We start from the raw sequence: 144179 nt of genomic DNA, 5'->3' as shown, positions 1-144179 counted from the left end.
GTTTAAGTAATGTTTAAGTTTAGGGACCGATGACCTCAGAGGTTTGGTCCATTAGGAATTGACACATGAAGTGACGAATGAAAATTCGTACTACAGCTGGGATTCGGACCTCACACTCCTGCTCACTGGGTATATGCGCTCACCACTACGCCGCCCGGACGCACTGGCTTTGCACAGCTGCACAGAGTGCCCTACCCCGCCTCCCCACTCAATCCAAATTCCCATTTAAACCTCATCCCACCTGAACTTTCCCCTATACTCGAAGGGCACTGCAGAGGCTTTGCGAGGAGATGTTTTTGGACGAAACGGCTATTCGCCAGTGACTGTTATCCTGCAGTGAACTAGTGACCGATTTACTGCTCTGTGCTCCGTCTATGTGTTGTTTCAATCAGCGAAAGGCGATATTGACCTCTGTCGGTAAAACTTTGTTGTCTGCTGCACTTCTGACAGAGATAATCTTTGCCTGACTCGATTTATGTTGAGAGCTATGATTATCACTTACTAGTTTTATTCGACCTTAGGTTTTTAATGATACATATGTACTGAGAGATGGACAGTCTTAATAAACAATATGGTATGTTTCCAGAATGAGAATTTCACTCTGCAGCAGCGTGTGCGCTGATATGTAACTACCTGGCAGATTAAAACTGTATGCGGGACGAGACTCGAACTCGGGACCTTTGCCTTTCACCGACAAGTGCTCTACCATCTGAACTACCCAAGCACGACTCACGCCCCGTCCTCACAGCCTTACTTTTGCCAGTACCTAGTCTCCTACCTTCCAAACTTTACACAAGCTCTCCTGCGAGCCTTGCAGAACTAGCACTCCTGAAAGAAAGGATATTGCGGAGACATGGCTTAGCCACAGCCTGGGGAATGTTTCCAGAATGAGATTTTCTTTCTGCAGTGGAGTGTGCGCTGATATGAAACTTCCTGGCAGATTATAACTGTGTGCCGGAACGAGACTGGAACTCGGGACCTTTGCCTTTCGCGGCATGTGTTCTACCATCTGAACTACCCAAGCACGACTCACGCCCCGTCCTCACAGCCTTACTTTTGCCAGTACCACGCCTCCTACCTTCCAAACTTTACAGAAGCTCTCATGCGAACTTTCACTCCTGAAAGTAGCACTTGCCCGCGAAAGGCAAAGGTCCCGAGTTCGAGTCTCCGTCTGGCACACACTTTTAATCTGCCAGGAAGTTTCATATCAGCGCACACTCCGCTTCCGAGTGAAAATCTCATTCTGGAAACATCCCCCAGCTTGTGACTAAGCCATGTCTCCGCAATATTCTTTCTGCAAGGTTCACGGGAGAGCTTCCGTAAAGTTTGGAAGGTAGGAAACGAGGTACAGGCAGAAGTAAGGCTGTGAGGACGAGGCCTGAGTCGTGCTGGGTTAGCTCAGCTGGTAGAGCACTTGCCCGCGAATGGCAAAGGTCCCGAGTTCGAGTCTCGGCCCGGCACACAGTTATAAACTGTCAGGAAGTTACAATAAGGCATGTTGATGCTCCAGCCCTCAAGCCTTCCCCTATTACACCAACAGATTATAATTTAATTAATTATTTATCTTCGTTTCCCGATCAGCTAAATGGCGTTTATCGATTAATTACATACATTATGTAAAGTTCTTATTTTAACATCATTGCTATGCACACAAAAGGGGCTTTTTCTCCTGCGTAAACGCTTTGTATATTGTGCATTTAAGAGAGAAAGTTTCCTTCGAAAATGTTCAGAAGTTTGCTTTTCTCCTCTGCTAACCGCAATATGAGAAAACAACACACGACAAGAGATTTGTGTGACAGAGAACGGAAAGTAATATATAAGTGAGAAAAGCGATGAATACAGCTGTTCGAAACAATTTGAAGCATATTTTTATATCAAAGAAAACAAAGAATGGAGCCGCTTTGTTTCCTCAAACATTATCTTGCTGAGACCAATATGTTTCTAAAGACCAAACTGCGCACGGAGAAATGGATGCTAAGAACGAAACGAAAGGTGCAAAAGTTTTTCGAGAACATGTAACGCAATGAATACTAGAGTGAGAGATTTGCAACACTAATGATCTGTAGATGGATGTGTAATTCCTCGGTAAAAAAATTCTGCTGTTTCGACGGTAAAACGGAACACTGAGTGATTGTGGACACAAATTTCAGAAACCATCAGAGACATACCAGAAGCGTTAACAAGAAAACAGATTCCGCTATTATGAAACGCGCGCTGACAGTAGCCCTTTTCATGTGTTAACATGTTTTGCTTGGACGATACGCTCATATATGGCGCTAAATGCAGCGTACGCCTCGTAATTAGCTAATTCTATTCACCTCCATTTCCCTCCACTGCTCGAATTAATTTAGCAATTAAATCTCCGGATGTAATGACGATTACCATATGAACTATTAAACCGCTTAGAGAACAATATCCAAGCTAAAGCTTGGGAATTCATCGCTTAAAATTCGCCCGTGAAAGTTAAATAGAGTATAAATTTCTTTCTACAACGCACAAATTAAAATAAATGGATGACTCATCGACTGTTATATCTTTCAAGCATATTAGAATTAGGCTTTTCGTTTCGCAGCTAGACGTGACTCAGTAACTCTTTCATATTTTTAGTTCTGATGCACTGTTCACGTGAGCTCTGAAGATTCACCTTCATAATACTGTACTCTTCTTTGAAATACCTCTGTTATTTCGATACCCACTATACTAGTTACATACAACACTATCCCATCCAACAATGAAATAAGTAAATTTGTAGATAACTGTAAAGATAGTGAGCTTTATAGAAATCTTCAATTTCGACTTTCCCTTTCACCAGATATTAAAGCCACCTACTGGATCTCACAAACATTTGTTCACATGCTTACAGTTTAGCATAACTAACGAACTCTGTCGTATTCGGGTCTTTTTCATAGCGCTAATCACGGTACACGTTTATAACATAGCTACTCATCCTTCAGTAAAGTTAGAGAAATAATGTATGAAAAACGACACTATTTCATAAATGTTCCCTCTTTTTATGATTAAAACTGAGTCACACAAATAATATAGAAAGCAAAAAAGCTATCTTTATGGCAGAAGCAATTAAGCCTTTTCTATTGGAAATATGTTGTGCAATGTGTGATCAACTGAAGACTATGCAGAATATAAATCTTTGAAAACGTCAGTCAATACAGTCACGACACGGACACAAAAATAAGACTGTAAATAAATACAAAGGTTACATAATAATACGTGTGGGTACCGACGAACTAATATGTAAATCCTTAAATTAGCATTCAGACAACTTTCTGCGGAGCATGACATTGACGTTAAGTTTTGCTTTTTGGGAATACTAAACGTTTGTATAGACGATATTAGTTTAGTTAAAATGTGGGAATGTATTTGTCAAACTAAAGATGAGAGACTCACATCGCGCCTCAGACAAATACAAGGATTTTTTCGTCGTATTGATACCGACTGCATAACGTAATTTATGGTTGTCTTGTTAAACAACACAGCTTTACACACTGAAAGCAAAATCTTACAATACATCTACTCTTCTTCGTTTCATGCTACTTCCATCGTTGTGTTACGGTTACAAACATTTTACCTTTTTGTTAAGTTGCTGCATTAAAGTGCTCAGTCAGGACTTTTTCTTCTGCGGTGTTAAGCAGTGCATTTGTGTTTTATTTCTGTCAGTGCCTTCTAGTTTAATTTACATTGCCTTCACGGTATTTTTATCAACCTTCTCGTCACCACAATCCTTCCTTCTCTTACGACCTTTTCGTTAGTCGGGTGTTAAACCGTAATCTTCTTTTCGCTTACATCAAATTATCTCTTGCTTCTAATTTCATTTTATCTCTCGAAAAAGTATGTAAGTCCATTTCGAGTACAAAACGAATTAAAAAATTGTTGCTAATTTCGTTTTTCCCTAGCACAAGGATAACACCAAAAGTAATGCGCAATGTTTTTATAAACAAATATCATCCAATTCATTTTCCATATCTCTGATGTTTTGGCAATATGGTGATACATTGCTGAGAGGCAAAATGTCTATTTTCCACGTATTCTGTCCTTCAACTGCATCAAGCTACCATGGAACTAGGGCCTGTGTACTTGCTCGTTAGAACTTAGGACCAGCACCTTTAAGCCACTGTCTAGCAGAAGTTAACAAGGGAACTCACCATCAAATCTCGTTCCACGAAAGGATTTCTTTAACTTATCGAAGAAGTGAAAGTCGCATGGTCCTATATTAGGTGGGTGTTTCTATGCTGTCCACCTAAGGTTTGTGATTTCGGTGCTGGTTTTCTCACTGATGTTTGACCGAGAGTTATGATGTGACACCGAAACATTGTACTTTTGCCGATGTTGTCGAGAATTAAGCTTTTTAAGGGTAGTTACACAAGTGTCAGAACTGACAATGGTTCCATATGGCATGATGTCCACAAGCAATCGCACTTCTTAACTAAAACCACAGTAGCCGTCAACTCTTGGAAGACATATGACTCTCCACTCAAAAAGTAAAAAAAATAACAAAAAATATCGTGCAAGAAAGTCATATCCAACATTCTCGTATTGTTTCAAACGTTCACTGCGCACGACCTTCCGTGTTTCTTTGCGGTCAGCCAACTACATTCTCGGAAACCACCTGGCGCAAACCTTTCTCCACTTCAATTGTCTCATATTGTACACACATTCGCTTCTCCAACTCCCATTCGGATTCACTATTCTTTCACTGTTATACGTCTGACAGCTAAAGTCAAACTGTGAATACGCTGCACATTATCAAGAGTCTGTGCAGTTCAGATCCCTAGGATTTGGGTACCCACTTTTACCAGATAATCTGCTTGCCCAACGACTAACTTTTTTGCAATCAGTAGCATCATTCCCATACACTTTCTTCAGTCTCTTGTGAACGTTTGTCACTGACTCGTTCCCAAAACACAGGAAGTATTTAACATTACATTGCATCAGACAACATTTAGTGCAGCGGTCATCTTGATGGAGTTCTGTGACAGCACGACTTGCGGAAACAGGTTGAATCAAATTTGAATAAAAGCGGGAAGAATCGATGAAAAGTAGTGTGGAACAAAAGCTTTTTTTTTAAAGTGTCGATTTATTTCGTCTGTAACTGGAATAGATTATTTTCATTCATAAAAACGCTTGGCCCGTACAACTCATTTCTTAAAATCTGTTTACACTACTCGTTACACTAACCGAACATCAGAATTTATTTAGGCTGCTTTATTTCTACTATTTGTTCTCAATTCTTCAGTTTGAGTATCACAATGGTTTTCGTTTTCCTGTTTGTTAAGATTGCTTAGCCCACCTATCAAAGTCTTTCATAATATGTCGTCTTCTACACCAACATTTTTCGCCTGTTTACACATACAGAATATTTACCTTTTGACCACTATAGCAAAACGTAAGTGAGGAGAAATATGGAAATCTGCTGAGGATTCCCCGACGTAATTTCCGATTTCGCTGCATCTGGCTACGTGTTCTGAATGTAGAGCTGCAGTGAATGAATATCTTAATGGGAGATATTTGGATTTGAATTATGTTTTGTAAGGATACAGTAGAAGATAATGAATGGGCTGTGTAAAAAATCCTTAACTTGGAAGCTACCTTCTTCTATTTTGTAACTTCCTGGCAGATTAAAACTGTGTGCCGGACCGAGACTCGAACTCGGCACTTTTGCCCTTCGCGGGAAAGTGCTCTACCATCTTTTTTTACTTTTTTTTTGTCGATGCGGACGTCACATGACATCCATTGAAGTACGTTGTTGATCTTTTCACTCAGTTTCTTTTATTACAGATACACGCCAGATCTCTGACCGAACACGCTGAGCTACCGTGCCGTCATCCATCTGAGCTACCCAAGCACGACTCACGCCCCGTCCTCACAGCTTCGCTTCTGCCAGTACCTCGTCTCCCACCTTCCAAACTTTACAGAAGCTCTCCTATTTTGTCGTCTGGACTTTATCTACAGGCTGATGAGTATTACTGGCACTTAATTGGAACAACAAGTTTACACTAATATCTATAGAGTAGGAGCCAAGCTTCCACGTATGTTCTGGGAATGCCACATTCTGTGTGCTGGGAAAACCGCCCTACAAGCTCTTCTTGTTTCTAACAAAGAAGCAGCTTTGGTTTTAGCAGATGGTCGAGTTTTCCTTCAAAATTTTTCTAACTGAAAATTATCACTACCTGGAGGGATCCTTTCAAATCGAGTGTGCGTTGTCTTCATTTTTCTTGCTCGCTCTAGGAAGAACATCCATTGCAAGAGATGCGTTGCTGAGGTACCACCGGAGGTGCTTGCCATAAGTTGGCATTCTAGTACCGGTTCTGATCTAACTGTCTTCATGTGCAAGCATAATACACTGTAGATCATGCTAGCAAAATCTACCAGATCGACTGTTGTGAAATGAACTATGTGTACATCAGCACAGCTAAATTCTATTTCCTCAATGTAATTTTCTTTCAGTTATTACTCTAGTAAACGCCCTGAGCATGCCAAAACTTAGCAGGAAAATGTTTGTACAGAAGTTTGCAACCCCTTCAGCATATTTTGTTGTTATTTATTAAGTATTGTACTGTTTCGTTTTAATTCCTTGACATACATGCTTCTGGAATCTAGTACCATAACCTGTTTTTTATGCTCTTTCACGAATGGTAAATCTATTGAGCTCGTTTATCTGCTCTCTACATATTACTGCTTGTCATTTTAGAGGGCTTAGAGCACGTGCTAAATAGACACAACAAAGAAACGTCTCGTCCCTTTATGCAGTCTATCTGAGATACCTCCAGTTTCACGGCACGGGATGCATAGTCGGGTTTGTTCATGTCATTGTATTTTACGAGTTTCAGAGTAACACAATGAAATTTTGCAATGTCCAACCACTTTTCACCGCTTTGTGAGTCGTCTGTTTTCGTTTACTGAATTTTTGTGGTATTTGGCAGTGTTCTAGATGAGTTGAGGTGGCAGAACTGATTCAGGTAACTTGGCTGTAGGAACCGAACGCTATTCAGAAGACTTCAAACCTGCGAAGATCATCTAAGAGAGAACCCAATGGTTACTCAATAACGCCTTCGGACTGGTACATTTCCCTTAAGCGATAATCTTGTGGCAGGGAAAGTGGCCTTTCCGTGAAGAACGCTGTGCGATTCTTGCGTTAGGTATATTAAGTACTAATTTCTGTATTCCGGACAGAATTAACTTGTTTAATGAAAAATTAACAGTCTCCACGCGTGTTCGAGCACTGTGACGCCAAATTCAAAAGGCGAGCTGTGGAAGGGTTGGTATAAATGGTGGCATAGCCGCAGCTGCTCCTTGTGACAGCTCGACACACTGGGAACCCACCTGCTCGCTCTTCATTCTGCAGACAGAGTGTAATTGTCGATTGTCACATATCACGAAAATTGAAATGTCATGATTCAGATGAAAGTTCCTTGCATGTCTGGACACTCGGAGATAAGTCAAGTGAGGATATTAAGTAATCCCGCGTATAGCGGATGTCAATGAACTGTAACAACAACCAACGAGTGAAAATTTCATCTTGGGTGAAGGAATTCGAAACAGCAATAATTCCCCTGGTGAAAAGATGCGCTAGGAGGAGCAACAGAATTTACTGTAAGAATCGCCTCCAGTGATTAATCGCAGCACTATGATAATTTGTAATACAACTATTGTGTAGTGAGTGTCCATGGTGAGACATGTATAGTGTTATTTCATAAATTTCGTGCATAACTAATTGGAAGTATAGCTAATTAGTTGTACAAATTTGATTGTTTGTCTTGTGGTACAACAACCTTTGGTCCCTCTGACGCTGTAAATGTCAATTTTTTCTTTAATTTTATCCACCGTTTCAATTTTTGTGTCGTCTTTACTGTTCTTCCTGTGTGTCCACGTACTGACGAAACAACAGCCTGTGGAATACCATGCAGAATTGTTTGACGCTTTGGGTGCTTGTAAACATCAGGGGGAACTAAAGCAATGAGATCAGTAAGGATCATACAACTGAAAATCTGAATGTTCAAAACTTAACTTCTTCTTAACAGTCGCTTTGCCCTGGGAGACCATATGTGTTCTCTACATTCCTCCACCAATCACTTCTGTTCCACGCTTTCATAGTCCATTTCCTTTTTCTCAGTCCCCTCGTCTCCGTATCCCCGTCGATGTCATCCTTCCATCTTGTCTGTGGCCTTCCTCGGACCCCACTGCCTTCCACAGAGTGTGAGAATGCTTCTCGTGATAGTCTTTCCTCTTCCATCCTAATTATGTGTCTTGCCCACATCAGTCTTCTTTTCTCGTATGTTCAGACAACATCAGCTTGTGAGTATAGGTCTCTTGGGGCGAAATAATTCCCTTGACATCTCTCTCTCGAAGACTAGAAGTTTTTGTTCACCTGTTTTCCTTAACGTAAACGTTCCAGGGCCATACAGAGCTACTGGGAGAATTACATTCAGGTACAGTCTCATTTTAAAAATTCTTGGAAATGCGGTAGTGCACAGCAGGTATCTTAGCCTGAAATATGACATGTCTGCAGCTGGGATCCTCGCCTTAATCCCAATTTCCATTCTGTTTTGCCCGCCAAAAATATATCCCAAGTATTTGACTATGTCTAGTCTTTTAAAAATTACTTCAACTCTTGATGGGGCAACATCATTGTGTGCGTTGCTCACGACCATGTACATAGTTATCTCCTGATTAATTTGTAACTCTGGTTTATTTCCAATATTTCTGTAAGATATTGTCATGAGATGCATGTCCTCTTTGCCAGCACTTGTTAGAACAACCTCGTCCTCATATGCAGACCTATTTATTGTGATATTACTTAGTTTTATTCCAGTTTTGTTTAGTTTTTGGTGTTCTATACCTTTTCCAAAATTATATTTAAAAGTACTGGAGGTAATGTGCCTCCTTGTCTAAGACCAGTACTGACTCCAAAATCCTCTGACATTCCTGTAGTGATCTTTACTCTGTAGTAGAGTCCCCCTTAACACGCCCTTACTAGCTTTATTTACTTTTATGGTAACTGAAGCTCTCTCAAGGCATTGGTGATAGTACCCCTGTGTAGGCTGTCATAAAGTTTTTTTTTGAAATTACCAAAAACCACTTGAATTTCAAACGTTATGTTCTCAACTCTTCTCGGTTACCTTTCGGAGGGTGAAAGGGTGCTGTACAGTTGACCTGTTCCTTCTGAAACCACACTGAACTTGTCCTGTAACTCATCCAATTAGGACTGTTCTTTTAAGTAAACACTATGATAGTATTTTACAGTTTACAGTGAGGAGCGTAATCCCTCTATAATTATCACGTACCTAGGGGTCATTCTTTACTTAATATAGTGCATATTATTGCCATTGGCGAGTCATCACGCAATCTCCTGTATTCCCAAAAAATCTTTAACAATTTTTTTCATTATTTTAAACAATACCGATCCTCCATTCTTTATTACTTCTACTGCAATTTGATCTTCACCGAAAGCCTTTTGTTTTTTAGGGTTTTGATTATTTGTCGTATTTCTTCTTCATTGGTGGTCTCTACTTTGATGTCCACGGTGTCAAGTACCTCATATGGTAGAGACTCGGTGGGGTCATCACAGTTTAGTAATTCAGCGAAGTTCTCCGTCCATCCCCGTTCTACTTCAGTTTCATTCGTGTGGATTTCTTCCTATGTAACTTTAAAAATGTTTCCAGAATGAGATTTTCACTCTGCAGCGGAGTGTGCGCTGATATGAAACTTCCTGGCAGATTAAAACTGTGTGCCCGACCGAGACTCGAACTCGGGACCTTTGCCTTTCGCGGGCAAGTGCTCTACCATCTGAGCTACCGAAGCACGACCCACGACCGGTCCTCACAGCTTCACTTCTGCCAGTATCTCGTCTCCTACCTTCCAAACTTTACAGAAGCTCTCCTGCGAAACTTGCAGGACTAGCACTCCTGAAAGAAAGGATATTGCGGAGACATGGCTTAGCCACAGCCTGGGGCTGTTTCGCAGGAGACCTTCTGTAAAGTTTGGAAGGTAGGAGACGAGATACTGCCAGAAGTGAAGCTGTGAGGAGTTGCCGTGAGTCGTGCTTCGTTAGCTCAGATGGTAGAGCACTTGCCCGCGAAAAGCAAAGGTCCCGAGTTCGAGCCTCGGTCGGGCACACAGTTTTAATCTGCCAGGAAGTTTAAAAATGTTACTTTTTTATATTTCTTTGTTACTCTATTTACTTTTTGATAAATTTTTCTTGTCCTCTGATGGCTACAGTCCTCCTCGGCTTTTCTATTAGCTCCTTGAAATATTTCCGTTTCTCCTGCCTTAGTATAGTTTCTGGTTGCTTCCTTATTCTAATACACCTTTCTTTCAATCCCTAATCCATCATATTTTCTAATCATCTCTCCGTAGCCAACATTCTCTTTAAATTTTTTGGTGGAATGCTCGACTGAACCACACCTTACCTGACCTCTTTCGTTTGGCTGGAATTTCGGATGCTAACCTGTTTACTGTTTCCTTAATTTGAGACCAGTCTTGGTTGATATCACAGTCTTCTACCTTTTCCTGACATTTCCTTAGGGTTTCTGCAAATGTTGACTCATATTTTCATTTAATCTATATACTCTTTTAATTTCTTTATATGTCTTAGCTATTCTACACAGATTCTTAAATTTAATGTTCATTTTACTTATTACCAGAAAACGATCAATGTCAAAGTCTGTTTCGTTACAGATTCGCCTATCTTTGATGCCGTCTGCATACCGCTTGTGGATACATGCGAGGTCTGTCTGATGTATGGTTTGCCTGTCTGGTGCCATCCATAAGTCTTTATGTATGTTTTTATGTTAAAACCATGTTGCCACGATGCAGATGTCATTTTCAAATGTGAAATTGATCATATCGACGCAATTTTCACTGCTTTCTTGATACAGATTTGCATTATCCATCACTGATTTATAGAGGTCTTCTTGACCCGATCTGACTTCAAAATCACGTAATACTGTTTTAAAATTATGGTTTGGTAACGAGATATAAACAAAGTCCAATTCAGTGTAAAATTCCTCATTTATGAGTTCCTCCTTATCCTCACAGGGTACGTGTGCATTAATCAAGGATACGTCGCTGTTCCGAAAAGCGATTTTAATGTAGGAGATTCTGTTGTTATTGGATTTCACTGTTTTACTACTTTTATTACCGAGTCACGTACATAGAATTTAATGGCGCTCGCCACAGTCCCCTTATAGGATATACCCACTGCTTATCTTGATTAATCCTGCACGCTTCCATCTAACCTCCTTGAGAGCTACAGCCTTCAGCTTGTATTTCTCTAGCTGTTTGGACATATTATGCGCACTTCCTGGTCTGCGTAGCCTCGTTACAATCCAGTTTCCAAAAGAGAAGTCCACTGTCCATCCCCGCGTCCTATTTCAGTTATATATTTTTTTAAATTTTTTCTTGTCTTTATAATTTTCCTTTTCTTTTGTGAGCCTGGAAGCAACCCTCTGCACAGTCGCCAACCTGGACGACCAGTGGCACTATGTGCGTTTGCTTATCCTAGAAGCCTAGCCTTCTCCACAGCTTTTGACCATCGCTATATACACTCATGCTCACAAATTAAGGATAATTGCAGAATGTGGTGCCACACAACGTGGCACTACACAAAACTGGCGCTAATAGGATAGGCACATATGGAACACACACGACACAGATCTGCAAGTCCACAGTATTGGTGATAAGTTGAGAAAACCGTCCCGAAACACATGTGCCACTGTTTCCTGCGCATGTACCACAACATCAATATGGGATATGATCACCATGCACACGTACACAGGCCGCACAACGGGTTGGCATACTCTGGATCAAGTGCTCGAGCAGCTGCTGGGATATAGCCTCCCATCTTGCACCAGTGCCTGTCGGAGCTCCTGAAGTGTCGTAGGGATCTGAAGACGTGCAGCGATACGTCGACCGAGAACATCCCAGACGTGCTCGATGGGGTTTAGGTCTGGAGAGCAGGCAGGCCACTCCATTCGCCTGATATCTTCTGTTTCAAGATACTCCTCCACGATGGCAACTCGGTGGGGCCGTATGTTATCATCCATCAGGAGGAAAGTGGGACCCACTGCACCCCTGAAAAGGCGGACGTGCTGGTGCAAAATGACGTCCCGATACACCTGACCTGTTACAGTTTCTCTGTCAAAGACATGCAGGGGTGTACGTGCACCAATCATAATCCCACCCCACATCATCAAACCACGACCTCCATACAGGTCCCTTTGAAGGATATTAAGGGGTTGGTATCTACTTCCTGGTTCATGCCTGATGAAAACCCGGCGAGAATCACTGTTCAGACTATACTTCGACTCGTCGTGAACGTAACCTGGGACCACTGTTTCAATGACCATGTACTGTGTTCTTGACCCCAGGCTTTACGGGCTCTCCTGTGACCTGGTGTCAGTGGAATGCACCTCTCAGGTCTCCCGGCAAATACTACATGTCTGTTCAGTCGTCTGTAGATTGTGTGTCTGGAGACAACTGTTCCAGTGGATACGGTAAGATCCCGAGCAAGGCTACCTGCAGTACTCCGTTTCCGTCTGCGGACACTATGGTGAGATATCGGTCTTCTTGTGGGCTTGTGCACTGTGGACGTCGCGTACTGTAGCTCCTGGACACGTTTCCTGTGTGCTAGAATCTTTGCCATAACCTTGCAATCACACTTTGTGGTACACGGAGGGCCCGTGCTACGACCTGCTGTGTTTGACCAGCCTCCAGTCGCCCTAGAATTCTACCCCTCATAACGTCGTCAATATGTGTTCTTAGAGCCATTTTCAACACACAGTCACCATTAGCACGTCTGAAAACATCTGCACACTTACTGGCTGCACCGTACGCTGACATGCACCAACACACCTCTCCGTATGTGGACTGCCGCCAGCGTCACCGGGGAACAACCGCAGGTCAGATGCACCGCATGGTCATACCCCGATGTGATTGAAACCCGCAAACCGCCCGCCATAGCGTTGTTTCACCATGTATCAGCATTATCCTTCATTTGTGAGCATATTGCATTATGACACAATACGACACTCAGACAACTTTTATTTCATAAATGCGATATTTAAGTTAATAATTAGCACCATGTGGAGTTACTAGTCCCCCATTGAGCGTCTCCTCAGATGACGGACGAGGGACATTCACTAAATATAGTGGCTACCGAGGAAATAAAACTCTCAGGGTGGACCACACCTAACATGGCTAGGGATGGGTCAAAATCCGTTAAGAAGACAACGACTCTAGCAAAAGCATCCACACATAATGCCACAGGTCTTCCAAGTTGGGAATTGTGGAGAGGATTACCTCCAGGCCTACACAAAAAAGGTACAACTGAAATCGGACGCGGGGACGGAAGCTGGAATGTAAGGAGGGTATGCGGACGAGGAAGTGCGCATTATATATATATATATATATATATATATATATATGCTGGAGAAACCAACGTTTCGACCACGGTTACAGTGACCTTCTTCCGAGTCTACTGCGTCTACAATACTCAGAAAACTTTTATGTCAACTGATTGGCCGCGGTAGCCCATGCAATTACGTCACGTTTATATTTACATGTACAGATATACGTCTTAAGATATTCACAATTTAAATGAACACTGAAGTATGGGTATGAACACTTTGTGTTGTGAAACAGTCCAACAACTGAGGTGAAAGAATCTAATAATTAAGTCAGTGATTATATAAGATGGCAGTACTTATCTGTTAAACTTCTACCAACCATCCAGGTGTTTCAGGGCATGCATGAAGTAACAGCTGTCACCATACAATTGGGAATGGAATTACAGAAGTTGTAAAACACCTGTTGTGTATTTATCAACTTAGTCTGATGTATTGCGGGATGATCGTCCTCTTTTTTATCTTTTTTTGTTGACTGTTTCCTAAGAACGTCCGTCTCTGTGTTTCAGTTACTGCAGTCGAAAAGTAAGTGTTCAATAGTTTGGTCTCCTACTTTACATGTGCACAGTGCGTCTTCAGTTCACCGCTGCCTGTTAAAAGTGGCTGTGAAATTCAGTGTCAGTTGTAGTTCAATCCTTAAACATTGTGGGATCGTAGGTCAAATACGGTTTCATGTTTACACCGCTTTTTAGTTCCTGATTTGCAATTATAGGTAGTCTGCTGCAAATGACTGTTTTCTATGATCGGGCTGGTCTCTTAGCCAGATTATCAGGTAGCTCATTGCCTCAATACCCCGCATGAGTGTGAACCCACTCCAGGTCTACCAGATGTGCTTCTGTAATCTTCTAATTGTGAGTCACAATTTCTCTAATCAAGATGATTCTTAATACTTCGTAACTAACCATTGTTAGCCTGCTGTCGGTGTGGATTACAGTAATTCTGTCAATAATCGTTAGATTGGTTATCAACTACAGCGCATTTAGATCGGCAAAGTGTTCAGCTTGGTTGTTTGAACATTCATTATCCAATCTGAGCCGTAGCTGACAAGCAGGGTTCTGGCTGGTAAATACCACTCAGTTGCCTGATTTGCTTTCATTCGCGTGTACTTCAACAGAGTATTACTTATTTGCTTTCTGTTCAGTTACTGTGGAAAAATCTGCTGGGTGTGGCTAGCTTCTGACTCTAGAACGATGTCTACAGGCTTTTGGCGTCTTTAGAACTGACTATTCTGTGAGATTTGGCTGTTTCTCGAATCTTAAATGCCGTGCGGGATAGCCATGCAATCTGAGGCAGCTTTTCACTCTTCACGCGGCTCCCTCCGTCTGAGGTTCGATTCCTCCCTCGGGCATGGGTGTGTGTGTTGTCGTAAGTTAGATTAAGTTGGATTAAGCATTTTGTAAGCCTAGGGACCGATGACCTCAGCAGTTTGTTCCCCTAGTCCTTACCACAAATTTCCAAATTTCGAATCTTAGTAGTTGGGGGCGTGAGGCCTGCTACGACCCATTTAGTTTATTGGATGTCATCCTGTAAGCTTTCATTCTCCATAAACTGATTAATCGTTGTGCTGTACTAATTCTGATGTGACTGTTGTGTCGCTCAAGTCCTGTCGTACCGGCGAAAGGTGTGAAAATATATGCAGCATCGATCCTTTATGAATAGGTCGTACTGCCTCAATGAACAGACGCCGTTGAGTATAGGTGATTTTAAGAGAGCGTTAATCGAATCTGATTACTTTTCTGTAGTGTGTCAATTATGTTTGTTGAATGTAAACTTACAATCGATTATGACACCTAGGCATTTTACATGAACTACCTGTTGAAGTTCTTTGTTGTTAACGTAAATTGTAATTTTCGATGATGCACAACACCTTTCCATGGTGATGAGCATAACTCCTGATTTCTGTTCGTTGAGTGAAAGTTTGTCGCTATCAGCCCAACTTGCGGCTTCCCGCATGTCTGTATTGCGGTTGTTCTCAATTTCGAGAGCGCTTTTCCCCATAGTTAGTACAATTAGATCGTTCACTGAAGCAGTAATGAAAGAGTTGTTTGAGTAAGCCAAGCAGAGTAACGAATTACGTAATTTATCCCAGAGATGTCGATCGCATCATGACCCTGTGAAAATCCCACGGTTGCTGTACTCTCTTTCCGAAGGTTTTTGACAGTTAAAGTTGCCATCCTGTGGCCAAAGCAGCTGTGTGTAATTCTTTGGACATTCAAATTCAGGCAAGGTTTCTTAAATTAGTAGTCATTTAATAAACTGAAATATCTACACTATATAAACGCAAGCTCAGTGAAATCATTTTGTCCACTCACAATGCCAGGTATGTATAGTCTGTCTGCAAAATGAAAAGCGAGCAGTGCTCGAAGTTGCCTTTCCCGAAAGAATGTTACATCTGCCGTACAGGATGACTAATGATCATTGTCCCCTCTAGCAGTGAAGAATATTAGGTACAGATTTACATAGTAGATTCATATGCGTTTCTTGTGTTAGTATTATTAGTAACTCATTACTGTATTCAATGTAGTGTTAATGCGTTTTGTGGAAAATAAAAACCCTGGGCATGTCTGCACCCTGCGTCGCCAGTCATTCATAACGCGAGCTGCGGAGGGTCGGTACAACTGTGTGAAACATGCTGTAGTTGCTTCTTGTGACGTAGTAGGGTAGACAGTATGCAGACCCATGAAAGAGGAAAGTGTATGACCATAATCCAGCAACCTACCTTCCTTCGCTCTTCTACACTCCAAACCCACGCCCACCACTCTGTTACACTCCCAGAACACAATTTACCCTTTTATTAAGGGTAAACAGTAATTTTACACCATTAAAATACAATTTTTAACAATCTGCGTGTTTTGCATCCTCTGCAAAGCTACGCTATTAGTTCTCGGGAAATACTGAATAGAATCTTTTTTACGTGAAATTTAATGTATTTTAATCTTGAATCAGGAGATATTTTCGGTAGAAGCCGCTGTTTCCGAGCTGTTCAAGAAAAACATGAAAAATTAACCTTTAAAGATCCCTCCCTCCTCCCACCCCTACCTCCTTTCTCACCACTTCGCTCATATCCGACCACTGTGCAAAATTTGTGACTCCCAGATTTTTGTCCCTTATTTTCCTTTGTTAAATGGATACTAAGTCATGAAACTACATCGAAGGCTCCTTATATGCCAAGACACACATTTTGCCTCTCAGATTGGTAGCTACAAACATTTTGACTTCCATTAACCCATTAACTGCGTCTGTCTATGGCGTGAAGCCCTATTGATCTCAACGTAAAAGAGCTCTGAAGTAGATGAAATGCATTATTCAATTTATTAAAAGTTTTCCCAAAATCGTCGCTTCTGTGTATAAAACAAGTATTGGCAGGAACTTCGTGATTTCTGTTTGATCTCTTTCAGGCTTGACTATCGGTATTAAAACTGAGAAATGTACAGCAAACAGTCGCTAATAATCTATTTATTGCAGATATGGTTAGATATCAATCACTATGCGGCTATCATCAGTGTTGTAAATTATTAGTACTGCTGGTCCTTGACTATACAAAGAACCCCTACTAGACACTGTTTCCAACGTGTCGTGCGGGAAAGCAGCTAGTACCTGCCTGTCGGGACACAGAAACTGGCCATTTCCATTTTGTCTCAAAGATTCACTACCCCGATGCAGCCACAACTGTAGGAACAGCAGATTTTTTTACATTCCTACGCAACTTAGGAACAAGAAGACACTCGTTTCAAACTCGAATCGTCTTCGGGATATTTCCGCGAGATGTACATAGGAAGGTGGAAAATATTTCTTATCTATTCTAGGAACGTACGCTCTCGTAACTTGAACAATAAACCACATCGAGATGCAGAATTCCTCTCTTGGAGCGCCTGCCACTGGAATTGGTTGATCATTTCCGTGACGCTTTCGTGCTAACTAAATGAACCTGTAACTAAATGCGCTGCTCTGCTTTGGGTCTTCTCTATTTCCTCAATAAGTCCTATGTGGTGCGGATCCCATACTGATCAACAATATTCAAGTACTGGTCGGACAAGGTTTTTGTAAGCTACCTCCTTTGATGACGGATTATGTTTCCTGAGGATTCTTCCAATTAACCTCAGTCTGGAATTTGTTTTAATCGCGATTAGTTTTAAGTAGTCGTTTCGCTTAAAAACGCTCAGCACGGATAAGCATTCCGTATTACATGTGCTTGCCACTCTGCGAAACAGGTAGGCAACCAGTGCCACCCCTGCAGAGAGAGGTGGAACAATGGGCAAGAGGTTTAACTGTTACCTGATGGAATGAGTTGTAATCATCGATCGAGCTCCTTGATTTTGCTTCTTTGTGATTTTCTTTCATAGCTCCAGGGGGAGACCATAAATCTGATACAAATCTAAGAAACTGATAGTCATTTCCGTTCCTATTTTGTTTTTAACGGTTGAAACCAAATTTGTTCCACTTACAGTAGACTATTACAACCGGTTTTTCTTTTATTAGGCTGTCATGGGCAACAACTGACTAGTGTCCACAAAGACTCTTGTATGCAAGAGACCAGACCTTGAGAATTATCTAAATGTTAATAACTACACAGGATTGTAGCAAAACGCAAGAAAACCTGCACTCGATCGATGCTTGGTGCAGGACTGGCAACTGAGTCTCAGCATAAAAAAAAAAAAAAGTTGCGAATACATAGACGGGAAGGTCCTCAATTGTATGATTAAAAAAGTTGCAGAAGAGTCACGGGAAGCAATTACTTCCATAAAATATTTAGGAGTATACGTATGGGGCGATTTGAAGAGGAAGGGCCACATAAAATTAATCGCGGGAAAGACATGTGATAGATGAATCATTGGAAGAATGCTTAGGAAATTCAGTCTATCAACAAAGAATGTAGCTTGCAACCAATACTTGAATATTGCTTGTCAGTATGGGATCCGGAGCAGAAAAGGCTCAAAAAGGAATTAGAGAGATATAAAGAAGAGCAGCGCATTTCATTAAGGTCCATTTAGAGGACGCAAAACCGTCACCGAGATGCTCGGCCAATTCAAGTGGCAGACGCTACAAGAGAGACGTTCTGCACCACACTATGGTCTACTGTTAAAGTCCCGAGAGCGTACATTTCTAGAAAAGTCAACCAGTATATTGCTTCCTCCTCCGTCCATCACGCGAAAAGACCCTCAAGGTAAGATTACAGAGATTAGAACCCACACGGGGGTTATACCAGCAATCATTCTTCCCACGAACCACTCGCGACTGGAACAGGAAGAAGGGGAAGTGAGACTGGAACACAAAGTACGCTCCGCCACACACACACACACACACATTAAGGTGGCTTGCGGTGTACTGATGCAGATGTAGATGCAGATGTCTGGTCACGTCATTAGGCAGGAAATCTGGAATCATGTTTTTTCCACTCGTGCCCTGTACCTAATCTCTTACAGTTTACCTTCATACATAAAAGGCAGTGTCCTGACTGATGGACTCATCATCGCTAAGCCCAAACCGCTAAGGACAGAGACATGTTATTTGGAGACGGTGTCGATGTTATAACGTAGGCATCGTTAAAGCAATCATTTTTTTGAAGTTCCCCCCCTAAGGGGGTGAAACAGGTTGTGAACGGATTTTTGAAAATGTGCCACCAGTAAGGCAATTTTGAAGCTAGACCTACGAAAATTGGTGGTTGGTTTCTCGGGCAGAAGTAAAGAAATAGGTGTTTCACGATTTCTGGAAATTTAATGAGTGAAAGTTCTTCTTCAAAATAAATTATTAAGGAGCTAGTAAAGTATTTTTAAAGCTACATATATGAAAAATGGTATTTGACTTCTCAGTTACCAACCAAAAAACACAGGTTCCAGTGTTTTTGGAAATACAGCTCTTACCGGGGGGGGGGGGGGGGAGAGGGGAGGGGGAATAGAGGATGAAAGTTTTATAAAATTATTTTAGTATCAAAGCATATTTAAAGTCACATGTATTTAAATTTGAATTTGACTTCTCTGTTAGAAATAAAAAATACGTATTTTACTGCTATTCAAATTCAACATCATCACCCAGCCCAAACCGCTAAGAAGAGAAACTTGAAATTGCAGATGGTTTTGTTCTTGTACTGTAGATATCGTTTAAGACGGGATGGTTCGAAAATCTACTCTTAAGGAGGTGAAATAGGGGATTTGTTATCACATTAAGACGCAAATTTTGTGTGAGAAAATGGTCAGAAAAAGAAAGAACTAGAAGCAAAAGGAATTTCCATGTTAAACAGGATAGTATTGCCCATGAAAATCTGAAAACGAACTCAAAATATTCAAAAACTTGTAATTCTGTTATGATCATTGCTTTCACCAATGGATGCATTATTTTGTGACATCAGACTATGATAGAGACCATTGGCTCTATCTACACTACTGACCATTAAAATTGCTACACCACGGAGATGACATGCTACAGACGCGAAATTTAACCGACAGGAAGACGATGCTGTGATATGCAAACGATTAGCTTTTCAGAGCATTCACACGACGTTGGCGCCGGTGGCGACACCTACAACGTGTTGACACGAGGAGAGTTTCCAACCGATTTCTCATACACAAACAGCAGTTAACCGGCGTTGCCTGGTCAAACGTTGTTGTGATACCTCGTGTAAGGAGGAGAAATGCGTTCCATCATGTTTCCGACTTCGATAAAGGACGGATTCTAGACTATCGTGATTGCGGTTTATAGTATCGCGACATTGCTGCTCGCGTTGGTCGAGATCCAATGACTGTTAGAAGAATATGGAATCGCTGGCTTCAGGAGGGTAATACGGAACGCCGTGCTGGATCCCAACGGCCTCGTATCACTAACAGTCGAGATGACAGGTATCTTATCCGCATGGCTGTAACGGATCGTGTAGCCACGTCTCAATCCCTGAGTCAACAGATGGGGACGTTTGCAAGACAACAACCATCTGCACGAACAGTTCGACGACGTTTGCAGCAGCATGGACTATCAGCTCGGAGACCATGGCTGCAGTTACCCTTGACGCTGCATCACAGACAGAACCACCTGCGATGGTGTACTCAACGACGAACCTGGGTGCACGAATTTCAAAAAGTCATTTTTTCGGATGAATCCAGTTTCTGTTTACAGCATCATGATGGTCGCAACCGTGTTGGGCGACATCGCGGTGAACACACATGGAAGCGTGTATTCGTCATCGCCATACTGGCGTATCACCCGGCGTGATTGTATGGAGTGCCATAGGTTACACGTCTCGGACACCTCTTGTTCACATTGACGGCACTCTGAACAGTTGACGTTTCATTTCAGATGTGTTACGACCCGTGGCTCTACCCTTCAAAAAATGGCTCTGAGCACTATGGGACTTAACATCTGAGGTCATCAGTCCCTAGAACTACTTAAACCTAACTAACCTAAGGACATCATAAACATCGATGCCCGATGCAGGATTGGAACCTGCAGCCGTAGCAGTCGCGTGGTTCCAGAGTGAAGCGGCTAGAACCGCTCGGCCACAGCGGCCGGCGCTCTACCATTCATTCGACCCCTGGAAAACCCTACATTTCAGCAGGATAATGCACGACCGTATGTTGCAGGTCCTTTACGGGCCTTTCTGGATACAGAAAATGTTCGACTGCTACCCTGGCCAGAACATTCTCCAGATCTCTCACCAATTGAAAACGTCTGGTCAATGATGGCCGAGGAACTGGCTCATCACAATACGCCAGTCACTACTCTTGAACTGTGGTATCGTGCTGAAGCTGCATGGGCAGCTGTACATGTACACGTCATCCAAGCGCTGTTTGACTGAATGCCCAGGCGTAACAAGGCCAGTATTACGGCCAGAGGTGGTTGTTCCTGGTACTTCTTTCTCAGGATCTATGCACGCAAATTGCGTGAAAATGTAATCACATGTTAGTTCTAGTATAATGTATATTTGTGCAATGAATAACCGTTTATCATCCGCATTTCTTCTTGGTGTAGCAATTTTAACGGCCCGTAGTGTACGTGAGGAATTCCTGATCTCACCAATTTTCCCTTTTTACAGTGCTTTTTACTACATTTAATGGTAATTTGTGGTTGTGAATGCTTGATAATGTACAGAATTGATCTTCTTTATTAATTACTGGTTTCATGTTACATTCCAGTATGAAGGATGTGAAGAACAGAAACAGTAGACTGGCGCTGCGGTCCGGAACCGCGGGACTGCTACGGTCGCAGGTTCGAATCCTGCCTCGGGCATGGGTGTGTGTGATGTCCTTAGGTTAGTTAGGTTTAAGTAGTTCTAAGTTCTAGGGGACTTATGACCTAAGATGTTGAGTCCCATAGTGCTCAGAGCCATTTGAACCATTTTTTTTGAAACAGTAGATGGTTTATACCGTATAGATTTCCATTTAAAAAAAGAATAAAATAGTTTGAAACATTTTTTCTAGCGTCATTTATGCACAAGCCCATTTTTCTTCATTAAAAGTACCGCACGTTAGTCCGTTTTTCTGCGCATGTCTATTAAAGAAACACAAAACCTGTGTAGACCGTAGAGACTACAGGAGCGAAGCAACGGGCGGCGAGTATAGATCCTATGCCACGTAGCAATTTCAGACAGTAATTTACTCATGTCGTCCCACACCGAGACTTTTGCACAACAAGAGCGGCACATGGTCGGATGAGAGTAATATGTTCCGGGTTTCTAGTCACAATCCAACACGCTGTGCTCTTGCCAACCCTTTAGTGGCACGCGTGTCAAACGGCGCAGAATCGCGACTTTCGTTTTCTCTGAGTGTCGGCCATGTCAAGAGCGAGGGGGTGACGGTGCAGAAGTCGGTGACCCAAGGCGGCCGCAGCGCCGCCCCCCACGGCGGTAATGGGGCGGCGCCTCGCGGCGAACAACGCAAGCCTCTCTGCCGCGGGGGGCCGCCTCCCGACTCCGCTCTGCTCTGCTGCGGCAGTGGGCGCCCGGGGAGCCTACAGCCTTCCCTCCACATCGTAGCCCTAGTCGTGTAGTCAGCCGGCTAGCGATGCCATCTTAAGTACACTGCTGTACCGAAAGAAAACAAGACACAGCTAAGGTAGCATTTGGAAAGACAATTCGTTAACTCTGTGGCTGACGGCTCGTTGTGACACCCATACGCAGATACGCTGTGATGGATGACGTCACCGCTGACCCTCTCGCCTCACATAGAAGCCTACACTCGCAAAGCGCACACGCATGTTTAAATCAAACACAATTATGCATAAAATAGGGATTTCATGGTATAGTCTATATATATTTTACAATCGTTTGACCAACTGGGATCACGTTAACAACTTTAGTTCCTCTTCTTCCTTTGTTGTTTCCTATTTTTCCAGTATTCCCTCATTTTCTCCCCATAAAGTCTCTTCCGTTCTTCTGCCCATGTTGTTCCCGATTTTTTATTTCTTCTGCTTTGAAAGCCTTCCAAATTTAGTATTTTGTTTTTAAAACGGTTTCTTTCTATTTCTGATTCTTTGATGTTGTTTCTTTCAAGATCTTTTTCTTACTTCTGTAATCCATGCTATTGTCGATTTCTTCTTCCAGAAATATAGCAGTATTATTTTGTTAGTCTACTTCCATCCATTCGGTAGAGATGTCCCAGAGAGGTTAATCTTCGTTTGGCCATTACTTCAGATATTTTCTCTATATTTTTGTAGATCTCCTCATTACTTCTTATTTTCCAACCATCTGCAGTTTTCATTGCACCCACTATTTTTCTAATAATCCTTCTTTCCAGTACCTCTAGTTTGTACATCTTATAGTTCATCGTTAGGCATTCAGATCCATATAAACATTCTGGTCGTACTACTGTGGTGTAGTGTTTTAGTTTTGTTTTTCTAGATATACATTTCTTGTAAATATTTTTGTCAAACCATATGCTCTTTCCATTTTGTTAATTCTTACATCTATTGCAGATTTTTCTAGCCCATTCTGTTGTATAGTTTCTCCAAGATATTTAAATTTATTTACTCGCTCTATTTTACCTATTTGTGTTTCTATGTATTTTGGTGCATTTTTTATATTTGTCATGAATTTTGTTTTTTCAGCTGAAATTTTGAGACCAGTTCTGTTTGATAATTTTTCCAGAATGTTTATTTGAGTAACTGCTTCTGTCAGGTTTTCTGTAGGTATTGCGAAATCTTCCGCAAAAACCAAGCAGTTTACCTTAATTCCATTTGTTTTCCTTCTCAGAGTTATTGGTTCAATTTTGTGATTTTTTAGCACCGAATTCCAGATCCTTACAGTTTTTTCTAGAACACAGTTAAACAGTAAATGTGATAAACCATCACCTTGTCTAACACCAGTTTTTATTTCAAAAGGCTGAGATACTTCTCCCATAAATTTGACTTTAGATACTGTACCCGTTAGTGTTTCACGAATTATGTTTGCTAGTTTTGATTTAACACCAAATTCTCTAATGACCTTATCTATCGTTTCTCTGTCCATACAATCAAATGCTTTCTTGAATTCTATAAATGACACTAGTATTGGTTTGCTGGTTAACATTCTATGGCGAATTATTGATTTTTTGTTCTGCACAGGATCTTCCCTTTCGAAAACCACACTGATATTCTCCTAGTTGTTTCTCTAAAGTATCTACCACTCTGTTGAGGAAAAAGTTTTGATAATATTTTGTATGCCACTGGCAGAAGTGACACTCCTCTGTAATGACTGATATTTTGTTTGTCTCCCTTTTTATGTAGCGGGTGGATTAATGCTGTCATCCATTCAACCGAAATCTTTTCACTTTTCCAAATGTTCTCAAAAAGCAGCTGTAGATCCTTTATGATTTTTGGTAGTGATCACTTCTATAATTCTGCTGTAATGGAGTCTTCACCACTTGCTTTATTGTTTTTGAGTGTTTTGATGAGTTCATGAATTTCTAGCTCCGTTGGCGGGAAATCTTCCTCTAGATTTTGAGGTGTCACTGGAAATTCTAATTTATCTCTTGGAACTGGACAGTTCGACAACTATTGAAAAAAATTTGCTAAAATTTCACAATTTTTTATTATTTAATCCAATTTTCCCATTTTCATCTTTGAAACAAGTACTTGGTGCCAGATATCCTTTAAGTGTGTGTTTAAAGGTTTGGTAAAAATTTCTAGAATTATTTTTGGTGAAATTTTCTTCTATTTCAATAAGCTGACAATTTTCAAAGTTCCTTTTGCTTTTCCGGATTATTTTTGATGTTTCTTCTCTTTGTTTTCTGAATTGTTCAAGGTCTTACTATTTTTTCGAAGATCTCCTTTTTCTCCATTTTTGAGCTCTTTGTATTAGTGCTTCTTCACACTCCTCATTCCACCATGTCTTCTTTTTATTCTTGGATAATCCTAAAGTTTTCTCTGCTGCTTGAGTTATTTTCATCTGGAGTTCACGCCAATCACCTTCTTTACTTGTCTCAATTTCTTCTCTAAATTTTTCTATATTTTCTTTTGTAATATTAACTGTAGTGGTGTTGTACCTGATCACTTTCTTGGTCGTCATTTTTGGTTTAGATGGGAGAAATTTTATTTTAATCTTAAAGAGATAATGATCTGAATCGAATTCCCCATTTCTGACTATTTTAACATTCATAATTTCCGTGCTGTACCTTTTAGATATGGCTACGTGATCTTGTTGAAATTCGCCTAGGTTTGGATTTGGATGTCTCCAGGTTTTGGCTTTTTTTGGCAGTTTGCGAAAATGTGTGGACATGAGTTTTAACTGGAACATTTTACACATGTTATTATTATGATTATTATCATCAATTTCTTTATTAGTTAAAAAAATTTATACGTCTTTATTTAAAAGTTTTTCTTTTTCGCTGCACAAATTTGTATTCAATTATTTCCTGAAATTTATGTAGGATATTTTTTTATATGGTATGTGAAATGCTACAATGAAGCGCCAAAGAATCTGGTGTAGGCGTACGTAACCAGATACAGAGATATGTAAACAGGTAGAATGTGACGCAGCGGTCGGCAACGCCTATATTAGACAACAAGTGTCTGGCGCCGTTGCTAGATCGGTTACTGCTGCTATAATGCCAGATTATCAAGATTTAAGTGAGCGATGGGACAAAGCATCTCCGAGGTGGGGATTTACTCGAACGACCAATTCACGAATGCGCCGTGAATATCAGGAATCTTGTACAACGTCAAATCCCCGAGATCGCTATGGCCGGAAAAAGAGTCTGCAAGAACGGGACCAACGACGACTAAGACAATCCTTCAGCGTGACAGAAGTGCAACTCTTCCGCAAACTGCTGCGTATTACAATGCTGGAGCATCAACAAGAGTCAGTGTGCGAACCATTCTATGAAACATCATAGATAGGGGCTTTCGGAGCGGAAAGCCCGCTCGTGTACCTTGATGACTGCATGACACAAAGCTTTACGCTCTCCTGGGCCAGTCAACACCGACAATTACTGGAAACGTGCTACCTGGTCGGACGAGTCTCGTTTAGAATTGTATCGAAAGGATGGACGTGTACCTCATGAATCCATGGAACCTGCATGTCAGCAGGGGACTGGTCAAGCTGGTGCAGGCTGTGTAATGGTTGCCACAGAGTGGCTCCAGAAACACTCTTCTGGGTTTAAGCACTTCCTCTGATCACCAAACTCCCCAGACATGAACATTATTGAGCATATCTTGGATGCCTTGTAACTTACTGTTCAGGACAGATCTCCAACCTCTTGTACTCTTACGGATTTATGCACAGCCCTGAAGGACTCATGGTGTCATTTCCCTCTAACAGTACTTCACACGACTGTAACGATTTTGATGCAGTTCCCAATAATAGGTACACTCTTCACTTCGAAGATTTGTGTATATAATTTTTAATTATTGAATGATGAGACTGTAATACTTGTATTGTTATATGTCCCATATATTATTGTCATTTGGACTGAAATCTAATAGTAATGATGCGAGCTACAGAGGAGGCCGTATCTGGCGGGAAAAGCAGTAAACAGCTGTCGCAACTCCAGAGGTTAATGAAGCTTGACCAGAAACTGTAAATCTTAACATATTATAATTCAAGTCGCCCGCTTCGTTTTTCTATCCGAATGCGAAGATTTATTTCATAAACTGTCATAGGGAATTTGATGTGGTTTTCTTTGACTGTCAGACTGGTTCGCGAAGAAGGTTTTAGATGAATGCAGAGCCAGACAAGTCGTCCAGGCATAGATACTTAGTGTTACCCGTGCAGAGACAGAACAGGTCGCCATTAAATACATAAATCAAAAAAATTTTTACGTCACCTCGGATCCGAAGGGTCCGGAACCTGTACAGCAAATTGGAATGGAGATCAACATAAACATTATTTTCGCCCTTTTTACTGCTCATGAAAACCACACATTGCTTGTTCTACCACCATACAGCGAGACCTTCACGGGTGGTGGTCCATACTTCTGTACACACCGGTACCTCTAACACCCAGTAGCTCGTCCTCTTGCATTGATGCGCGACTGTATTCGTCGTGGAATACTATCCACAAGTTCATCAAGGCACTGTTGATCTAGATTGTCCCACTCCTCAACGGCGATGCGGCACAGATCTCTCAAAGTGGTTGGTGAGTCACGTCGTCCATAAACAGCCCATTTCAATCCATCCCAGGCATGCGCAATAGGGTTCGTGTCTAGAGAACATGCTGGCCACTCTAGTCGAGCGAAGTCGTTATCCTGGAGAAAGTCATTCACAAGACGTGCAGGATGGGGCCGCGAATTCATGAAGACGAATGCCTCGCCAATATGCTACCGATATGGTTGCACTATCGGTCGGAGGATAGCATTCACGTTTCGTACAGCCGTTACGGCGCCTTCCATCACCACCAGCGGCGTACATGGGCCCCATATAATGCCACACCAAAACAGCGGGGAACCTCGACCTTGCTGCACTTGCTGGACAGTGTGTCTAAGGCGTTCAGCCTGACCGGGTTGCCTCCAAACACGTCTCCAACTATTGTCTAACTGAAGGCATATGCGACACTCATCAGTGAAGAGACGTGATGCCAATCCTGAGCGGTCCATTCGGCATGTTGTTGGGCCCATCTGTACCGCACTGCATGGTGTCGGGGTCGCCATGTACGTGCGGAGTGAAGATGCGCACGATGCAACCTATTGCGCACAGTTTAATCGTAACACGACGTCCTGTGGCTGCACGAAAAGCATTATTCAACGTGGTGGCGTTGCTGTCAGGGTTTCTTCGAGCCATAATCCGTAGATGGCGGTGATCCACTGCAGTAGTAGGCCTTGGGTGGCCTGAGCGAGGCATGTCATCGGCAATTCCTGTCTCTCTGTGTCTCCTCCATGTCCGAACAACATTGCTTTGGTTACTGCGGAGTTTTTCATTCCTGGATGCTTCGCATTTATAAAACCCTTTATTCTTTCGAAAACTTTATATTTATTATCAGTGAAATTACTGTGAAATCGTTGACTCTATCCAGTTTAAAGGAATGGATTTTCATGAACCATTCACTTACCTTCACTAAAGTTCATCTAGAAATTGTTTAAAAGCAGATCCTTCCCATAATGTTTACGTCAACAGTTACACTACCACACACATGTACTAATTCTGGGTGTTTAGCTTGGACTCTATGAGCAACGTAATAAGCAATCATCACTTAAGCATTTATCCATGTTTGTTCCGTCTGACCGTTCTTAGGGCATATATAAATCTTGACTCCTAACTTTTTTCGTTGTCTGTAGGCAGATGCACAATTTGCGTTCGCACAGAAAACCTTTGTATTCCACCGAAAACAATTCAAAATATATTATTACAACCCCTCAGTACATATATAACTGTTAATGTTTAAGAACCTTCAAACCGTTTTTAACTAAAAAAAGGTCTTATTAATTGCTGGGATTCACAGTGAATGAAGACCCTTCAAGTGGCTTTAACTGTTTTACAGTCCTTCATTGGGAAGATTTCCGGTTGAAGCATGGTATCAAACATACGATGAATGTTCGCCAAATGAGTTTCTAGTATACCACCACCAACTGCCAATCCGTAGCAATGGCTTCACAAATAGTCGCCGTTTTCACATTTCCTCAATGGTCTTATCATCCCTTGTGCTTAGTCTGAAATTCACCTTCTGGTGTTTAATGCCAGTCTTGCTAACGATCAACGTAGTCGGGTTGCAACTGAACTCTGGGACATCGTTGCATCACCATTGCTTGGGAGCTGATCATTATTGCATCACCTAAGGATGCACCTGCAATGATGCGAAAATGGTAGAGTTACCAGTAAGGGACTACAAAACAGTTTAAGAGACTTGAAGAGTCTTCATTCACTGTGAATCTCATCGGTTCATAAAATCTCTTATAGTAAATAACTGTTTGAAGATTCATAAATATTAACTAAGTACTTCTTTAACTGCGGTTGCACTACGTACAAAATAAACTGTTAATACGAACGTTTGCTGACTCGCTAGCTGTAGCTTACAGTTTGTTTTTGTGAGTGAACTATAGCTTTTTAGCTGCACTTTCCCTGCCATAAGGTCGCCCGCAGCAGAGCCCGTACCACTGCAATTGTCTTCCTTAACGTCCCGACTGCGAAAGCAAGGGCCAAGTTATTATCTACACTCTCTAGTTACGTTGTACAAAGCAAGACTGACCACAATGTAGTTAACCGAATGGGACGAAAATGGGTGGGTGTGGTGTACTTGTGCAGGGAAACTAATGATTACAATTTCAGAAGAACCGGATAATTTATTACAGAGAAAGAGTTACACAAACCGAGTAAGTCAAAGATGTGTTGGCCCTCCACTGGTCCTGATGCGACAAGTTATTCAGAGGAGCCTGCCGGTGTGGCCGAGTGCTTCTGTGCGTTTCAGTCTGGAACCACGTGACCGCTGCGGTCGCAGGTTGGAATCCTACCTCGGGCATGGATGTGTGTGATGTCCTTAGGTTAGTTAGGTTTAATTAGTTCTATGTTCTAGCGGACTGATGATCTCAGATGTAAAGTCCCATAGCGCTCAAAGCCATTTGAACCATTTTATTCAGAGGTGGCGCTGACCGATAGAGTAATTGGGTGTCCTCCTGAGGTATGTCGTGCCAAATTCTGTCCAACTGGTGTTTTAGTTCATGAAAGTCCCGAGCTGGTCTTAGGACCATGCGCATAATGCTCCGAACTTTCTCAAATGGGAAGAGATCTGGTCTTACACATAACGTTCCCAGCATTCCTAGTGCTCTAAATTAAAAATTTTATCCGTACACGAGGCCGAGTGGAACGGAAACAGAGATTCATGTTCTCCTTATTCCTTACGTCTTCTCAGGACATTCATTAAGGCTGTCTACTTTAACACAGTCCTACTACGCAAGACATTTTTCTAACACATGACTACGTAATTTTCCCCGCAAACCTATCAACTGTTACCAAAAAAATGGTTCAAATGGCTCTGAGCACTATGGGACTTAACTTCTGAGGTCATCAGTCCCCTTGAACTTAGAACTGCTTAAACCTAACTAATCGAAGGACATCACACACATCCATGCCCGAGGCAGGATTCGAACCTGCGATCGTAGCAGCATCGCGGTTCCAGACTGTAGCGCCTAGAACCGCTCGGCCACTCCGGCCGGCAACTCTTAACAAATTCCACAAACAACATGCTCTAAAACTCTAACGGGAGAGATGTTGTGGTGCAAGAGTTTCAGCAATTGTACTAAGAAATATCAAGTTTCCAAAATACACTGACGGAAGAAAGCCGGAACAAAAAAAATTAATGTAGAGTAACGAATTTCTGGACTACATTTGCCTAGATAACATATTTAAGTGATTAACATTGCAAGATCGTAGGTTAACGTAACCGCTAGATAAGCCATTGCAAATGCGAAGGTAACGGGTGTTAGTATGTGGAATGGAATTCTATGCCCGTTCACTTGGTAGGTCAGAACAGGGACGGTGAATGCTGGTTGTGGATGACTCTGGAAAAAGGAAGGAAGAATGGGTTTCACGTGTCGTCACGATCGAGGTAATTAGAGACGGAGCACAAGCTCGGATTGTGTCAAGGGTGCGAAGGAAATCGGCCGTTCCCTTTCAAAGGAGCCGTACCGGCAGTTGCCTGAAGTGATTTATGGAAACCTCGAAAAACATGAATCCGGATGACCGGACATTGGTTTGAACCGTCGTCCTGCCAAATGCGAGTCCAATGTGCTAACCAATCCACCACCTCGCTTGGTGAATGATGCTGGAGTTGCCGTCCGATGATGTTCCATATGTGCTCGTCTGGAGCTACATGTAGTAATCGAGCTGGCCATGGCAAAGTTTCGACACCCTGTAGAGCACGTTGGGCTAACACAGCGATATGTGGATAAGCCTTATTATTTTGGAAGCACCCCCTGGAATGCCTTTCATGAATGGCAGCCCAACAGGTTGAATCACTAGATTGACGAACAATTAAGCTATCAGGGTGCGTGGGAAAACACGAGAGTGCTCCCGCTTCCGCACGAAATCACCCGTTGTGTCTAGCACGGAGACACGTTGGTTACAGACTCCCAACATACCTCCTTCTATACAACACACAGCCGTCACTGGTACCGAGACCGAATCATCTTTCATTAGAAAATGCAACAGACCTCTACCCTGCCCTCCAGTGAGCTCTCGCTTGATACCAATCAAGTAGCAAACGGCGGTGGTTTGGTGTCAGTGAAATGCACGCTACACGCCGTCTGTCTCGGAGCTGTCCTTGAAGCAATCGATGTATCGCTGTTCGTTGTCTCACTGTGGTATCAAATGCTGCTCAAACTGCTACTGCAGATGCAGTACGATACGCCAGAGCCATACGCCGAACACTGTGGTCTTCCCTCTCGTTAGTGCCACTTGTCCGTCCGCAGCCGATATTCTTGCGGCCGTACATTCTCGTGACCATTGCTGCCAGCACTCATATACAGTGGCTATATTCCCACCAAGACTCTCTGCAGTATAACAGAAAGAACATTCATTTTCACGTAGCCCTGTTACACGACCTTGTTCAAATTCAGTGGGACGTTGATAAAGGCATCCTTGTCGCCTTGAAAGCATTCTTCACTAACATCGACTTACCACGTCCAGTCTAGAAGGTAACTAACGCGCACGATCATTTTAGCGAATATTTGAAGTAAGCCTGATTTGCATCCTTATAGGGGCGCTACTAGCTCCGCTCTTACGCGAGTGGCACAAAATTTGAACAAACAACATCTCTGAATGGAGAAACATACTTACCAACTTTCGTTTATATCACATAACTCCTTCTTGATGCTGTGATTATTTTTCCTTCAGTGTCGCTTTTAAACATTTCCAACACAAACAGCGGCTACCAAGCAACAATGTTAAATTTTTTTCTACATCTCTAATCTAGAAGCCAACGAATTGTCTACTTCTGAGGGTACTTCGTGTGGCCGGCCTAGGTGACCGAGCGGTTCTAGGCCCTACAGTCTGGAACCTCTACGGTCGCAGGTTCGAATCCTGCCTTGGGTATGGGTGTGTGTGATGTCCTCAGGTTAGTTAGGTTTAAGTAGTTCTAAGTTCTAAGGGACTGATGACCTCAGAAGTTAAGTCCCATAGTGCTCAGAGCCATTGGAACCATTGGTACTTCGTGTGCGACAAACATTTTCCGTTTCTCTGTTAAATTCACGAATGGAGCGGTTGAATAATCATTTTTGGTAGATCTTTTCTTCATCTTCTCACTAGTACGACGTGGCCCTTATCTTCTCCGTCTACAGTTTTTGATCTCCTGGGTTCCCCCTTATTCGGTAGTTCCTTAACGCGTATTCTATCTCTTGTCCCTTCTTCTAGAGACTGTTACTCACATACCCCTTTCCTCGATGATTCTCCAGTGGAGTTCCTCATTTCTTATGCTAACAGTCCACTTAATTTTCAATTTCCACCTGTAACATTCCATTTCAAACGCTTAGATTACTATTTTCAGTAGTTCGTGATTAACTTTCAAAACGTACTCTGTTCCAGCCATCAAATTATGTCCTATTTTTGATACCGGTTGGCTTCTCTTTGCGAGGAATGCCTTCTTTGACTGTATTCGGAAGTTTATTGTTCCACTTTGCTTCGTGCGTCTTGAGTTAGTTTGCCTCCAGGGCACTAGAATTTCCTCACTTCGTTTACTATTCAGTTTCGGTGTTAAGCCTTCGTATGAGACCATCATTTTATCAACATGGTCATTTATAGATATTTATATGGAGGAAAGTATTTTTTCCTTTTTTTCCCCATCTTACAATGTACGCTCTCGGTATCTGAACAGTGAATTTCTCCGTGATGGACCCGGCCTCTCTTGCAGCGTACTGGAGATTGCTGATTTTCTCCATGATGCTTTCTTATTATACGAAACGAGCTGTTTTTAACCTACCTTGGAATTAGAAATGAAGTCTCATGTTGCTTGACAGAGCGTAGGAGAACCATGCGGGAGACCCGCACCGCCGTACTACGCATGGTCCTAATGGAGGTGGTTTGCCGTTGCCTTCCTCCGACCGTAAAGGGGATGAATGATGATGACGAAGGTGACACAACAGCACCCAGTCATCTAGAGGCAGGTGAAAATCCACTATCCCGCCGGGAACCGAACCCGGGAGCCTGTGCTCGGGAAGCGAGAACACTACCGCGAGACCACGAGCTGCGGACTAATCTACTCAATTCTCTTTAATTTCCTGTCGTAGCAATGTTCAAGAATTGTCCGTAAGCAGATTTTGTCAGCTCTCTTCTTCTTTGCTGCATTGTAATTCTCTAGGATTATTCCAAGTGATCTTAGTCTGCCACCTGCCATTACGATAGTTAGTTTTTCTCGGTCACTTCGCACAAATAGGTTCTTACTTATACTCCTAGATATTTAACACACGGGACTGTCCACTAGCTATTCACGGGTGCCTCGCCGCGCAGCTTTAACCATTATTGACTGTGATGAGCGCCGCCTTGCAGTCTCTGTGTGCCCTGGCATTAATCATCGTTATCTCGTGCACACAACAAACATGAAGCACGTCCGTCACATGTGGCACAGCCCTGAATGAGCGGCTCCATCCTTATCGTTGAAATAGGCAGACGTTTACTGGAAACACTGTACTACCCGAAAACAAAATTTAGACGATTTAGACGCATTAACTGTATTGTAAAGCTTTCGTTTGCACATTCTTCGTATTTTCAACCCTTCTTCCAACAGTACTGCTTTAAATGTGCAACCAATTACTACTTCTAACATATGGCGTAATACAGAAACAATTTCATCGTCGTCATGTTTGACAGGAGAAGCTCTGTGGTTGTTTAGGTACTTGTGGATGTTTTGCATGGCATTAAAAACGCCAAAATTAAACTGATGTGTCTTTCAATAGAGATGTGGTTAGTTTGTTTTGACACACAGAAGAAAAGAACTGATGGTGTTGGGCTCTGTAAAAGGATCGTGTTCTACATACTGGCAAAGGAAACGAAGTAAAATAAGAATATTCATTTCTGTGCTGGTTAACAGAGAAGTCGTGATAGGTAGCGGTGATGCATTCTTACTGTTTACATATCGATGTTTGGTGACTTAGTTGTCTGTCTGTGTATATAGTAACTAATCCAAGCACTAGTAGCTATGAGTAACAGATAGGGTCAGACATGTATAGGTGCATGAGACGTCGGAGACAGAGAAGCAGAAACAGATGTGTTTACAGACCGTGACTCTGTCGTTGAGGTAGCGCCCAAAGTGGTTTGCATATCTGTATGCAGAAGAATGTAATTGGGACACTGATGGTCAGTCAATTAAACACATCTAAGTAGAGTTTTTGGTGAATTAGTGAATATCGTGGGTGTATGGCAGCTCTGCCAGCGTTTGTATCCACTGCAGAGTGAAAATCTCATTCTGGAAACATCCCCCAGGCTGTGCCTAAGCCATGTCTCCGCAATATCCTTTCTTTCAGGAGTGCTAGCTCTGCAAGGTTCGCAGGAGAGCTTCTGTAAAGTTTGGAAAGTTGGAGACGAGGTACTGGCAGAAGTAAAGCTGTGAGTACCGGGCGTGAGTCGTGCTTCGGTAGCTTAGTTGGTAGAGCACTTGCCCGCGAAAGGCAAAGGTCCCGATTTCGAGTCTCGGTCGGGCACACAGATTTAATCTGCCACGAAGTTTCATATCAGCGCACACTCCGCTGCAGAGTGAAAATCTCATTCTGGAAACATCCCCCAGGCTGTGGCTAAGCCATGTCTCCGCAATATCCTTTCTTTCAGGAGTGCTAGTTCTGCAAGGTTCACAGGAGAGCTTCTGTAAAGTTTGGAAGGTAGGAGACGAGGTACTGGCAGAAGTAAAGCTGTGAGTACCGGGCGTGAGTCGTGCTTCGGTAGCTCAGTTGGTTAGAGCACTTGCCCGTGAAAGGCAAAGGTCCCGATTTCGAGTCTCGGTCGGGCACACAGTTTTAATCTGCCAGGAAGTTTCATATCAGCGCACACTCCGCTGCAGAGTGAAAATCTCATTCTGGATACCTCCTTTGTTGATGGACTACATTTTATAAGGACTCTCCCAATGAATAACCTGGCACCCGCCTTACCAACAGCTAATTTTATATGACCATTCCACGTCACATCGTTCCGTACGCATACTCCCACATATTTTACAGAAGTAAACGCTACCAGTGTTTCTTCCGCTATCATATAATCATACAATAAAGAATCCTTCTTTCTATGTATTCGCAATACATTACATTTGTCTAGGTTAAGGGTCAGTTGCCACTGATTGCACCAAGTGCATATCCGCTGCAGATCTTCCTGCATTTCGCTGCAATTTTCTAATGCTGCAACTTCTCTGTGTACTACAGCATCATCCGCGAAAATCCGCATGGAATTTCCGACACTATCTACTAGGTCATTTATATACATTGTGAAAAGCTATGGTCCCATAACACTCCCCTGTGGCACGCCAGAGGTTACTTTAACGTCTGTAGACGTCTCTCCATTGAGAACAACATGCTGTGTTCTGTTTGCTAAAAACTCTTCAATCCAGACACAGCTGGTCCGATGTTCCGTAGGCTCTTACTTTGATTATCAGGCGACAGTGAAGAACTGTATCGAACGACTTATGGAAGTCAAGGAAAATGGCATCTACCTGGGAGCCTGTATCTAATATTTTCTGGGTCTGACGAACAAATAAAGCGAGTTGGGTCTCACACGATCGCTGTTTCCGGAATCCATGTTGATTCCTACAGAGTAGATTCTGGATTTCCAGAAACGACATGATACGCAAGCAAAAAGCATGTTCTAAAATTTTACAACAGATCGATGTCAGAGATATAGGCCCACAGTTTGGCGCATCTGCTCGACGACCCTTCTTGAAAACTGGAAGTACCTGTGCTCTTTTCCAATCATTTGGAACCTTCGGTTCCTCTAGAGACTTGCGGTACACGGCTGTTGGAAGGGGGGCAAGTTCTTTCCCGTGCTCTGTGTAGAATCGAATTGATATCCCGTGACTGATGACCTCACCAGTTAAGACCCATAGTGCTCAGAGACATTTTGATATCCCGTCAGGTCCAGTGGACTTTCCTCTATTGAGTGATTTTGTAACATCCCACCCATCACTTATCTGGTTTGGTGTGTGTTCACCCCAGGTAATTGACTAACACATGAACAGAGAGTGCAAAACTGCCGCAATGTCAGCTAACACAAAGAAAGTAATAAGGCCCTGTGACTCCTGATTCAACTGCGGTGGCAGTGTTGACATTAATTGATTCAGAATTGATCCCTCTATAATTAAAAATGCACATTGATGTTATATTCAGCTATTGTACACCAGATGCAAATGTTGAACATAAAATTAATGAAGAAAGTGACTTGGGATTTCAACTACATGATTGAAAACAGATGCAGTCGATTAGCACAGATTTATTTTAACTCACGACCTTCAATCATCACATTACATGACTCTCCTAACTGGCAGTGATAATAAATTGCGTTTGCGTGGAGTAAAGCGCGAAAAATCAAAAGTAACTCCTATTGACTGACCCAGGCGTAATGCGAAGTGCGAGAAGAATTCTACAATACACCACCCATGGAACCCTCGTGGAAACTCTGCCGACATGATCCAACAAATTAATCAGTGGCCGGAGCAGGCGCTATATCACCGAATACAGCGTGGCGGAGCGGCGTCATTGTGTGGACGTCGGCCGACCTCATGGTGCTGCAAGGCTGTGCTCGTCTATTCACTCCTAGCTATCTTGCTCAGTACCTAGCTGAACGAAAACTTTCTATCTCGAAGCTCAATCGTTCCGTTTGCTAAGTCCTCACTCTGTCTCAGGCAAGCTGAGTAAAGAACGCCATGTCCACACTCTAGGCAAGCCGGGAATGGAAGACCACTACGGGGACTTCTCCCAGTCCTCTCCAGCAAAATCACTTACTCCAATTGCAGTGCAATTATGTGTCACTTCCTGGTGCTGACCAATGCCTACCCTGGGAAGTGAACAAACTCCATCAAAATTTCTCTTCCTCTCAACTTCTGCTATTTAGCTCCTTCCAGGCCATCCATCAAGGTTAGCGTCTGCACAAACACTAATTTTTCCGGAATTCTGACTCCCAGGAGAGTACTTCGAATTCCTCGGTCCTATGTTCCCATCAGAGGCCGGCATATTTCATTCTCTCGCTCTTCATCTGATTTACTTCAGACTCTGCGGACCGCGAATTCAGTGTGAGGTTGCTCTAGTCACGAACACACATATTTTGGCCTCTGTTGACCACTCCACTGTAGCTTTGCGCGGCTGACTCGCATGTTTCACTGAAAATGGGACGATGGACATTTATCAACAGGCGTACAAGGTCTTCGTCTGCTTCCTGGTACACCAGCTTAGGGTCAACCACCCACTCACTGTCACTCATCTTAAGGCAGCTGGAGGCCGCGCCCCGTTACTGCTTTCTCAGAACTTGAGCCGCCCTAAGCTGCCTATTGTCACTTCCCTTCGCCGCTCCCCAGCCACGTGCCACGGTCAACTCTGTATACTTTCCTGCAATAAACTAGCCTCCAGTAAATCGACGCGTTTCCACAAAGTGTTTCATGTGGTGTGAATTACTTTAAAACCATCACCCAACATTAATTATTCCAATACATCCATACTATACCCTCTACAAGATGCATTGTGCCTTGTCAGTCATTTTTGTTCAGCCCTACTGTTCGCTCGACGTGAGTTAGGTGATCTTTAATGACTTCATGTAAGGGGCATAGTTCTTGCCATCTTACAATTTCAGTTGCTTTTCTATTCCTTGGAGACTTATTTCGATGTCAGATAGAGTCAACACACATCACCGTGACAATACCATCAGCTTAGCTAACTGTTCCGCCCACTGTGATCTCCGGTCAAATAATTCCAACAGATGATCTATACTTAACTCCGACAATATAGGTCTACGTATTACGTGAATTGCCTGATCGCTTTACGCCGCCCAGCATGCCATCCAACCGTCCGACCTCTGCAACAAATCGACTTCGACACCGAGAAAACAAAACAAGTGCGCAGCCAGATTCTGCACGATTCTAGTTGCTGCCCAGAGCGGGCAAGGTGGTCGCGCCAGCTGGCCGGCAGGTGTGGGCCGGCGGCAAGACGTGGCTGCGGCTGCGGCCGCGCGGTCGCAGCGGCCGCGGCCTGCCGTGCTCGCGTGCGGCGGCTCCCCAGGGCGTAGGCGTGGCGCCTCGGCGCGCCGGTCCCCGCGGCCCGTCTTCCCTTCCGGCCCTTCCCTTCCCGTCCCACCTCCCTCGCCATCCCATCGCCACCCCCGCCCTTCCCACCGTCGTCTCGTGCCGCCACGGAGGCCCAGCGGGCGGTCGCCAGGGTGTGGCCCCTCCCGGCACAATCGATACTCCGCCAACTCCACATGTGCCATCTGGCCACACATCAGCTGCGTCCGCCAGATCACCACTGCCCAAGTGCAGCAGCTGCGTCACGGGATCCGTATCAGTGGTGTCTCAGGGAATTACCCCCCAACTGCCTCTACCTGTCTCCGAGAAATGAATTTTCTTTACATATTTTCCTACATCTTTATTTCACCCGTCAGGGCAAAGATGGACCAGCAAGTATATAACCCACCTACGATATCATTTACGAACACAGAAGCGAGCGCTATGCTCACAGGTTCGAATCCTGCCTCGGGCGTGGATGTGTGTGATGTCCCTAGGTTGGTTAGGTTTAAGTAGTTCTAACAAGGAAGCCTCCTCATCGCACCCCCCCCCCCCCGCCCCTCCCTCAGATATACACTCCTGGAAATGGAAAAAAGAACACATTGACACCGGTGTGTCAGACCCACCATACTTGCTCCGGACACTGCGAGAGGGCTGTACAAGCAATGATCACACGCACGGCACAGCGGGCACACCAGGAACCGCGGTGTTGGCCGTCGAATGGCGCTAGCTGCGCAGCATTTGTGCACCGCCGCCGTCAGTGTCAGCCAGTTTGCCGTGCCATACCGAGCTCCATCGCAGTCTTTAACACTGGTAGCATGCCGCGACAGCGTGGGCGTGAACCGTATGTGCTGTTGACGGACTTTGAGGGATGGCGTATAGTGGGCATGCGGGAGGCCGGGTGGACGTACCGCCGAATTGCTCAACACGTGGGGCGTGAGGTCTCCACAGTACATCGATGTTGTTGCCAGTGGTCGGCGGAAGGTGCACGTGCTCGTCGACCTGGGACCGGACCGCAGCGACGCACGGATGCACGCCAAGACCGTACGATCCTACGCAGTGCCGTACGGGACCGCACCGCCACTTCCCAGCAAATTAGGGACACTGTTGCTCCTGGGGTATCGGCGAGGACCATTCGCAACCGTCTCCATGAAGCTGGGCTACGGTCCCGCACACCGTTAGGCCGTCTTCCGCTCACGCCCCAACATCGTGCAGCCCGCCTCCAGTGGTGTCGCGACAGGCGTGAATGGAGGGATGAATGGAGACGTGTCGTCTTCAGCGATGAGAGTCGCTTCTGCCTTGGTGCCAATGATGGTCGTATGCGTGTTTGGCGCCGTGCAGGTGAGCGCCACAATCAGGACTGCATACGACCGAGGCACACAGGGCCAACACCCGGCATCATAGTGTGGGCAGCGATCTCCTACACTGGCCGTACACCACTGGTGATCGTCGAGGGGACACTGAATAGTGCACGGTACATCCAAACCGTCATCGAACCCATCGTTCTACCATTCCTAGACCGGCAAGGGAACTTGCTGTTCCAACAGGACCATGCACGTCCGCATGTATCCCGTGCCACCCAACGTGCTCTAGAAGGTGTAAGTCAACTACCCTGGCCAGCAAGATCTCCGGATCTGTCCCCCATTGAGCACGTTTGGGACTGGATGAAGCGTCGTCTCACGCGGTCTGCACCTCCAGCACGAACGCTGGTCCAACTGAGGCGCCAGGTGGAAATGGCATGGCAAGCCGTTCTACAGGACTACATCCAGCATCTCTACGATCGTCTCCATGGGAGAATAGCAGCCTGCATTGCTGCGAAAGGTGGATATACACTGTACTAGTGCCGACATTTTGCATGCTCTGTTGCCTGTGTCTATGTGCCTGTGGTTCTGTCAGTGTGATCATGTGATGTATCTGACCCCAGGAATGTGTCAATAAAGTTTCCCCTTCCTGGGACAATGAATTCACGGTGTTCTTATTTCAATTTCCAGGAGTGTAGTTATAACTTGGCACAGTGGAGGATAGGCCTTGAAAAAACTGAACACAGATCAGTCGAGAAAACAGGTAGAAGTTGTGTGGAACTATGAAAGAATAAGCGAAATATACAAACTGAGTAGTCCATGCGCCGTGGTCCCGTGGTTAGCATGAGCAGCTGCGGAACGAGAAGTCCTGGGTTCAGGTCTTCCCTCGAATGAAAAGTTTACTTTCTTTATTTTCGCAAAGTTATGATCTGTCCGTTGTTTCATTGACGTCTCTGTTCACTGTAATAAGTTTAGTGTCTGTGTTTTGCGACTGCACCGCAAAACCGTGCGATTAGTAGACGAAAGGACATGCCTCTCCAATGGGAACCGAATACATTTGATCGAAAGGTCATAGGTCAACCGATTCCTCCACAGGAAAACACGTCTGATATATTCTGTACGACACTGGTGACGACATGTGCGTCACACGACAGGAATATGTTGTCGACCCACCTAACTTGTACACTTGGCGAATGGGTTATAAGATTTTTCTACCTTGCCCGATTTAGGTTTTCTTTTGGATGTGATAATCATAAATTAAACCTTTCACTCAATGGAAGACTTGAACCAAGGATCTCTCGTTCCGCAGCTGCTCACGTTAACCACGGTACCACGGCGCTCCTGAGCTCACCTTATCCTTTGATGTTGTCTATCTTGCGATTGGACTACTCATTTTGTATATTTTGCTTCTTTTTTCATAGTTCCACACAACTTCTTCCGTTTTCTCGATTGATCTGTGTTCAGTTTTTCAAGGCCTATTCACTGTGCCACGGCATGGCACTTTTCTATGTCCTTTGTGTCGAGATCTACCCGATAGTGCGCTTGCCACTCCTTCTAATGACTTCACGTTCTTCGCGCTGTTGTGAAATACAGGCGGAAGCATCCATATTGTCAGGCATAGAGCATTTCACAGCTGCGTAGAGAAAATAAGAGGGCAGAATGTGAACTAAAATCTTTTTTCAGCAATATACATCTGCATCTACATCTACGTGATTACTCTGCTATTCACAATAAAGTGCCTGGCAGAGGGTTCAGTGAAGCACCTTCATGCTGTCTCCCTACCCTTCCACTCTCGAACGGCACGCGGGAAAAACGAGCACTTAAAGTTTTCTGTGCAAGCCCAGATTTCTCTTATTTTCTCGTGATGATCATTTCTCCCTATCTAGGTGGGTGCCATCAGAATGTTTTCGCAATCGGAGGAGAAAACTGGTGATTGAAATTTCATGAGAAGATCCCATCGCAACGAAAAACGCCTTTGTTTTAATGATTGCCACTCCAATTCACGTATCATGTCTGTGGCACTATCTCCCCTATTTCGCGATAATACAAAACGAGCTGCCATTCTTTGTACTTTTTCGATGTGATCCGTCAGTCCCATCTGATGCGGATCCCACACCGCACAGCAATACTCCAGAGCAGGGCAGACAAGCGTAGTGTAAGCAATCTCTGTGGTAGACCTGTTTCACCTTCTAAGTGTTCTGCCAATGAATCACAGTCCTTGGTTTGCTCTACCCACATTATTATCTATGTGATCTTTCCAATATAGGTTATTTGTAATTGTAATCCCTCAGATTTGTGTTACTTTAATCAAAATTTAGCTGATTTCTTTTAGTACTCATGTGAATAATTTCATACTTTTCTTTATTCAGGGTCAATTGCCACTTTTCGCACCATACCCACCAAGCACAAGTCACAGTCAGGGTGGTAAGAAAGAAGTTAAAAATTTTAACATGCAAAATTTTTCCATCAGAGTTTTCGTCATTGGTTGGAAACCAGGCCTTTTTTGTTTTCAGTGTCAAGTTTATGACTCCAACAGGTTCGGGATACGTGGAGAGTTATCTTTTAACATCTCATCGAGAACGAGACCTTCAGAGACAGAGCTGAAGCTTGCATTGGGGAACGGTGAGTAGCTACATCGGCCATCTTGACACCTGAACAAAATACTTGAAGAAAATATATACCGATAGCCGATGTTTTATTAATTATTATATTGGACTACCAGTTTAGGTACTTCATTGGCACCATCTCCAGTTTTCTAAACACGTTGCTAGAAAAGTCTTCCAAACGTCCACGCTTTCATAATGATCAATAATTTCAACTAGCTTCCACAGATTTCTGAAACTTATCTATAGACATGTTCTATCCAAACCTCTGAAGACAACTCGTCTTAGATGTGCTGAATGTAGGTCAAAGAGGAAATAGTCAAGATAGGCAGCACAGGTTCTGTTTCGTCTCGACACAGGTCGAAGGACCAAAACAGCTACCGTTCCGTTGTTTTTCAGATTTATGTGTGGGGGAGATACTATAAACGGCTGGACATAGTGTTATGACTATCTGCGGTGCTTGTTTTCCAATATAGGTGTCGAATTTGGGAATCTTGTGAAAGAAAGCCCATTACGTGGACCAAAGCGCAGCTGGTGACTCTTCTTCACGCATGGCAATATACGTGTTGTGGCTTTAAAGTAAGGAACAATAGCTGTAAGCCTTTTCATTTCGAAAACATGCATACTGAGTTATTGTCACCCTCAACATACTCCCCTCCTCTATCCCTACAACGCTCCGCGCGACTTTTCCATTGAGGGAAACAGCGCTGGAAGTCTTCCTCTATGAACTTCTTGATAAGGCATGCCGCTTTTTCTTTCACCGCTTCAACGGACTGAAATCTATTCCTTTTAACGCAGAATTGACCCTGGGAAATAGATAAAAGTCACTTGGTGCTAGGTCAAGCTGGTGGCTGGTCTAACACTGGGATGCTCTGTTTCCCTAGAAACCTCTTAACAAATGTGGTATGAGCGATACAGAACGAATTACTTGTTATTCCACAATTCAGCTCGTTATTTTATTATTTTCTCACGACGTTGAGCAAGAATATCAAGGCAGTAACGTTGATTAATAGTTTGACCTTCTGGAATCCTGATACACGATTCCATGAATATCGAAAAAAACTATCATCATCGCTTTGAATCTTTATTTGTTCATTCGAGCTTTTTTCGCTCTCGGTGAAGTCGGAACTTCCCAGTGGGTGGATGGGTGCTTAGCTTCTGAATCACATGTGAAAAACAAACATTCGTCACGTGTTATCTCTCTTTCTATGAAATTATGGTCATTTTCAGAGAAAAAATTTTCACCAGCTTTTTTGTTTTTCATGTTAAAATAGTTATGTGATATTTTCCTTACCCATTCTTTGTCAATTCCTTCTGTTCAAGCAATCGATCCAATATTCAACCGACGGTCAGATCGAACCAAGTTAGCTACTTGTTCAATATTTTCATCTTTTATTCATGTGAACGGACGTCCCGAGTGTGAGTCATCTTCAACATCTTCTCGGCTCCCTGTAAATGCTTGAACCACTCAAAAACGTGCGTACGTGATAGTCTCATCGTCATACACTTGTTTTATTAAAATATATGCTTCAGTAGCAGTCCTTTTCCATTTCATGTGAAACTTCACTCAATTTGTTGCTCTGTTGTTTACTATCAAAACAAAATAACAGCTCTTACACAAACGAAGGCCACGGCCACACCGATTTGTCTACAGGCATCGGAGATACCGTGTTAGACTGAGAAGGCTTCATGCTACACAGCTATTGGTCCTTCAACTTCGGCACATGCGTACTTACTCTGTGACAGCATCTGTCCTTTTATTTTGTGGACACACCTCGTATGTGTAGTCGTGCATAAGAGTAATTCGCTTCCGCCAAGAAAGGCTTCGGAGGAAGTCTACGGAGTAATACGTCGAGAGATTTGACTCCTGTACCACACGGCACTAAGCGCGTGGAGTATGGCCGTGGCCGCGAATGGAACGGAAGAAGCAGAAAAACTATCCATTTTCAGGGCTAAAAAACAATCGCATTGTAGAAATATTTGGCAGAAATGGAGCCACTGTACATGCATGCTGGCAATGGTGACCACGAGAACGTACTGTCGGAAGACGATCGTGCTCCGGACTGGCACGTCGAGCTACCGAGAGGGAAGACCATCATGTTCGCCGTATGGCTCTGACACTTCGTGCTGCATTTACAGCAGCAATTTGAGCAGTAGCTGGCACCACAGTGACACAACTATCTGGTACAAATCGGCATTCCACTGACCACAAACCAGTGCCATTTGCCACTTGATTGGTGTCAAGCGAGAGCTCACTGGAGGGCAGGGTGGAGCTCTGTTGTGTTTCCCGACGAGAGCTGCTTCTGTCTCGGTGTCAGGGATGACCGTGTGCCGGTTAGAAGGAGGCCAATTGAGGGCGTGCAACCAAACTTTTCGTGCGCTAGACACATTGTACCTACATCTGGAGTTATGGCCTGGGATGCGGTTTCGGATCGTAGCAGGAGCGCCCTAGTGGTTATTCAACACACCCAGATTGCGAAGCTGTACGTCAGTCTGGTGGTTCGACCTGTCATGTTGCCATTCATGAACAGCATTCCACGGCGTGTTCTCCAACAGAATAACACTCGCCCACGTATCGCTGTTGTAACCCAGCATGCTCTACAGAGTGACGATATGTTGCCTGGCCTGATAATCACCATTCCGTCCCCAGTCGAGCAAATATGGGATATCATCGGAAGACAATTCCAGAGTCCTCCATAAACAGCAGTAACCGTCCCTGTATTGCCCGACCAAGAGAAAGAGGCTTGAAATTCAATCTCACTAATTTTGATACCCGGCACTTGTAGAACACAACCCATGCACTTCTGCATGCTCACATTCAGTATTCTGGCGGTTTCACCGGTTATTGTCCGTCTCTATAGCTGAGTGGTCAGCGCGACGGAATGCCAGGCGAAGGGGCCCGGGTTCGATAACCGGCTGGGTTGGAGATTTTCTCCTCTCAGGGACTGGGAGTTGTCTTCATCACCATATCATCCCCATCGACAAGCAAGTCGCCAAGTGACGTCCACTCAAAAGACTTGCATCAGGCGACGGGTCTAGCCGATCGGAGGCACTAGCCGCACGACATTTCATTTTTTTTACCGGTTATTAAAGTACCAGCATTTCACTTCTGCGATGACTTATCCCGCTCTTACATTAAGCTGTGATCTTGCAATGTTATTCACTGAAATATGTTATCTAGACAAATGTGTTCCCGAAATTTCGCTACTCTACATTAATTATTTTTGGGAGATGTGATTTGTTTCGTTAATGTAGTTTAGGAATAGCAGAGGGCCTGTAACACTTCCTTCGGGGACGCCAGGTGTCACTTCTGTTCTACTCCATGAGTTTTCATCAATTTTTACGAATTGAGACGTCTCTGACAGGAAATTACGAATCCAGTCGCACAAATGAGACGAAACTCCATAGCCACATGATTTTCGCAGTAACTTCATTTTTCTTAAGACAGTATTATCATCCTGACACCAGAATCTACACCTTAAATCGCACTCTCCAAAATCTGCGATTCTTTCCAACCGTGCAGAAGCACATTCAAATGGTTTAAATAGCTCTGAGCACTATGGGACTTAACTGCTGAGGTCATCAGTCCCCTAGAACTTAGAACTACTTAAACCTAACTAACCTAAGGATGTCACACACATCCATGCCCGAGGCAGGATTCGAACCTGCGACCGTAGCGGCCGCGCGGTTCGAGATTGTAGCGCCTAGAACCGCTCGGCCACCCCGGCCGGCAGAAGCACATTGATCAGTATTTCGGATGGTTACTTTTCTAACCATTCATTGAAGATCTGACAGTGTATGAGCGGTTAAAGAAACAAAATACCAGAGAAATATTCGTTCGACTAGAATATTTAAGACAGTTAACGGAACGTCATAGTCGACCACATTCAGCAGTGCAATCTAGGGCAAGTTACATTTTTCACAGCATTCATCAATCCTCCTCTGCAAAACTACAATCAGTCACGACCTTCTGTTGGCAAGACATTTAGGCCAGCCGTATTCATCATCGTTAAAGAAAGTTGCTCCCTGCACTGTTGCGGAAATGCAATGTGGACGTAATGGGCCGGTTCTTTGCTCTGCTAATGTAAGTGGTGCGCTTACTTAAGGGAGAATAATGAGATGTTATCGGAGACGGTCGTGGCATTTCATACGCGAGCACCGCCCTGATGCCGCCAAGATTACCGGCCGGCCTGCGGGGGACTCGCGTGCCACGCCACGCACGGCTCGCTAATTACTCGCCTCGTGCGCCGCGCCGCGCCGCGCCGCGCCGGCTGCCACGCGTTACGCGGCGAGCTCGACACTCGTTTCGCAATAGCGCCAGCGCGAAAGTAAACAAAACCTCCAGGTGCGAGCTGTGACACATGTTAAACCTTTCAGATGATTTGGTTCCGTCTGAAGCCACCTAAGATTTTCTCATTTCGTCGCGTATTCACAGTAGCTACACATGCAGCCACCCTTTACATCTGTAGTAGGTGCTGCCCTCTAGCAGTTGCAGCTTCAATTACTTCATGTATGAATGCAGAGTCTCGCGGCGATAACATTGAATAAAATGTTCTCGGGTTTCCGACCGCGTCAATTGCTTAAAACTACACGAGCTTTCGGCCAAGCACTCCTTGGCTATTGTCAAGTGATATGACTGCCAGTGGGCTGTTGGTGCGCCCTTATATACGCTAGCTGCCGGATGTGACGTCACTGGTGCCCCGCGACATTGCCACAAATGGGCGTGTTTTGAGTCGGCGTTCGATGTGCCTTCTTCAACCGCGCGATCGCTGGATCCCACGCAGCGCTGAGCTGCAAGCCACCGTCTCTATTCAGGATGTTTGCGGTAATTTTTATTTCAATAGCTTCCTTTATTAGTCCCAGAAGCCGTTAGTGCGAGCCACGACAGAGGTATCGTCAAATTTTGCGTGGTGACCGTTTTCTAACGCATGCTCAGCTAACGCACATTTCTCTGGATAGCGTAGGCGATAATACCTCTCGTATTCTTTCCTGCGTTGTTCCACAGTGCGCACTGTTTGGCCGATGTACTTCTGGCCACACTCACAAGGAATTTCGTAGACTCCAGGTGTTCTGAGACCTACTGTGTCTTTAACTGGTCTCAGTAATTGACAGAGGCCTGAAGATGGATTTGATCTTGTGTCTTTTCAACAGGCGGCTTATCTTGCTCGACACAGAGCCACAGAATGGCAGCAAAGCTAGTTTCTTTTCCTGCTCTTCGTCGGTGGTCTTATTCTGATATTTCCCATAAATCATTACTTTCACTTGATGGGCGCCGTAGCTGTTATTCCTGAAAACCTTGCGTAGGTGGCTCAGTTCGTGGGGCAGGTTGACGTCGTCTGATATTACTCTTGCACGATGCATCAATGTTTGTATTACTGTGCGTTTCTGTGCTGGATGATGATGGCTGGTGGCGTGCAGGTACAGGTTTGTGTGGGTGGGTTTTCTGTAGACGCTGTGGCCAAGGCACCCATTTCGTTTACGGTGGACAAGGACGTCGAGGAATTGCAATGCATTATCTTTTTCCACCTCCATGGTGAATTGGATATTACTGTTGATGCCATTGACGTGTTTCCAAAACTCGTATAATTTCTCGCGTCCCTATGGCCAAATGACGAACTTGTCGTCAACGTATCGAAAGAAACTCTTCGGCTTCAAGGGCGCAGTATCTATGGCAATATCCTCAATATTCTCCACGAAGAGGTTTGCAACAGCTGGAGCCAACGGGCTACCCATTGCTACGCCGTCTGTCTGATCGTAATACTGGCCGTTGTACACGAAATAGGACATAAGAGTGTGCCTAAATAGCTCGACCATGTCAGTTACAAAGTACTGGGAAATTAGGTTTTTGGATGTGGTGCGCGCTTGTTTTTGATTTCAAATTGTGATTGGATTTCTCTCTACAGGGTGGGGTATATAAAAGTGATCTGGAGAACAGAGTTCCAGGGTACGAAGAAACACAGCAGTGGAAATGAAATACAGTACTAACCTGACTACAGCAGATGTTGAAACTGACACCATTCATCACTTGACATCATAAAGCTGCTGAAGGAGGATCGAAGCTGAACTACTGGAATTATTGCAATCTCATCCGAAATGTTCTGCTGCAGTTCTTGAAGACTGTGAGGGTTGTTGCAATACTGGAGGGCTCCCCAAACAAAGTAAGGGCACACTGTCAGATAAGGTGACCGTGGTGGCAGCTAGTGCCGCGACCAGACTGTCTCCTGAAGATTGTGGTAAATGTGCTTCAAGGTTCGGCCGGCTGTATGGGTAGTTGCTCCATCCTGTTGGAAGCAACTGTAAATCTTTATCTGGTCCGTTGATACTGCCACAAATGGTTTCAAAAGTTGGCAATGTAATGCGCCGAAGTCACTGTCTGAAGAAAGAAGGTGGGACCAACAATGCGGAGTACAGACACTGCACACCAAACCCCAACTTTATGATCATGCAGTAGTGTTTCGCGGAAGTTATGCTGATTCTCCACTGCCCAGAACCTGTGATTCAGTGAGATGACATAACCATTCAGGTGAAACCAGGCTTCGTCAGGCATACAGAACACACCTACGTCCAAGCCATTCATTCTCATCTCAATGAACAGCCACTCAGAAAACTGGAGGTGGTGAGGACCATCTGCTTGTTTTAGTGCATGAACAACAGACACTCAGTGGAGATGCATGTACAGGTCCAGGTGGAGTGTTTGTTCGCATGATCGACGTGATACGCCGGTCTCTTGCGACAGGCATCGGGTTGATTTGGTAGAACTCTGAAGCATTTTCTAGTAAACTGCAACCTCATTTTCTGGTGTTCTAACATGCTCCGGAATGTTTTTTCTTCTTTTACTTGTTCTAAACAGATTCTGTCTTACGCTGTTTTCGGGTTGAGCGTTGCATGGCACTGTTTGCTGGCACTCTGACACCATTAAACTTCTCAGCGAACAACTGACCACATCGTTTCCATGTTTTTGCTGTCAAGTAATTTTCCACAACTAACACCCGTTGCTCCACTGTGAGTACCTTCGTTCCCTTTGCACTGCTCCAAAAAGATCCTGCAAGAACGGTAACGACGACTGAAGACAATCGTTCAACGTGACAAAAGTGCAAACCGCCCGGGCCATCAACACATGTCAGGGTACGAACCATTCAAGGGAGTGTCATCGATAGGGGCTTTGGGAGCCGATGGCCCACTGGTGTACCCTTGATGACTGCACGAACAAATCCTTACGCCTCGTCTGGGCCCGTCAACACGGACACTGGACTGTTAATGACTGGAACATGTTGCCTGGTCGGACGAGTCTCGTTTCAAATTGTTTCGAGCGGATGGACGTGTACGGGTATGGCGACAGACTCATGAATCCATGGACTCTGCATGTCAGCAGTGGACTGTTCAATCTGGTGGAGGCTCTGGAATGGTGTGGAGCGTGTGCAGTTAAAGTGATATTAGGACCCCTGATACGTCTAGATACGACTCTGACAGGTGACACGTATGTAAGCATCCTGTCTGATCACCTGTATCCATTCCTGTCCATTGTGCATTCCGATGGATTTTTGCGATTCCAGCAGGACAATTCGATACCCCACACGTCCATGATTGCTACAGAGTGGCTCCAGGAACACTCCTCTGATTTTAAACACTGACGCTGGCCACCAAATTCCCCAGATTGAATATTATTGAGCATATCTGGAATGCTTTGCAATGTGCCTTTGTGAAGAGATCTCCAACCCCTCGTACTCCTACGGATTTATGGACAGCCCTGCAGGACTGATGGTGTCAATCCCTTCCTGCACTACTTCAGACATTAGTCGAGTCCATGCCATTTCTTGTTGCGACACTTCTTCGTGCTCGCGTGTGCCCTATAGGATATTAGGCAAGTGTACCAGTTTCTTTGTGTCTTCAGTGTATAGTAAGGAAACGTGATAAAAAGATCATTTATTTATCGATTCTTTCAGGCGTATATCGGAGTTAAGTCGTACCGGGGCTTACCCCCTTTCAATAACATACGGTGAATCTGCGATACAAGCATGAATTTATTGACAGATGAATGTCCGTTTCTTCAATATAGCTCACTGTTGTAACGTGTAACGTATACGCTCGTAACGCAGTGAAATCACATCGGGCTGTATTCGCTCATTACACCCCCCCCCCCCCCCACAAACATATCTTGATGGATACCGATATTACTATTGTACCTTTTCGAAGAATCATTATTTGTCGTTGCGCTACATGTGTTTGGAAGAAGAAAAAATATGTGGTGGCTCGAACGCATGAAGGGCCGAATTCTATCTCTCGTTTTAGACGGTCCTGCTAACGCAGCTACTTGACGTCTGTCTCTCTCGTATGACATTCAACGGGCTTCCATTTCTCAAAGTCTCTTGATTTCTGCATCGAGAGAGATTAGCATTTGTCGCATTTAATTATGTGCTACATCCGTCCTAAAGATCAGCGAAATTAGCGACCCGTTAGCTGTACATTTCCCTTGTCGGCCAATTCAAATAACGTAGCAACTTCAGTGACACACGTTTCAACCATTTCCCCATGGTCCACCAGTAATCTTCATTTGTAGTGTTATACTTGAGAATTTTACTAAATAATGTCAAATAGTTTTCTGCATGTGGCGAGATAACCAACACAGCTTTTTTCCTCTCTGATACATGTCCATGTATGAACGGACAAATTCCAGTCGGTATTCAATTTCTCTGCATATGCGCCCAGGACCTCGATAGTATGTTCTAATGCATTTCGGATGCGTGTTTTCAAGATCTGTAAACCTGATCCCTTAAAACTCTCCATTGAAAGAAATTTAGCAGTGTAAATTAAGTGACTATGGCAGCCACCGAATCGGACTGTCTCGTCCAAGCCACATTTCCTGAGACTTTTCATTCAGAAACTGACAGCAATTTTGGAACCAACCAGTGAGCTGGTGCCCCATCCTGCTGGAATATAGCATGTCTCAGGTGTTCCAACTGTGCCACAGTAAACTCTTGTAACAAGTCCAGGTAAAGGTCACTGTTGACTGCGCATAAGCTTTCTTCCATTTCATGCGCAACATGAGGATATTCTGATACCCGTGTGCTTTCATTATGACGGGTCAGTTTGAAGGACACGTGAAAAGTTATCTCACTGGAAAAACAATTTTTTTCCAGGAAACTGGGTCAATCTTGGTTAGCTTATCCGCAGCAAACTATTCATACTGAGGTTTGTCCACCAGATTTGGTGCCTGAAACAACTGTAACGTGTGGGCATTAAGACGAAAGCTCTTATTAAAGACTTTATACGCTTTTGATAGAGAAATTTCCAGCTCTCTGGTCACCGTTCGCACCGATTTTGTCGAAGTCTGTGTAAACGCCATCCTTAGCGTGCTCTACGTTTTAGTTTGAAAGACATGGGTGAACCACCCCGTGTTTGTGTGGGACACTACGTGTTTCCATAAACGACATGCCAAGCCACGATAGTTGGTAAGGACTTCGTTCCATTCGATACTGTATCCGAAAAATTCATTGCACTGTGTATCGGACTTCGTCTCCATGAAAGAGGCTACACACCGTGGCGACCACATTCGTGATCCAGCACTGTTCATCTTACTCATGCAAGTCGCAACCTCACGATCATTTTGCATGATGCTGCAAGAACTTTCCAATACTCACCAATATTTGCCACTAACAACAGTTACGCAGAATAAGGCTTCCACCTGAGGACAACGGTTAACCATCTAAATACGTATTTCTTCTTCTTTTACTTTGGCATTTGTTCCGAACCTACACGCGATCTGCCTATTAAACTAGTTTTGGCATGTTAGTGGCATAAGATGGCCCGGATGCCTTCCTGTCACCACCCTTTGCCCCCCCCCCCCCCCAAGACGGAATTTGTATACCCCACCCGGCTGCGTCTCGAATTATCCCATATGCAATAGTGAAAGCGTCATTCGCAGATGTTTCCGAATGGTGTAACTGAGCCAGGACTTGGTCACCAGGCCGGTATTCACTAGCTGCATGTGGTGGGAAACCACATCCAAGGAGCTAGCCACACTTCGTTGATCCTCCACGTGGATTCCCTCCAGAGTTGGCATGGCTCCCAGTATCCCGAAAGCCGCCTGCTAACACGCGCGGCTATTCCGCCGTAACGCAGAACTGTCAATTTTCTCATTTTAATTAACTGTCTCAGTCCTCAAAAGGTATTCGGATCGGATGTCATTGATATTGCCGAGCCATGCTGCGGCTCGAGTTGGTGCTGTTTGTAGGTTTCCGTTCTCTGTTTGAGGCCAGAGCGTGTCGTTTATTTGACATGGTTTCGGTTGTTTGTCTTCTTCTCGTGTTGACTGGCGCCACTTAAGTTTCGCAAGCGTTGCCTGTCCGGTGGTGCGGTAGTGGCAGCAGCGGCGGTTATCGATATGTAGTAACTGTGGTCCTGTCTTTGGGGCGACGTTGTTGTTCTTCTAGGTCGTGTCAGTGTGCAGTTCGGTAGGGGGACTCAGGAGGAGCCAGGTCCGCGCAGTGCGAGAAACACGCCGGGACCGCTGGCGGCGTGCATGGACTGCCAGACCGAAAGCCTGTGGTCACGAAGGTGCACGACCTTGTCGTAAACCGAATCCTGCAAGCTTTGAGTGCATTTGGATTCAATCCATTGTGAGATCTTGCGATTCTCCAATGACTTGGGTTCGTGTTGCTGCTCGTGGCGTTGCTGAGGCAAAGAGCAGTGAGTGGAGTGCTTGGGGAAGGCGGATCTGATTAGCTTTCCTGGACTTCAAATTACTATATATTGCGTTCAGTCTGTTACTGTTTGTTAAGTTCAACCAGCGGTAATTTTCCTGCCTTGTGGCCGCTGACGCCCCAGTTACTTGCCCTGGGTGTTAGTGTATGTAACGGCAGTGTACGTTTCCTCGCCTTGCCTCTGCTGTCCGGTAGGCGTGTGACAGTTTTCTTGGTTGTAGGTTGGTTCAAATGGTTCTGAGCACTATGGGACTTAACATCTATGGTCATCAGTCCCCTAGAACTTAGAACTACTTAAACCTAACCAACCTAAGGACAGCACACAACACCCAGCCATCACGGGTTGTAGGTTGGATGGCGATTCTTCTACTCTGGTGGGAGTGATTCCCTTCTCGTTCCGGGTGCTCTAAGCACAGTATTCTGCGGGCGGAGTGCAGACCGCTGGTTCCTACTTTGGCGTATTTTTACATCTTTGGATTTGGTTCATTGGACGTCAGGTAGCCTCAGCTAGATTATCATTAGTCATTCGTTACACTGCCACTAGTCTGAGTTACCATCTTGTGAAGTGAATGCAACTCTTGGCTGCCTACCTCATCGCTCGCGAAAGTGTTTTTGCGAGATCTACTCAGAGGTCGATTCCTGGTGCACCGTCTGCGTCTGGCCCTTGTGTTTTTTATTGCATTTGCTGTTTTATTGAATGTTTGTAAATTTTTGATATAATTGCCATTCTTGGTTTTAAAGCAAGTTTAAATGATTGTGCTATCAAGTTTACGATTATTTATGTCACCTGTTTGGTGATCAGTTGCTTGTCTTTTTAAATTAACCTTTGCTGTTGTATTTACTGTTTAATTTTCCCTTTTTGTTTAATTTTTTTTATATAATTGCCATTCTTGGCGTTACACCAAGTTTAAATGGTTGTGATACCAAGTTTATCATCATTTCGTCTCACCCGCTTGGTGTTCAGTTGCCTGTATTCTTAAATTAACCTTTCCTATTGCATTGCGGTTTTACAGTATGTTTGTTAATTTTTTTTATAATTGCCGTTCTTGGTGTTGAAGGCCTTCAGCCGTGACTGTGGTTACTTACGTTAAAAATCTAATTGGGATGACATTCGCTTGCTTTTAAAACATTATTTGCTGTGTCTGTATTTTATGCTCATTTGGTAAATTTTAACGCACTGAAAGCACTATTAATTACACAGTTATTTATTCCTTCATTAATTTATTTATTGCTGAGTCCGGAACTACCGTTTTGAAATAAATGTGTGTAACTGCAAAAGGGAACCAACAGTAACTGATTACGACCCGTCCAGAATGGTAACCGAATCCTGCCTTCCTTGACTATCACCAGGTCACAATTACTTTTGGCTGTTTAAATGTTCCACAGACTTCTGGAGGACATTGGACTATTGTACTCTACACGTCAATACCTTACAACGCTAAGTGATTTATACGTCGAGCACACAGGAGGAACCTGCCATTGTCCCTGCCAGCTGACAATCAGTGTGTACTGTTTATTGATGGCAGCACCGCGGCCGGAGCGGCCGACCGCGCGCGTCCCGCGTGGCCTCGCCTCCCGAGGCCTGGGTTCGCACCCCGCTCGGGTGGCAGCGGGATCAATGTCGCAATTAGTGCCGACATAGTGGCGCCTTGTAGCCACCCTGCCGCCTCAATTACGGCCAGATTAACGCGCCTCGCCGCGCACGCTGACCGCCGACGGCTGCGACGCCGACGCCGCCACGTGTCTTCCGGGGGCCACTCCTTTTCAGTCTCCCCTCCCCGCCTTCATAAAGTGACGGCTGCTTGTTATCCCGATGGAGTTCAGGCAATTAAGAAGAGCATGACGTCCGACGAAGTACCTCTTAGAAAGTCACCAGCTGTGTTCCAAGTACACCAAAAGGTTTGTTCAACGTTGTTGTGTGTAGTATGACGTCACTTCGCACTCTCCTGTAGTATTGTAAGTAGGCTGTTTAGGTTTTTATGTTGGTAACGCCATGTAGCGCTCTGTATGAAAATCACTGGCTCTGCTGTGTGCAGTCTGTGGCTGTTTGGCATTGTTGGAATATTCGCTATTGTATTGTTGGGCAGTTGGATGTGAACAGCGCGTAGCGCTGGGCAGTTGGAGGTAAGCCGCCAGCAGTGGTGGATGTGGGGAGAGCGATGGCAGAATTTTGAGTACGGATGATCTGGACGTGTGTCCATCACAAAGAGTATATGTGTAATACTGGTTCTAGGCGCTTCAGTCCGGAACCGCGCGACTGCTACCGTCGCAGGTTCGAATCCTGCCTCGGACATGGATGTGTGTGATGTCCTTAGGTTAGTTAGGTTTAAGTAGTTCTAAGTTCTAGGGGACTGATGACCCCAGATGTTAAGTCCCATAGTGCTCAGAGCCATTTGTAATACTGGATATCATGAACTGATATATATATATATATATATATATATATATATATATATATATATGATGACTTTTGAACATTATTAAGGTAAGTTAATACATTGTTTGTTCTCTATCAAAATCTTCCATTTGCTAACCATGCCTATCAGTAGTTAGTGCCTTCAGTAGTTAAAAACTTTTATTTAGCTGGCAGTATTGGCGCTCGTTGTATTGCGCTAGTTCGAGTAACGAAGATTTTTGTGAGGTAAGTGATTCATGGAAGGTATAGCTTATTGTGAGTCAGGGCCATTCTTTTGTAGGGATTATTGAAAGTCAGTTTGCGTTGCGCTAAAAATATTGTGTGTCAGTTTAGTGATGATCAGAATACGTAAAGAGAGAAATGTCTGAGTACGTTCAGTTTTGCTCAGCTGTTTGAAAACCAAATAACGTAAGGGGTTTATCAGCACAGTAATTCATTAATTTTTCTAGGGGGAGGTAACAGTATCTGGCAGGCTGTGCAGAGCCTGTGGGACAGAAATAAGTAATTCTGGAGGTATCCATATTGGCAAACTTGCCACTACTTTCATTTTTCTAAAGCTTTTGCGTCACCTTGCCTTTCCTGGGCAAAACTTCGTCATTCTGTAGCATGAAGGAGCGTTATTCGACATGTTCTCAGGGGCAAAACTTTGAGCCATGTATCTTTGCTTCGTGGTGCGGGAAAACTTTCAGCCTAGCAAGAACGCGGAAACGCTTGTGGGGCAGATACCCCCCGACAGGTGGCAAACGAGTTGAAACTAACCACGCGTGTAGTGGAGTTAGCGACCGTTTCATCATTTTCCTTCATTCTCGCCGGATCATGAGGCATACTTGAAACCGTTATTCGATTCACGAAATGTATTCGAAAACTCTGAATACGGTATCATAACAGTTTTTCAATTTAATGGAACAGTGTGAAAATTTGGGCCAAATCGGGACTCGAACTCGTCTTTCCCGCTTATCGCGAGAGGCCATCCGAGTACGCTTCCAGGACCGACCCAAATGTCCATATTTCCCCGAATCTGCTGAATGGTGCGAAAAGTGCCAGTTGACCCTAAATATAGAAAAGTGTGAGATCATCCACATGAGTGCTAAAAGGAACTCGTTAAACTTCGGTTACACGATGAATCAGTCTAATCCAAAAGCCGTAAATTCAACTAAATACCTAGGTATTACAGTTACGAACAACTTAAATTGGAAAGAACACATAGAAACTGTTGTGGGGAAGGCTAACCAATTTTTTTATTGGCAGGACACTTAGAAAATGTAACAGACCTACTAAGGAGACTGCCTACACTACGCTTGTCCGTCCTCTTTTAGAATACTGCTGCGCGGTGTGGGATCCTTACCAGGTAGGACTGACGGCGTACATCGAAATAGTTCAAAGAAATGCGGCAGGTTTTGTATTATCGCGAAATATGGGAGAGAGTGTCACAGAAATGATATAGGATTTCGGCTGGAAATCATTAAAAGAAAGACGTTTTTCGTTGCGACGGAATCTTCTCAGAAATTCCAATCACCAACTTTCTCCTCTGAATGCGAAAATATTTTGTTGACACCGTCCTACATAGGGCGGAATGATCACCACTATAAAATAAGGGAAATCAGAGCTCGTACGGAAAGATAGGTGTTCATTCTTTCCGCGCGGTATACGAGATTGGAGTAATAGAGAATTGTGAAGATGGTTCCATGAACCCTCTGCCATGCACTTAAATGTGATTTGCAGAGTATCTAAATATATGTAGATGTAGATAGTGCTCGCACAATTATGTGATTTCTGCACGGGGAGAGATTTATCATTATCGTCAGTTTGCTTTGGCTTTGGCATGAAATTCATCAGTGGTGTGACTATATTTGTCAGTGTCTGTATAGTTCGATGCAATGACATGCACACATGTCCTAAGAACTACTGCATCGAACAATACAGACAACGACCAATGTAGACACGGCACTTGCGAGTAATTAGAAATTGGCTACGGTTATCGAATGAGGCGTTATACACTGAAGAGTCAAAGAAGCTGGTACGCCTGCCTAATATCGTGTAGGGGCCCGGCGAGCACACAGAAGTGCCACAACACGACGTGACATGGACTTGACTAATGTCTGAAGTAGTGCTGGAGGGAACTGACACCATGATTCCTGCAGGGCTACCCATAAATCCGTAAGATTACTAGAGGGTGGGGATCTCTTCCAACATCAAGCTGCAAGGCATCCCAGATTTGCTCAATAATGTTCATACCTGGGGAGTCTGGTGGACACCGGAAGTGTTTAAGCTCAGAATAGTGTTCCTGGAGTCACTATGTACCGATTGTGGACGTGGGTGGTGCGCATTTTCCTACTGCAGTTGTCCAAGCCCGTCGAAATGCACAATGGACATGAAAGGATGCAGGTGATCAGACAGGACGCTTACGTACGTATCGCCTGTCAGAGTCGTATCTAGACGTATCAGGGGTCCCATATCACTCCAAGTGCACACGCCCCACACCGTTACAGTGCCTCCACCGGCTTGAACAGCCCTCTGCTAGCATCCAAGATTCATGAGGTTGTCCCCATACCTGTACACATCCATCCACTCGATACAATTTGAAATGAGACTCGTCCGACCAGGCAACACGTTTTCAGTCATCAATAGTCCATTGTCGATGCTGACAGGCCCAGGCGAGGCGTAAAGCTTTGCGTCGTGCAGTCATCAAGGGTACACTGGTGGGCCTTCGGCACCGAAAGCTCATAGCGATGATGTTTCGTTGAATGGTTCGCAAGCTGACACTTGTTGATGGCCCAGCATTAAAATCTGCAGCTATCTGTGGAAGGTTCACTTCTGTCAAATTGAACGATTTGTAGGGAAGCAGCCTACTCACGCTGTTGTAAAGTCACATCAGTTTCCATTATGTGCCAGCCAGTCTGCTGTAACTAGCTCTGACGTCATAAATGTTGCGCAATACCTTAAAAATCAAGCAAATGAACTAAAACTTTTCTAGCATGTCAAAAATAATACTAAATTAATGTGTGTTAAATATCAGTTCGATAACTTCAGCCATTTCCGAGATTTGGACGTTTTTCTGGAAAAATCATTGGCGCAACAGAAAAGAGCTAGAGACTTCAAAATTTATATTTAGATTCATCTTTCATAATGATTTAATAAAAACAGTACTTTGGATTTCACAAATTAAGACTTTAGTGGAAATTCATGATTTTCTGGTTTTCGTCTCAAAACTGAAGGAAGCAAGATAGATTAAGTAGGTTAGTAAATAAGGCTAGGATGTTTAGATTTAAATAGGTTGGAGGTCCGCTATGATTATGAAGATATGTAAAGTTTCTTTTTAATACCTATAAAATTATAGCAATAGCGGATCTCAAAAGGGACAGTTCAGAGCTCATCTGCTGCGTGCTGTGTAATTAGATTAATTCTCTCGCCCGAAATATTTAACTTAGCCACGTCAAAATTTTATTAACAATACTTACCTGCGTGCTGAATGCACGTTTAAATTAAGAGCTTCTTCGGCCATCAGCCAAAGAAGCTATAAATTATTATGTAACTTGAAGTGGTGCGTTACTAGCCCAGCGGCTAGTCGAGAGAGCCGGAAAGATCAGGCGTTCCCTTCGCCGTCCGCACCGCGGCTTTATATATAAGAACACTGCGCGAGGAAGCAAGGCCCCAGTTCTCTCCAGACGCTGAATGACACGCCATCTGTGTCGGTAGTCGCGTCGCATCAGTGTATCTGCTACAAACAGCCTCGGGTGCCGTATTAAGTTACTAGAGATACGCGGAACCATGAAGACATTTTATGTGAAGTGTTAATTCTGAGATGATTTTCATTAACTAGCTTCAGTTTGCGTATTGTCGTATTTTTCACGTGCCGTCGCGGGACAGACATTCTACCAAATATTTAGCGTGGCGTTTGATGAAATATTTTCATCAAATTATGGCGAGCATTCTTTTTAACATTTGAGTCGGACATTTATAGTTGCATCAGCGTATTAGACTCTGGACTGTTCTGTTAGTTAGGTTGTAGGGATACTTGTGTTGTTTATCAGTGAATTTCAGAATATACTCAACTATTTTGGAAAATCGTTTTTGATTAGAAATCCCGGACAATCTCCTAATTCCTCAGAGCTATAAGCTGCAGCTATAAGAACATTCTCAGGTAAAGTGGGCACTAGGATATCTATTTACTGGCTCCAAGTTTTATTAAATCACTTTCTGGGGGCCACGAAGTAAATAGAGAGCCAGTGTTGAGAACGGCAAAAGACAGCATTAACAACATTCTAAAAGCTAGAAACTGATTCAACACGCAAGCTTTTATATGCAGAAAATTAATATATTTTTACACAAAATTATCCGCCGCCCCACATATGGTGCATCGGCCGGGAAATCAACTAAGTGAAAGTGATTTTTAACTATTCGGATTCGCGAGTGAAATGCGACACGCAACTGAGTATAAAACAGTGAATGTGTTACGTGTGCATGTGGACGACGCAATTGGATTAACAACACATCTGGATTGACGGAGCTGGCACTGAGTCTAGCGGTGCTGCCGGCATCGCGAGAAGCCAGTCTCGCCGCACCGCAGTCGTCCGCTGGAGCAGCCGGCGCAGAGCCTGCAATTGCGGGCCACGCAAACACACTACAGCCGTCGGAGAGCCGTCTGCAGTTCAACGTGCCACGTCGCATCAGGAATCCTGGTACGCCGCGCCGGCAACGCCATACGTCGTGCAGAAGGAACTAAGTTAAGTGAAAAGCTGTTAAAAATTTTACTAACCTGTACTAAAAGACTGTCGGCGATGGAACCGCCAAAAGAAACTGAGGTTAAACTTAAATCAGAACCTATGTCTGTTGAGGGAACTGTAAATCCAGACAACGGTTCAAGTGTAAATATGCATGAAAGTAGTAATGTTAAAGTGAAATATGAAGTATTGTCTCCTGACAGTAGTGTGCGAAGGGGCAATGATTCAATAATAGAGACCCCTGTAGTAAAGCGGAAAGTAGAAATGGTAAATTTATTGGATGATAGTTTCTCTGATGAATTAAAAATGAAACAGTCATCAGAGATGGTAGAGTTTAAGAAGGAGAAGTTAGATGTGACTAATCAATCAGAAGTTTCATTTAATTTTGATGATTCTGGTATTGGAGCTAGTTTTTCGTCACCTGAGTGTGATAAAAAGCCAGCTAGTGAGCAACCCAAAGATGCTGGGGCTGTTGATTTAAATGTTATATTACAAGCAATAGCTGCCAGTAATGCTAGAATGACAGCTGATTTAAAATCTGATATAATTGAAGTAAATAACAGGATTGTGGCCGGCCAAACAAATTTTAATATGCGGTTTGAGGCAATGGACAATAAATTAGAATCCAATAAAGCTGAATTAGAAAATTCTTTCAAGGCTAGTTGCAATAAGTTGAAAGAGGATCTGGACAGTTTGAATTATAAAATTGATTGCAATCATGAGGATATTAAGAAAAAGGTTGCTCAACAGTTTTCTGAAATGTATAAAACAGTTAAATCCGAAGTTGCTGAGGTTCGCAAAGACTTCCAAATGGAAGACGCGAAGCTGGAGCACAAGTTAACAGAAAAGATCGAGACGGAATCTGAACTGTGCTCAGATAGATTTAAAGATGTTAATATTAAAGTCAACATATGTCAAGCAGAAGTAGAAGCAATCAAAACTGACACTACTCATATTGTACAAAGAGTAGATAATGTTGAAATGAAAGTAGAAAATATTAGTACTAACATTGCTAACATTGAGAGTAAAGTAGCTTCAGTAACTTCTGGTAATGGTAATGTACAACAAGTTGTAGCTGCAAACGCCGCTTTTATCGGGTGTCGGCAGTTCTTGCGGTTTGATCCAGATAAAAATATCCACCCGTTAGATTTCTGGAACGATTTTGAAGATGTGATTCCACCAACTTGGTCTGAACGAGAGAAAATCTCGTTTATTAGAAGCCATTTAGCAGGTGACGCCATGCGTTGGTCAGCTGATGTTATGTTGAAGTGTAAAACATTAGCGGAGTTTAAAACAGCTTTTATTAATGAGTATTGGTCTAGCAATAAGCAAAATGAAGTGTTGAGAGAATTTTGGAGTGGGAAACGCTTCAATGCAGGCAAGGAATCAATTAAAGAGTTTGCTAGGTCATGGATTTCACGTTTGTCACATTTGGCGGAAAAGCTAAAACCAGAAATGATTATACTAGGTCTGGAAGCTAAACTGCCATGGTACTGGCAAACTAGAATTATATCAGCCCCTAGAGACAATCTGGATCGTTTCATTGAATATTTGGAACGTGTAGAACGTGTTGCTGCCAATGAGGAGCAAGCACGTAATAATAATAGAAATGCTAATAATAATGGTAGTAATTTTAGGAACGAGCAAAATGGCAATGTAAACATCAGAACAGTAGGTGTTCGTCATCCTAAGAGAGGTAGGAATTGGGGAAATAATTCTCCGAACCAACAATGGCGTCCAAGGGATAATAATTTTGTTCCAAACAGAAATATGCATGTAAACAACAGTACGGAAGGTAAGGCTATGCCAGCTAACTATAATGAAACTAAAGGAAACAGTAGTATGCCGAGGCAGGAAAACTAGTTCCCGTCTATGAGGACACTGGCGCTCACCAGGCGGTTACTTTTCCTAAGCCAGTAGTTACGGGAATTGGTAAGACAGATCATAATACTCAAACTGAACATGTGGATGAAGAGTCGGTAGCACCTAAGGATACAACAGAAATATTAGATCACTCACAGTATTTGATAGATACCGTGTTAGAGACGCTTTCTAAGTGGGAAGAGAAAGAGAAGGCGGAGCAGTGTAACAGTAGGGATGAGCTACAAAATATTGAATTGTCAGGTGAAGAAGCAGAAGAAATTCATGCTTATATTTACGATGAGGATGATGTGCTCTTATCTAAAGTGCCTGTGCAGGATGTTGATAATGTACTAATAGATTTAGGACAGGAGATAAGTGAGGATGTAGAGGGTAGGCTGTTTGGGGTCGATGAACCCAGTAGCTGTGACCAGTTGTCACTTGAGAAGGAAACCGACGATAATGGTGAAAGTGGTTTAGCTGTAACTAATGTTATGCCCGGTCTGGAGGCGCAGAATCGCTCAGACTACAGTAATTTGGGTCATGTTCAGCAAACTAAATGTAATGAAGTCGTGCGGTGTTTCGATTTAAAATTAATAGACAGACTGGAAAAGGCAGCTGAAAATGTAATTCAGGAAACCCCTACACACTGTGACCTAAATGTAATGAAGACAGATGTTGATCACTTTAGTTGGAGACAAATCCAAAAGGAACTATTAGATGAATTTGAGGAACCACCTGTACAACCTAGAATAAGCCACCCTATAATAATAGTGAATATGTTGGGTATCAATGTTCGTTGTCTCTTAGACAGTGGAAGTGAGGTGAGTGCAATATCTCAGTCCTTCTTTGACGCATTACCTGGTAAAGATAAGCTTACAGTAATGAGGGTATCAGGACTAAGAATAATTGGTGCTACTGGCAAGGTTTCAAAAACGATAAAGCAAGAAGCTTTACTACCCTTTAACATTAATGGTAATTTAATTGATCATCCATGTTTAATTGTAAACAATCTCAGTATTGAGGTTTTAATTGGCATAGATTTCTTGTCGAAATATCAGAGTGTTGTTGATTTTGAAAGAAGCCAGTTAAAAATGGTCTTGCCAATAACCGGAGTAATTATAGTACCTTTTAGTGATAAACATGTAGTAACTGATCATGAAACTTGGGAGCTGCCTATACGAGTTCTGAAAAATAGGAGGTATTGGGACGAAGGTGTTAATCTTAATAACAATAAGCTGAATACCGAAGAAGAAGAAGAAGAAGCAATTATTTTAGACAAAATAGAAACTAAATTGCAGGAAATCGATAAGATTTCAGCCAATCAGGAGGAAGAACTGAGACAGGTTCTAAAAAGGCATCATAAAGTATTTTCAGATCGACCTGGCAGATTCATAGGTAACCAATGAATGCTGTAGGGAGGAGGTTGTACTGTAACCTCCACACAGTGTGGCAGCTGTGCAGTCCCAGCTGTGTGAGATCTTCTTTCCATTTCAGGTCTCACTCACTCTTCATCTTTCCTGTCCTCAAAAATTTCTAACTCTTCTTTACAGCATTAAACTAATAAATGCTGTAGGGAGGAGGTTGTTCTGTAACCTCTACACAGTGTGGCAGCTGTGCAGTCCCAGCTGTGTGAGATCTTCTTTCCCATTTCAGGTCTCACTCATTCTTCATCTTTCCTATCTACAAAAATTTCGACATCTTCTTCCAACACATAAAATTTTCCGGTATGGTTATCTTTACAGCATTTAACCAATGAATGCTGTAGGGAGGAGGTTGTTCTTTAACCTCTACACAGTGTGGCAGCTGTGCAGTCCCAGCTGTGTGAGATCTTCTTTCCATTTCAGGTCTCACTCATTCTTCATCTTTCCTATCCACAAAAAAAATTTCGACATCATCTTCCAACACATAAAATTTTCTGGTATGGTTATCAATACAGCATTAAGCTAATGAATGCTGTAGGGAGGAGGTTGTTCTGTAACCTCTACACAGTGTGGCAGCTGTGCAGTCCCAGCTGTGTGAGATCTTCTTTCCCTTTCAGGTCTCACTCACTCTTCATCTTTTCTATCCACCTAAAATTTCTAACTCTTCTTTACAGCATTAAGCTAATGAATGCTGTAGGGAGGAGGTTGTTCTGTAACCTCTACACAGTGTGGCAGCTGTGCAGTCCCAGCTGTGTGAGATCTTCTTTCCCATTTCAGGTCTCACTCATTCTTCATCTTTCCTATCTACAAAAATTTCGACATCTTCTTCCAACACATAAAATTTTCCCGTATGGTTATCTTTATAGCATTTAACCAATGAATGCTGTAGGGAGGAGGTTGTTCTGTAACCTCTACACAGTGTGGCAGCTGTGCAGTCCCAGCTGTGTGAGATCTTCTTTCCTTTTCAGGTCTCACTCACTCTTCATCTTTTCTATCCACCAAAAATTTCTAACTCTTCTTTACAGCATTAAACCAATGAATGCTGTAGGGAGGAGGTTGTTCTGTAACCTCTACACAGTGTGGCAGCTGTGCAGTCCCAGCTGTGTGAGATCTTCTTTCGCTTTCAGGTCTCACTCATTCTTCATCTTTCCTATCCACAAAAATTTCGACCTCTACTTTCCAACGCAAAATTTTCTGTTATGACTATCAAGTCAATAATAAACCAGTGAATGCTGTAGGGAGGAGGTTGTTCTGTAACCTCTACACAGTGTGGCAGCTGTGCAGTCCCAGCTGTGTGAGATCTTCTTTCCCATTTCAGGTCTCACTCACTCTTCATCTTTCCTATCTACAAAATTTCGACATCTTCTTACAACACATAAAAATTTCTAACTGTTCTTTACAGCATTAAACTAATGAATGCTGTAGGGAGGAGGTTGTACTGTAACCTCCACACAGTGTGGCAGCTGTGCAGTCCCAGCTGTGTGAGATCTTCTTTCCATTTCAGGTCTCACTCACTCTTCATCTTTCCTGTCCTCAAAAATTTCTAACTCTTCTTTACAGCATTAAACAAATGAATGCTGTAGGGAGGAGGTTGTTCTGTAACCTCTACACAGTGTGGCAGCTGTGCAGTCCCAGCTGTGTGAGATCTTCTTTCCTTTTCAGGTCTCACTCACTTCTTCATCTTTCCTATCCACAAAAAATTTCGACATCTTCTTCCAACACATAAAATTTTCCGTTATGGTTACCAAGCCAACATTAAACCAATGAATGCTGTAGGGAGGAGGTTGTTCCTTAACCTCTACACAGTGTGGCAGCTGTGCAGTCCCAGCTGTGTGAGATCTTCTTTCCCTTTCAGGTCTCACTCATTCTTCCTCTTTCCTGTCCTCAAAAATTTCGATCTCTTCTTTCCAGACGTGAAAATTTCTGTCATGGCTATCAAGCCATGAGTTATGTAACCATTCTATCTACCGATTAGTGAAGAAAAATACCTAATGTAACAAACCTAATAGTGACAAACAATAGAGAAGTATGACGTAATTAAGATACAAATGTATTTAAGTAACAATTATGTATAGTACCCTGGGAAAATAGTAAGTACAGAGTGTTGTTTTATTGGAAATGGTCCACCAACAATAATTTAAAAAGATGTATGAATTCATGTACAAGCAGGATCTGAAGTGGTAGTGAAACCTAGTGTATGCATTAGAGCTAACTAATAAATAGTAAGAAAGAGATTGCTTAGTGTTATGAAAAATATGCAGATAAGTTGTGAGGATGAACTCACCTGGTGTAGCAAGGAAAGGCAGTGTAAGAGAATTGAGCAGTGTTTGTGGTTGAGACGTGAAGGACACGTCCCTGAAGTATTTATAAGGTTGGAGCTGGCCATTATTTTAGTGTAGTGTGTGACAGGATACACCTACATGTATTGAGGTTATGAGTTGGAGGCGTGAATGCGACCATAGGTACCCTTATGTTAGATGAGACAGAGCAGCTCATGGTGTCCTATAGGTTTAAGGAATTTAGCATTACGCTCGTCCATAATTATTTGATGCAGTTTAGTGGTAGGTCTGAGAGAGACTACCTGTGGTTTCAGCGTCCGATTGAGTGGAAATGGATTGCCACGTGAGCAAACTGATCAGCTGCAATACACTAAAGAGATGAAATAAATGTGCTATCCTATGCTTTAAATATTAATAGAGTGAGTGTTAAATAAGTACATACACTAGCAAAATGAATAAATAACATACTGACAGGCGTGAAACATTATTTTAGCTCAGCATAAATACACTTCAAAGTAAGTAAGTACCTAATTGCAGATGTGGAACTGACAACAGCAGAGGACCAATAAGTGGATTTAGTAGTCAACTAAACGTAGTGTGTTTTGAACACTCAAAACTGTACTATTACCAAAAGTTACTCACATGTACATGGAAGCTGAGAACAACCACTAATCATACTCATACTATCTCTAAGAATAAAGTAATCAAAGATGAGTCAGTTAAGTAAATAAAATGCAGATTTGTCAGGAATGTACCGAGCATTGGTTCAGTATTCCGGCCCAGAAATAATAAATTCAGATTAAATATGATTTATGATTGTATGCCTTAGGAGCATAAATTTTCTCCAGTACGTGACTAACGGCGTTTTGAGCGATTTGTTTACCGATTTTATGACAGTTAAGTAACCGTGAGAGTAAAATTAAAAAGGTTCTGTTAACTTTGTTCCAACAAAATATTGGAAGATAAAATGTATATATCCCCATTTCATTGTGACCCTCCCTTAGATATTAAGTGAACAGAGTCTGAGGCACTCTTTTTGTTTGTTCTACAGGACAAACCAGATAATGGCAGCCTGGTAGCTGCGTGAAAGCGTGGAGTGACTTGGACACAACTCACAGTGACCCCTCCCCTTTCCCCCATGTAATTTAGAGAGAACGTGAAGGATGCACACCATAGCAACTTCCCCTCCTCTACCCTTGTGAATGGAAGTGTAGGACGCCAGCCAAAGCGGCTACAACCACGTGTGTAAAAATTATTTGTGAACTTTTCTTTCAGGTTTAGAAAAGACTGCTAAGAGATAATCATCTGTTTATGTGTCATGTAATTTTCGTTGAATTTGTGTATGTAAAAATGTATTTAATGGATCTAAGATTTTCATAATTTTTCAATTTGTATGTGTTTGTTTGTCTAAGGCAATATGTATGTCAAAATATTTCGTTGACTTTGCTTAAAATTTTGAGTAATGACATTGTTTAAAAAGGCAGTGAACATGCCTACAATTTAAATAATTAATGTAGGTAATCAGTTTTCTTTAATGTTTCTACGGTTTATATTTCAATTTTGATGTTTCATAGGAAGTTAAACTGTACTCTTGCTTCCCTTTTTGTAATTAAATTTTTTTTTTCATTCATTAACATTCATAAACAAAAAATTTAAGTAGAGGGTGATGTAGGGAAGCAGCCTACTCACGCTGTTGTAAAGTCACATCAGTTTCCATTATGTGCCAGCCAGTCTGCTGTAACTAGCTCTGACGTCATAAATGTTGCGCAATACCTTAAAAATCAAGCAAATGAACTAAAACTTTTCTAGCATGTCAAAAATAATACTAAATTAATGTGTGTTAAATATCAGTTCGATAACTTCAGCCATTTCCGAGATTTGGACGTTTTTCTGGAAAAATCATTGGCGCAACAGAAAAGAGCTAGAGACTTCAAAATTTATATTTAGATTCATCTTTCATAATGATTTAATAAAAACAGTACTTTGGATTTCACAAATTAAGACTTTAGTGGAAATTCATGATTTTCTGGTTTTCGTCTCAAAACTGATGGAAGCAAGATAGGTTAAGTAGGTTAGTAAATAAGGCTAGGATGTTTAGATTTAAATAGGTTGGAGGTCCGCTATGATTATGAAGATATGTAAAGTTTCTTTTTAATACCTATAAAATTATAGCAATAGCGGATCTCAAAAGGGACAGTTCAGAGCTCATCTGCTGCGTGCTGTGTAATTAGATTAATTCTCTCGCCCGAAATATTTAACTTAGCCACGTCAAAATTTTATTATCAATACTTACCTGCGTGCTGAATGCACGTTTAAATTAAGAGCTTCTTCGGCCATCAGCACCGCGGCTTTATATATAAGAACACTGCGTGAGGAAGCAAGGCCCCAGTTCTCTCCAGACGCTGAATGACACGCCATCTGTGTCGGTAGTCGCGTCGCATCAGTGTATCTGCTACAAACAGCCTCGGGTGCCGTATTAAGTTACTAGAGATACGCGGAACCATGAAGACATTTTATGTGAAGTGTTAATTCTGGGATGATTTTCATTAACTAGCTTCAGTTTGCGTATTGTCGTATTTTTCACGTGCCGTCGCGGGACAGACATTCTACCAAATATTTAGCGTGGCGTTTGATGAAATATTTTCATCAAATTATGGCGAGCATTCTTTTTAACATTTGAGTCGGACATTTATAGTTGCATCAGCGTATTAGACTCTGGACTGTTCTGTTAGTTAGGTTGTAGGGATACTTGTGTTGTTTATCAGTGAATTTCAGAATATACTCAACTATTTTGGAAAATCGTTTTTGATTAGAAATCCCGGACAATCTCCTAATTCCTCAGAGCTATAAGCTGCAGCTATAAGAACATTCTCAGGTAAAGTGGGCACTAGGATATCTATTTACTGGCTCCAAGTTTTATTAAATCACTTTCTGGGGGCCACGAAGTAAATAGAGAGCCAGTGTTGAGAACGGCAAAAGACAGCATTAACAACATTCTAAAAGCTAGAAACTGATTCAACACGCAAGCTTTTATATGCAGAAAATTAATATATTTTTACACAAAATTATCCGCCGCCCCACAGATTCTCTTCAGTCGTCGTTGGTTCCTTTCTTGCAGGATCTTTTACCGGCCGCAGCGATGTCGGAGATTTGATGTTTTACCGGATTCCTAATATTCACCGTACACTCGTGAAATGGTCGTACAGAAAAATCCCCACTTCATCGCTACCTCGGAGACGCTGTGTCCCATCGTTTGTGCACCGACTGCAAAACCATGTTCAGATTCACTTAAATCTTGATAACCTGTCATTGTAGCAACAGTAACCGATGTAACAAATGGTTCAAATGGCTCTGAGCACTATGGGACTTAACTTCTGCGGTCATCAGTCCCCTAGAACTTAGAACTATTTAAACCTAAGGACATCACACACATCCATGCCCGAGGCAAGATTCGAACCTGCAGCCGTAGCAGTCGCGATTCCGGACTGAAGTGCCTAGAACCGCTCGGCCACCGCGGCCGGCAACCGATCTAACAACTGCGCCAGACACTTACTGTCGTATATAGGCGTTGCCAACAGCAGCGCCGTATTCTGTCTGTTTATGTATCTCTGTATTTGAATACGAGAGCCTATAGTAATTTCTTTAGCGCTTCAGTGTATTTATGACGTGCAACAATTACTTTTCTTAAGAGAAATACTGAGTGCTTTTAGGGTCTTTAATGTTGACGTTGAAATCCGTCGTATGAAAATTGAGTAATATCCTAGAATTTGAGATCAAAGTGGGAAGAATCGGATTTAGTGGTGCGACCACAACCAAGCACAGCTCTCATGGTACGGTATGTCAGAATGTCAACACATTTACTTGTTTATTTGTGTGCACTGCAGGCCGCTTGTTTCTGCTTCAACATTCGTTGCGTGTAGACGTGTACATCAACAAGGAAAAGTCGGATATACTACTATTATATGATGAATGTAAAAGAAATGGTGTAAAAACAGTAAAGTGGTATAGGGCTACCTATCGTGATCGCCAATGTCCGACTCGTCTGGAAATTGCACGAATTATTAAGATGCTGGTGCAGACAGGCTGCTTGAACATCAAAATAAGGACAAGAAGGAAGACTGCAACTGACAGAGAACACGAAAAAGCTATTCTGGCCACGTCGCTAATAAATGCGCACAGTGGTACGAGACATATTGCCAACCAAGGAAGGTGAAATGAGCCAGACGATTATCATTCGTATCCTGCATCAATAGAATTTCCATCCCTATCATCTGTCACTACATCAGGCATTCGAAGATCGTGATTTCGGACGTCGTACAGAATTTTGTCGGGTTGCCCCTCGGCAAATGAGAGACGACCCTACTTTCTTGCATTTTGAGCTCTTTACCGATAAAGCAACGTTTACTAACCTCGCCCATGTAAATTTGCATAACACGCACTACTTTAGAGCCGGAAGTCCACACTGGATTCGTCATGTGCAACATCAACGGCCGTGGAGGGTAAACGTACGATGCGGCGTCATAGGAAATTACAATGTGGGACCGTATTTCATTTCAGGCCTTCTAAATGGACGTTGTACGTACACTTTAGAACAAACATTCTGCCGGTTCTTCTACAAGAGGTGCCACTGGTTATTCGGCAGAGTATGTATCTGCAAAACGACGGTCCCGTGTTGCAACGCAAATAGTGAATTATAACTTTCCTGGACGATGGATAGGACGAAATTCTGTTGTCAAATGGCCTGAAACATCACCCGATTTCATTACTCTTTATTTCTTTTTTTGGGGGAGCGTTCAAAGATACAGTCCGTGACGAAGCCCGAACTTCGCCATACGACATGTTTCGTCGAATGGCTAGCGCATGCCCTACCATATCATCCACTGTAATTACACCCGTTCATCTTTAATTCTAACGCCGATTGCAAATGTGCCTTACAGTCCATAGACAATAGTTTGAACACTTGCCTGTATCACTATTAGCTAAGTGTTGATTTCAGTCTGCAGTACGTGGTCGTGCGCGTGCGGTAGCATTCTCGCTTCCCGCGCCCGGATCCCGGGTTCGATTCCCGGCGGGGTGAGGGATTTTCTCTGCCTCGTGATGACTGGGTGTTGTGTGATGTCCTTAGGTTAGTTAGGTTTAAGTAGTCCTAAGTTCTAGGGGACTGATGGCCATAGATGTTAAGTCCCATAGTGCTCAGAGCCATTTGAACCATTTTTTTTTTTTTTTGTTCATTTCACTTACGTTTGTAGGAATTCGTGTAGTAATGTGAAATAAGCCGACAACGCGTATTGCACGTAGCTGGTAACACTGTAATTACGCGCTTGCGTTCAGCATGAAACGACGTTTCTTTAAGAAGAATATTTATTTTGCGGTGTCAACAAAGTATTTTAACGAAATGTTTAGTTTAACGAATGTATCGCATATGATATCATTCAGAGCAGCGTGGACAGAGACAGTTGTCCTAAAGGATGTAATTTACCTTTGAGAAGTTGAAACACGTATGTAACGCAGCAGCGACGGCGAGGCATTGTAGCATCTGTGACCAGAGAGTATGCGCTTGACCGCGCGAGTGTTGCGAGCGGTTCTCAGTCTGTCAGTCAGTCGTTGCGAGTCGGTCAGTCGTTGCGAGTCTGTAGCTCTGTCTAGTTGAGAGCAGTACTCTAGCAGTAGTCGTCGCGTGCAGTACGCTAATAGTCGTCATGCAGAGCGGTCGGTCAGTGATAGCAGTCCAGTGCGGGTGATGTAGGCGGTCGGCAACACTGGTCAAGATGCTGAATAAGGTATACTGTTAATTAATATAATCATTAGATAATGTAAAAATTTATTTATTGTAATTATTCTCTAACAAGTGCCCCAATAATAATTTTTATTTCAAAAGCATTTTTTTTCAAAAATTTAATTTTTATTGAACTAAAGATTTCGTTGCACTTCCCATTTCACTCCACTTCTTTTAAAGAAAATTTTCAGTAAAATCACACAAAAAGGAATATTATCATTTGCAATGCAGTTCCTCCAAGCCGTGCAGAAAGATAAGAGCAGAAATGTGACATCCACTTATTCTGAGGTAAGACTTTAACTCTGATTGTTTTACACAGGGCCAAAGACCGATGTTTCGGTTTAATTGAATTTCCTTATCACTGAATGGACTTTAATTTTTTTTTGAAGGATTTACATTCGAGTCAGATTGCGTATTTCACATTTTTGTTGCCATTGTCAGTACATTTCATTGTGGGCAGGTTACGCTTACAGCAATGTCCATTAGCATCCCTAATTAAATATTGTCGTGTTTCTTTCTTTCAAATTTTTGTGGGGAGGTTACACTCGGCTCCCATTTGTATTAAATAATATTGTCTTTTTTCCTTTTAAAATACGGTGGGGAGGTTACAAAGTACACAGCCACACACAGAAACATCTAGATATTTAACACAGTAATTGCTTTTTGCAGTGTCTGAGACTTCTTTACTTTTTAAGAATGAACAATTGATTTCTCTGTTCCAATTGACGTAAATCTGAGAGGATACACAAATGTGAAATAGTTTTCCTAAGACCTTTGTGGTACGCTAGATTGTAGCCTGCGTCGTATTTCCATACACAGCATTCGTAGGTGAATCTGCATCTAGGTCGTAAGTTGGTCCAAGGGGAAATAAAGCTTTATTCTCGTAGCGCAGGCCTATCATACGGTATACAACATTGCAGTCTGGTCCGAGACGCTCGTTTGGCACTGTCTGCACCGCAAATGCCGTTTCCAGTCACCGTACTCACACATTCTAGGACACATTCTAGGACATTTCTCGAATTTTCTACGACAAGTTTCAACGTCGGCATTAACAAACGCTTAATCACCGTAATTGTCTTCTCCAGAGATATTTAATGCAGTTATAAAAAGTACACGATTCCATTTTAAAAAACGTACTTTTTCACTATCTGCGTTGGTACCAGTGCTAGAAACATTAACCAAACAAAAACATACGTGCTCCTGGCCGTTCTAGTATTTGCCGAAAACCAAGTTTCGATATGAGTAACCGTTCACGAAATAAAAGGGGTGTTACATCTTACGTGAATCGCCCTATATGTGTGTGTGTGTGTGTGTGTATGTGTGTGTGTGTGTGTGTGTGTGTGTGTGTGAGAGAGAGAGAGAGAGAGAGAGAGAGAGAGAGAGAGAGAGAGAGGGAGGGAGAGAGGGAGAGAGAAAGAGAGAGAGAGAGAAATACGGTAAGACCACAAGTATATTTCATTCTCTCACTTCAGAGTAGGTAGTGCCCTATTTGCACCCCAGTATCTCGCTAAAAGATTACCCGTTCGTCTTTTCTCTAGTAACAGACAAACTTCCCTTACCGCAGTGCTTGCCGAATCCCCACTAAGTGGCTTTCAGGCTCTCGGCGGGCAGTGATCTTAACGTTCTAGGTCAACAGTGTACTATGTGACATAAATTCGCAAGGAAGGAAACGGAACTAAACCACTAATCCACTGAATTACATACTCACACCATTTATATCGACAAGTGGTAAGATTTGAAGCACATACTTTTTTGCATCATAATGAGATACCTGTTAAGAAATCGACCTATTGGCAAGTAACTAGCACGGATTCAGACAACATAGTCCATGGGAAACAGCACAGGCTGTGGATAGGGAATCTCAAGTTGATTCCATTTTTTTAGATTTCCAGAAGGCTTTTGACACCCTTCCTCACAACTGGTTGGCAGCCACATTTCCTGCCTGCGGAGTATCGTCTTAACGTACAACTGGATTCGTAACTTACTGTCAAGAAGTTCAAAGGACGTAGTAATGACGGATGACGTCTAGTGAAACCGAAGTTATATTTGGGAAGCTTTATTAGTCCTCTGCTGCTCTTAATCTTCATAAGCGATTTAGGAGACACTCTAAAAACCCTCTTAGGTTATTTTCAGACGATGTTTCGTGTTATGTCTAGTAAAGTCATCAGAAGGTCAAAACGTATTACAAAATGGTTTAGAAAACATTTAAGAGTGTTTTGAAAAGTGGTAATCGACGTTGGACAATAAAAAGTGGGAGGTCCTCCACTTTTTAACTAAAAAATCCAGCTAGAATTCGGTTACAAGACAAATAAAAAAATTATGAGATCAAAGTTACGAGTAAGTTAAATAGGAAGCTTCATATAGAAAATGGTATGGGTATAGCGAAACAATGGCAATGCGTTTCAGTGACAGAACTTTCTTAGAAGGCGCATCAAGGAGACTGCCTATACTATCATTGTAAGTGTTTTCTGGGACATTGCCGCTCGGTGTGCGATCGTTACGGGATAAGATTGACAAAGCACATAGAAAAAGTGGAGGTAGTGTCACGGATATTATAAGTGAGTTCAGATGCCAATGATAAAAACGAAACGTTTTTCGTCATGATTTTCTACGAACACCAAAAACTTATTTTATTTCCATTTACAAAGGGGTAAGTGTCAATCCTGAAAAAAAATTAGAGAAATCAGGGCTTCTACATGAATATTTACATGTTAACTTTTCTCAGCGCATTTCAAGAGTAAATGGCAGAGAAATTGTCTGAAATTGGTTGTATGCATCCTCTGCCAAACAGTCAAGTGTGAATTTCAGAGCAACCAGGTAGATACAGAAATTTAATTCATCGATGAAAGGAGTATATTAGAAAACTCTCGTTCGATCTATTCTTGAGTAGTATATATAAGTCTGGGACCCTTCTCGGGCTTTATTATCAAGATAGAAAGAGAATATCCGAGAGGCACATTCCCTCAAGCAATCGTTTAGCAGGCGCTTCAGCGTTCCCGGAATGCTAAATACTCCAGTGGCAGACGCTTCCAGAGTGGCACTGGCAGCAGGGAGAGGTTTACTGTTAAAATTCAGAGAGTGTACATTCCGAGAGGACATTTTACGCCCTTCCACATTCGTCTCATGAAATGACCACAACGATAAAATCATAGAAATGAGAGCACATTCTGAAGCTTTCCGACAGTTCTTCTCTTCACACACCATTTGCGAATCGAACACGGAAAGGGGTAAATGACAGTGGTAACAGAACGATGGATGAAGTAACTGCATCGTCGACTCTTTCGACTCCGGCTCCCAGTGGTGGCACCAGCTTTCGTCGACCGCGACAATATTCTCTAAGGGCGTGTTACCTCTAGGAGCTTCAGGCAAACAGCCATCCGGTTTGTTTTTTTGTCCAGGATTCAACGCTCGTGGCACTCACTGGCTGCTGACCTTACGGTAGCCTAACTACTTTCGCATAATTCGTTCTACAGTACCGAAGCTGACGTCGATATCCTTTGCCAGCGCTAGCACGGTTATGCACCGGTCCACCCTGATCACATCACCAACCGCTCAAATTGCTCTGAGCACCATGGGACTTAACATCTAGGTCATCAGTCCCATAGAACTTAGAAGTAATTAAACCTAACTAACCTAAGGACATCACACACTGAAAGGTCTCTGTTGGATTCCTTTCATGTTAATTTCTTAAATCTGTTGTCATTTACGGCATAAATTCCTCTTCTAAATTTACTGTGGTGTTTCTGACTGTCTGGGAGGAGACTGAGCAGTGAAACGTGTTACTTTTACACATAAACAAGAACGATCTGTCACACTACTACACTTTAAAACACAGTTTATATGTAATTCATGTCACACACTCTCATACAGAACCCACATCCGCTTTCTTTTATATACTGTATATGATAAGATACTGTCATCCCCCTTCCCTTCTGTGTGAAAGAATGAATGAGCAAATGTATTTCTAGTTGCATGCTTGATGGTAGCAGACAAGCCTGTCTGCTAGGGAACAATAGGACCAACGTCGGAACAGGTAGCTACGCTTTCTAGAAGCAAAGAGGTTTCTATTCTTAGTATGGTCCTGTCCGTCCCTTGTCATGTTGGTATAGGGAGCTGCCTCTCTGGTCACTTCCGTTTGTATTTGTGAAGCACGCTCGGTAGGAGCTCAGCAGGTCAGTCTGTCCGCGGCGAGCGTCTGAAGTGGTAAGATTTCCGGCTAAGCGCGTGTCTGCTAAGTCTGTAGGACAATGAATTTCTTAAGTTCAGCCTAACGGAAAATTTAATCACCTTTATTTCAGGTTTAGCTCTAAAATATCTAATGTTATCTTAAATTGCACCGCAGTGTATTTCGAGTGTGAAGTTCAGAATATCTTCCAGTAGTTGCTTTGTCACTACTTTGTGAGTAAAGTGGAATCACGTGTTGATCTGTAACTCTAACTAAGATCATCAATCTTAAATGCGAATGTGCGTGAGATTATAACGTCTCGTCTTGACAATATTTTTCAATATAGCAACTTTTCTTTATGTTCAACCCACGTGGGGTGTACTTTGTGAGACCTGCACCACGTGCTTATACAATTGTTTGACCCATCAGGTTAATAGTAAGACGTTAGTAACCAGTTCGAGGTTTTTCTTTTGTAAATTGCTTTTCGATCTAATTTATTTTACTTATCAAAATTATTGTGGAGTTACACTCTTTGTGTAAACCAAGTTGACCATGTGAAGCGTATGGTGTAATCATCAAAGTAGCCCTCAGCTATTCTTTTCGGGAAGATTTCACAGAGAGTTAGTATGAATTTAGTATACCAGTGTGTGGCAATTTCATGACGGACAGGATTGCGCAACGAACGTAACTTCTTTGGGTGAAAATTGAATCGGTTGGTTGTGGTTAATTTCCTCTTGCATATGTTTCATCGCTCTTCGTGTGTTATTTTATGAATGCAGTGTTGTATGTAGTCTCCCAATCTTGGCTCCCTATTTGATGTATTCCGTAAGATTACAAACTCACATTTACACAATCCTAAATAAGGCACCAGCTTAGTTATGACTCAAGTTTAATATGCTGAAACTTCAATGATCAATGTTAAAATAAATTTCCAAATATAAACTGATTTATTTCTTTATATATATATGTATATATATATATATATATATATATATATATATATATATATATATATATATCACCGGTTGTCGTATGACTATTAAAAGATTATAATTAATGTTAGTCTGGTTGGGAATTGGTAAGCTAGACTGGATACCTGGTGAAACAGTTGCTCAGTAATGCAAGGTTAACTTCCCCAGACAGCTCACAGCTTTTAACCCACTTTTATGGTCTTGAATAGCAGCACCGCTCTCAGAACAAATTAAGCAACAACATTACAACACATCCATGCCCGAGGCGGGATTCGAAACTGCGACCGTAGCAGTCGCGCGGTTCCAGACCGTAGCGCCTAGAACCGCTCTGCCATTCCGGCCGGCATCACCAACCACCCTCTTGGGGTTGACAGTAATGGATGGCGCTGGTTTCCCCGTTTGGGCTTTGTCTTGCATAGTATCATGGAAGCACAGAACTTGGCTCACCAATCCACAAAGGCGTTTTCGACAGACCTTCTGCCCTATACATATTCTTCGTTCTTTGATGGTTGTCCACCGGTGTTTGTCCTTCGGCAGCCAATAGAAGAATAACACCCCATCGGTTCTGTCTGGCCGCATTTGATGATAACGTCGACGTAGCTCACTTGGCAGCATTTACCGCGTGCACCTCGGAAAGACGGGAATGACACAGTAACCCCCTGCCAAGATGTCGGTATCTATATAACAGCAACTAAGTCGTGCCAAGTTGCATATACGCGGCAACAACACCCTCAGACGCAAATTTTTTGATCGCCCTCATAGTTGCAGATACTCCACACTAAGAGCGTACTTGTTTCAATTGTTTCTGCCTAGGGACAGCTACAGAGTGATACAACACTACAACCGCTAAGAGCTGTATACTAGATGATGGCAAAATAATGAAAAATACTTCCTGTCACAAAAGGCGAGTGTTTGCAGTTATTTCTGAAGAACTGTATTCATTATAGTCGCAGTGCACCACATCCATATTGGATGAAAGTTTTGTTTTCCAGACGTCTGAGATAGGAAAAATTAAGTGAAAGATGGATGTGTTGTTCGTAAACCATGCGAAAAACACACTACTGGCCATTAAAATTGCTGCACCATGAAGATGACGTGCTACACACCCGAAATTTAACCGATAGGAAGAAGATGCTGTGATATGCAGATGATGAGCTTTACAGAGCATTCACACAAGGTTGGCGCCGGTGGCGACACCTACAACGTGCTGACATGAGGAAAGTTTGCAAGCAATTTCTCATACACAAACAGCAGTTGAACGTCGTTGCCTGGTGAAACGTTATTGTGATGCCTCGTGTAAGGAGGAGAAATGCGTACGATCACGTTTCCTACTTTCATAAAGGTCGGATAGTAGCCTACCGCGATTGCGGTTTATCGTATCGCGACATTGCTGCTCGCGTTCGTCAAGATCCAATGACTGTTAGCAGAACATGGAATCGGTGGATTCAGGAAAGTAATACGGAACGCCGTGCTGGATCCCAACGGCCTCGTATCAGTAGCAGTCCAGATGGCAGGCATCTTATCCGCATGGTTGTAACGGATCGTGCAGCCACGTCTCGATCAGGATGCACGAATGGCAAAACGTCATTTTTTCGGATGAATCCAGGTTCTGTTTACAACATCATGATGGTCGCATCCGTGTTTAGCGACATCGCAGTGAACGCACATTGTAAGCGTGTATTCGTCATCGCCATACTGGAGTATCACCCGGCGTGATGGTATGGGGTGCTATTGGTTACACGTCTCGGTCACCTCTTTTTCGCACTGACGGAACTTTGAACAGTGGACGTTACATTTCAGATGTGTTACGACCCGTGGCTCTACCCTTATTTCGATCCCTGCGAAATCCTACGTTTCAGCAGGATAATGCACGACCGCATGTTGCAGGTCCTGTACGGGCCTTTCTGGATACAGAAAATATTCGACAGCTGCCCTGACCAGCACATTCTCCAGATCTCTCACCAATTGAAACCGTCTGGTCAATGGTGGCCGAGCAACTGGCTCGTCACAATACGCCAGTCACTACTCTTGATGAACTGTGGTATCGTGTTGAAGCTGCATGGGCAGCTGTACCTGTACACACCATCCAAGCTCTGTTTGACTCAATGCCCAAGCGTATCAAGGCCGTTATTACGGCCAGAGATGGTTGTTCTGGGTACTGATTTCTCAAGATCTATGCACCCAAATTGCGTGAAAATGCGATCACATGTCAGTTCTAGTGTAATATATTTGTCCAATGAATATTCGTTTATCATCTGCATTTCTTCTTGGTGTAGCAATTTTAATGGCCAGTAGTGTATATGGAAGTAATTGATCTCGAAGGATGATAAAGCCTTCTACAAAAGAATCTGTGGGGACAATTGTTGACAACGTTTCACCGAATCGCACGGGGAGCGCGCCAGGCGTCTCCGAGGCAACGCGCGCCGCCTGAGCCCCGCTTGCCGTGCACGTGGGACGTGGCGTCGTCCGCGTCTGTAATTGCACAGTGCGACGGCGGCCGGAAAGGCGAGGCCGTCCGCGGTAATGGCGAGGCGGCCGTCGCGTGCCTATCTGCCGGAAGGCATCTCGTGTCGCCACACGCCAGGCGGCAGCTCCGAGCCGCTCCGCGATACGACACGCGCCGCGCAGCGCCGCGCCGGACGCACTGCGCCGGACAGGCCTTCTGCGACCGCCCGGCCTGCAATCCCTCACGCCAAACACCGCCACGATCGAACGTCTCTACTCAGCGCGCGACCGCGACAGCCGTTCACACTTGCACATTGACGACAACCTCTTTGATAGCTGTTACAGTATGTCCCCCGATTTACCGTGTTATTTACAAGTACCTTTAGCGTTTCAAGAGACTACTGCGCGGAAACCATAAGGCGCAAAAAGTATACACATAGAGGTATAAAGTGCAGATATTTCTGTTGAAGACTGAGGATACTGTACTGAACAACTTTACATCAGTATTTGCTTCAATTGCAGACTAATACACTGAAGCCCTAAAATATTTGGGGCAACGGCCTTACCGCAGTGGATACACCGGCTCCTGTGAGATCACCGATGTTACACGCTATAGGGGCGTGGTCCGCACTTGAATGGGTGACCATTCAGGCCGCCATGCTCTGTTGCCATTTTTCGGGGTTCACTCAGCTTCGTGAAGCCAATTGAGGAGCTACTCGACCGAACAGTGCTTCGGTCACGAATACCATAATAACGGCCGGGAGAGCGGTGTGCTGACCCCATGCCCCTCCTATCCGCATCCTCCATGAGGATGACACGGCGGTCGGATGGTACCGGTAGGCCACTCGTGGGCTGAAGACGGAGTGAAAATGGTTCAAATGGCTCTGAGCAATATGGGACTTAACTTCTGAGGTCATCAGTCCCCTAGAACTTAGAACTACTTAAACCTAACTAACCTAAGGACATCACACACATCCATGCCCGAGGCAGGATTCTAACCTGCGACCGTAGCGGTCGCGCGGTTCCAGACTGTAGCGCCTAGAACCGCTTGGCCAACAGACCGGCGAAGACGGAGTGAGTGAGTGCTAAAATAATTAGTATAGGCATGCGTATTCAAATACAGAGAGTACAGCGCTGCATTCGGCAACATCTATATAGGCCAACAAGTGGCTGGCGCAGTTGTTAGATCGGGCACTGCTGCTGTAATGACAGTTTATCAAAATTTAAGTGAGTCTTAACGTGGTATTATAGTCGGCGCACGAGCGATCAAACACAGCATCTCTGAGGTAGCGATGAAGTGGCAATTTTCCCTTACGACCATTTCACCTGCGTAGTGAATGTCAAAAACCCGGTAAAACATCAAATCTCCGACGTCGCCGAGGCCGGAAAACATCCTTCAAGAACGGGATCAACGACGACTGAAGAGACTCGTCCAATGTGGAAAAGTGCAACCTTCCCGCAAATTGCCGCAGATTTCTTCGTTGGGCCATCAACATGTGTCAGCGTGCGAACCATTCAACGAAACATCGTCGATATGGGCTTCCCCATCCGAATGCCCAATCGTGTACCTTTGATTACTGCACGATACAAACCTTTACGCCTCTCCTAGACCCGTCAACACCTACTTTAGACTGTTGATGACTGGAGACATGTTGCCTGGTCGGACGAGTCTCGTTTCAAATTGTATCGAGCGGATGTACGAGTTTGGAGACAACCTCATTAATCTAAGGACCCTGCATGTCAACAGGGGGCTATTCAAGCCGGTCAAGGCTCTGTAAAGGTGTGAGGCGTGTGCTGATGGAGTGTTATGGGAGTCCTGATACGTTCAGATACGACTCTGATAGGTGACACGTATGTAACCGCCCTGTCTGATCACCTGCACCCATTCACATCCATTGTGCATTCAGACAGACTTGCGCAATTCCAGCAGGACGATGTGACAGCCCACACGTTCAGAATTGCTACAGAGTGTCTCCAGGAACACTCTTCCGAGTTTAAACACATCCGCTGCCCAGCATACTCTCCAGATATGAAAATTATTGAGCATACCGTGGATCCCTTGCAACGTCCTGTTCAGAAGAGATCTCCACCCGTTCGTACTCTTACAGATTTATGGACAGCCCTGCAGAATTCATGGTGTCAGTTGCCTCCAGCACTACTTTAACCTTTAGTCGAGTCCATGTCACGTCGTGTTGTGACACTTCTGTGTGCTCGCGGGGGCGCTACGCGGGACTAGGTAGGTGTACCAGTTTCTTTGGCTCCTCAGTGTAATTACAGCAATTACGAGTAAGATGTTTTAGGTTGGTTAGTACGTCCAGCTATGTGTGGCACAAGCGAGGCGTTGATGGCAGAAGGTCAAATACTGAAGGGTGGGCCGGCCGCTGAGACCGAGTGGTTGTAGGCGCTTCAGTCCATAACCGCGCTGCTGCTACGGTCGCAGATTCGAATCCCGCCTCGGACATAGATGTGCGTGATGTCCTTAGGTTAGTTTGGTTTAAGTAGTTCTAAGTCTAGGGGACTGATGATATCAGATGTTAAGTCCCATAATGCTTAGAGCCATTTGAACCATTTTGGACTGAAGGGTGGACGCGTGGAGTCAAACCGGATAGCCTATGCTGAGACGCGTAGTCCACTTCACTGCACAGTTAAGACCTTCGTAGTGAATTATGTGGTGTACTCACGGGAAGACTCTGTGTCTAACAGACACAGTGAATAAGGCAACTGACATACTCAAATGGGTACGTAGTACGGCACCATTTATCACAGCGCCGGCCGGAGTGGCCGAGCGGTTCTACGCGCTACGGTCTTGAACCGCGTGACCGCTACGGTCGCAGGTTCGAATCCTGCCTCGGGCATTGATGTATGTGATGTCCTTAGGTTAGTTAGGTTTACGTAGTTCTAAGTTCTAGGGGACTGGTGACCACAGCAGTTAAGTCTCATAGTGCTCAGAGCCGTTTTAACCATTTATCACAGGTCTCCACCTATACCCCTAACATCCTGTATCAATAGGTAGAACACGACTCCAAGTTTTGTTCCTTTGACAGCATGTTCTCCAGATCTCTTACTCACTGAAAATCCCCGGTCGTGGGTTGTTAAAAGACTTCTACCCCACCACCCACCAAGCGCTGCGACTGTTGAACTTCGTTACAGATAAAGCGGTATAGAATGACGTATTTATATACACCATCCAAATTCAGTTTATGGCTACCCGAGATAGGGCTGTTGTGGCTGCCAGAGATGACAGCGGTGTGTACTAAATTTCTTAGCATGTACACCGTCAAATCATTTACAAATTTAATCGTGTGTTCTTCACTTTATACTGTAAAAGTACATTTAGTATAATTTCGTTATTTGCTGTCCTTGCTAATATTGCGATTATAATTGGTAGCAAAGTACTTCGTAATACCTGATTCGTTGTCACATGTGTGAAATAGACTGCATCTTCCTAATTTGTTCAGGTCACTCAGTAAACTGGTATATCATAAATGTGTGATTTAGATGATGAAGGCAACAGCAACAAGGTGTCAAACTGGATCTTAGCTGGTCTCCTTACATGTCGCTTGCTACATCTCACCGACTGAGAGGTTGTAATGAACCTTATGCCCTACTTAAAACGGTTTATTTTGCGGCTGCGTGACCGAAGTCGCTAAACACGACTTCTGCAACTCACAGATTACGTCTATAGGTGGTCTTCACGTAATCTACGTCTAGCGTACGTCATGCCGAGGAACACCAGTAGTCATATCAAATGGTAATGACCTTCTAAGAAGTCGAAACCAGTTATGATATCATTAATGTGGACTCAGGGTGAAAAAATTATATAAAATTTGAACAAATATGCCTACCCTAAAAATGCTTAAAAGTTAAGAGTAAATGAAACTCTAATGAGATTAAAACTCTAATTTCATGTGCAATAATACTTTCTACTCATGCAATTCTACTGTCCTTTCTTCCCGAGATTCAGTTCAGTGGTCTTGACCTGAATCAAATGAAACAAATAATCGAATCACATAAACGATCACAAAACAGTCTACTGTAAAGGATCCAGTAAATGCAACATATACGTCGCTAACACAGTAACAGACTGAGTCTGTATCTGATTTAATCATTAGTGTTACAGAATTTATTTCATATTACGCTTGCTTTTTAAAAATTTCGCTGAAATAGACTGTATCTTCCTAACTTGTTCAGGTCACTTAGATGATGAAGGCAACAGCAAATGTTAAACTTGCCGCACAAAAATATTTTTTTTTAGTCATCAATCTTCTGACTGGTTTCATGCGGCACGCCACGGGTTGCTCTCTTGCGTCAACCTCTTCAACTCAGAGTAACACTTGCAACCTATGTCCTCAAATATTTGCTGGACGTTTCCAGTCTCTGTGCTCCTCTACAGTTTTTATCCTGTACAGATCCCTCTCGGAACACGGAAGTAATTTCGCGATGTCTTAAGAGATGTCCCATCATCCTGTCCCTTCATCTTGACAATTGTCATAGATATCCTTTCACTTTGAATTAAATTCAAATTTTGGTCTCACTCTGAAGCCTTTCATTTGCGCCATCGCTTCTTCGATGTATAAATTGATCAGTCGGGGCGAAATACTACGTCTCTGTTTTACATCGTTTTTAAATCCGAGCACTTCTTTCTTGGTCCTCCACTTTTATTATTCCCTCCTTGGCTCTTGCACATGTTGTATATTACTCGTCTCTCCCTGTAGCTTACCCCTATTTTCCTCAGACTTTAGAACATCTTGTACCATTTGATATTATCGAGCGCTTTTTTCAGGTCGGCAAACCCTATGAACGCGTCTTGATTTTTCTTTAGTCTTGCTTCCATTATCAGCCGCATCATCAGTACTGCCTCGTTGATACCTTTACCATTCATAAAGGCAAACTGATAATCATGTAACACATCCTCAATTTTCTTTTCCATGGTTCTGTTTATTATTATGGTCAGCAATTTGGATGCATGAGCTGTTAAAGTGATAGTGCAATAATTCTCTCATATTCCGGGACTTTCAGTCTTCGAAATTGTGTGGATGATATTTTTCCGACAGTCAGATGGTGTTCGTCAGACTCATACACTCTACAGACCAACGCGAACTGTTGTTCCATTGCTACTTCCCCAACGATTTTAGAAATTCTGATGGAATTCTCTCTACCTCTTCTGTCTTATTTGTTCCTAATTCATTCAAAGCTCTTTTAAATCCTGATTCTAATATCCCCTATCTCTTCTATAACGACTCTTGTTTCTTCTTCTATCACATCAGACAGATTGTAAGTGAGCTGCTTCTGTGTTGGCAGCGCTGTGTAGCTCTTTGCATTGGATCTCTGACTACGCTTTCTTTGAAAGAGACTCTGTGGCTGGTTGGACTCGTTGTTGGAAGTTAATCGCCAGTAGTGTTGGGCAGTTGGAAGTTAGTCGCCAGCAGTGTTAGAAGTACTGTTGGACAATTGGAGGTGAACAGCCAGCAGTGATGGATGTTAGATGTGAAAAGTTAGCATTGATGGAGGTAGAGGTCTGAAGTGCTAGCGTAGGCTAACGATCTGTACATGATCGACTTGGAGACTGAATATTATTCATGATTATATACCTTTGTACTAGATGTCAATGACGATTTATACTCGTGTCTGAACTGGATGCCACATTATTAAGGTAAAAAAATTCATTATTAGGTTTGCAACAAAATCTTTCCTTTCCTAACCACAGGCATATTAGTAGTTAATGAGTTTAGTAGCTAGAATTTTTTATTTAGCTGGCAGTATTGACGCTCGCTGTATTGCAGTAGTTCGCATGATGAAAATTTTTGTGAGGTAAGTGCTTAATGTAATGTATAGGTTATTGATAGGATTTATTTTTCGTCAGGGCCATTCTTTTGAATGATATTTTTTTTTTTTTTTTTTTTTTTTTTTGAGCAGTCAGATTGCGTTGCGCTAAAATATTGTGGTTGGCATGATAATAAGAAGTAAAGAGAAAGTAGGCTCAGTACGTTCAGTTCTGCTCAGCTGTTTCAGAATCAAATAAGGTAGACGTTTCATCTTCTCAGTCATTCTGGAATTTAAGTACAGACACAGATATTTAAATATAGAAGTTTCAAAATCTTCCCCGTCATAGACGCCTGAATTGTTCTCTTGCCACCTATCTGCACTCTCCTCTGCATTTAACAGTGGAGTTCCCATTACACGCTTAGTATTACAACTCTTGCTTTTAATTTCACCGAAGGTTCTTTTGACTTTTCTATATACTGAGTCAGTGCCCAACCGTTACTTCTTCTTCGATTTCTTCACATTTTTCATGCAGCGATTTCACCTTAGCTTCCCTCTTCCTCCTCTTGATTTGTCAGTGGCTTGTATTTCTGTATTCCAGAATTTCCCAGAACATTTTCGTACTTCATTCATCGATCACCTGAAGTACTTCTTCTGTTAGACATGGCTTCTTCGCAGTTAACTTCTTTATACCGACGTTTTTCTTTCCTACTTCTGTAACTGACCTTGTTAGAGATGTCCATCCCTCTTCAACTGTCCTGCCTGCTGAACTGTTCATTATCACAGTATCTACACCCTTAGATAACTTCAATTGTCTCTCTTCATTCCTTTTACATCCGTTTACCACTTCTTTGCGTATTAATTTGTCCTGACTAGTCTTTTAAACTTCAGCTTACTCTTCGTCACTATTAAATAGTGATTTGAGTCTATATCTGGTACGCCTTACAATCCGTTAACTGTTTTCGGAATCTTTGCCTGACCATGCTGGAATCTAGGTGAAATCTTCCTGAATCACCCGGCCTTTTTCAACATCATTTAAAACCTTGTAGTTCCATTCTGGACTTGATAACCACCTGGGTTGTTATGACGTGAGCCCGTATGATAGACCACTCGCTGAGTGTTTGGTTGCGCAATTCCACCTTACTGCGGGGATGCTGATGTTGACATTTTAGCTTCTGTTCCAGCATGTCCTACAGATTGTCTGTGAACTTCAAGTCAGGCAGTCTTTCATCGAGGTGTGATAATGTGGGGGAATGCTCAGAAAATCAGACACATATTCTTCCAGCATAATGTGCCTTGTGAGCAATGGCCTCTTTCAAGATGACCGACTCCAAATGTTTATCGCATGCAGTTCCCATCGCAATGTTCTCTCACTAATAGGGGGGCAAAGACCTTAATTCACTGCCTGCAGCAGTTCCTGCCCGGTTTGGAAGCGATTCTGATTCACAAGCCGTGAAACGGGTCTACGGTAACTCTGTGTCAGGATCTTTTCCGATTACAATTGTGCCGTCGTGTTTCGTGGACACGCGTGTTCCACCACTGCTTACAGACCAGGGACGACGGGATACAGGGGCCCTGCAACGAACTTGTAACGTCATACTAGTCGGCTTGTCCGCCACACTTCACCGCTTCACTCGGCTCCGTGCAAGGTCCAGGGGAAATCAATATTTAATTGACAAGGTAACCACTAGTGGTCTTATTTTGTCGTATGCTGTCGAGAACTTGTACGCATATCAACACTCAGCTAAGAAGTATTAAACTCGTCCTAGATAGTTACTTGCACCCCGCAGGAGACGACTTCTAGCACTCGTTAACATCAGCAGTGTCACACGCTGTAACGTACGCTCCCGGCCTGTCTTTCCCGTCGGCCTCGTTATAGACAACCAGAATAGTCCGCCGTGAAAGGCCAACTCCAGCAACTTTACACGCTGTATAGTGACGAGCGCGACGAAACACTATTGCCCCATTTGTCACTGTGTCACATCCTTACGTTTACCCATTTTTGCGTACAATGGCCGCTTGAAACATAAATGTGTCTAAAGGCTTAACGATTCATCTGTGCGTGCGCTGTGGGGTGACTCATTTTTGTTCGGCGAGCTTAGATGATATATGGAATACTTTACATGGAATGATTACGGTACTGTTCAGTGAATGAAGTTGTAACGTATTACTATCTTTAAGACGTTTCTCATCGAGCCATATACGTTATTTCACATTTCTAGCTGCTTCGCTCACACAAATAATGATAAAAGTTCAGAAATTCAGTGTCGCTACCAACCCAAGCCCTTCCTAGCCATTTAGAAAAAAACGGAGCTGGAAATTACTAGTTTAATTACTTTAATAATTTAATTACAAATATGCAAATTTCTTTAAGTAGCCAGATAAATAGCACTGCATGTCGTGCATGAAGCCACTTGATTAATTCTGGATTTGAAATCGGAGTAAGTGAGTAAGATCAACACCGCAGAATTTATCTTTCACGTAGATTATTTATTGTATCTAACTACACATAACTGTTGCCTGACTAGAAATACTTGAGTAAGAATTACGTGAGAATGTAACAGAGCACAATTTAACTACAGGAAGAAGAAACACAGAAAACGGGGGCGGGAGACAATGATACTATCATCTCCTTAGCATTCATACCATAAAAATATCTCAGTGAGATTCGCATTACGATTCTACGAATGTACTATTCTGGACAGAGGTTTAACCAATGCACGAGATTGTGCGATAATTATTCAGCATACTAACTGCGTCTGCTGCTTGCAAACGGCCGAACTACAGCACGTGGTAAATTCCGAATCAAACTGTTGTGTTGCTTTGTAGAAGAGCACGAAGGAACAGATATTCTTGCAGAAATTAGAGCTCATTAAACAAGCAAACTGTTAAAGTAAAGCCTATTGCGGTGCCGTGATGGACCAGAAGGGTCATTGATTACCAAACGACTCACAAAGACAAAAGCAACTTCCACAAAATATAAGATTACAAATCATACTCACTCCGACACAGTATTACACACACGTACGATTGAAGTGATCTTAACCAGCTTTTCCTAATCAGATTTACCGTTTGAAATTCTATTTCATCGTTGTTCAAAATGAACAAAGTAACTTCTACACTTTTAAGTCACACACCCAAAAATCACCTATTTAAAGCAATATAATTACGTCACATTCGGAAAAATAACTCGCTTCACACGCTTCAGTCAAGCTGAAGTTCTTAAGTATTTCAACAGTTAAACATAACGAAGTCCTAACTCAACCTGCTTCCGATCACCTGAAACCCCCCTTAAGAGCTACGATCCGTACTCACCAAGCATTCACCGAAGAGTGCCCTTTTCTCTCTTTTGAGATTACCTAGCTCCCCGTGCAGCGGAAGCTACCAGAGAGGTAGCCCTCCGTCACCAACCTCACACACAAAAGCAACCTTTGACACAGCCTTTGACTAAGATGGGTAAACCTCTCTCTTCAGGTATTGGAAACCTAAGTTGGTCATCCTGTGCTCTCCTTCGAACGAGAAGCAGCATCGTCTGCTCCCAGCAGACGATGACCAACTCAGCGTTTCCCACAAAAAGGTAGTAAAGTGAATAAGTTGCACCAAATTCGACAAGCGTCTTATGAAACGACTTCACAGAGACGTTTCAAAGTACACTACCCTGTCGAAGGCTGCACTCGTTACGCTGTGGGTTATGTCTATGGTTTTAATACCAGCTCACGAACAAGAGAAGTGTGTATTGAGATATCATCCATGATACTTACCTCCACTAATTTTCTGCGTTAGTCGTCACATCAAGCACAAACCTGTCGAGACCGCAAATACTACTACGGCTCTATAAGGGTGTAAAACTTGCACAACAGGAGAAAAGACGATTAGAGGTATTGACGATTTGGTACTACAGAGGGACGCTGAGGATCAACTAGAAAGATTGAATTACCAATTAAACGGCGCCGATAAAACATAAAATCAGATCACTCCGGATGAAATCCAAACAGGAAGAGAGAAACTTGTAGAATACATTTTAATGCGCAGTAACATCATTGGAACAATTGCAGAAGTAGCTGTTGAGAGGAGGAATCGTTGGGGGTGACCAATGATATTACACACGTAACAGACTACGAGTGATATCAGGTTCGCTACGTATTCAGAAATGAAGGGGATGGCAGAGAGGAGAGTGGAAAGTATACTGCTGCAAATCAATCTCAGGTCTGGACACCAAAAAAGAAGAAGAATAGTTAATAGTCTGTATACCTAAATAACAAAACGAGAGTTAAAATTGTCCGCGTGACTGCTACGGTCGCAGGTTCGAATCCTGCCTCGGGCATGGATGTGTGTGATGTCCTTAGGTTAGTTAGGATTAAGTAGTTCTAAGTTCTAGGGGACTGATGACCTCAGATGTTAAGTCCCACAGTGCTCAGAGCCATTTGAACCATTTGAGAGTTAAAAACAGACGACTACTCCTGTAACGGGAAGTGTCGTTCCTCTTCCGACGCACAGTAGTAGAGCTAGGTATCAAAAAAGTTAAGTCCATTCTTAGCATCCTCGCTGGATACCAGGCAATGCACATTAAAAACGTTGCTCTGTTACCGTTAGATAGCAGAGTGAGATAGTGGAGTAAATTTGTGTGTTGCGTTACAGGTCAGCATAAGCCCAGAACGGTGTGGGTAAATTCCGTCGATCGCCTCTTCAAGCGCACGTCTACCGCAATTTTTTTGTTGGCCTGCCGGATGAAGCTGCTGATAATCGAGCGTAGCAAAGCGTTCCGGAAATCCCGGCCGGCTGGCCTAATAGCGGAGAGCACGCTTGCCGTACGCCGTACGGGGTCAGTACATGGTAGCGTGTCAGGTCTCAGCCAATGGGAGCGCGGCGCGTGACGGCAGATAGACGGACACGTGGCCCGCCTTGCAGCCACGGCAACCGCGGCCGCAAACAGATCGCCACCTCAGATTCTCGGCAAAGCGGGCCCGCCCACCGGCCGGAGGGCGTTTTCTTCGGCTCACCGCGGCGCGCTACGAAAAATGCCGCCTGCGCACCTGGTAACATAAACTGAGCGCCACTTGGTTCATCTACATCTACATATCTACATCCACATACATACTCCGCAATCCACCATACGGTGCGTGGCGGAGGGTACCTCGTACCACAACTAGCATCTTCTCTCCCTGTTCCACTCCCAAACAGAACGAGGGAAAAATGACTGCCTATATGCCTCTATACGAGCCCTAATCTCTCTTATCTTATCTTTGTGGTCTTTCCGCGAAATGTAAGTTTGCGGCAGTAAAATTGTACTGCAGTCAGCCTCTCCAAATTTCCTCAGTAGCGATTCGCGAAAAGAGCGTCTCCTTTCCTCCAGAGACTCCCACCCGAGCTCCTGAAGCGCTTCCGTAACACTCGCGTGATGATCAAACCTACCAGTAACAAATCTAGCAGCCCGCCTCTGAATTGCTTCTATGTCCTCCCTCAATCCGACCTGGTAGGGATCCCAAACGCTCGAGCAGTACTCAAGATTAGGTCGTATTAGTGTTTTATAAGTGGTCTCCTTTACAGATGAACCACATCTTCCCAAAATTCTACCAATGAACCGAAGACGACTATCCGCCTTCCCCACAACTGCCATTACATGCTTGTCCCACTTCATATCAATCTGCAATGTTACGCCAAAATATTTAATCGACGTGACTGTGTCAAGCGCTACACTACTAATGGAGTATTCAAACATTACACGATTCTTTTTCCTATTCATCTGCATTAATTTACATTTATCTATATTTAGAGTCAGCTGCCATTCTTTACACCAATCACAAATCCTCTCCAAGTCATCTCGTATCCTCCTACAGTCACTCAACGACGACACCTTCCAGTACACCACAGCATCATCGGCCAACAGCCGCACATTGCTATCCACCCTATCCAAAAGATCGTTATGAAGATAGAAAACAACAGCGGATCTACCACACTTCCCTGGGGGACTCCAGATGATACCCTCACCTCCGGTGAACACTCACCATCGAGGACAACGTACTGGGTTCTACTACATAAGAAGTCTTCGAGCCACTCACATACTTGGGAACCAATCCAATATGCTCCCATATGCTTGTACCTTAGTTAGGAGTCTGCAGTGGGGCACCGAGTCAAACGCTTTCCGGATGTCAAGGAATATGGAATTCGTCTCATACCCTTTATGTCGAGTAGCCCTCGCACCCGTCTATCTCTCCCACACAGCTGATTTCGACATGTGATATGTACAAACGTGTTATAGCTACTGCAATAACACCTTAAAGGCCAAAAGCCATCTAAGAAATTGTGTGGCAGCAACAATAGTATGCAGGTGGGCAGATACTAAGTGTTCAAAAGATCACGGAAACTTCGCAGGACTGTTCCATTGATAATAAGCTACAGGGTGTCCAACAAACGAATACCTGACTTCAAAATTAAGACATAGTGCCATGTGTATAAAATACAATGAAGAGCCAAGGAAACTGGTACACCTGCTGAATATCGTTTAGGGCATGGAGTTGACACCATGAATCCTGCAGGGCTTTCCATAAATCCGTGAGAGTACAGCACGTCGCAGGGCATCTCAGATATGCTCAATAATGTTCATGTCTGGGGAGTCTGGTGGGCAGAGGACGTGATTGAACTCAGAAGAGTGTTCCTGCAGACACTCTGTAGCAATTCTGGATGTTGAGGTGTCGCAATATCCTGTTGCAGTTGCCCAAGTCCGTCGGAAAGTGTAATGGACGGGAATGGATGCAGGTGATCAGACAGGATACTTACGTACGAGTCACCTGTCAGAGACGTGTCTAGAAGTATCGGGGGTCCCATATCACTCCAAGTGCACACGCCCCACATCGTTACAGAGCCTCCACCGGCTAGAACAACCCCCTTCTGCCATGCAGGATCCATGGATTCATGAGGTTGTCTCCATACCCTTACACGTCCATCCGCTCGATACAATTCGAAATGAGACTCGTTCGACTAGGCAACATGTTTCCAGTCATCAACAGATCAGTGTTGGGGTTGATGGTCCAAGGCGAGGCGTAAAGCTTTGTGTCGTTGAAGTCATCAACGGTACACGAGTGTGTCTTCTGCTCCGAAAGCCCATATCGACGATGTTTCGTTGAATGGTTCGCACGCTAACACTTGTTGATGGTCCAGCACTGAAATCTGTAGCAATTTGCGGAAGGGTTGCACTTCTGTCACGTTGAACGATTCTCTTGAGTCGTCGTTGGTCCCGTTCTTGGAGGATCTTTTTCCGGCCGCATCGATGTCGGAGAGTTGATGATTTACCGGATACCTGATATTCTCGGTACACTCGTGAAATGGCCAAAGGGGAAAATTCCCGCTTCATCGGTACCTCGTGCGCCGAGTATTACACCACGTCCAAGTTCACTTAAATCTTGATAACCTTTCATTGTAGCAACCGATCTGACAACTGCACCAGACATTTGTCGTTTTATATAGCTGTTGCTGACCGCAGCGCCGTCTTCTGCCAGTTTACATATCTCTATATTTCGATCAGTATGCCTACACCAGTTTCTTTTCCGCCAACTGAAGTACTCAGCTACACTGAATGTAAATGGATGTATAGTTACCCAGGCCTCAAGTAAAGGCCGTGCACTTTTGTTTACAAAATTCGATGACGGAACTGCTCTACATATACCATGTGATTATTGAGAACACTTCTCAAGGTTGGTAGCTACGTGTATAGGCTGTCCGGACGAAGAGTTCATGGGGTTGGACTTTCCTTTCATTATTCATACCTTTAAAGTAAAGCACACAACGTATTATTTAATTCAAATAGGTTGTGCTGCGAATTTGTAAACCAACCTTTTGAAGTATTACAAATTCAGCATTTATATTAATTTTGCTCTGTTTTTCCAAAAATTAAATACCGTTCGTTGAAATGCTGAAAGGAGTCTTGTTTGTTAATAAAGTTTGTGGTTAATTCTTATACGCACGGCCTAGTAGGGATGATACTGAAGAAATTAACTTCACAGGTCATGTGTCCAACGATTATATGCCCCTGAAAAATCTGTCGGCCTGGTATATAACCTTAAGTGACGCAGGTTCGGCACCCAATGTGTTAAATAACATAACAGAACAGACAAACACCGATGGTAGAAAGCAACTACTAGTATGTTTGTTGCAAAAGCAATATATAGAAGTTTCGAAATAGTAGTTACCAAAGCTGCTAAAGGATCACGCTGTACTTTGATACTGAATGCAGAGTGCGTACACTGTTTCTTTATCTTGTATGCGTAGGGGAACGCTTCAAACCATTCGTTCCTGCAATTATTCAGAGGACTTACTTTTCATCTCGCTGAATAAGTTCAGAAACTGTGGCGACTTTCTCGGGAGTACCTACACTCTGCCTGGGGCCAACATTCTCCACTAGATCTTCAGTCACGGTGCCTGTCCTCTCTACTTTGGCAAAGTGCTTGAGAACGACTTTTTCACTGTGTTCTAACCCCTGAAATTCTAATGCGAGAAATACGCGTTGTTCAATGGAATACATGCTGTCAATCCGTTCCACCGGTGAGCTAACTTTTTACGTCTCACCTGTGCAACTATCGCTCTGAATTGTATTACTATTTACAGGCGCTACGTAATGCGAATGCAGCGCCATGTGTTAGCAGTTTTTATAACTACTTCTTCGAAACTTCTGTATAAAATTCATACAGATTTCACACTAGACGTACCGTTGGTTGTATTTTTCTATCGATCTTTGTTTTCATGTTACTTAATTTTAAAATTAACAATGTGCAGTGCCCCAGCCATCAATCCGTGTGTGATGCAAATGGGCGGAACCTGAATAACATCAAACTCAGTAGAACATTAGCCGCAGTTTAGTTAATTTTTTGCTCAGAGTGCCATCTTTTTATTCTGCATGACAGGGTCTGAATTTTCGGAGTTTATGACACTCCACAAACAAACAAAAACGTAAAACCAACAGTGATTGATATCAACGTAAACTGTCAACCACTGGAGATAAAATGAGTCATGCAATCTGTAGTGAATGCCCACTCTTCGAGGGCATTTCTTTAGGTAGGAAGTGCTCCTCGTCGTTGGTCTTATTGTGAAGCTTGCTTGAGATCATTGCCCCTTGAGGTGATCCACCTACGCAAGGTTTTCAGGAACAACGGCTGCAGTGACACAAAATACATGAAGTGATCTGAAGAAAGATTCACAATAAGACTACATACGAGGAGCAGGAAAAGAAACATATCTTCGGCGTTCTGTGGGTCGGTGTCGAGCAAGGCTACGCCTGCTGCTGAAAAGATACAAAGGATCTTCAGGTCTGCAACAAAAATCTGACAATTTCTGAGAGCAGATAAAGATGCTGCAGGTATCAGGACACCTGGCGTCTACGAGACATCTTGCGAGTGTGGCCAGTTTTACGCCGCATTACGTCTTACAGTACACATTGCAGAACAAGGCATGACGAAGCATGAAAGGTTTTATGGGCTACGGTACCCCGAGAAATCCTCTTTAGCTGAGCACGCTTTAAAAAACGTTCACCAGAGCAAATTTAACGAAAATTCGGACTAACGGTTACTTGGGCCGTACAGTTAAAGAAGGCATCAAAATAAAAATCACCAATAACACGCTTAATTGAGACAGCTGAATGTAGCTTTGCGCGGCGTGGGACCCTGCAATCGTGAGGTTGAAGAGGGCACATCGAACGCCGAATGCCGCATGGGATTAGCCGAGCGGTCTGAGGCGCTGAAATAATGGACTGTGCGACTGGTCCCGGCGGAGGTTCGAGTCTTCCCTCAGGCATGGGTGTGTGTGTTTGTCCTTAGGATAATTTAGGATACTTTAGATTAAGTAGCGTGTAACCTTAGGGACTGATGACCTTAGCAGTTAAGTCTCATAAGATTTCACACACACATTTGAACGCCAAATCACAGTACGAGTACGACAATACAGGCGATGCTGTGAACATCAGTAACATCATAGCCGATATTTAATGTATGTCAGGGAATATCATCAGCCTTTGTCAGTCATAGCACTTGACAACGGTCAAGGCATGCTTGGTCGAAAGCTCGTGGAATTTTAAACGTTTTACACGACTGGCAAACTTCGAACTTTTATGCATTAGTGTTGTTCGTGTTTAATGTTATTACCTGGGCTGGTGCGAGCGGTCTGCAGTGGAGGTATAACAGTACTCCATGATTATATATGTAATCTGTATCTGAGATGCCCCCTAAATACACTCCACTCTCAAGAAACATTACTTTGTTGTACTCAGAGGACAGATGACGTAAATCGATACGAATAGCCCTAACAGTGTCCTCATGGTTGGACACCTACACATAATTCATAATTATTCTTTAATATCCCGCAAAATATGGCATTAATGTCAATATTTATGTCTAGAATTGTAATGTATGATGGTTGGAATACAACACTGACGTTGTATTACAGCGTAAACCGAAGTGATATTAGACCCAGGAGTGTATGTAAGCATTATGGTTTTTTTTTCCATCAATCTACTGACTGGTTTGATGCGGCCCGCCACGAATTCCTTTCCTGTGCTAACCTCTTCATCTCAGAGTAGCACTTGCAACCTACGTCCTCAATTATTTGCTTGACGTATTCCAATCTTTGTCTTCCTCTACAGTTTTTGCCCTCTAAAGCTCCCTCTAGTACCATGGAAATCATTCCCTCATGTCTTAGCAGATGTCCTATTATCCTGTCCCTTCTCCTTATCAGTGTTTTCCACATATTCCTTTCCTCTCCGACTCTGCGTAGAACCTCCTAATTCCTTACCTCATCAGTCCACCTAATTTTCAACATTCGTCTATAGCACCACATCTCAAATGCTTCGATTCTCTTCTGTTCCGGTTTTCCCACAGTCCATGTTTCACTACCATACAATGCTGTACCCCAGACGTACATCCTCAGAAATTTCTTCCTCAAATTAAGGCCGGTATTTGATATTAGTAGACTTCTCTAGGCCAGAAATGCCTTTTTTGCCATAACGAGTCTGCTTTTGATGTCCTCCTTGCTCCGTCCGTCATTGGTTATTTTACTGCCTAGGTAGCAGAATTCCTTAACTTCATTGACTTCGTGACCATCAATCCTGATTTTAAGTTTCTCTCTGTTCTCATTTCTACTACATCTACATCTACATCTACATCTACATTGATACTCCGCAAGCCACCCAACGGTGTGTGGCGGAGGGCACTTTACGTGCCACTGTCATTACCTCCCTTTCCTGTTCCAGTCGCGTATGGTTCGCGGGAAGAACGACTGTCTGAAAGCCTCCGTGCGCGCTCTAATCTCTCTAATTTTACATTCGTGATCTCCTCGGGAAGTATAAGTAGGGGGAAGCAATATATTCGATACCTCATCCAGAAACGCACCCTCTCGAAACCTGGCGAGCAAGCTACACCGCGATGCAGAGCGCCTCTCTTGCAGAGTCTGCCACTTGAGTTTATTAAACATCTCCGTAACGCTATCACGGTTACCAAATAACCCAGTGACGAAACGCGCCGCTCTTCTTTGGATCTTCTCTATCTCCTCCGTCAACCCGACCTGGTACGGATCCCACACTGATGAGCAATACTCAAGTATAGGTCGAACGAGTGTTTTGTAAGCCACCTCCTTTGTTGATGGACTACATTTTCTAAGCACTCTCCCAATGAGTCTCAACCTGGTACCCGCCTTACCAACAATTAGTTTTATATGATCATTCCCCTTCAAATCGTTCCGTACGCATACTCCCAGATATTTTACAGAAGTAACTGCTACCAGTGTTTGTTCCGCTATCATATAATCATACAATAAAGGATCCTTCTTTCTATGTATTCGCAATACATTACATTTGTCTATGTTAAGGGTCAGTTGCCACTCCCTGCACCAAGTGCCTATCCGCTGCAGATCTTCCTGTATTTCGCTACAATTTTCTAATGCAGCAACTTCTCTGTATACTACAGCATCATCCGCAAAAAGGCGCATGGAACTTCCGACACTATCTACTAAGTCATTTACATATATTGTGAAAAGCAATGGTCCCATAACACTCCCCTGTGGCACGCCAGAGGTTACTTTAACGTCTGTAGACGTCTCTCCATTGATAACTACGTGCTGTGTTCTGTTTGCTAAAAACTCTTCAATCCAGCCACACAGCTGGTCTGATATTCCGTAGGCTCTTACTTTGCTTATCAGGCGACAGTGCGGAACTGTATCGAACGCCTTCCGGAAGTCAAGAAAAATAGCATCTACCTGGGAGCCTGTATCTAATATTTTCTGGGTCTCATGAACAAATAAGGCGAGTTGGGTCTCACACGATCGCTGTTTCCGGAATCCATGTTGATTCCTACATAGTAGATTCTGGGTTTCCAGAAATGACATGATACGCGAGCAAAAAACATGTTCTAAAATTCTACAAGAGATCGACGTAAGAGATATAGGTCTATAGTTTTGCGCATCTGCTCGACGACCCTTCTTGAAGACTGGGACTATCTGTGCTCTTTTCCAATCATTTGGAACCCTCCGTTCCTCTAGAGACTTGCGGTACACGGCTGTTAGAAGGGGGGCAAGTTCTTTCGCGTACTCTGTGTAGAATCGAATTGGTATCCCGTCAGGTCCAGTGGACTTTCCTCTATTGAGTGATTCCAGTTGCTTTTCTATTCCTTGGACACTTATTTCGATGTCAGCCATTTTTTCGTTTGTGCGAGGATTTAGAGAAGGAACTGCAGTGCGGTCTTCCTCTGTGAAACAGCTTTGGAAAAAGGTGTTTAGTATTTCAGCTTTACGCGTGTCATCCTCTGTTTCAATGCCATCATCATCCCGGAGTGTCTGGATATGCTGTTTCGAGCCACTTACTGATTTAACGTAAGACCAGAACTTCCTAGGATTTTCTGTCAAGTCGGTACATAGAATTTTACTTTCGAATTCAATGAACGCTTCACGCATAGCCCTCCTTACGCTAACTTTGACATCGTTTAGCTTCTGTTTGTCTGAGAGGTTTTGGCTGCGTTTAAACTTGGAGTGGAGCTCTCTTTGCTTTCGCAGTAGTTTCCTAACTTTGTTGTTGTACCACGGTGGGTTTTTCCCGTCCCTCACAGTTTTACTCGGCACGTACCTGTCTAAAACGCATTTTACGATTGCCTTGAACTTTTTCCATAAACACTCAACATTGTCAGTGTCGGAACAGAAATTTTCGTTTTGATCTGTTAGGTAGTCTGAAATCTGCCTTCTATTACTCTTGCTAAACAGATAAACCTTCCTCCCTTTTTTTATATTCCTATTAACTTCCATATTCAGGGATGCTGCAACGGCCTTATGATCACTGATTCCCTGCTCTGTACATACAGATTCGAAAAGTTCGGGTCTGTTTGTTATCAGTAGGTCCAATATGTTATCTCCACGAGTCGGTTCTCTGTTTAATTGCTCGAGGTAATTTTCGGATACTACTACTTCTCATTACCTTCGTCTTTCTCCGATTTACTCTCAAATCATACTGTGTACTCATTAGACTGTTCATTCCGTTCAGCAGATCATTTAATTCTTCTTCACTCTCACTCAGGATAGCAATGTCATCAGCGAATCGTATCATTGATATCCTTTCACCTTGTATTTTAATTCCACTCCTGAACCTTTCTTTTATTTCCATCATTGCTTCCTCCGTGTACAGATTGAAGAGTAGGGGCGAAAGGCTACAGCCTTGTCTTACACCCTTCTTAATACGAGCACTTCGTTCTTGATCGTCCACTCTTATTATTCCCTCTTGGTTGTTGTACATATTGTGTATGACCCGTCTCTCCCTATAGCTAACCCCTACTTTTTTACAAAATCTCGAACAGCTTGCACCATTTTATATTGTCGAACGTTTTTTCCAGATCGACAAATACTATGGAAGTGTCTTGATTTTTCTGTAGCCTTGCTTCCATTATTAGCCGTATGGTCAGAATTGCCTCTCTCCTCCCTTTACTTTTCCTAAAGCCAAACTGATCGTCACCTAGCGCATACTCAATTATCTTTCCCATTCTTCTGTATATTATTCTTGTAAGCAGCTTCGATGCATGAGCTGTTAAGATGATTGTGCGATAATTCTCGCACTTGTCAGCTCTTGCCGTCTTCGGAATTGTGTGGATGATGCTTTTCCGAAAGTCAGATGGTATATCGCCAGACTCATATATTCTACACAACAACGTGAATAGTCGTTTTGTTGCCACTTCCCACAATGATTTTAGAAATTCTGATGGAATGTTATCTATCCCCTCTGCCTTATTTGACCGTAAGTCCTCCAAAGCTCTTTTAAATTCCGATTCTAATACTGGATCCCCTATCTCTTCTAAATCGACTCCTGTTTCTTCTTGTATCACATCACACAAATATTCACCCTCATAGAGGCTTTCAATGTATTCTTTCCACCTATATGCTCTCTCCCCTGCATTTAACAGTGGAATTCCCGTTGCACTCTTAATGTTACCACGGTTGCTTTTAATGTCACCAAAGGTTGTTTTGACTTTCCTGTATGCCGAGTCTGTCCTTCCGACAATAATATCTTTTTCGATGTCTTCACATTTTTCCTGCAACCATTTCGTCTTAGCTTCCCTGCACTTCCTATTTATTTCATTCCTCAGCGACTTGTATTTCCGTATTCCTGATTTTCCCGGAACATGTTTGTACTTCCTCCTCTCATCAATCAGCTGAAGTATTTCTTCTGTTACCCATGGTTTCTTCGCAGCTACCTTCTTTGTACCTATGTTTTCCTTCCCACATGTGGTGCGTGGTTGGAATGAACTCAGTGACAAATCTAAAGTGTACAGTGAGAACTATTACATGTGCAACAACGAGGATGCAGTGGGAATGCATTTACATCGACTGGATGGACGTTATAGAAACAATCACTCGAAACCGAAGTTTCACGACAATTAATCTGTAAAAAACACACCAAATGTAGAAAGAAAGCGTGTAAACCGTCGGATGATGAATCGCAACGATTCGAAACCGGTAACGGTTTCCTTTGAATAAAGGAACTCAAAGTAAATTTGTGGCTGGTTGCTGTCCTAACACGATCAACATTTGTCTTCAAAAACAGCCACGGTCTCCAACATGTCATCATACGACAAAATTGCGTTTGCAGAAATGTAATAAAATGGAACACCTGCAGCCGTCCTTTCGATATTATTTAACATAGTTTTTGGTTTCGATGATTCAGTACGCGATCTTGATGCCTGTATGCACAAACAGTAATGATAGCATCATCGCAATACCAACCATGCAAACACAAAGACAGATTAAAATAAAAATAAGATTCAAAAACAGTACTATACAAGCAAATATACAGTAATAAATTGATAAAACCAATAGGTACATCCATTGTCACTTACCTAAAATAGAAATATATATATATATAATATACCATAATTAATGTCCACTCTACACGTAGTACAAGTGTACTACACTCCTGGAAATTGAAATAAGAACACCGTGAATTCATTGTCCCAGGAAGGGGAAACTTTATTGACACATTCCTGGGGTCAGATACATCACATGATCACACTGACAGAACCACAGGCACATAGACACAGGCAACAGAGCATGCACAATGTCGGCACTAGTACAGTGTATATCCACCTTTCGCAGCAATGCAGGCTGCTATTCTCCCATGGAGACTATCGTAGAGATGCTGGATGTAGTCCTGTGGAACGGCTTGCCATGCCATTTCCACCTGGTGCCTCAGTTGGACCATCGTTCGTGCTGGACGTGCAGACCGCGTGAGACGACGCTTCATCCAGTCCCAAACATGCTCAATGGGGGACAGATCCGGAGATCTTGCTGGCCGGGATAGTTGACTTACACCTTCTAGAGCACGTTGGGTGGCACGGGATACATGCGGACGTGCATTGTCCTGTTGGAACAGCAAGTTCCCTTGCCGGTCTAGTAATGGTAGAACGATGGGTTCGATGACGGTTTGGATGTACCGTGCACTATTCAGTGTCCCCTCGACGATCACCAGTGGTGTACGGCCAGTGTAGGAGATCGCTCCCCACACCATGATGCCGGGTGTTGGCCCTGTGTGCCTCGGTCGTATGCAGTCCTGATTGTGGCGCTCACCTGCACGGCGCCAAACACGCATACGACCATCATTGGCACCAAGGCAGAAGCGACTCTCATCGCTGAAGACGACACGTCTCCATTCGTCCCTCCATTCACGCCTGTCGCGACACCACTGGAGGCGGGCTGCACGATGTTGGGGCGTGAGCGGAAGACGGCCTAACGGTGTGCGGGACCGTAGCCCAGCTTCATGGAGACGGTTGCGAATGGTCCTCGCCGATACCCCAGGAGCAACAGTGTCCCTAATTTGCTGGGAAGTGGCGGTGCGGTCCCCTACGGCACTGCGTAGGATCCTACGGTCTTGGCGTGCATCCGTGCGTCGCTGCGGTCCGGTCCCAGGTCGACGGGCACGTGCACCTTCCGCCGACCAATGGCGACAACATCGATGTACTGTGGAGACCTCACGCCCCCCGTGTTGAGCAATTCGGCGGTACGTCCACCCGGCCTCCCGCATGCCCACTATACGCCCTCGCTCAAAGTCCGTCAACTGCACATACGGTTCACGTCCACGCTGTCGCGGCATGCTACCAGTGTTAAAGACTGCGATGGAGCTCCGTATGCCACGGCAAACTGGCTGACACTGACGGCGGCGGTGCGCAAATGCTGCGCAGCTAGCGCCATTCGACGGCCAACACCGCGGTTCCTAGCGTGTCCGCTGTGCCGTGCGTGTGATCATTGCTTGTACAGCCCTCTCACAGTGTCCGGAGCAAGTATGGTGGGTCTGACACACCGGTGTCAATGTGTTCTTTTTTCCATTTCCAGGAGTGTATTTTCTAATAAAACCATTAATTAAATATTCCATGATTAAAATTGGTTATTTGCAAGATACATTAAATTACACAATCCTGAAGTAACCTACTAACCCATAAAAATAACTCCATAAAATAAGAGATGTATAAAGGAAACCACATCATCAGAAATAAGTAGACCAAAGAAATACGCATGTATGTGCAAATAGTACTTGCACAAGGATAGCATTACCAATATCTTAGTGTCAATATAAGCAAAGCTATCAAAATGATAGTATAAACATATCTATGTGTCACCTCAAAGTTAAAAAATGCTTAAAAAATTAAAAACGGATGTAAGAATATTTATGTCATATATATAATGAATATTTAAGAACATGTCAAGAGACGAAATGGAAAAACCCACCAATGTCGTACCATGTATGGAATACGTGGAACCCAAGGTAATGTTCAGGTTGTACAACATCTACGCATCTGTGTGAAAGTAGCCCTTGCAGAAGGCAATCCTCAGCGAAATCGAGATGTCAATATACGTAAAGCAATCAAAATGACAATATACATACATCTGTATGTCATGTTAAAGTTATAAGATCCTAAGGTGCTAGCCGTCATACACAGGAAACGAATGTTCAAGACGTGTCGAAAGACCAAATAAAACAAACCACCTATATCAAAAATGGTTCAAATGGCTCTGAGCACTATGGGACTTAACATCTGAGGTCATCAGTCCCCCTACTTAGAACTACTTAAACCTAACTGACCTCAGGACATCACACACATCCATGCCCGAGGCAGGATTCGAACCTGCGACCGTAGCGGTCCCGCGGTTCCAGACTGAAGCGCCTAGAACCGCTCGGCCACCACGGCCGGCAAACCACTTATATCATAAAATCTGCAAAATATATGAGAAATCTCTAAAAGAAACTCTTTAGGCTGAACAGCATTCATGTGTGACTGCATCAATATATCATGTACTGTTACAAAACAAATATCAAATAAGAACAACTATGTAACTGATGTAAATGTCGGAAACAATTAATATACATCCACGTAACATATAATATCTGTAGATCGTATGAGATATTATCAGAAAGAGGCGATTGTTTCATCAAAGAATTAGATACCGATGAAAAAGAGTATTATTCCTAATAATGTGTATCTTATCCACTAATCCCATTCCGACAAAGCATCAACAAACAAAATACAAAATTATAAAAAATACATATGACTTATCGATACGCCCTGTACCTAAAATAGTCAAATGTGGCCAGGATATGCGAAGATAATACTTATACCTGTATGGAATCATCGTACACTGCTGGGTAATGTCGCAGAAATATATAACTGTGTAAGACAACAGCTTACACCAACCTCTGTACACTTTATGTAACCAGGTAAAAAATCAGTCAGTAGCTTAATATAACGTCAGCAAATGTCACAGACATTAAGGCTGCAAGGCTAGCTAGAGGATCGACGGACAAATTTTGAGATGGCTACCGTGGCTGGCTGGAAGGCACGTCCAGACATTTACATCATAACATGCCAAAAAGAGTGGTACTAGTCTGCGAGGATTCAGTATGACATAAAGGATACCTCAACAGCAGTAACCCATACAGTAACAGCAAAATATTTGAACAGTGTACCACATGAAAATATATAAATAAACACCGAATTCTCCCAACACTATATATGTTACTTACTAAATGGTTCAGTCTAGACAATGTGGGCAATAAAAACAAAATATATAGATATCACCTATCCACATATCCTCTACCGAATACAGTGCTATACGGTCCGGACATGTGAAGGAAACATTTGTCCCACAACAAAAGGAAAACATGGAATATATGTATGGAACCTGTAGAAAGATAATGATAAATGTAGGTAAATGATTACTAACAGTGGAGCTCTACTGACTTGGACAAGCAGGCGGAGTGGTCGAGCGGTTCTAGGTGCTACAGTCTGGAACCGCGCGACTGCTACGGTCGCTGGTTCGAATCCTGCCTCGGGCATGCGTGTGTGTGCTGCCTTTAGGTTAGTTATGTTTAAGTAGTTCTAAGTTCTAGGGGACTGATGACCTCGGAAGTTAAGTCCCATAGTGCTCAGAGCCATTTTTTGACTTGGACAAGAGGCTGTTTTGTCTGTTTCATTACAGGAAATTACTACTATTGAAATAGTTATGAAGTAATTGTATCTTTTACGCTGATCATTATTTGCATTCGCAAGAAACATTCACTTCCTTATATTATCAGCTCAACTATAACAAGTGATACCTGGTCTAGTATAGTTTGAAAATTTGTAGCCAGTTGTTTATTCTACGACATTTTAATGAGGCTCAGCTATTAGCATGGGACCCAGAAACTAAACTACCGATAGACTCAGATTGGGGCTGAATGCTTTAGCCTCAACACAATATGAGAAACATTGTTAGCTAAATAACGCATGAAACTGTAACACTAATTTTTGAACTGAATACTTTAAATCTTCTCTTAGTACTTGTACAATGATGAAACTTTTATATGTCCATTTATGAAAACTACGTGGAGTATTACTTAAGTAATGCCGGCCGCGGTGGTCTAGCGGTTCTGGCGCTGCAGTCCGGAACCGCGGGACTGCTACGGTCGCAGGTTCGAATCCTACCTCGGGCATGGGTGTGTGTGATGTCCTTAGGTTAGTTAGGTTCAAGTAGTTCTAAGTTCTAGGGGACTTATGACCTAAGATGTTGAGTCCCATAGTGCTCAGAGCCATTTGAACCATTTTTGAACTTAAGTAATGCACACTAAACGATTATGTACTTTACAGCTCCACAACGTTTATTAACTTTTGAGACGGAAGGCATTTGCTTTCCAGTTCAGTAAATTATTGTTCTCGGATTTGTCACAGCACTTGAGATAGGACTCTGTCTAGGCAAACGACTAAGGATAGAATACGGTGGGTCCACAAAAGGTTTACAGAACATAAAATTATTGTTGATAGCGAAACCACGTAAATTGTCCATGCAATTATACAGTACTCAACTGATAATTTGAGGTGAAGATGGTGGCAGAGTCTATCTCCTGTACTGTCCAAGAAAGGCAGCAAAAGCATCCATGGCTCTTCCTGTGTAGCAAGCTCTGAAAATTGTCTTCTTAGCTTCGGATTTTCATAGTACAGAGCTAACCAAAGTATGCCATGAATAAAAAGCCGCATTACTTCCACATCCGAAACTATATTACGTAAACTTGTAGTTCTTCTCGCTTATTTCACTTCACAAGATGCACACTCTTTGCCTGATATCCACTGACTGACTCATGTCACAAAAGATTTTGCAGTTCATCCGCCAAATCAACCTTTTCTTTTCCCGCCTTGCTAGCTCCACTGCGGAAGTACTTACGCCAAATTTTTACGTGATTACAAACCTACTTACCGTATGCATGAACCAGTATTTTCTGTTCGAGGAAGAACTTAGTTAAACAGTTCCAGAGCTGTTGAGTCTCCAGTCAGAAGGAGATACAGATTATATAAGCAATAAAGAAGAAGTTTGGAAAGTTACTTTCCTCGCAGCCACTCGGAAAGCGATACCATTTATTTTATTTAACCTGATCTGATTAGGCCCACCAGATCCTCCCTTACGTTGAGCAGGGCTTGACACATACGGTATACCGTTACATATAGTACCTACGAAATAACAATTTTAATATGACAAATATCAATAAAATCGTCTGAGTGTCTACAGTGACAATTCGAGTAAGTACGGTCTATGAAGTTTTAACTTTTACGCTGTTTTACAACGCATTACTTTTAAAATTACATCCATAGATCAATTACAATCACATAAGTACCATAAATAAAGAATAAAACATTTACATCGATGTTACACCAAAGAGCATGGTTATACAGTAGTCACATTAGGTAAAAGAAACAAATAAGTTAAATAACACGATTATAGGTAACATCGATAATAGTGATACATGGTGTAGCGGTGTACGTCAGCCACTTGTACCAACCTCAGTACAGCCTGTGTAACTAGGAGAAGATCTAGACAGTAATAAATGGACTGTCGAAGTCCTTCAGACCTGCAGTCAGAGTAATGGACACAAAAAGCTTACAGAGAAGTGCAGCAAAGTCCCTTCACCTTCATATCAGAATAACCAAATGTCGGACATTATGTACTCAATCCCTGATGTATCAAGTCAGTAACCGACTCTCTCTAGCTGATTAAACCACGAGTGTGTGTAATAACAGTCTAAACATTCTGCGTGGTGTCTGTTTGTTCTATATCGTGTCTCCCTACCACTTTCGCGCAACGACGCTCTGAGCATGTTTTTTAGGGAATTGACTAGTTTGAACCTGGGACCTGTTGCTGGTAAGAAGACGCCAGACCACTCATGACATGTAGAATTCAGAAGAGTTCAGTGAGACTAGCTACGATATAACCAAATAATGATTTCAGCGTCAGCTCCACTGCACTCCCTGTAAAAGAATCTTAGTACTAACTAAATTTAGTGGAAGGGGTTCAAGGCTTTCCTATTTTTAGTTAGCTGGTAAAATAACGTCGAAAAAGCAGTTAAGTTTACCATTAGAAATTTTATTCTACTCACAAAACATCGTTTATAAAATGCACTACTGATAAAAGGAAATGTTTTAATACAGGATGGTAAAAACCAACTGCGTTCAATAAAAATGTGAACGAATATTCCCTGAATGGATTTCCAAGTTCTACAATGGATCGAAGGATGACCTATGCCATATCACATCTATAATCTAGGTTTAAATTAAGTTTCACAAAAGAGAAAACTATCAAAATGGTCTACAGTGACCCTCAATTATCTTTAATTACTTATCTAACTTGTCGTAAATTACAGTGGCTGATGTGGCTTCTCAATAACTATATAACAGATAAATCATCGCGTTTCAGATTTTTACTTCAAGTCGCAAATGTGAACACCATGAGCTTTAATTGACGATCGACACTAGTATTACGAAAAAAGGGTGTGTAACAGATGAGGCTTCTGCAGTTCTGAGTGAAGCTTTATTCGCTGTTATGCGGCATCGCGTGCGTTCATTACCTTGTCGGTGTTCGTCAGGGGGCGACGGGCAGCACAGCTCCACTCACCTCGCCGTCTCGGAAGCAACTTTCTCTCCTAACTTCTCCTTACTACAATTTACCGAAGTTGGTTAAAAAAAACTATCTGGCTGTGTTTTCATCTGACCAATCAGGGCCTCAATGTTAACCTTAAGCTCTGCCTGCAAAAATTCTTTCTATCCAATGAGAAACGTTATACTTTTCGTGGTGGGGCAATGTTTTTAAAGTTTGCAACGTAACAGAGACGCGAAAAAGTCTCACGCTAAAACTTGCAGCTGGTGTGGTCCTTTTAGCGTTATCGTAAGATCTATACTGTTCTTCTGGAGGGCTCTATCTTTTAACATGGGCTGGGGGGTGGTCCTGATGTAACAGAGACGCGAAAAAGTCTCACGCTAAAACTTGCGGGTGGTGTGGCCCTTTTTGTGTTATCATAAGATCTATACTGTTCTTCTGGAGGGCTCTATCTTTTAACATGGGCTGTGGGGTGGTCCTAACGCAACAGAGACGCGAAAAAGTCTCACGCTAAAACTTTTGGGTGGTGTGGTCCTAGCGGTTAGCTGGCGACGTGGGTGTCCGTCCGTCCCTTTTCGTAGGGCCTTCCAGCTTAACACGGTTCTGCTCTCGGATTCTGTTCTCGTTTCTCCCCTCGGAACTGCGTCTGTCTCACGGTGGCAAGGTATGACATGGATTTAGGCATTCTTGAGTTAGTCTGTGGTATTCCATTTGCTCACTCGTTACTCGTATTACTTTTGTTAATTTAATGTCACGATTTATTCGGAGGTATGTGACATACTACTGGATTTGCTTATCATGCCAGGGTTTTCATGGAAGGTGTTGGATTTGCCTGACACCTTACAACAGGAATAAATAAATGAAAGAAGGACGAGGAAAGACTCGACGTCTTTCACTGATAAGTTATATGGGGGGGGGGGGGGGGGGGATGCCAGTGTGAGTAGCTTCAGATGTTGATTGATCTCTCTGAATATAACTGAGATGGCGTGTACTCTTCTGAGGTTGCGCTATCGGCACCTGACAGAGGCCGCGCAGAATGGATGTCACGAGTTAGGCGGCCCCTCCCGCCGGAGTTTCGAGTCCTCCTTCGGGGATGGGTATGTGTGTTGTCCTTAGAATAAGTTAGTTTAACTAGTGTGTAAGTCTAGGGACCGATGACCTCAGAAATTTTGTCTCTTTGGAATTCACATGCATTTGAACATTTTCAACCTGAGAGAGTGTGAAAGGAGCTTGAAGTGTGGGCATTTAGATATGACCGTGGCCGCATGTTGGACTGTTTGGGGACGTGAGGGGAGGTGTACTTGTCGTTAAGCTTCCAATTGACTACGCCTCACTATCACCAAGCACGTCGTAATCTCTCCACATTTGTGTCTGTCACCCAAGCACAAGTAATGGACTCCCTGCAACATTCCGTATCATCCAGCAACATTAGTCGGAGACTAGCATAGCGGTATCCAGACTATGGAGTTACCGTAACCAACGTCTGGCACCCAACATGAGTGGAACCATCTGGATGTCAATCTTTCCCAGTGCCTGTATCCAAGACATCAAGGACCAGTTTCAGTAGATGTGGGTCTGGACTGCATGCAACGGATTTAGGACAGCCTTCCCAAAAGAATCAGTGCATGCATGCAGACCAGAGGAGGTGCAACATCATACTGATAAGTGGGTTCATATCGTCATGTGCTTTATAAATTTGACTCGATTTTGCAGTCACTGAAATAACATCACACACCTTCTCAACCGAGGCAGCTTCATTTCGTTTCTTTCTGCCCTTGTTTTCCTTGTCTGGCAGTGTAAGGGGTGATCAAAAAATCAGTATAAATTTGTAAACTGAATAAATCACGGAACAATGTAGACAGAGAGGTATAAATTGACACACATGCTTGGAATGACATGGGGTTTTATTAGAACCAAAGAAATACAAAAGTTCAAAAATAGTCCGACAGATGGTGCTTCATCTGATCAGAATAGCAATAATTAGCATAACAAAGTAAGACAAAGCAAAGATGATGTTCTTTACAGGAAATGCTCAATATGTCCACCATCATTCCTCAACAATAGCTGTAATCGAGCAATAATGTTGTGAACAGCACTGTAAAGCATGTCCGGAGTTATGGTGAGGCATTGGCGTCGGATGTTGTCTTTCAGCATCCCTAGAGATGTCGGTCGATCACGATACACTTCCGACTTCAGGTAACCCCAAAGCCAATAATCGCACTGACTGAGGTCTGGGGACCTGGGAGGCCAAGCACGATGAAAGTGGCGGCTGAGCACACGATCATCACCAAACGACGCGCGCAAGAGATCTATCACGCGTCCAGCAATACTTTTTTGTGGTTCTAATAAAACCCCATGTCATTCCAAGCATGCGTGTCAATTTTTACCTCTCTATCTACATTATTCCATGGTTTATTAAGTTTTCAAATTTATACTGACTTTTTGATCACCCGGTATATCAACGGATTAGGCGCAGCTGTAATGCAGATGTTATGCTCGAAAAAATAACAACTCTTCAGAGTGTGTGTAGCATTTCACGTCACTGTAGCTTTTGTTTCATACTTTTTTATGAATAACATGAAAGTAAGGTTCGGCACATTTTCTATGCAGCAAAATTACCAACTCTCACTTTGATTCATTCAGACTACTTCGTTATGCTGGGAAAACTCGTGCTACCCGTACAAGGCTGCAGTTGTTTTACAAAGGTATTTTCTGAGTATTTTGGTATAAAGGACCTGTGTTCTCTGGTTTGTACGAGTAGTTACTGAGTATTACATTTCAATCGATTTCTTACCCTATTATTGTTCCTAACTTGGTTTTAAAAAACAAGCGTAGGTTTTAGCAGTTTTTGGTAATTCTCTTTATCTCCAAAACTATAATAGATAAAAAGCTGGGATTTTGACAGCAACATTCCTTTATTAACAAAAGGCTGTGTAGCAAATTTGAACTAAATCGGATAATAACTAATATGGATTATTTAGATTCGTAGAGGGTATGAATCTTCGTATCGACTGAACGTACGCTATGCAGTTCTCATGGCAGGCAGCGTCAGCTGTGCTGTCAGCAAAGCGAAAAAAAAAGTCTTTGCCATCCTGCTGCCACCGTAATAGACGGCTGCGTGCCTTACTGCAACGAATGTCATCTCGTAATAACTTGCTGCGTTACAATGTCATTGACTGTCTGCTGAAGCTTGGAGAGGTTATTCACTTCTGTAATATTCTGCGGCAGATTTTTCCCCTAAGTCGGTTCCTGCCACGGTGGCTGACCTCTGGAACGGGACAGAATGGATTTTGCTTTGATAGGAACGTGTGTCCCTCCTATGTTGTTCAGACAAGAACATAAAGGTCGAGGAGAGATTTGGGGGACAGTGTACTTTGATTAGACAGTAGAGGAGACAGAGGGTACGGAAATCTCTGCGTTTGTCTCCATGGCGCCAAGATATCTGGGCATATGATGGTGAAATATGATCAAACAGTCGAACATTACAGATATAAAGAACACAGGCATTCCTAACCACTTCTAGGCGCCGCGAGGGTTCCTGAGAAAGGCTTTGCAGAAAAATATCGCTGTACTCAATAATTGCAAGTACGTTTCTACCAGTTTCTTTTTCAGGTTCTTTAGATATTTTTGTAGGGCTTGAAGAGATGCTGACGCCTTCTTACACATTGCACTTACACGCTCAGACCAATTTAGATTTTCGTCTATTATTACTACTACACTTGTAAGTAGGCTGTTTAGGTTTTTATGCTGGTAACGCCATGTAGCGCTCTATATGAAAATCACTGACTGTGCTGTGTGAAGTCTGTGGCTGGTTGGCATGCGTGCGGAACGATTTGAAGTGGAATGATCATATAAAATTAATTGTTGGTAAGGCGGGTACCAGGTTGAGATTCATTGGGAGAGTGCTTAGAAAATGTAGTCCATCAACAAAGGAGGTGGCTTACAAAACACTTGTTCGACCTATACTTGAGTATTGCTCATCAGTGTGGGATCCGTACCAGATCGGTCCGACGGAGGAGATAGAGAAGATCCAAAGAAGAGCGGCGCGTTTCGTCACAGGGTTATTTGGTAACCGTAATAGCGTTACGGAGATGTTTAATAAACTCAAGTGGGAGACTCTGCAAGAGAGGCGCTCTGCATCGCGGTGTAGCTTGCTCGCCAGGTTTCGAGAGGGTGCGTTTCTGGATGAGGTATCGAATATATTGCTTCCCCCTACTTATACCTCCCGAGGAGATCACGAATGTAAAATTAGAGAGATTAGAGCGCGCACGGAGGCTTTCAGACAGTCGTTCTTCCCCTGAACCATACGCGACTGGAACAGGAAAGGAAGGTAATGACAGTGGCACGTAAAGTGCCCTCCGCCACACACCGTTGGGTGGCTTGCGGAGTATAAATGTAGATGTTGATGTAGTTCGAGTAACGAAGATTTTTGTGAGGTAAGTGATTTGTGAAAGGTAAAGGTTATTGTTAGTCAGGGCCATTCTTTTGTAGGGATTATTGAAAGTCAGATTGCGTTGCGCTAAAAATATTGTGTGTCAGTTTAGTGTTGATCAGAATAGGTAAAGAGCGAAATGTCTGAGTACGTTCAGTTCTGCTCAGCTGTTTGAAAATCAAATAATGTAAGAGGTTTATCAGCACAGTAATTCATTAATTTTTCTAGGGGGACGTTTCACACTCTTTGCTGAAGGAGAGAGATTAATATTTTTTTTTCCAATTGAAGGTTAAAGGAGGTATTCATTCGAAATAATTTAGGCCAATGAGCATAGAATGGCCAACCAGTACGCTTGGGTTTCGGATGGGTTGAGCTTCAACCCTATAGCTTGCGCTCATTTTGATAGTGAACATGGTTCGGTATTGAGATTCTCCATAGTTGTCTTCAGGTTTGTTGGTTTTGCACATAGATACAACTGGAAATCATTAAAAAATGGCTCTGAGTGCTATGGGACTCAACATATGAGGTCATCAGTCCCCTAGAACTTAGAAATACTTAAACCTAACTAACCTAAGGACATCACACACAGCCGTGCCCGAGGCAGGATTAGAACCTGCAACCGTAGCGGTCGCGCGGTTCCAGACTGAAGCGCCTAGAACCGCTCGGTCACTCCGGCCGGCTGGAAATCATCAGCATCTATGTGGTATTTGCAGTAGACCAAAATCGATGACACATCATTGACATACAATGAAAAGAGTATAGGAACTAATACCAAAGACTGGGGTATGCCTGATACTACCTGCCTACATCATGACTTAATGGTGGCAGGCGTAACGCGTTGTTCGAGAGATGTCAGGTATGAGCGAAGCTATTACACTGCACTTGACGAGAAATTTAGGCTGCCGACTTTGGGAAACAAAATGTCGAAGTCGACAGTATCAAAAGCTTTGGCTCTGAGCACCATGGGTTACAGTATTTCTTAGTGTTCTTAGTTTGTACAGCCAGGAACTTGTATCACGCCCAAACTCTTAATCCATTCGAGACTTGTAATCATCGGTTGTGTAAGAATAAAGGGAATAGGAACATCGTTCCGACGGACTTTCTGTGTACACTTACTTGGAAATTATACTCCTTTTGATACTGAACTACTTTGAGCAGCCCAAAGTATTTGTTGGGATGAAACCGATGTTTCGTCGGAGGAACGCAGTGGTTGAGACAGCAGCGAAGGTAGCCAGTGCAGAGACAGGGCTTAGGACAGAGCTGGCGACCGCGCCCTTCCTGCCGAGAGCAGGGCGGCTCCCCAGGGCACGGCGCCCACCGTCCGCGCGATTAATTTGCGACCGCGCGTCTCTGAGGGGAGGGAGGTCCGCCGTTCGATACCCGCGCACAGTTCCGTCCTCCGTACTGCGTTGCCTCAGCCAGCCAGAGCTTACATCTGCCACCATCACTCCTCTCCATTAAAGTGAGACTAACCGCCTCACCATAATCCCCCCTTGGGTGCTCATTATCATTACCCAACTCATTCTTAGTTGATAATACACACTGACTGAAAAAAAAAATCGCAACATCAAGAAGGAGTTGTGCGATATAAGTCAAAGTTGCTAAGCGTATTTCTACATCTGAGAGATAATATCTGTTCTAATTTAGGGTTTCGTCACTTGAAAGTGGTATTAGTAGCGCCACACACGCTTTAACGGGGTGTGCGTCAGTTAGACGTTCGACGTGGTTCAAAGAAATGGCTCCAAGGACATCTGAGGTCATCAGTCCCCTAGACTCAGAAATACTTAAATCTGACTAACATAAGGACATCACATACGTCCATGCCCGAGGCAGGATCGGACCTGCAACCGTAGCAGCCTCGCGGTTCCGGACTGAAGCGCCTAGAACCGCTCGGCCACAGCGGCCGGCTTCGACGTGGTGATTTGATCTTAGAATGCCTTTAAGGCGACAAAAGCGACAGCATCAACACCTCACTGAGTTTGAAGCAGATCGCGTAACAAAGCTACGAGGAGCTGGATGTTTCTTCTGCTATATTGCAGAAAGCCACTGTACATGACTGCTGTCAGCGGTGATCACAAGAATGTATGGCCGCAGGAAGACCGCCCATGTGGCAGTACCGTGGGTGAAAACCATCGTGATCAGGGTATGGCTCTGGCGGATCGTAACGCATCAGCAGCACCAATCTGAATTGCAGTTGGCACCACAGTGACACAATGAACTGTTACAAGTCGGTTACGTCGAGGACAGCGCCTAGCCAGACGCCATGTAGCGAGCGTTCCACTGATCCCAAACCAACGCCATTTGCGACTTCACTGCAGTGAAGCAAGAGCTAATTGGAGGGCACGGTGGGGTTTTGTTGTGTTTTCTGATGAAATCTGGTTCTGCGCCATTGCTAGTGGTGGCTGCGTGCTGCGTGTAGGCCAGTCGAAAGCATGCAGCCAACCTGTCTGTGTGCTAGATACGACACCTGGAATTACTGACCTTCGTGGGATTTCATACAACAGCAGGACCACTATCGTTGTTACCCAACGCCTCTGACTGCAAATTTGTACGTCAGTCTAGTGATTCGACATGTTGTGCTGCATTCATAAACAGCAATTCAGGGGTTGTTTTCCAACAGGATAACGCCGCCCTAATACAGCTGTTGTAAACCACCATGCTCTATAGGCTGCAGCAATGTTTCCTTGCCCTGCTCGATAGTCAAATCACACTCCAGCACATGTGGGGAACGTCGGGCGACAACTCCAGCGTCATCCCCAAGCCAGGTTAACTGTCCCTGTATTGACGGACCAAGTACAACAGGCATGGAACTCCATTCAAAAACTGACACAAAGCTCTGTACAATACAACATGCGCACGTTTTCATGCTTGCATTCAACATTCTGGCGGCTTCGCCTGTTATTAGTGTACCTGTATTTCACATTTCCTATAGCTTATATGAACATGTGATCTTGCAATGTTAATCACTTAAATATTTTACCTAGACGAATGTATTCCAAAAATTTCTTTTCTCTATATTAATAATACTGGGGTAGTCCATAAAGTAAGTTCCGATCGGTCGCGAAATGGAAACCACAGTGAAAACCAGAAACGTTTTATTTGCAACAGTTAGGTACACCTTCCACTTACTTCTCTACACAGTCGCCTCTCCAACTTCGAGTTTTGTCGTAATGTTGTATCAACTTGCCAATATCCTCGTCATAGAAAGCAACCGCTTGTGCTTTTGGCCAGTTATCTGCATTGGTCTGCAGCTCGTTGTCTGTGGACAAATTTTGTCTTCATAGCCAGCGGTTCTTGTGAGCAGAGATGAGACTCAGGAGGAGTCAATTACGGACTGTGTTGTGGGTGATGAGACACTTCTCATCAGGAACTCTGCAGGTGCGTCTTCATTGCCCCTCCAGTGTGCGGCCGAGAATTGGCATGAAGAAGGAACTGCTCGACAGTTGTGTTATGTGGGCTGCATCACACAGGTGAAATCTCTACCCAGGCCCTCATACTTGGCGGTATACGCTATTCCCTACGCATCTTTGCGTGCTCACTGTTCACTCAAAACTGAAAAGAGCGCCGCGACACGGTCGACGAACATACTAGAGACACTGCCCACCACATCTGTGCAAAGCTTTACCGGATTTTCCCAGTGGGTTCCATTTCACGACCGATCGGAACTTAGTTTGGGGTACCGACTTTTTCCTATCAGTGTAAGTACCTACCTCCTCACAATGCAGGGTCTGTAAAAAAGGAACACGGCTCCCGAAATACCGCTCTGAAGTACTGAAACTCGACGTTTCAGTTGATGGCGTCGTGCAGCTAGCTCACTATGTTGACACACGTAAAGATGTATCTTTCACAGACGTCAAACTGTAGTAGCTCGTAACTACTGTGTTAATGAGACGGAAATGAAGCCAGTCATGTACTGCCGATAACCGAAATAACCAGCAAAACAGGATATGTAGTGGAACCATCACATACATCACCTCAGTAGTGTAACACTGAGAACATGCAGTTTGCCCACGCATCAGATTGCTTAGAGTTACATCCAACTATTTGCAGAATGCTTTAAAGAGGAATTTCCAGAAAGCTTTTAAGGAGGAACAGATGACTTTGACAAACTGTTACGAATGGTATCAACGCTCTGAGTAGGAGAGACTATCCGTAGAAGACAATACCAAACTGAGTAGACGACGCCGCAATGTTACGACTGTTACGGTGAACGGTAATCATCGGTAAAGCATCCACAAATCGATCGAAAGCGTAATAAACATTGTTAGTGCCTGAGATCTGGAAAAGCTGTATATTATCCAGTTATGATGGATGATGCGTGTGAAATTTCGTGTCCACTATTGATCATTAAGGCTGCTTCAGCGGGAAGGATAAATAAATAATTAAATTTTACTTGTTATCCATATACACTGCAACAAGAGTACATGATTAAATTAGTAGGCGATCTGCAAGTAAATAGCGTGGTGCAAGATTTGCCTGGGAGTGCAGTTGGGTTAGAAGTTGTAAAAGCGTCGGTTTATAAAAAATGTTAGTTTTATTAAAGAAATTGACAGCACCAGAGCGCATACGAATACAGCAAACCCTTGCTCTCAGCCTCTTTCAATAATTAACGTCAGATAACGAATGACATACTGAAGAACAAAACAATTGTTCACCCGCGAATAATAAAATAATCAGCTCCTCAAAGTGGCCAACAGTGATGTATAGTAAACACTTCTCCTGAGATACAGTCATACATCATACAGTAAGATACGATATTACCCCTGTTCGCTGATATCTTTACAAAAGGACACCAAAGTAAACCAACAACAAATGGAATGCCTCACTAGAATGGTCTACAGTTTACTGCTACCAACACGCCCACTGTATCCTAGACAGGACAACACAGTCTACTCGGATATACCACCTTCTATAGAATCTACAAGTAAATGGATAAAGAAGTAAAACGTGCAAAGATTTTTCGCTACTACACAGTGAAGTCACAACTGCTTCGCTGTATTTCCTAATTCAAGACAATAATGGCGCAGTGACAACACCACAGCCACCCCGTCCAAGTGAAATTACTCACGGCTTCTTCACAATAAACAGACCAGTGGCCGCGCGGTTTGAGGCGCCATATCACCGATTGCGAGGCCCCTCCCACCGTATGTTCGAGTCCTCCCTCTGGCATGGATTTGTGTGCTGTTCTTAGCATAAGTTAGTTTAAGCAGTGTGTAAGTCTAGGGACCGATGACCTCAGCAGTTTGGTCCCTTAGGGATTCACACACATTTGAACATTTTTATTTTCATATACAAGCATTTAGCAGTACACGTTATGCCAGTTAGACGATTTTTGGATGCCATTTTCATGATATTTCAGTTTAATTGTCCAACAGTGCACTTGTGGCCAATCACACAGGCTGTTAGGGGTATAAGTGCAGATTTTTCTGTTGATGACTGAGGACAGCATACTGAAAAACATTACATCGGTATCTGTTTCATTTGCAGACTAATAATTATAGCTGTCACGTGTAGTATGTTTTTAGATTATTTAGTACATCCAAGTACGCATGGCAGAAGCAAGCTATTAACGTTTATTTTTCCCTGGGCAGCAGGCCAGATGACTGAAGTGGGGATGCTTGGACGCGAAACGGATAGTGTATACCGACAGGCGTAGTCCACTTCATGGAGTATTTACAACAGTGAAGCAAATGTCAAGTAGTAAATTATTTTACTTGTTAACGGGAAGGCCCTTAAATACACAGAAAAACAGCTAACACACTGAGGTGGGTACATATTAAGGTACCAATGATCACGATATTTGTACCCATACCCTTAACACACTGTATGTTGGAACAAGAAAAAGAATGATATAAAAGGCAGTGATAACTTTCGATAACTGCTAAGTTGCCATGTCAGAATATGCTTTCCAAAAAGGAGGACGCAAAATAAAGTTTACTGAGATCAAATGAGGGGGGACCATTGATTTTTGGATTCAGTTGCCGATTTACCTCGGAACATCTCTCTCGCAGTGAGGTCAGAACATCGGTTTTTCTCGACTTACGGAAGGCATTCCGTACAGTTCCATACTGTAGTTTAGTGAACAAAATGCGCACTTACCGAGTACCGGTCAATTTCTGCGAATGGATTCAGGACTTTCTAATCTACAGAAGTCAATAAGTTATTCTTAATCGAATGAAATCAACAGACATAAATATATTTACTGGAGTACCCCAAGAGAGTGTTACAGACCCGTTACTGTTTACGGTAATGATCTAGTGGATGACATCAGAAGCTTCATGAAGTTATTTCCAGACAAGAACGAGATCGCAATGCCAGAAAACTGTAGCGAAATGCAAAAAGAGCTGCAGGGGATCGACGATTGGTGCTGCGATTAACAGTTTACCTTGACCGTAAAAGAAGTGAGATGATCATATGGCATTATTGCCCGGGAGACCCTATCTAGGATTGTTCAGCTGCCTGGTACAAGTCTTTCTGTTCGCCGTCTTTTTGGCCACCTTCTGCGTCGATGAAGATCAGAAAGAATGTAGAGAACAACACCTGTTGCCCGATGAGTAAAATCTTCGATTCGGTCAGGGATCGAACCTGGGTCCCCACATTCTAGAAGCAGAGGCGCTAACTACTGTTCCATGCACTGTAGGCTTGCCCCAAATAAATGTAACCTATTGTGCGTAAGTAGGCGAACAGCTCCGTTACTGTTCGATTACGTTATTGGTGGAAACGGTAGGCACCGCAAAATATATAGGAGTAACCCTCCAGAGTGACCTGAAATCAAATGACCATATAAAGCTAACTGTAGGAAAACCAGATGCCAGACTGAGACTGATTGGAAGACGCAAATGCACGAAATAAGTGGTTTAAAAACATTTTTTGGACTAATTTATGTGTATTGTTCATCAGTCTGGGATCTTTATCAAGTTCGATTAACATGGGGGAAAATGTGTAAAAACGGCACAAGTGTAATTACCTCACGAAGAGGGTATGGGAAATGCTGCAGTCTGGCGATCAGGACTGAAAACGCTGCCTGTTGGAAGTTTGTTTCAAGCAGTGTAATTACAGCGTCGGTTATTGTGTTAATTGGTGTTTGTTCAGGACTGCAAACATTTGGCAGGTATGTGAAATCACTTTCTCTTTATATCCTTCTGATTAAAATATCGTCTCAGTGATATACGGACTAACGGAATCCAGAGCTACTTTTGGAAGCTTTTGGGTTAGACGTAATAGTGGGCATGATACTTAAGAACGGTTGCTGTAAATATGGGTCCATTGGGTTGGAGTAAAAAATGGGCCTCTATTTAAGGAGGGCCCATAATTACAATATCAGTGGGATGGATCTCAGATGGTACGTGCCATAGCAGCTGTGAAAGCAAAGGAGGCTTCTGTGAAAGGTGCTGCAAGAACACTCAGAGTGCCCTGTAACACTTTGCAGAATTTCAAAACTTGATAAAATCCCTGAGCAAGCGGTTCAAGAGACAAGGAAGGAAACCGATTTTAAATGCAGACCTCAAAAAACAGCTAATTTCTTATGTGCTTCAGATACAGCAAAAGTTCTTTGGTTGCACTTCGGCGGATCTGAGAAGAAGGGCATTTTTACTTGCCGAGAGAAATAGTTTGACAACCACTCTCAGAGGAGTAGAAGCAGGACGAGCTTGGGCTGACCTGTTCCTTGAGAGACACAAGGATCAGCTGTCAATTCACAAACCATATGGAATTTCATATGCGAGAGCCTTAGGCTTCAATAAAGAGAATGTAATGGTTTTCTGTGATTTATTGGCAGAGTCTTTCAACAAACACACACTTCCAGCAGACTGAGTGTATAACGTGGACGAGACAGGCCTGTCCACAGACCAAAGCAAAATTCCAAAAGTGATAGGGATGAAAGGGAAGAAACAAACTGCAGCTCTAATGTCTGCAGAAAGAGGGGCTACAATCACAGTTATCGCATGATAATAACTTTCCCTAGAAAAAATTTTTTTTCCCTAGAACCAAAATGTCTCAAGCTCTAACGAGAGGCTGCTCCCCTGGGGAAATTGGTAGGGACCATCCTTCCCGGTGGGTTCAAAACAATTTGTTCACCGAGTGATTCGTTAACGTCAATAAGAAAACATGTCCGACCGAACATCTTGGATGGTCATTATAGCCACGTTCGAAATCCAGATGTGATTGACTTGGCGAAAGAACACCACGTGACTATCATCTCACTTCCTCTACATTGTACCCACAAACTGCAGCCTCTACGTAAGACGTTCATGGGACCTCTGTAAACGCGCTACAGCGAGGCAGTGAGGGTATGGTTACATCACAATGGGCGTCCTCTCAGCCTTACGACGTTATGGAGGTTTTTGGCCAAGCCTATCTTCGTGCCCAACCAGCTGATATAGCAGTAAACAGATTCAAAGTAACTGGGTTATACACTATGAACTGCTACATTTTCACGAGCTGATTTCGTAGCTGCTGCGTTGGCTGCAGGAAAAACTTGCTCCACATTGAAACTTAATATTTCTGAATCACATGCTTCTCCACTTGCTACCTCTGGACCATCGACATCACATGCTTCTTCTTCGAGTTATCCTAATGTTCAGTCACATCAAGCTGTAGCTACGCCAGTTGATGAAACCATTGAGATACCGGGAAGTTCTCCAGGGACTTCAACAAATGCAGTTTCACCATTCGACATATCTCTTGTCCCCAACATTAAGAAGAGAATCACAACGCTGGGACGAGAAGCAGTAACCGCCTGCCACATCACTGGAACGCTATACAAATATCAGTTGACAAAGTCGCTTGACGAAAGTGCTGTCAAGATGAGGTCTTTGAGTTTCTCTGGGGTTAGAGGCCGCCCTGTGGACAGAGGTGCAAAATCCAAAGGCCTCCTGAAAAAGAAAATTTGTTCCACAGAGCTATCTGATTCGTCATCGGCCTCTTCAGGTTCCTGCAATCCTCACCTTGTGGACAGCGATAATGACCTTGATGTGAGCTATGGGAATACACCACACTCAAGCGATTCAAGTCGCATATTTTGTGATGAAAATTTCTCTCAAGACAGGAGAGGAGAGGTGTGGATTAAATGCGTTATGTGCCAAATGTAGGCACACTTAAATTGTGCTGGCGCTGAAGGGGCTACTTACTTTTGCAGTTACTGTAAATAATTTAAGATTTCATGCATAAATGCACGAAAGTTGCTTTTTGTAAAACAGTCTACCATTTTGTATTGTTTTAACCCATTTCATTAAAATATTTCAAAAGATTTCTTGACGAGGAAAGTAAACCGAGAACTTTTTATGCAAATACTCCGTCGTGAAAGACTTCATAGTCATTTCTTGCACCTCTTTGTGGATGCCCCTATTTGCATCCCCTTTTTTTTCATTTCCGTTTTCCAAGATTTTTGTAAATCTTTGTTTTCGAATAGAAATAATGGATACTAGTGACTGTTTCGCTTCTCGTCATCTCTTAAAGTGTTATAGTTGTTATTGAAGGTATAAAATCCAAAAATTTTAGAACAGAAGGTACCTTCAAGTCAAAAACAAGACAGGGTGTCCATATTTACAACTTTTCCTGTGACAGGTAGAGAAGATCCGACGAAGAGCGGCTAATTTTGTCACGGGATCGCTTAGCAAGCGCAAGAGCATTCGGCGAGGTACTCCCCCAATTCCACTGGTAGACGCTACAAGAGAGCCATTGTGTAACACAGAGTTAGTTATTGTCGAAATCCCGAAACTTACTTTCGAAGAAGAGATGAGCGATGTATTACTCCCTCCCATATATCCACTACTGGCCATTAAAATTGCTACACCACGAAGAAATGCAATTTGGGTGCATAGATCCTGAGAAATCAGTACCCAGAACAACCACCTCTGGCCGTAACAACGGCCTTGATACGCCTGGGTATTGAGTCAGACAGAGCTTGGATGGCGTGTACAGGTACAGCTGCCCATGCAGCTTCAACACGATATCACAGTTCATCAAGAGTAGTGACTGGAGCCAGTTGCTCGGCCACCATTGACCAGACGCTTTCAATTGATGAGATATCCGGAGAATGTGCTGGCCAGGGCAGCAGTCGAACATTTTCTGTATACAGAAAGGCCCGTACAGGACCTGCAACATGCTGCCGTGCACTATCCTGCTGAAATGTAGGGTTTCGCAGGGATCGAATGAAGGGCAGAGCCGCGGGTCGTAACACATCTGAAATGTAACGTCCACTGTTCAAAGTGCCGTCAATGCGAACAAGAGGTGACCGAGACGTGTAACTAATTTCACTCCATACCATCACGCCGGGTGATAAGCCAATATAGCGATTACGAATACACGCTTCCAATGTGCGTTCACCGCGATGTCGCCAAACACGGATGCAACCATCATGTTGTTGTAAACAGAACCTGGAGTCATCGGAAAAAATGACGTTTTGCCATTCGTGCACCCAGGTTCGTCTTTGAGTACACCGTCGCAGGCGCTCCTGTCTGTGATGCAGCATCAAGGGTAACCGCAGCCATGGTTTTCGAACTGATAGTCCATGCTGCTGCAAACGACGTCGAACTGTTCGTGCAGATGGTTGTTGTCTTGCAAACGTCCCCATGTGTTGACTCAGTGATCGAGACCTGGCTGCACGATCCGTTACAACCATGCGGATAAGATGCCTGTCTTCTCGATTGCTGTTTGTGTATGAGAAATCGGTTGGAAACTTTCCTCATGTCAGCGCGTTGTAGGTGTCACCACCGGCGCCAACCTTGTGTGAATGCTCTAAAAAGCTAATCACTTGCATATCACAGCATCTTCTTCCTGTCGGTTAAATTTCGCGTCTGTAGCAAGTCATCTTCGTGGTGTAGCAATTTTAATGGCCAGTAATGTACGTCACGTGTAATAATCACGATGAAAAAACCGGTGTAATTAAAGCTTATATGGAACTTCACTAATAGTCGTTCTTCTCACGCTCCATTCCCGAATGAAATGGAGAAGGAGTAAAAATGATGGAGGCACGAGAGGTATCCTCAACCATTCACCGTAAGGTGATTTCGTAGTACTGGTACAGAAGTAGAAACAGTTTTCAAATGGAAAGCTTTCGTTGTACCAGCTTGTGTAGCATTTCGCCGGTTAGCTGTTCGGTCTTCAATATACCAACACGTGGGGTGAGGTTTGTCTGTCGGCTGGTCCGCACGCCGGCGGCTGGGCTATCGCGGCGCGCCGGCCAGACGCCGCCGGCTGAGAGCGGGCCCGTGTCGCAGCCGCCTCCCACCCTCCACCCTGCAGCTCGCCATCTCGACTCACTGTCGCTGCCCTTAAAGTACGGCCGCTCTGGTCACCACGCCAGGCCTGGCTCTGCCACGGCCGCTGCCTCTGTCTTGTCGCCATGCCTCGCCTCCCCTGCTCTGGCGCCTCCGCGGAAAAACGGGCCACCTATTCAGAGGCACTTTGCTAGATTGACTCTAAGCCAACAATCCCCACAGTTCCCACTGCGGCTCAGAATTTAATTAAACGCCACCTGCAAGCGAGGATAAACAAAAACTTTCTCAATCTCCCGGTGATATGTTGTGGTTCCGAGTTAAAAACCATTTATTTCGTATCCATCTTCCACATATACCGGGTGATCAAAAACTCAGTATAAATTTGAAAACTGAATAAATCACGTAATAATGTAGATAGAGAAGTATAAATTGACACTCATGCTTGGAATGACATGGGGTTTTATTAGAACCGAAGAAATACAAAAGTTCAAAAAATGTCCGACAGATGGCGCTTCATCTGATCAGAATAGCAATAATTATCATAACGAAGTAAGACAAAGCAAAGATGATGTTCTTTACTGGAAATGCTCCATATGTCCACCTTCATTCCTCAACAATAGCTGTAATCGAGGAATAATGTTGTGAACAGCACTGTAAAGCATGTTCGGAGTTATGGTGAGGCATTGACGTCGGATGTTGTCTTTCAGCATCCCTAGAGATGTCGGTCGATCACGATACACTTGCGACTTCAAGTAACCCCAAAGCCAATAACCGCACGGACTGAGGTCTGGGGACCTGGGAGGCCAAGCATGACGAAAGTGGCGGCTGAGCACACGATCATCACCAAACGACGCGCGCAAGAGATCTTTCACGCGTCTAGCAATACTTTGTTTTTTTTGTTTTTTTTTGTTCTAATAATACCCCATGTCATTCCAAGCATGTGTGTCAATTTTCACCTCTCTATCTACATTATTCCGTGGATTATTAAGTTTTCAAATTTATCTGTCTTTTTGATCACCCGGTACATGACTACTCTGCAATTCACACTTTTAAGTAAGTACCGTTTTGAAATTAAAAAAAGGCGTGTTACAATATCTCAATTATTTAATTTTTACATGAAAGCCTGTACCTTAATCTACTTTTCTACATAATTTCCGTCAATATTGAGACACTTGTCATAACGTTGTATCGGTTTTTGAATACCCTCCTCATAGAAGTCTGCCGCCTGACTTGTTAACCAGTGCAATCACCACTGTTTTCACTTCGTCATGAAGACGCTGACCGCCCAGGTATTTCTTCAAGTGCAGGAACAGATGGTAGTCACTGGGTGCAAGATCGGGGCTGTACGGAGGATGATCTACAGTTTCCCATGGAAAAGATTTGATGAGATCTTTGGTCTGATTCGCCACATGCGGACGGGCATAGTCTTGCAGCAAAACAACGCCCTAGCTCGACTTCCCACGTCTTTCGTTCTGAATTGAACTGCGCAGATTGTGCAATGTCTTACAGTGAGCTGCTGCGTGGATTGTCTCATTACGAGGCAGAAATTCCACATGCAATACTCCTTTTCTATCCCAAATATGATTTTCCAGGCAGTAATTGTTTGCTTAAACTTCACTTTTTTGGGTGAGTCTGAATGCCGCCATTCCATGGACTGTTGCTTTGATTCTGGTGTGACGTAGGCCAACCATGTTTCATCTCGAATAAACACCTGGGCGGTCACCGTCTTCAAGACGATGACGAAGTCAAAACAGTGATGGTGCAGTGGTTAACAAGTCAGACGGCAGACTTCTATGAGGAGGGTATTCAAAAACTGGTACAACGTTATGACAAGTGCCTCAGTATTGACGGAAATTAAGTAGAAAAGTGGATTAAAGTACAGGCTTTCATGTAAAAATAATGTTATTGAGGTATCTTAGCACGTCTATTTTTAATTTCAAAACGGTACTTACTTAAAAAACACGCCTTGTGGTTTCGTAATCGGAGGAGAAAGTTCTTGATTGCAGTTTCATGAAAACACATCGCCAATCGCCACAACGGAAAACGCCTGTGTTTTAATGAATTTCACCCCAATTCGCTTACCATATTCGTGACTCTCTCTCCCCAGTATAGTGATAGTATAAAAACAAGCTTCCCTTCTTTGAACTCTGTCGATGTCCTCCATCAGTCCTATCTGTAAAGAGTCCAGACTGCCTTAGGAAACGCCCACTCCCAGGATGAAACCACTACTGTTTCGTCAGGTTGCAGGCTAGGAACCTACGTGGTGTTGTCCGACACAAAAAAGATTAAATATTACCTTTATTCTCAGACTACATCTTGTAGACCTGTAAAGGTATACCGTTGTTGTTGGTGGCTCCATAATCCAGAGTGGAATTGCTGAATCCAGAGGCAGACTCAGGGCTGCCGAAGATCGCTGCAACAGTCCAGAGCTGAGGCTGGTGACTCAGAGCGTGACAGGTTGCCCGACGGCTCAGAAGGCACATCCCTTCTGCTAGTCTGCGACGGATGAGGCTATGACCACGGCACGTGTGTGCTGTCCTCAAAGTACCCTATTCCTCTCAGGTCACTGCCCGTGTTGTCCCATCAGGTTTACCTCGATGTCAGGTGCCTTGATGTTGTGCTGCATGCTGGTCCCAGGCCACTGGTGCCGTCTAACCCAGATGAGACAAGTTCCAGAGCAGCTGGTGTCCTGGACTCGAACAGTGATGGTAGACTCATCGACTTGTCATCAGTGGCAGCTTCAGTACTGGACACTAGTTAATAGTCATCCTTAGCTCTTCGCTGTGTTATATCGTTTGTAGGACCAAATTGGTCTCCCTTATTACGATTTGTCAGTGATGTCCAGTTTTGGTGTACTGGCTTAATCAATTTGTTTCATTATCATAATGATTCATCAAACCCCAGCATTTGTTTGCATTCTACCTAGAGCTTCTTACATAATGTCTTATACACTTTTCTCCTGAGTTCACCCACACTCAAGTGCGTAAGTGTTGATGTCGCATTCTTTGTGACCGACTAACCATGTCGAAATGTTGGCGCTCTAAGACTCACTCGTATTGATACTTCTCTACGCTTGGGCAAAACCGGGCTGTAGGGACTTAGAAAAATTTCTCTCCCTCGTTTCCTTTCTATTCTGAGGGGTTTTCTCTCCCTTGTTCTCTTTCTATTTTGACGTATAACACTGCCAGCAATACTCCTTAAACGGACGGTCAACCATAATGCAGGCAGCCTCTTTAGTAGATCTGCTGCATCTTCTAATTGTTCTGGCAATAAAACTCAGTCTTTGGTTCTCCTTCCCTCCAACATTGGCTATGTTATTTCAGTTGTTCTTAACTGTAACCCCAAAATATTAAGTTGTTGACAATCTTTAAATTCGTGCGATTTATCGTGTAGCCGAAATTAAACTGGTTCCCTTTAGTACTCATGTGGTGGAACTCACAGTTTTTATTGTTTAGAGTCTCTGCCACGTTTCGCACCCTACAGATATCTTGCCTATTATTTTTCTATTAGTTTTGATCTTCTGATATCCTTAGGAGACAACAAATGACGGTACCAGTTGCAAACTATCTAAGACGGCTTCTCAGATTGTCGCCTGAATTGTTTATATAGTTTATGAACAGCAGAGGTCCCATAACATTTCCTTTGTAACCGGCAGATATCACATGTGTTTTACTTGATAACTTTCCATCAATTTCTACGAACTGTGAACTTTCTGACTGCAAATAACGAATCCAGTTGCACAACTGAGACTCCATATCCAAACTATTTTCGTAGTAATTTACGTAGCTATAATTTTTTTCTTAACACAATACTATTTTCAGGAGAGCAAATCGTACACCTTAAATCAAACTCTCTGAATTCTGCACCATGTTCGTCAAAAACGAAACGTTTCTCAGCAACCAGTTTCTTTAGATTTGTGAGCTGGTGACAGAGAATATTGTGGTATTCAACACTTCAACGGAACAAACTTGGCTAGTATTCGGAAGAATAGACGTTCCGATCTCTACCCGGCCGTCCTTATTTAGGTTTTCCATGCTTTCCATAAATTACTTCACACTAATGCTTGGTTGTTTCCTATTGCAAAGACGCGGCATACTTTCTGTCCCACCATAGTCCCCCCACAATAACCCAGGTTTCGGTGTGGGGCGGCAGTGGGGTGAGTGGACTGCTGTAGCCTGTTGCGAGGTTGTGAACTACTGAGGACTATGGTTGGGACCAAGCCTCTCCGTCGTTTCTACGTCCCGAGTAGTATCGGATATTTGACTGTTATATACAAACGAAAGACATGTGTAGAGGAGAATGAAACAAGTAAATAATCTTAATAAATATAGGCATAGGAACTAACGGTTTCCCCGATACAACAAAGACCAAATGAAATCGCGCTAATATTATAACATTGTGAATATTAATGTGTAAGGCTACGTTTATCTCTAAACGTCACAAGTGAGGCACAAATTACAAAGCGATGAATCTTGAATCTTGCTTACTCATCAAATATGGGGTGCCTAGGAAACCTGCTATTGGCTGACGTCTTCTTCATAGCCCTCTGTGCTCTAACGTTCCCGACTGGTGCGCCGGCGCTTGACTTTACGGCGGAACAATGAGCGGTACTCGTTTGGTTTTATCATCATTCCGTATCCCTAAGTGCTGCCAACAAGTGTATCGGTCGTGACTCATCGATATAATGGCCTCCCAGCTCTCCCGACTTGAACCCGTTAGACTTTTTTTGTGGGGATATTTAACAGATTTGCTGAATTCCAGCCATGTTGTGATTTTTGAACGAGCACTATCATCCATAAGGAGACGTACTGACGCCTGCCTTCAAATGACTGGTGGCAATATGGAACGTTCGTTGTAATCTGTTTGTCCTCAGCAGCATATCTGCAGTTTGAATCCTGGGAGTCTCTGTTATAAGTTGTTCATGCACCCAATAGTAAAGTGTTGAACTGCGTCAACCCTTGTTTTCAGACCTACGTTTACTAGGATTATATGCTTGTTTCTTTGTCCACTATCCGCTCTTTCGTTTGCACCTGTAAAAAACACCCTGTATTTGATACATTTCTTATTCTTAAATTGTAATACCATGACATGTTCTATATGCTTGCAGACATAATCCACAGATGAATTACACTACTACTACAAAACCTTTGGTTTTCCCAAAGCACATTTGGGATATTTGTATCATCATGAGGAACGTCCATGGCTTCATTTAGTAATCCAGGCCTCTCGCCACGCATTTTTCCATTCATTTGGTCCACAATTTATCTTAGTAGCTTATTATTGCTTTCCGCCCAGCACACTAATCAGTAGAAAGGCTCTCAGTAGCACCCCAGTAAACGCTGGCCATCCGTTTTTCACAGATGAAATCATCACCTCTCTTACCGCAGGAACACACATATTCACTTAGCTAGTTCTCAGGTAAAATATTTAGTACTCTTCTTCTGACATCGTTAAGGCTTTAGAGACTTCAGACGATTTCAGTCTTCTTATTCCCAATTCCACATCTGCTCTTTCCAAGAATCGTTGCATCAAGCTGTAGTTTAGAGTAGTCTTTCTTGTGGGTCAGTCTCAACAGAACTACCTTCGAACTCATCCACTTACGTCTTAACTATTAGTAACGAAAGGATAAACATCATTAAACAATCTTTGCATGGATTTTCTTTGACTATAAAAAGTTCAAAACAAATCTATAATACATCTGCACAACTCACACGAGGTTACCCTTGAATATGTTATTACACAATGTGTACGAAATAAACGCTGTGCTGGGCGGACAAATTTTGTCCTGAGCATTAAACAATTCTGCATCCAACTTTCTGCGTCTTATCGTTGATTTACGATTGTGAATTTTGACAACATTACGAAAGATACCTACACTTCATGTAGTGAAATTACCTACGCTTCATATTGTGAATCTCTGGTTGTAGGATCCTCCTGCTTGTTGGAAACACTAGACAAACAGAAGAACCATTAAGAACAATGCAAAACTGTAACGATGTTACAGCCTTATTGTAATACAAACATCAATAACAAGCCTGTATCATAACGTCTTACTGTACGCATGCAGCTTTAGTGTATGGTTAAATGATGACGGTGTCCTCGCAGGTAAAATATTCCAGAGGTAAAATAGTCCCCCCATTCGGATCTCCGGGAGGAGACTACTCACGAGGACGACGTTAAAAGGGGGAAAAAACGATGGCGTTCTACGGATCGGAGCGAGGAATGTCAGATCCCATAACCGGACAGGTACGTTAGAAAATTTAAAATGGGAAATGGAGTGGTTAAATTTAGATATAGTGGGAAACAGTGAAGTTCGGTGGTAGTAGGAACAAGACTTCGGGTCAGGTGGGTGCAGGGTTATAGATACAAAATCAAATAGGCGTAATGCAGGAGGAGATTTATCAATGAATAAAAGAAAGTAGGAATGCGGATAAGCTACTACGAACAACATAGTGAACGCATTATTGAAGCCAAGATAGACATGATGCCCACGCCTACCACAGTAGTACATGTTTATATGCCAACTAGCTCCGCAGATGATGATGAGATTGAAGAAATGTATGATGCGATAAAAGAAATTAAACAGAAAGTGAAGGAAGACGAAAATTTAATAGTCATGGGGGACTGCAATTCGATAGGAGTGTGCTGAACTCTGTGAAATTAGTTTGTGACATTAGATACCATGAACTTTAACCATGAGGTAGCTCCACGTTGGGCGCCAAAAATGTCGTGAACTCGAGAAATTCAATGAAATCAAACACAAAGGATGCAAAATTAAGGATTTCATTTATGGATGTAAAAAGACTGCTTATATGATCAAACCATGAAAGATATGTATTCATTTTCGTGCTGTTTACACGAAACAAAATAAAATTACAAATCTCAGGTCCGATTGAGCACTTCCTTATCATGGATATTAAACTGGCGTGATGAAGATGTGTAACCGAAACCTGTAACCAAATCACAATAAACTTTTCAAGTTCAACTGCGATAGTCAAGTTCTCTGAAAACTCCTCAGGTTTTACGTGTGTGATTCCACTATGAACGTCTGTATGACAGGCAACAATATGGCAAGTGCCCATTAAAGATGTCGGTTGCCTTTTTTTCTGTTCGTTAATTAATCACAGGTATCCAAATGGCTAATCGACTTATCTCAGAGGTTAAGACACTCTGCCATCCAGACTGATTTTTCCTGTGGTCTTTTTAAATAGCTTCAGACAAGAACAGGGGTTGTTCCCTAAACAGAATAGTGGTCGACAGAAAAGTTCCCCCTATTTAACCTTTCAAATCTACATTAAACTCCTTCCGAGTGTACTGCAATATTATCTTTTAAAATACTGAAATGCTAAAACACTACAACATTAAACGCTTCGACCGTGTAGCCATGACTTCCCTCAGGTAGTAAAATAATCAGGCTCATTATGTAGGGTGAATAACTTAAAACTTACACCGAAAATATTGCGAAAATGGAAAGTATTACTGATGTGTGGTTTTCACAGACTGGATTGATATTCAGGGACTCATATTGTTAGCCAATCAAGAGATTGCAATAATACTTAGAGAGTGTTTCTTTGCAAACATACACTTTTTAAATGGAACAATGTCTGTCAACATTAACGGGGTAAAAGTAAGGTAAATTACTCGTAGAATGTCAGTGGTCGTTGTTGCAGGATTCTGTTGCTAGATGTTTACGAGGTATCGTATTTTGAAAAAATCTCACACCGACACTTGTACAATACCTGTGGCAGCACGTACTGAAGAACAACACAAGTGGATACACTAATTATGCGGATTCTGATCAGTAACGAGACGAAATGAAATGAAATGTGGCTACGGCCTCCCGTTGTGTAGACCAGTCGCCTGGTGCAGGTCTTTTTAGTTGACACCACTTCGGTGACTTGAGCGTCGATGGGGATGAGATGATGATGATTAAGACAACACAACATCCAGTCCCTGAGCGGAGAAAATCCCCGACCCATCCGGGAATCTAACCCTGGTCCCTGTGCATGGTATTCATTTTATTTTATTTACTTATTTTCTGTATTTTGTTCATTATTGTTCGTTGTATTTGATCGTGATGGACTCACATTAAAACGACTCAAGTTCATAGTTCATCCTTTCACTCAGCTTTTTTTTTATTATAGAGACCAGCCGGCTCTCTAACCGGAACCACTCAGACGCACAGTAACGAGATAGTTGACCATTACAGATTCTGGGCAAAATGACCATTGGCAGCGGCAGTACATGCTTCCAGTTTAGTATGGAATGACTGCTTCACAAGTGCTAGAATTTCAGCGGAGATGTTCGAGCAGGCTACAGTAAAACGTCGTTGCACATCATCGGGTGTAAATAAAATGTTCAAATGTGTGTGAATTCCTAAAGGACCAAACTGCTGAGGTCATCGGTCCCTAGACTTACGCCCTATTTAAACTGATTTAAACTTACTTATGCTAAGAACAACACACACACTCATGCCCGTGGGAGAACTTGAACCTCCGGCGGGAGGAGCCGCGCAATCCGTGACATGGCGCTTCTAACCGCGCGGCCACTCTGCGCGTTGCATCGGATGTAGTTGGTGTGTCCTTGAAGACAACGTCTTTCAGCATTCCCCATGGAAAAAAGTCTATAGATGTCAAACTAGGAACCGGGCCGGCCAAGGTACAGGTCCTCTGCGTCCAGTCCAACAATTTGGAACCAGTTCGTGAAGACATCCTGTAGAACTTCGCGCACAGTGGCTGGGCAGTTAAAACGTCAGCAGAGCAAAGTCTTCTAGCACCCGGGGAGAGATATTCTGTTAGGAGGCTCCAATACATGAGTATGAAAGACAGCCCCATGAGCTGATTTTTCACTAACCACACCACACGTTTTCACTTCATGGACGCTGACGTCCCACCTGACGAAGCCAACGGAGATTGCCAACAGACCAACAGCGCATGTTTCGGCGGTTTACCTGCCCGTGAATGGTAAATGTGGCTTCATCATCAAACAAGAGACATGATAAATTTGGAGTATCCTGTCTTAATGCCCCTGTACCCATGTACAGAAGTTAACACAATTCTCATAATTGTTTCCATGTAGCTCTTAGAGCAAGAGTGTGATAGAGAAGGAACCTTTATCGATGGAGATAGTGTAGCACACTTGTCTAAGTCGTTCCAATTCCTCGTTCGATTCCGCAATAGCTAACGTGCGGATCAACTGCAACAGCAGCAAGAAATTTAATTTCCCCCTTTTCTGTCGTCAATTTTTTCCTTCTTTTACCTGGTCTAGGTGTTACCCTACCACTTTCACGAACCTGGTTAAAGAGGTTGATAAATAATTGCTGAGATAGTTGACCTCCATTGGGATATCTTGCCTTGTGTTCCGTACAAAAACGAATTGCATTCTTCCTACGCTCTCCATACACCCTGAGCATGTCGGCTGTTTCTGCTCTGGTAAATCCCATCGTCCACTCATGTCCTGCTACTTGGATTGTCACAAAATAACCGACTAGCAAGTCGCAGTTCACTCAAGGAACACTCAAGTACACTGTAATGAAATGAGCGGATGGCATTGTTGGCCGGGAGGCCACAGTCGGAGGATTTCGGCCGCCGTAGTCCTCTTAAGCTGACGCCACATCGGCGACTTGCGAGTCAATGATGATGAAAATGATGATTAAGGACACACAACACACAGCCCCCTGTCGGCAATCGAACCCAGGCCCCCTGCGTGGTAGGCGGTAACGCTACCGCTACGCTACTGAGGCGGACAGTACACTGTAAGCGAACATACCAGCATTTTATCTAGCAACTACACTGGGTGCAAGGCACAAACAAGCGTCGATGCCGTAGCTTTTCAAAATTCAGTATCTCGTAAATGTCTCGAAGTAGAGTCCTGCAACAAACACCACTGACATTCTAATTTAAACTATTCTTAGACTTTTAATGTCAATAGGCATTGTTCCATTTGAAAAACAATATGCCTCCACAAACAATACACCTTCTAAACTTTACTGAAATTTGTTTACTGGCTAAACAGACGAGGTTCTGACTACCAAACCATTCTGTGGTAACCACACATCAATAGCACTTTCCATTTCCGCAATCTCTGCAGTGCAAGTTGTATGTGATTGACCCTGTATATTTATAATGGTGTCATAAGACAACTGACGTCACTTTTTCGATTTTTTTATTGTCCGTAAAATTTTAGAGCCAAAAATATAAGCAATTTGACGTTGGTAGCGTTATGACACCAACTGAAAGGCAGTACACTGATGCACCCACCCTCCAGCGACATTTGTATCCGTTCCTAGGAATTTCGCCCAAACCTCAGCAGTTCTACTATTTTGGTATTTTATAAGATGACTGGACAGTACATGCAGGATTTTTAGTGTGGTTCGTACAGTCTCCGTGTCTACATGTTTGTATTTTTGACAGCTCGTTTTAGCCTTCTTCTTAATTTTACTTTATTCTTACCGGTATCCCACAAGAAATAAAGTCTCTTCACCTTATTCGATATTAAGTCAGGTTTATACTTAGCACTGCAGCGACGGCAGTGAGATACCTTGACTCTCACTCGTACGTGCCATCGCATCTGTTCAGCGGATGAGTCTTCGGCGGATGCAGCAGTGGCACGCGATTAGAACGTCATTACGCACCTAACGAATTTTGGCACGGGGCTTCCGCCTGACGCGGTACAGCAACCACATAAATCCGTGCGGCTAAATCATCACGGCGTTTAACGTGATTGCGTTGACTGCAGTCGAGTGGTTAATGCGTCGCTGATGACGGGGCGGGATCCAGCCTGGTGCACTACCGGGGGCACTAGCCGTCGCTAAGTACGAGTGTAGCGCTGTGTACACCTACAAGAAGTTCACCGTCCCTTCTACTGTGCTTTGGAACATCGAGCTTCCACTGCTCGCTACCAAGGCACTGAAGACTACGTTAACGAACGCGCTTGTGTACAGCTGAATTTTTCGTTTTTTTTTCTTTCTTTTTTTCGGATCATCACTCTTCTCACTCGTTCGTGCACTCTGTCACGGCTTCCACACTTTTGCCAACGTCATCACCTAAGACTAGCTCTTGCACTGAACATCTTCGATTATTACTGGCATATGTTATAATCTCTGCATTCTCCTACAGTTTTTACCTTCTACAACTCCCTCTAGTAAAACGAAAGTTATTGCCTGATGTTTTAACGTATGCTATCATCCTATTCTTTTTTTGTTTGTCAGTGTTTTCCAAGTTGTCCTTATCTCACCTGCCGGAGAACCTCTTCATTTATGACCTCATCAGTTCACCAGATCAATAGACTTCTTCTATAAAATCCCACTTTAGACTCATAGAATCTCTTCTTTTCTAGCTGTGCACAATCTATGAATAATTTCCGAACAATGCCGTTTTCCATACCTACAGCCTCAGAAATTTTTTCCACAAACTAAGACCATTTTTTGATACTAGAAGACCTGTTTTGGCCAGGAGTTTCTTTGCCTGTTGTAGACAGATGTTTATCTTCTCCTTTCCTCGTCCGTCATATTATGCTGTTTTGCTTCTTAGTTAGCAGAACTCTTTCGCTTCGTCTACTTCGTGGTTTCTAACTCTGGTCTTTATACGCAATCTGCAGCTCCTTACATTCGTCTTCCTACGGTTAACTCTCACAAGGGGACCGCACCTATTCGTCATCACTATTTCGTCCGAATCTACGGTGCCTACAGGGCTTGCGCGGAAATAAATGTGACAGATACGGGAGCTCCAGATGGAAAATATTGAATTTTTGTCGTGGGTCGGGCGAATATGAGCCATTTACAGGAGCTTCGTTTTCAGGCAACAGCTGGCGCAGCGGAAAGAGTATGGAGCAATAATCCGCTGGATGTAGAATGGGCTCCCTAGTCGGAGAGTTTTTTAATTTTCAATATTTAAGGTACTTACACTTTAAACATTGGGAAACTTACAACAGCCTCATACAAAGATTTTTGGGCTGCTGTGATGAACGCCTGCATGCAAGAGAACAAATTTCTTCCGTTAATTTACCCGTGGGGAGGACAAACAAATCCACAATGACGCAATGAGATTTTTCAAGATGAAGGATTGCCGTCGAGAAGTATTAAATTGATTCCACCCATATGCACTTCGTTAGTTCAATCCTGCAATGTTTATTTTATTATCAGGTAAAGGACTTGATCAAAATGCTTTAAAATTGCTCTTATCTCATCTAGAGAGAAAAATAAATCGCATCCCGAGAAGACTTCAACAAATTACAGTTCGATGATGGGTTACATAGTCTATGGAAGTGACAGCGATCCAATATTATGAAATTTTATAAAAAGCACAAAAGTCTCTGACTGCAGCTATTAGTTTTTTCAATTACCGGATTCAATCATGAAGATGAACATGGTGGTTGAAACTGGAAGCTGAATGAACAAACACCCGTGAGCACAGACTCTGCTGGTTTTTATTTTTTAAAAAAGAAAAAAGTGTTCATTGTAGCAACGCCAAGTGCTATCCACGTAACATTCCACGAAATCATTCGTTGCGCTTTTGGTTTGGTGTCAAACTATGCGATCCTTATATGAACGCGAACCAGCTTGCTTTTCTATAGAAACTTTAAAACCAGCATGTAACTGTAAAAATTCGACGTTCAGATATAATACCGAGAACATTACTGCTGCCGCTGCTTTTTCGACGAATTTCGCCAGAGCACGTGCAGTTCGTTACTTGTGAAGTAATTGAAAAATATAGAAACATCAAAATTTGAATACAGAGTTTCGTGTACTTCTTAAAATCCCTTCCTGAAAATTTCTTTGCAATGAAAAATTTTCCTTTGCCTTTCCTTTATATACCGTTTATGGAAATATTAATGAATACAATACACTGATCATTATATTGGTTTATATGCAGTGTAAGGAACGTAAAAATTCAACAACAAGAAGCTTCCATGTGGGGACTCCATCATACAGCCCTCGAATTTCAGTTCACTATTGTCTCTGTTGCGCCGACCGCTGCCTGTAAACTACTCTTAACATAAGCGCATCATGTATCGTCCGACCTGCGCCTAAAATGCCGCTTTCTTTTTTTTTCTTTTTCTTTTTTTCCTACCACTTGGCCACCTGGAGCTCCCGCTTCTGTCACTTTCATTTCTGGCCAACGCCTGAACATGCCATAAGTTTGGACGAAATTGATGATGACAAGAACGCGCGGTCCCCTTGTCAGTCCAAATTCTGTATTCATAGACTGTTCATTGCATTCAACACTTCCTGTGATGCAACCACACTTTCTCCGACGATACCGGTGCCATCAGCGAATCATATCATAGGCATTCTTTCACCCTAAATTTTAATCCCATTCTTTAACATGTCTTCTCTTACGTCATTGCTTCTTCGAGGTAAACACTGATCAGTACGGGCGAAATATTGCATTACTCTCTTACAATTTTTTAGTCTGAGTACTTAGTTCTTGGTCTTCGGTTCTTGTGTCCTCTTGGTTCTTGTAATATATCACTCTCTACAGCTCACATCACTTTCTCGGAAAACTTTAAACCTCTGTCAACATTTTATTTGGTTGGAAGCTTTTTGTAAGTTGATAGATTCTATGAACAAGTCTTGATATTTCTCAAGCTTTACCTCCATTATCAACCGCAACGTCAGAATTGCCTGTCTGGGCCTTTATCTTTCTTGAAGCCGAACTGATCGTCATTCAACAGATTCCCAACTTTATTGTTCTTGTCAGCTACTGCGATGCACGAGTTGCAATCTACGACAAAAAGAAGAACGACGGACCATGAAGGAAACGTGTAAACTGGCCACAAACTGTTGTTCGTTTCTTATACTCAGACAATAAATATGCCTCGCAGACAGGAGCGTAAACAATAGACACAGATGTCAGCGTTTGAGAAAGGAAGCGTAGTTGCGCTCAAAGAAGCCGGATGAAGTAATCGGCTAATCGTTCCATATTTGAATAGGAGCGATGCCCATATTCGACGATATTGGTAGGAATGGGTCGACTTAGAGATACGATAAAAATTAAAGACCGAGAAATCGCCTGAGAGGCACTCGGAGCCGCGGATTCATCATTGTCATCCATCCGACGTGCAAGTGGTGCGTCAGTGACCACAAGGAACATTAATAGGCGATTCACAGAAAGGGGGCTGGACTCACGGTGCTCCTTACATGGACTATCATTGATCTCTGCACACAAACAAACCCGTTTTCAGTGGTGTCGGGCACATTCGTCCTGGAAACCTATTGACTGGGGTAGTCTTCAATGATGAGTCCTGCTTTGATGACCAGCGAAGACGTCTCTGGAGACGCCCTGGAGAACGGTGGTATACTAAACCCGCCATAAGACCCGCAAATTGGAGTGATGGTCTGGGATTCCATTTGTTTTCATAGCAAGACCGCTTTGGTTGACATTCGCAGCACCCTTACAGCACGGTGGTGCGTCGACGACGTTCTTCGGCCCTGTTTCCCTTCATGGAAAGCCATTCTGGGCTTACGTTTGGCAAGCTAATGCCCGCCTGCACATGGTGAGAGTTTCTACTGCTTCTCTTAGTGCTTGAAAAATCCTGCAGTACTTTCGCCTGCAAGGTCGCCATATCTCTCCCCACTAGAGGACGTTTGGAGGATTACAGGCACGGCTCTCAGTTGTTGTGAAGCTCTTTGTCTTGAATATGATACGGTAATCATTTGTTTTCTGTACATGAGCATCACATCTGCCCCATTCCGATAATTACTTCGTGGCGCGTAACACTTCTTTTTCTTACAGTGTATTAAACTGATCTTGGGATAGTTTTATTACTTATTTGCCCTTGCTATATCCAGGACTAGCTGAGTACCCGGCATTGCCCGGAGATGTGTTATTCCAATCTTCTATTAATCAATCTCCTCCTTCCCCCTCTGTCCATTTACTCTTTCACCCCCTCTCTGTCCATCTCCTAATCTACTCTCGCTTTGTCCATCCCCACCTCTTTTCTTTCTCCACCCATTTCCTTCTCCCCTTCGTTCATCTCCTCTTCTTTCTCTCTCTGTCTAACTATTCCTCTTCCTTCTCCTGTCTCTTTCCATTTCCCCTCTTTCTCTTTCAATCTCCTTCTGTCCTATCTCTCTGTCCGTTCCCACTTCTGCTTTCTGTCGTCTACGCCTTTCCCCTCGCTGTCTTCCTCATCCCTTCTCTCTCCACGTTATCACGCCCAATCCAGTGGGTGGTGTTTTACAATTAACAAATAAATACATATGCATATAAAAACATTTAAAGGGGGATAACACAATTGCGTTATTAGATATGTCCTGTGGTTGTGCAAATTTTTTAAACAATATGAAAAGGTATCAGATAAATTATATAATGGTAAGACAGAGATTTAGGAACCAGGTTTTAAATTATAAGACATTTCCAGGGGCAGATGTGGACTCTGACCACAATCTGTTGGTTATGACCTGTAGATTAAAACTGAAGAAACTGCAAAAAGGTGGGAATTTAAGGAGATGGGACCTGGATAAACTGAAAGAACCAGAGGTTGTACAGAGATTCAGGGAGTGCATAAGGGAGCAATTGACAGGAATGGGGGAAATAAATACAGTAGAAGAAGAATGGGTAGCTTTGAGGGATGAAGTAGTGAAGGCAGCAGAGGATCAAGTAGGTAAAAAGACGAGGGCTAGTAGAAATCCTTGGGTAACAGAAGAAATATTGAATTTAATTGATGAAAGGAGAAAATATAAAAATGCAGTAAGTGAAACAGGCAAAAAGGAATACAAACGTCTCAGAAATGAGAGCGACAGGAAGTGCAAAATGGCTAAGCAGGGATGGCTAGAGGACAAATGTAAGGATGTAGAGGCCTATCTCACTAGGGGTAAGATAGATACTGCCTACAGGAAAATTAAAGAGACCTTTGGAGATAAGAGAACGACTTGTATGAATATCAAGAGCTCAGATGGAAACCCAGTTCTGAGCAAAGAAGGGAAAGCAGAAAGGTGGAAGGAGTATATAGAGGGTCTATACAAGGGCGATGTACTTGAGGACAATATTATGGAAATGGAAGAGGATGTAGATGAAGATGAAATGGGAGATATGATACTGCGTGAAGAGTTTGACAGAGCACTGAAAGACCTGAGTCGAAACAAAGCCCCCGGAGTAGACAATATTCCATTGGAACTACTGACGGCCGTGGGAGAGCCAGTCCTGACAAAACTCTACCATCTGGTGAGGAAGATGTATGAGACAGGCGAAATACCCTCAGACTTCAAGAAGAATATAATAATTCCAATCCCAAAGAAAGCAGGTGTTGACAGATGTGAAAATTACCGAACTATCAGCTTAATAAGTCACAGCTGCAAAATACTAACACGAATTCTTTACAGACGAATGGAAAAACTAGTAGAAGCCAACCTCGGGGAAGATCAGTTTGGATTCCGTAGAAACACTGGAACACGTGAGGCAATACTGACCTTACGACTTAGAAGAAACATTAAGGAAAGGCAAACCTACGTTTCTAGCATTTGTAGACTTAGAGAAAGCTTTTGACAATGTTGACTGGAATACTCTCTTTCAAATTCTAAAGGTGGCAGGGGTAAAATACAGGGAGCGAAAGGCTATTTACAATTTGTACAGAAACCAGATGGCAGTTATAAGAGTCGAGGGACATGAAAGGGAAGCAGTGGTTGGGAAGGGAGTAAGACAGGGTTGTAGCCTCTCCCCGATGTTGTTCAATCTGTATATTGAGCAAGCAGTAAAGGAAACAAAAGAAAAATTCGGAGTAGGTATTAAAATTCATGGAGAAGAAATAAAAACTTTGAGGTTCGCCGATGACATTGTAATTCTGTCCGAGACAGCAAAGGACTTGGAAGAGCAGTTGAATGGAATGGACAGTGTCTTGAAAGGAGGATATAAGATGAACATCAACAAAAGCAAAACAAGGATAATGGAATGTAGCCTAATTAAGTCGGGTGATGCTGAGGGAATTAGATTAGGAAATGAGGCACTTAAAGTAGTAAAGGAGTTTTGCTATTTGGGGAGCAAAATAACTGATGATGGTCGAAGTAGAGAGGATATAAAATGTAGGCTGGCAATGGCAAGGAAAGCGTTTCTGAAGAAGAGAAATTTGTTAACATCCAGTATTGATTTAAGTGTCAGGAAGTCATTTCTGAAAGTATTCGTATGGAGTGTAGCCATGTATGGAAGTGAAACATGGACGATAAATAGTTTGGACAAGAAGAGAATAGAAGCTTTCGAAATGTGGTGCTACAGAAGGATGCTGAAGATTAGATGGGTAGATCACATAACTAATGAGGAAGTATTGAATAGGATTGGGGAGAAGAGAAGTTTGTGGCACAACTTGACCAGAAGAAGGGATCGGTTGGTAGGACATGTTCTGAGGCATCAAGGGATCACCAATTTAGTATTGGAGGGCAGCGTGGAGGGTAAAAATCGTAGAGGGAGACCAAGAGATGAATACACTAAGCAGATTCAGAAGGATGTAGGTTGCAGTAGGTACTGGGAGATGAAAAAGCTTGCACAGGATAGAGTAGCATGGAGAGCTTCATCAAACCAGTCTCAGGACTGAAGACCACAACAACAACAATGACTTCTTCTTTTACATTTCAAGTGTAGATTCAGGAGGCGGACTCGGACACCAGTGCGTGCCATAAATAAGAAAATGCTCCTTACTTGGTTTCAATTAACTTGAATAATAAAATACTTAATACTGGTATCACATTTTTTCTTATTTCGAATCATGTATGATACAAAAGACTCGTAGCCCGTCATCCACGGAACGGCAGTTCTTAACAGAACTTCTACATACAAGAGCGTCAGAAACAAAATCATGTACAATGCCTTACCGCGCATTCATAATTAAAGACTTTGCCAACGCTTATGGTCGATCGGTGTTTCATTTTTTCGTTTTTAATAAATGTTAACTTTACAATATCCTAGAGGTTTTTCATCACTTTTCCCAAACAATTGTCCCCACACTGTACGTTGACATGGTGTGGAGACGTACAGTGTTTCTTTGCTTGTACATGTTTACATTTGCCGTTAGGGGTCGATGCCCTTTATTCGTCGGCTTCTCTTTTATGTAATGGAATGGATTTGTCAGCTTATCCTATGTATGTTAGAGTTCTACAAGAAACTAAAAGATTATATACACAGTATGATAGTTCATTACGTATTTGAATTTAGCGTGCTAACAATAAACATCAGTTTGCTTCATTCTCGCTGCCGGGTTTCGCGCTTGCGCAATGGCAGATTTGGCGGCAAAGAACTAGTCGCCAACGGTCAACATGTCAGCTGCTACCGCCGCACGTGCGTGCACTCGTTTTCATAGTGTTGATTTCACACTAAGTGCCACACTTTCACCTGAGTGTCAAATACTGAAGATTTGCCTTGGCGTTTGTCTTCATTCTGGGTGCAGTGGGTGAGTGCTTATTGTTCAAAATGAGTCGCTGTGGCAGAAGATCTCAATTTTTAGGGCCCAGGCGTCATTATTACCCGTCGTACTCGCATTTTCAGCGGAGAGAACCCCGACCAACAGCATACGTCGATGAGCTAAATACCTGCTCGAACAACTATAGTTCACTTATTAACGTATCAAGCGTTGTGAGCTACGATACACAGAAATTATGTCGTTGCACACGCATGTTAATGTCACCACACTTGACCGTCCACTTGTTGAATGGCACATGTAGCCGACCAAAACATATTCCAAATTGCTTGTCTTTAAAGTTCATTTCTTCATATGGAGTTTGGTTTCCAATGAAAATTCATACAAGTATTGCGTTACAAAATATAAATAACATGATAGCTTTTACCTATGGCTGACATTCCATCCATCGCTTATACTACGAACATAATTTTCTTGAGTTTTAAAACGTCATAAAATTTCCATTAACTGGGTTCTGTTACTACAATTTGTGTGTTAGCTTCAGCTCCTCATCGTTCACATCACTTATACAAATTAATTACATACACATTGTTATGATACAATACGAGCATATAATACATATATGCTTCATTTTATAATTAGGCTTTTTTCACTTATGGAGCTAATTTCTTTCTTAGGTAGAGGATGGAGAAAACGTTAGAAAGAGGACTAAAGCACTGCGCATTGCTGGCATAACTGGTCGCCTCCATTGTTTGGGAGGAAAGAAAGGAAACACTCAACTATGGTTCAAGGATTTATGATAAAATGTTACTCGTACAGTCATGGACTAGTTCCCAAGGAACTTTTGTTTCATGGAAGTAATGTGTACTGTAACGATGGCTTGTCTTGTAGTGTCATTCCTGTAGTGTGTATCTTTGTGATGGGAAACTGCCATTCATTCGTTTGTTTCGTCTGGAACATTAATTCGTTAGGTGTGAAACCTATTGAAGAATTTGGAAGGTTATTGACAACTTGCATGAAAGGAGTTACGTATTCTACCTATCTGGTATGTTTGTGTTGGGTGTATGTCCTAATAAACCGCCTAAATTCTTTAAAGACTCGTGCTACTGGGCTGGCTTCTGGGTGAAAAAAGCTTACTAATATGTGCTTTATGCCCTGTGAGGTCATAAATTGTTTTCATTTTTGCCCAACGAAATATGAAGCATTACCAGTTAGTAGTACCTTTGGTTTACCTACTCTTCTCAAATACTCTCCCTCAATTCTTCTTCAGATATTTGTGGCTGTTACATTTTTAATGGCATACATTTTTATATGTTTCGAGAAAATATTGTATAGTGCTACTACGTATCTTACCCCTCCTTTACTTCTTGGCTACGGATCAGCTACGTCCGGGGATACTATATATAGAGGGATTTTTGTGAGTATTGGGTGTAGCTCAGTATATCTCGACACATTGAACTGTTTTAATTTTTGACATATTGCACATTTTCTTAATACTTGTAGTACTTGCGTTCTAAAATTTGGAGAACAACAAAGTGTTGCAATTTTTTCAGTACATTTGCCTACTCCATAATGTCCCCAAACTTCATGTGTGTGTGTCTTATAAATTCGTCAACATAATCTTCAGGAATACCATTGATCAGATTTTTCATGTTTCCTATGAAATAAAACGCTCTTGCACTCCTGATACCACTTGCTTACCTGTCCACCTTCATCCTGCTTAAGATTTTGCGTGAGTTTACTCCATCTGCCATCTTGCTGTTGTACAGTTTTCATTTGATTACAGAACTTATGGAAATCAGACTGTTGTGTTGTACCTTGCATTAATAACGTTCTGTGTTCTGCATCTTGCTCTGTTAATGCACCAAATTCCTCTAAATCTTATGGTAACCTAGACAGGGCATCTGCAATAACATTCTGACTTCCTTTAATACAAATGATCTCGAAACTGAATTCTTGTAAATATATATACCACTAGCTAATCTAGGCTGTAATAGTTTACATGTTAAAAAGTAAACTTTGGTGTTCCTGCCCCACAAAAAATATTCAAACTTTTTAAATGCCCATATTACAGTTATATTTTCCAGTTTTGACACAGAGTAAGATCTTTCTGCTTCTGATAATGTGCGACGATCAAAACTAATTACCTTGGGTTCTTCTTTACCATCTTCGCTCGCATCTGGAACTGCCATGTCCCCTGCCCCTGAGCTGAGGTCAATAGTCTGGGGCTTAGTTACGGCCGGTTGGTGCTCTCCGACGGCGTAGTATGACTTAATTCATTACCTGGAGTAATTTCAGTTAGTTGCACTGTGTGGGTACTTCGCCAGTTTGTGTCGTTAGCTGCTGTGCCGTTATTTTGCTGCCCGAAGGCCCACTGTGGTACAACATAAAAAAGGCATGGCATTGTTGCCGGGCGTTGGCCACTGCTGCGGCTGACTGTTTCGGTTCATGTTCGGCATAGGGCCCTGTGATGGTGGACTGTACTTCGCTCGTGCGTTGAAATTACTTCTGTTGTTTTGAAAATTTCTTTTAAATCGTTTTTTTCCGTTCCCGTTATCGTACTCGTTACCTCTGGGTATGTAATTTTGTTGTTGTGCGTACCATCCTTGCTGTGTATTTAGACTACGTTTCACTGACTGATTTACATAATTATGTTGTTGTTGTGCCCAATTTTCTGTTGCTCTATTGGACACAGGTCTTTCCTCATAGATTAAGTCGATACAATCAAGCACTAACAGAAAATATTCAATGTCGTGCTCTGGCGTTGTGACTAATTTCCCTCTAATGTGCGATGGTAAACGACTTTTCAAAATTTTTAACACTTCTACCTGTGATATTGGATTCGTCCAGTAGCGTGTCTTGTTCAGGTATTTTTCAAAGTATCCACGTAGGCTACAGTATTTGCCATTGAACGGTGCGGGGTTGAAAACCTCGCGTCTTACTCTTTCTTGCACTGCCTCAGACCAGTATTTGTCGAGGAAAGCTCGTTCAAATTCAATGTAAGTGCTGCAACGTTCGTCCATTTCAGTTGCCCATAAAAGAACGTCACCTTGCGTATATCCCACAACAAATCAGATTTTTTGTGCTTCCGTCCAGTAGCGTGTAAATACATAATGGAAAGCACTGATAAATACTACGCGATCCATGCTTTTACCTTTGGTAGTAACTGTAGGAAGCTGTTGATGTCTCAGCAAACCTTCGTCTGCAAAAAAAGTTGATGGACACGTGGCATTTTCGGTCGTATTTATGTTAATATTATAGTTACCTGTAATTCTGGTTGGTAATTGTTCAGGTATTAGAATTGTGGGTATGTTTACATTTTGCACTCTACAACTGTCAGTGGTACGTGCTGTGGGACTCGTGACAATTTGTGGATAAATACCGAAGGTTATGGTTTGTTCACTGTAGCCTGTGTATTATTTACGTGCGTAGTTCGAGATCCGGTAATATTTTCTTCTAAAAGATGCGGATCCTATCTTCCGCTGCTTATAGGTTAATGTTTACCTTGTTCACGATTTCATTTTCATTTTTCTGAGTAGCCTTTTCTACTACATCTGGTGTATAATTTGGCATCTGTTACTAACTTCTCTGCCATGGTGTTACCCATATCTAACGTACCTGCTTCAGCTTCACTAATGATATCAATCAGGTTTCCAATGATCTAGTCTCTTTCCTTCTTAGCACACGACGAATCAACTTCTAATGTTTCTGTCCTTAAAGTACGCTCTTTTACGGCTAGGGGAACAATTTCACTGTCTTCATTTAGTTTGTTAACTGCAGTGGTTACCTTTTTTACTGTCGAACACAACTGCTTTTGTGTGGCTTCAATTTTTGTGTTTACGTCTGCGATTTAGCTTCTTAGCACACGACGAA

The sequence above is a fragment of the Schistocerca piceifrons genome, chromosome 1 (genome assembly GCF_021461385.2).
Source record: "Schistocerca piceifrons isolate TAMUIC-IGC-003096 chromosome 1, iqSchPice1.1, whole genome shotgun sequence".
Taxonomy (NCBI): Eukaryota; Metazoa; Arthropoda; class Insecta; order Orthoptera; family Acrididae; genus Schistocerca; species Schistocerca piceifrons.
Note: the sequence above shows the minus strand (reverse complement) of the source record.